This window comes from Pistacia vera, unplaced genomic scaffold (assembly GCF_008641045.1).
Source record: "Pistacia vera cultivar Batoury unplaced genomic scaffold, PisVer_v2 Contig460, whole genome shotgun sequence".
Classification (NCBI taxonomy): domain Eukaryota; kingdom Viridiplantae; phylum Streptophyta; class Magnoliopsida; order Sapindales; family Anacardiaceae; genus Pistacia; species Pistacia vera.
Window position 1 is genome coordinate 337810 of NW_022196291.1, and position 121478 is coordinate 459287.

General features: G+C 38.5%; 11 protein-coding genes across 13 annotated transcripts; 4 read left to right on the plus strand and 7 right to left on the minus strand.

Annotated features, from left to right (window-relative positions):
• The first annotated feature begins 27012 nt into the window (after positions 1-27012).
• Positions 27013-29344, plus strand: LOC116145252 (pentatricopeptide repeat-containing protein At5g40400). Its single transcript, XM_031430692.1, has one exon. The coding sequence runs from the start codon at positions 27117-27119 to the stop codon at positions 29028-29030; it is 1914 nt and encodes a 637-aa protein (XP_031286552.1). The 5' UTR covers positions 27013-27116; the 3' UTR covers positions 29031-29344.
• A 780-nt stretch (positions 29345-30124) lies between these two features.
• On the minus strand, positions 30125-40239 carry LOC116145228 (zinc finger CCCH domain-containing protein 41). The gene is made up of 5 exons (XM_031430658.1): positions 39903-40239; positions 34500-35399; positions 32399-33640; positions 31594-31938; positions 30125-30815 (listed from the first exon to the last, which is right to left on the minus strand). The coding sequence occupies exons 2-5, from the start codon at positions 35283-35285 to the stop codon at positions 30249-30251; spliced, it is 2940 nt and encodes a 979-aa protein (XP_031286518.1). The 5' UTR covers positions 35286-35399; positions 39903-40239; the 3' UTR covers positions 30125-30248.
• Positions 40240-41271: 1032 nt separating this feature from the next.
• LOC116145233 (vacuolar protein-sorting protein BRO1) lies at positions 41272-45302 on the minus strand. Its single transcript, XM_031430663.1, has 3 exons — positions 44812-45302; positions 43719-43997; positions 41272-42653 (listed from the first exon to the last, which is right to left on the minus strand). The coding sequence occupies exons 1-3, from the start codon at positions 45109-45111 to the stop codon at positions 41574-41576; spliced, it is 1659 nt and encodes a 552-aa protein (XP_031286523.1). The 5' UTR covers positions 45112-45302; the 3' UTR covers positions 41272-41573.
• Positions 45303-59096: 13794 nt separating this feature from the next.
• Positions 59097-62713, minus strand: LOC116145227 (probable galactinol--sucrose galactosyltransferase 5). Its single transcript, XM_031430656.1, has 4 exons — positions 61263-62713; positions 60698-60875; positions 59745-60112; positions 59097-59662 (listed from the first exon to the last, which is right to left on the minus strand). Exons 1-4 carry the CDS (start codon positions 62481-62483, stop codon positions 59105-59107), a joined length of 2325 nt encoding a protein of 774 aa, XP_031286516.1. The 5' UTR covers positions 62484-62713; the 3' UTR covers positions 59097-59104.
• Positions 62714-67975: 5262 nt separating this feature from the next.
• LOC116145274 (glycosyltransferase BC10) lies at positions 67976-73635 on the minus strand. The gene is made up of 12 exons (XM_031430714.1): positions 73082-73635; positions 72534-72647; positions 72263-72363; positions 72034-72105; positions 70671-70752; positions 70493-70573; positions 70219-70257; positions 70045-70110; positions 69610-69759; positions 68401-68529; positions 68177-68226; positions 67976-68098 (listed from the first exon to the last, which is right to left on the minus strand). Exons 1-12 carry the CDS (start codon positions 73301-73303, stop codon positions 68068-68070), a joined length of 1137 nt encoding a protein of 378 aa, XP_031286574.1. The 5' UTR covers positions 73304-73635; the 3' UTR covers positions 67976-68067.
• Positions 73636-74747: 1112 nt separating this feature from the next.
• Positions 74748-76786, plus strand: LOC116145138 (sirohydrochlorin ferrochelatase, chloroplastic-like). Its single transcript, XM_031430571.1, has 7 exons — positions 74748-74830; positions 74992-75182; positions 75327-75388; positions 75731-75841; positions 75945-76037; positions 76469-76569; positions 76699-76786. Exons 1-7 carry the CDS (start codon positions 74787-74789, stop codon positions 76784-76786), a joined length of 690 nt encoding a protein of 229 aa, XP_031286431.1. The 5' UTR covers positions 74748-74786.
• Positions 76787-77693: 907 nt separating this feature from the next.
• On the minus strand, positions 77694-78859 carry LOC116145298 (chaperone protein dnaJ C76, chloroplastic-like). The gene is made up of 4 exons (XM_031430751.1): positions 78675-78859; positions 78434-78540; positions 78109-78319; positions 77694-77999 (listed from the first exon to the last, which is right to left on the minus strand). Exons 1-4 carry the CDS (start codon positions 78850-78852, stop codon positions 77869-77871), a joined length of 627 nt encoding a protein of 208 aa, XP_031286611.1. The 5' UTR covers positions 78853-78859; the 3' UTR covers positions 77694-77868.
• Positions 78860-78919: 60 nt separating this feature from the next.
• On the plus strand, positions 78920-81190 carry LOC116145299 (sirohydrochlorin ferrochelatase, chloroplastic-like). The gene is made up of 6 exons (XM_031430752.1): positions 78920-79057; positions 79202-79263; positions 79606-79716; positions 79820-79912; positions 80343-80443; positions 80607-81190. The coding sequence occupies exons 1-6, from the start codon at positions 79051-79053 to the stop codon at positions 80635-80637; spliced, it is 405 nt and encodes a 134-aa protein (XP_031286612.1). The 5' UTR covers positions 78920-79050; the 3' UTR covers positions 80638-81190.
• A 1108-nt stretch (positions 81191-82298) lies between these two features.
• On the minus strand, positions 82299-83476 carry LOC116145139 (chaperone protein dnaJ C76, chloroplastic-like). The gene is made up of 4 exons (XM_031430572.1): positions 83321-83476; positions 83043-83220; positions 82546-82741; positions 82299-82411 (listed from the first exon to the last, which is right to left on the minus strand). The coding sequence occupies exons 1-4, from the start codon at positions 83416-83418 to the stop codon at positions 82299-82301; spliced, it is 585 nt and encodes a 194-aa protein (XP_031286432.1). The 5' UTR covers positions 83419-83476.
• Positions 83477-83735: 259 nt separating this feature from the next.
• On the plus strand, positions 83736-88188 carry LOC116145244. Of its 3 annotated transcripts, none has more exons than XM_031430683.1 (8): positions 83736-83896; positions 83984-84112; positions 84638-84724; positions 84811-85034; positions 85549-85596; positions 86414-86608; positions 86684-86751; positions 87782-88188. In XM_031430683.1, exons 1-7 carry the CDS (start codon positions 83797-83799, stop codon positions 86720-86722), a joined length of 822 nt encoding a protein of 273 aa, XP_031286543.1. In that variant the 5' UTR covers positions 83736-83796; the 3' UTR covers positions 86723-86751; positions 87782-88188. The 3 variants fall into 3 exon arrangements, with proteins under 3 accessions (XP_031286543.1, XP_031286544.1, XP_031286545.1); XM_031430684.1 differs by having other exon boundaries at positions 86414-86581; XM_031430685.1 differs by having other exon boundaries at positions 84811-84890.
• On the minus strand, positions 87495-89823 carry LOC116145243 (high affinity nitrate transporter 2.7). The gene is made up of 2 exons (XM_031430682.1): positions 88588-89823; positions 87495-88013 (listed from the first exon to the last, which is right to left on the minus strand). The coding sequence occupies exons 1-2, from the start codon at positions 89736-89738 to the stop codon at positions 87770-87772; spliced, it is 1395 nt and encodes a 464-aa protein (XP_031286542.1). The 5' UTR covers positions 89739-89823; the 3' UTR covers positions 87495-87769.
• Positions 89824-121478: the final 31655 nt, after the last annotated feature.

Sequence of the window (121478 nt, forward strand, 5' to 3'; positions counted from 1 at the left end):
CTCTTCAAGTACTTAAGAATATTCTTGACAGCTATTCAGTGACGCTCACTTGGATCCGATTGATATCTACTACAAGTGCTCAAAGCACATGAGACATTAATCCAAGTACATAGCATGACATACATTATGGATCCAATTACTGATGCATATGGGATCCTTTTCATGCTATCTCTCTCATCTTGTGTTCTAGGAAACAATTCCTTAGAGAGATAAACACCATGTGATATCGGAAGAAATCCCTTCTTGGATTCTTCCATACTGAATCTTTTCAGTACTTTGTCAATATATGCACTCTGACTTAGGCCAAACAACCTACGCGATCTATCATGATAGATCTTTATTCCAAAGATGTAGGCTGCTTCCCCTAAGTCCTTCATGGAGAAGCACTTGGATAACCAAGTCTTTACCAACTGCAAGTTCAGTATATCATTCCCGATCAGAAGTATTTCATCGACATACAACACTAGGAATACTACTGCGCTCCCACTCAGTTTCTTGTAAACACAGGGCTCATCTTCGTTCTTGATAAAACCGAATTCTTTTATGGCTTCATCAAAACAAATGTTCCAGCTCCTTGAAGCTTGCTTGAGTCCATAAATGGATCTCTGTAACTTGCATACCCTATCAGCTTGCCCATCAAGAACGAAACCATTAGGTTGTGCCATATACACATACTCCTTAAGGTTTCCATTCAGGAAAGTTGTTTTGACATCCATTTGCCAAATCTCATAGTCATTATATGCAGCAATCGCAAGCATAATCCGGATGGATTCAATCATGGCAACCGACGAAAAGGTTTCTTCATAGTCAATGCCATGAATTTGTTTGAAACCTTTGGCAACCAGTCGTGCTTTATAAGTATGCACCTTGCCATCCATGTCAGTCTTCTTCTTGAAGACCCATTTACACCCTATGGGTTTTGCCCCTTCAGGTGGTTCCACCAGAGACCACACTTGGTTCTGGTACATGGAGTCCATCTCAGATTTCATGGCTTCAAGCCATTTAACGAAATCTGGATCCGATATAGCGTCTTTGTAGGTTCTGAGTTCATCGTCTTGGTAGACTAGTACGTCACCATGTTGAGTCACAAGATAACCGTATCTCTCGGGCTCACGGCGTACTCTCCTAGATCTATGTAGCTCCTGTGCTACCTAAGGTGGTTCACTTTGATCCACAAGTTGTGGAGTAACCTCCTCATGATGCTCAACCACTTCCTGTGGCATATCATCCCGTCCTTCGTCTAGTATATCTTGTGGTTTTAGAACTTCATCGAGTTCTACTTTTCTCCCACTAGTACTTCTTAGAAAATATTCTTTTTCTAGGAAGACACCAGATCGACCAACAAAAATTTTGCGCTCTTCTGGGTGGTAGAAGTAGTATCCTTTGGTCTCCTTTGGATACCCCACAAATATACATTTACAAGATTTTGGGCCCAGCTTGTTTGAAGTTAATTTCTTAACATAAGCTTGGCAACCCCAAATCCTTAGATAAGATAAGCTGGGCTTTTGCCCACTCCATAGCTCATATGGAGTCTTATCTACAGACTTTGACAGCACACGGTTCAAAACGTGAGTCGTAGTCTGTAGGGCATAACCCCAGAACGATGTAGGTAAATCACTAAAACTCACCATGGACCTAACCATGTCAAGTAAGGTCCTATTCCTCCTTTCTAACACTCCATTGTGTTGGGGTGTATACAGAGGGGTGAGTTGTGATACTATCCCACATCCCTTCAGGTATGTTTAGCTTAACTTGCCAAAGTTGGTATAGTTGTCATTTTGAGATTATCCTTATTGTCTTTCTTAAAGAACATATTATTATTTAACAGTTCCATAAAGAATATTATTTACACTCAAAGACAATAATCTATTAGTAAACTAATACTCTCATTTGTCCTAAGTGGACACAGAAATATAATTTCTAAAAACTGAAGAAAAATCATAATAATCCACGAGTTCTAAGAAACAAGCCCATCGGCTAAATTAGACGATAAGACCCTACAGTAAATGTAGCATCACGTGCTTCATTTCCAACTGGTAGGTCCACCTCTCCCTCAACTAGCAATCTACTCTACCGTAGTCCCTACACATCAATCAAATGTGAGAACCACATCTTGTGTTAATAACCCAAGATGTTAACGGGATAAGTTGATCTCAAAAACTTACCCGACGAAGAAGTATCATTCTTTTTCCCTCTTGCTAGGAAGGCCTTGCAATGTTTCCTCCAATAGCTGGGATTCCCACAGTGAGGACAAAGCCTTTCCTTTCTGCAACAGTTCTTTCCAATGACTTCTGAGCCCTTTCATTTTCACTTGAGCTGGCTTCAACCAACGTCAATGTTTCTGACATTTTCATGCCTGACTCAGTAGCCTTCAACAAATCCAGAAGTTCGGGAAAGGTGTTCTTCTTATCTTTCTCAATAAAGTCATAGACAAATTGAGACTAAGAATCTGGCAAACACTGTAATATTAGGTTTATCGTTAAACTTTCATTAAGTCCACATCCCAAAATCTCAAGCTTGTTAATATACTCGGTCAACTTGAGTATATGATCGCAAATTTTGGTACCCTCTTCATCCTACATCTGAATAACGACCGATACACCATATGCTTCTCATTTCTATGAAGAAAATAAAGAATAGAACCTAAATCAATTTTTTGGCACTGTTGTCGCAGTAATGGTGCCATTGATGCAAGCACAATGTATCTAGTTATTTCTACTTCTGCATCATGTATATGCTTCACATATACATACCCAGTTTCATGGATACAACTATCAGTAGGCTTTGGTGATAGAGCTTGCTCAATGGTGTATAATTTATCGCTTGACTGAAGTATATTGTTCATACTTCTATACCAGTCAACGAAATCTTCACAATTCCATTTCTCTTCCAGTTCGATGATTTGTCGCAGCGATGTTGGGATTATTTTGCTCAATTTTAAGTGAATCTACAAGTGTAGAGTAACCGTTATTACCATGTTCATTATTATTTAATATGGTCTTTTATTAAACGATGCTCCCACTATTTTACTCAAGTCAATAGCCCTCACCATTAACTCGGGAAAGCCCGTTGACTTTCCTAGTAGACCGAGATCCCATCCTGCCCATTTCAAACCTTCGCTTTGGTGAACAAGCTAAAATGAGTTGATTAGGTAGACTAACAAACTTAATCCACACCAGTTGATAGCTCCTACTATCAACCTCAAATGTGAAAAATCCAACAAGCCAATCACACAATCCAATGGCCCCAACCATTGTCCTCAAGTGTGACTCTCAGTATCAGTAGAGTGGATACTACATGTCACCATGTACACACAATACGTGTACTACTCTACTATGCCTATGACGTGATTATCGACCTTCGCTTTGGCGAACAAGCAAAACCGTTATTTTAAGTCAACCCATCACCATTAAGGAAAACTCCAATGCATTTTAATCTCCCACTGGTAGAAGTGTACCCTTCGCCTTGGAGAACAAAGTTTCGACCAACAGTGGTTTGATTAAAACCATGGTGATGGAAGGCTTATGTGACTTAATATACTTTAATTGAGGGTTTGTTATTTAATGTATCACTAGATTATTATCTTTGTTAGAATGACATTGTTTGGCATGTTATTCAACATTCAACCTTAGCATGCATTCTAAACACAATATTAAAGCGTGCCGATACATGGCCCAACTAAAACCGATTTTCTTGAGCCTAGAGGAATCGGTGGGTCACCTAGGGGTCTTGTAATAAATATCTTGAGTCTTCAAGTATGGTTGCCTGGTCCTTTGCTCCGTCTTTAAGTACATTACAAATACATCATTCTAAATTTACAATAAGAATAATTATACAAAATTCTTTACATCAATAAATTTAGAAACCTCGATTTACATTCGCGGGGAATTAGATGAGAAGAGAATGTACATTGAGAAGAGGAGAAAGGCAGGACACGTAGGCCCTATTTAATAAATTATACAACCATACATACCCAAAAGTATTTTAAAACATTCACCATAGGTCTAAGGCTCATGTACTGGGCACCATACAATATACAAACAAGTACATAGCATACATTTCAAAAACAACCAACTTTTTGAAATTGGTGGATTAATTATATTACCCCTTGACAATTTGTAGATTTTATTTGGTCCAAAAGTTTTTGAAACTTTACAATCTGGCCCCTATGCACTCGGAAGTGCGCTTGCTGCAGTGATGAGTTAGATCGCTACAGCATATGTTGGTTAACTTGACGTTCACACTCAATGTGCGATCACCACGGGGAGTGCTGATTTCGTACAGTGCTCGTCCTAAGGATGATCGTCGCGGTGAGCGCTGATTTCGTCCAGCACTCGTCCTAAGGACGATCACTGCAGCAATGGTTTATATCGCCGCGGCGAGCGCTGATTTCGTAATCAGCGTGAATGCCAAATACACACGCCGCGGCGATGGGTTATATCGCCGCGACGAGCGTGCACTGATATGTAGCTCCGGATCAGTTCATCCAGCAACCAAAAACACACCAAACGGATTTTGCAAACAATCAAACACACTGATTTCAACAAAAATCCATCACCCAATATACCAAACTTGCAGATCATCAACAAATTAAAATTAATCGATTAATTGATTTCTTAAAACATGCTTTTAAGCCAGATTTTACGTAGATTATTTAAGGCAACATATTATCAATCAAATACACATAATCAATTAACCATCCACATAAAACTGTAAAATCTGGTACCCTAGGCTTTGATAGCACTGTTAGGAAACGATCCATTGAGGCAACGGAAAACAAAACAATAATAACAAGGATCGTTCCATAGAACCAAGATCAGGGTACAATTTTACAGTTTATATCACAATAAGAATCTGCAGAAAATTAGTCTAGAGTTTAAGAAACCATACGCACGTTTGGAAGCTCCTCCAAATTTGTCTCTGAATGTATTTTGCTACCGACCCAAGTGTACGATCGAACCGACGTAGTCCACACGAAAACAATCGCAAGGAACTAAGGAAGGATTTGCTAGATCCCCTTTAGCCTTAAGAACAAACAAGAAAAATTTTGATTCTTAGCTAAACCAAAATCTGGCGTGGGAGAGTATTTTGGGTGTTGTGTTTTTCTTTCTTTTACAATGAAAAGAATGAATTAAAAATCCGACTTATTCACAAAGAAACCTCTTCTTTTATAGTGAAGTTTAATTGCCTTATTCCTATATGGAATAGGCTTGGGCTCTAACCCAAACACCCCATGTTTTCAAACACTCCCAATTAGATATTTATTTTAATTCATCATTATCTCAATTAAAATCAATTAATATATATATATATATTAACATTTAACAATAATGATTATAATTTATTGAAATATAGGCTAACACACATTTAAACGTAATTTCACTTATTTAATTTTTCTAACAAATTAAACAAAAGGCTACGACCTCAGCAAATTTAATTACACTATGAATTACCAAAATACCCTTTCACCTAAAATGACGAAAACGCCCTTCTTTCTTCCTAGCTCTTAAATTATTTTCTATGTGTGTGACCCATAGGTTCCTCATCATACCGGTAGTGTATAGTATCAGGATTAACACCAATTAATCGTCTCACTAATACACAGACCAAGATTGGCCCCTAGCAAGGCATCATGGCCACCCGATAGATTCGGATTCAGCAAAGTAGTTACCTGTCAATGATATGGTTACCGTACAATTTGATCCTTTCATCATACGTTATCTCGACGAGACGAAGGCATAGAAATAGTGTCAACATTTGGTTACTCTCGATATTATGTATTCAGTTTCTGGACCAATAACCTGTATTATAAACTGGATAGAGCAACAACTCAATCCCACTGTGGCCATAGTTTTAGTGTCATTGCCGTATACTGAATTGCGCCGTGAGATAACTTTTCCCGTACCCGAGAGTGATGAATCCTCTGTCTATCCACCATAGTCTTGATATACTCCTTCATGCAGCCAATCACCACCGTATTGACAGCTCTGAATAGAACTGCGTTAGGCTAGTGTCAAACTGCACCAATCGGTGCACAAGGCACTCCGGTGATCTCAAGTCTAAGGATCACATGCACCACCATTCATTAGAGGATTTGTTCCATAGACATTGGGGTTACCATCCATATGGAATCCTCTGGTGGGTCAGTCCAATGAACTTGCTACGGTGTAGTCGCCTACAGCAAGCACCCATGTGTTGCACCAGGTTGTCACCACATAATCTTGACAAGTGAGATCAGTCACTGCCTTTCGACAGGGACGTTCAACACTGTAATAGTCTTACCGTATTATCTATGCTCTTACTTTAGAATAATACTGGGGCTACGGACGTTTCTAGAATGGCCACCATATGTGCTTATAGGGTTCTCACTATCAAGATTTGAAACACTTGATACCCTCGTCACGGTTCTACCATTCTAAGGACATATATAAATACATATTGCAATAATAATGATTTACCTGATATAAAATAAAATGTCTTTTATTGATTAATGAACATTATTACAAAGAGTCAATTCTACAATAATTGATTGGCTCCAGGGCATCTACTCTAACACTTGGATCTATTAATCTTCATTTTGTTGGGTGTGGAAGCTTAATAGGGAAAAGTAGGAATTCATAGCCTGAGAAGGTATGTTTTACAACTTGGGGAATTCGATTTATAATTCGTGCATGTGAGTGTAGAAGTAGCATAATTCGTAGAATTAATCTATAGAGTCCTAATGAAGTCAAAACCCTACCCGTTTGCTTAAATTGATATTAGTCTTACTTTAATCTTGCTTTCATTAATTAGCTTTTTAATACTTAGTAAATTTTGCTTTCAATTTAATTTTAATTTCTCCCATAAATCCAAACAAATTTCGGTTTCTCTAACTTGAAAACAAATAGGAAAACCAGTGATTAACAACCAATCCTCGTGGAAATGATACTCTACTTATCACTTTATTACTTTTTGTGACTAGTGCACTTGCTATATTGCATGTTGTAGTAACAACGCATCAAGTTTTTGAACCATCCCAATTGAACTGCTCTGATACCAATTGATGGATACCAGTTCCAAGCTAGCCAACCACAACAGAAATAGCTAGTAAACAAACAATCGACTTAAACCTAGAAAGCAACAAGAATTAGTAGCCAAAATCCAGAAACACTAGCACTTATACTGATATTCCAACAACACAAAATACGCAACAACAAGTAACTTAACAAAACTAGCCAAAACAGGAAATCGAATAAACCATAAACGAAAACAAGAAATCAAAATTAATGTTGGTCTTCGAGGGCCAACTCCTCTCACATAGTGCTAGGCTTCGAGGGCCATCAACCTCTCACTCTCCACTTTTCTTTTTTCTGAATCCTCTATATCCCACTGTCTCCCCTTTTATTCTATTCCTTATAACAGAATTCTTCAATCATCCACTCCCTTAATGCCATTTGTCCCTCCCTAAACCATCCTTAACACCTCACACACAAGAACCTTCATGGCTATTGCACCAAAATCCCCTACTTCACACCCTTAAGTCTCTTACAACAGACCAGCATATTAGGAGTGGGTCTCATCATAAACATTCAATGACAGTCGAGTAAAAACCAAATTAACAAAGTATAGAACCCATAATTTAATACTATATAACCACTGTTATGAAATGAAGTATTATATTATAGATACCAAAATTAATATTGTGTAACAATTGTTTTGTACTATAGGAAACAAACAGTGGAATACTCTTGGAAATCAGTCAAAGCACATCTTCATAGTTGACCGTGATCCCGCGTAGAATTATTTCCCCCACCTTAGTGTTTTTGTGATTGTATATTGGCTTTATATTCATTTCTTCTAGCTGGAAGGCATGAGATGTACCATTATCCTACATTGAAAAATGAATCACATTCAAGCATGAAAATACTTTTAAAATTAGTTTGTATGACTAAATGCCAAACAACTCCTAAGGAAACAAAACCTATTCATAAACAGTCAGAATCCTTTCAAAATCAGATAAGGAATTGGTTGACTCATAAAACATCAACTAAGAAATAGGTTGACTCATAAACTAGAATCCTTATCAAAATCAACGTTGGTTGAAAAGAAACTGACCACCTCCAAAACCTGTTCATAAACAGTTAGTATCCTTTCAAAATTAGATGAGGAATTGGTTGTCTCATAAACATCAACTAAGAAATAGGTTGACTCATAAACGGTTAGAGTCCTTATCAAAATTGTCCGTAGTAATGGCATTCCTTAATGTTAACTTCTTCAGATGAGGACATTCAATCAAGTCAACTAATCTAGGAGTTGACCCAAGGAAAGAAAGAATTTACTTTTGAAGACTTGGAACATCAATTTCAACACTTTCCAATACAGATTTTGAAATGTTTTAACTTTAATAATCTTAAGTTTATCAGCTTTAGAGACACACAAACGCTTCAAACCCGTACACAAGGATAATAACAAATCCTCAAGTAAAGGGCATTCACTAGTAAGCCTTTGGACCAACTATTCATTTATATAGACTCTCACTAGAGTTAAGTGTTTGAGAGAATTGAACCTTATTATATTAGAGGGCTGCTCCAACTTGCAACCACTCGACTTTAGCGTTGTCGCTGATTTAGCAAAAAAAATTGCTTCAGGGAAACTATACACTTTAGAACCATCTGTTATGACCTCTAAATCTAATTCCTTTACACCATTCTCTAGGTCCAATCCTATCCATCTGTCAACACAATGAAATGATTTTTCAACATCAAGAACACCTATTAATAGCCTAAATTCCTGTATACATAACTTAGCCTTGCAGAACTGATCTGAGGAAGCATCAATAAATTTCATAAATTTCTTTATACACTTATGAATTCCTTTAAATTCTATCAGGTAGTCAAAATTATTATAATTCAACTGGAATCCTCCTTTTCTTAGGAAGTTATTGGGATGAAAATCAAATATAGCGCATGAAGCACAAAACCCTTTCCACCAAACCCTTTCCACCTCCTCGACAGTATACTAATTTTAGCTCTATCGACTACAAAGAGGTAAGACATGATATTATGAGGCAACTCTGAAATTCGATCCATGTTGTTGATGCGTGATTTTGACACCAACGACTCGCACGTGTAAAGTGTTAAGCTGATCTTAGAAATTACATATGAATGATTATGATCAGATACAAAGACTGAATAATAAATGAGAGATATGATTTTTAAAGTGGTTTGGATGCTTAAAGCGAATCCTACATCCACTGTTTCTTTTATATATTAGAGATTATAAGAGGTCGCACATAGCAAATAGCGAACAAAGTTACAATAATTGAGTATTTAGAGAGAATATCAAGTCAGTCTCTTTCCCGTAGGTTATCTTTACTTTGAAAATAAAGATTAAGATTAAAATGAGAGTTCAGTATCAAAATCCTGAGAATGAGAAGGGAAGTCCTTTATTTACAGTAAAGGAATTCAAGGTAATGATTACAAATCTACAAGTGGGTAGGTGTTGTGCAAGCCCTTCTTGCCTCTCATTGGCTGATAACTTAAGAAATATCCTCAAATTATATGGGGCTTGGACAGGTGTGTGCTCCTTAGTTGTAAAACCCACATTAAGGTACGTAACCTATTTTATGCTTGTTCACCCTTAGTTAAGCTTATATGCTCTTAATGTTGCCTTTTTGCCCATGGTATTGCTTGTTTTAAGGTGGAGGATTGGCGAAGTTAGGAATTGTAGACTTCGCTGCAGCAAAGAAGAAGGTTCGCCACGACGACGTATGCTCTGGAATTCTTGAGAAGATTCTAGAGAAAATTTCCTTAAGGGAGAAATGACCATTCTATCCCTAATTAGTTGAAAATGTGGGTAGTGAAAAGTAAGGAAATTTTATGGAGAATGCAATGGTGATGAGGGCATTTTTGTAACTGACTAAATGACAAAGATTGAATTTGCAAGAAAGTGTAAGGGAAAAATGGGAAAGTATGAATATTAATATGATATATTAAGGGTTCAAGCACACAAACCCTACCATTCTCTACACCCCACACGCCACTTTCATTCTCAATTATCTCAATCTCTTCATCAAATTTCCAAGGAAAATTAGAGGGCTTTTGGTTGGATTTTGATAGAGATTCATTCCTAAGCATCCCAAGGTAAGAATTCTTGCAAATAAAGGTGTGATGAATTATTAAAGTGTTGAATTCTTATAGTTTCTATGCTTAGGATTTTGGAGAAAGTGGAAGTCTACCTAGTGAAATTATTCAAGTTCAAGGTAAGTAAATCCAACTCAAGTTATGATTTGAGAGATCAAGTGAGTAAAGAATTTTTATATGTATGTATGTGTTTATGTTTTTGAGAATTGTTGATGAGATTGATGGTTGTGAATGAGTAGAATTTAGCCATGAGAAGTGGAAGTTGTTGTGTGTGATTGATAGAAGTTGGGTTCAATTTAGAAAGAGTTTGAGAAGAATTATGAAGTGTATTTTTCCTGGCCAGGTTTAGTATTGATTTAAGGGAGTTTTACTCCAAATATTGGTGGCTTGAGAAAGAAGTAGAAGTATAGCTAAATTAGAATTTGAGTATGCATGCATTATGTTTGATGAAATGTCCAAGAAAAGTGTATGTATGAGTGTATTTATTTGTGATCTTGATATGAGCTTGTAGATGATATAGAAAGACTTATTTTTATGCTACATGGCATTCTTGCATTAAATATTTGCATTTAGAAAGAATAATAAGCATGAATCATCTACATGCAAACATATGCATATGTATGAGAATTTAGAGACTAAAGAATTTAAAGAATAAAAAGAAAGAAAGAAAAAGCTAGAATGCTTTAAAAGAAGAAAAGAACAGGTTGTTGTGATGGGGAATCCATGGGTGACAAGAAGAAGAATATTCCCACATGCACGCCGCCTTTAGTGAGCAGTCTAAGAATAAGAAGAAGAATTTTTACGGCCCGTAAGAGTGCATATGGATGAGGGCTATACCCAGAAGAAGTACCTACATGCATGCCACCTTAAATGAGTGGCCTAAGAAGAAAAATAATCCGTATAGTCTGTAAGAGTGCATGTAGATGAGGACTGTACTCACTCACACGGCCAGGGTTCCGAATCCATGCATCAACTAAGTCTGATCGACAAAGAATAAGAAAGAATAGATGATAATCCTAGGATTATACTATTTTATCTAGGCTTTTTGGCCGATTTTGGATACTTCTTATGTTGTTTTTGCTTGAATTACAACTTAATTTCATATGTTTTATGTTTCAGGCCAAAACATGCACTTTGAGCAAATAAAGAGCAGAATTGAGTTTCTGGACCCAGAAGCAAGTGAATCTTAGAATTCGAGGAAGTTTTGAAGCAGATTTGAAGCACTATGAAGCTTGTTCCTTTTGGAGAGCACCAAAGATTGAAGATTCAAGCAAGGAAGCAAGCAAAGGGCAATTCTGTAATTTTAGAATTGTTCAGAATAGTTCGCAGCGGCGAAGGTTTTTCTTCACCGAGGCAATACACTCTCGAGAACTCGTTGCCACGGCAAAGTCTGCAAGTTCCAGTTTTTATTAAAACGCACAGCTTTATTTTAGGAGAGTTTTAGGTTTTGTTGGACTGACTATATAAGAAAAACTTAGCCATTTTAACAAGGAGTTCGACATTTTTGGGAGAAAAGAGGAGAAGATTGAAGATTAAACTCTTTGGATTCATCAAATAGGGAAAATTTTTATTCTCTTTTCTGGATTCCAACATGTTGACTGCTTTATTTACTGTTTTTATTTCTATGTGTTAATTTCGGTATGAACTAACTCATTTTGGGTTAGGGTTTTGATGTAATTAGGATTTTTATGTTTAATCAATATATTATTGTTGCTTTTACATTCTATTGCATGGATTGTGTGATTATTCTTGTTTTTACTGAATTTATTTGTTGAACATGATGAGATTGAGAAATGAATCATGTATGACCTTCTTAGGGTAATTGCCATTGTTGTATTGAACGCTAGAGATAAGTTTGAGAATTAATGAAATCAAATTAGGATTCCATTAGCTTAACGAACTTGGAACTATTAATCTTCAATTTGTTGGGTGCGGAAGCTTAATAGAGAAAAGTAAGAAAACATAGCCTGAGAAGGTATGTTTTACACATTAGGGAGTCCGATTTATAATATGTGCATGTGAGTGTAAAAGTAGCATAATTCGTAGATTATTTTATAAATTCCTAGTGAAGTCAAAACCCTAACCGTTTGCCTTAATTGATATTTTCTCTTGAATGAGTTTTACTGTCATTAATTAGCCTTTAAGTTAGTAGTAAATTTTGTTTTCACCTAGCTTAAAATTCTCCCGCAAATCCAATATTTTTCGTTTTCTCCAACTTGATAACAACTAGGAAAATCAGTGCTTAACAAACAATCCTCGTGGGAATGATACTTTACTTATCACTTTATTACTTTTTGCGACTAGTGCACTTGTTACACATTGCATGTTGTAATTTCAACGCATCAATAGAAAACAAAGAAGAAGAAAGAAAAGAAAGAAAGAAAAGAAATAAAGAAAAGAAACAAGAAAACAGAATAAGAAATAGAAAAGTGGAAAGAAAATGCATCTCTATGCATTTGTGCATTTGCATCACACTTATGCATGATACCATGATTTCTATCATGGGTAGTGAGAAATTCAGAGAGAACTAGAAAGAAAGAACAAAGAAAGTGAGAACGAAAGAAAAGTGAGAAATAGAGATAAGAACAAAGAAGAGTAATGTAAGGAAAGAAATTTAGAATGTGAGCAACGGAAAAAGAAGGCTAGTATAGCGAATTTACTTACTGAGCAATTAGTGCTCACTCCATTGATTTCTTTGTTTTTGCAGGAAATAAGTGAGAAGCGGTCGGATGGACGTCAAGAAGCCGAGGGAAATGGCACCACTGTCGACTATTTTTGAGCTTATGTACATGAGACTTTTATTAATGTAAAGTATTTTATATATAAAGTAAAGAAATTTTTGGGCCCATTATCTTTTACTTATATGCTTATGTGTTTTTATCGTATTATATTTCCCAAGTATATTAGCTAGAAAGAGTTATTACATCTGTCACTCATAGATGAAACCTGAATCTGCTATGTTGGTGATAGCCATATTCTTTTTGTCATGGGCAACTCATGAATGGCGCAAAGCCTTCCTGAATCTAATTGGTGTTTGCTAACGTAGACGTTAGCCCTGATTTTTTAAACATAACAGAAGCTCCCTAGTTCTTAAGGTTCAAAGATTGAATCTTGAGAACTTCAAAATTATGCTGCGATCTAACTTGTCTCGAGGAGTGTTTGCCCGAACTAGCAGTTGAGAATAGCCACATTGTTATGAACGACATGAGGCTGATAGTCTCATTCGACCAGCAAACTGAGTGTAGATTGTGACATGGGTCCTGAGAACTACACAAGCGACCTAACGTGATCATTCACAAAATTCTAGCGACCTAAGCCAGATCATGATCAATGCTATGAAAATGTGTTTTGTACTCTACCTGTCATTCACGACCTGAAAACACTTAGAACATTTTGCTGTTGACAATTAAGAATCATTTTGCTCGATGTTTGAATGTGACATGTGGAAAAAATGTCTTATTCGAACGACCTTTTTAGATGTTATCCGTTGCGTTTGACAACTATCTTGGTCAATAAAATAAGCTTTATCTGACGGACGTGTCTCTACGCAATAAGTACTAGCCATGAGCATTAAATACAAGCCATGCTGAAATGACATTCCCTTTTGAAGCATTAAATGTGGATGAGGGCACATTTAATGTGGAGCAGATAATCACGTCAGCGTTTGGCGATTTCAATAAAGAGAAGTGCTAGTTGATCTTCATGAAGCGTGAAGGTTACTCTTTGTGCAGATCAGTGACACGTGGTCACAATCAATGACTGGAAATGCGTTCCCGCCCAAACTCGCTTATAAAAGAAACCAAGCATTGTCTTCCACCTTATAAAACCCAAAACTCATTCCAAGTTTTTTTTCATAGAACTCAAACATTCAGAGAGAAAAACAATGTTTTTGTACTCAAAAGATTAGTTCATCCTCTTCCCTGTTGATGCGCACTCAAAGCTACAACAAAGCATTTGTTCCCAGTAATCAAGAGGTAAAGAATTTCTTTTCTTTTTCATTCTTGTCAAAGAAAACTCAGTTTTTACAGTAATGGTGGGTGTGAACATCTGGTAGGCTTAGATGATGAACATTCTTCCGTAGTGTTTGAAAAGAAATACTTTAAGAGTCAAAACTTAGGGCACATATCTTTAGAAAATATTTCTAAAGAATTTTTAGGGTTTTTGGCAGTTTTGGAAGAGGAACCAAGGTTGTTTTACTCTTCTGAGTCGTCATACGAGGTAACTTATACGAAGTTTGAGTCATCCCTATATGTCGGCCCTTTACAGACTTTAAGAGCGATGGATATCCCTGAGGCAAGAACAGCCAAAGACGGAAGCTCACAACCACCAGGCACCTCAGCGGGTCCCAAAAGGTGATATGATCAACAATTTCGAAAGAAGAAATCCAACAAGCAATAGACCAGTACGCAATCAATGTAAACGTGTTCCAACACAAGTCGCACACTGCTCAAGATCCTTTAGAAGGAGTAGCCATGATCTCGGAAGCGATCTTTAAATGTGGAGTAACGGTACCCCTTCACCCCTACATCAGGTCAATCCTTGACCACCTCCAGATCGTGCCATTCCAGTTGATGCCAAATGCATATATGATAGCGGTCGCTATTTATATTTCATTTGGCAAACACAACCTTGGTGAGCCAACAATAGAGGAACTTGGTTGTGCCTATTATTTAAAGAGGAGTAAAGACAAAGATTCATACTATCTCTCTAACATATCAACGATCGAAGGAGAGATATTTGGCTACCCCAGCAGCGTTGGGGCTTATGAAACCAAATATTTTTTCTTTGAGATGACAGAGTCTGTAAATTAAAGGAGCCAAGTAAGCTTTCCTTCTAATTTCCAGATCGCCTATCTTTAATTTTGACGTATCTTTGGACGGTCTAGCTCGTAAGTATTTCTTACACAAAAAAATTTTAAGTCTTTATTAACAAAAAAAGACCTCCTTTGCTAATGCATCTTTATGCCATGCAGCAATTATTCCATCGAAGGTCGCAAAGACGACGAAGAAACCTGGAGGGTTCACATTCCCTAGGATTAATCCAATTGAACCAGCTGGAGCGACCTCTAACGATATCCCTATAAGGGGGATACAAATTGCTGCTTTAGATGAAGAAGCAAAGGTCGCCCACATTCAGGCGAACGTATATCTGACTAAAAGAAAGTCTGCTCTACAAGTAGCAGACTTCCAATAGATCGAGCTCGAGAAGAAAGATAGCGACAATAAGGAGCTCCAACGAACAATAGCGAGACTCACTAAAGAGTTGGCCAAAGAGAAAATGAGTTGCAAGCGCACTCAGAGCGCAAAAAAATAGCAGAGAAGACTCGAGCTGAGTTATGGGAAAACTCAAAGAAAGAAAAAAGGGCGTTGCAGACAGATCTTGAGCCAGCTCATGGGCAAATCACTTCGTTGACTGAGCAAATGAAGTAACTCAAAATAGAGAGGAAGGCTGCTTATTGGGCGCTGCAAGCTATTTATAGCTTGCGGCCGAACAATCCTAACATGGATATCTCCGACCTCCCGGAGAAATGCCAAATTGCTCTTGCTTCTATGGTCGAGGTCAATGAGTAAAAAGAACAAGAGCCTCCCCTAGAGGACAATCAGCAAGAAACAGAAGTCCCTGAAGATCAAGCAGATGACCCAAAGGTCGGCGATCAACCAGATGACCTAGAGGTCGAGGTGGCTAAAGTTAGGGATCCTAGTGAATAGGACCAGTAATCATTCTCTCCTCTGCTAGAATAAAGTCTTTTGTGCTTATTCTTTTTTTTGATGTAGCTCCTAGTCTTCCCTTGTAAATAACTTCCAAATACATGAAAGGAACTTTTAACCACTTGTGATAGCACTTTTATAACTTAAGTACTTCACAAAACAAATATAGCATAACTGATCATAGAACTTGTAAAACCTTATAAATAACAAGATTATTAAAAACTTGAGATTACGACACAAGTAATTCTTTGAGAAGAATTGGAATAATCTTATTCATAGTATTTACAACAATGAAAACTTTACAAGTAAAAAAAAAAATGATCAAGCTATAAATAAGTTCAGAATTACTGATAATAAGGGCGAAGATGCTTAGCATTCTAAGCTCACAGCACTTTAAAACAATTAAGCCTTTTGAGGTGATATGTTCCGGGTCTGTAACGCCCCACTTGAGGTACGTAGCTAATATTTCTTCTTTTGCTCTTATTTGAGTTGGTTTATTAGTATTATTGTTTGGTTGACCTTTGATTGAGTGATATGTTGACTACTTGCCCTGAAATTGGTTGAAATAGAAGAAGTTCAGTGTTCCAAAATTCGCCGCGACGAAGAGGTGTTGAAGCCACGAGAAACTACTGGACAGTTTCGCCGCGGCGATATAATATTCTTCGCCACGGCGACGGGCCGACCAAAATGTTTGTTAAGTTTTAGATATTTTCTTTCCTAAAGGCAATTTGACCATTCTACCCCTAATTAGTAGGAAAATGAGTAAAATGTAAGGAATTTTCATGGAGACTATGTTGATATGGGGGTGTGTTTATAATGAATCAAAGGATATAGATGGAATTCCCAAGGAAAAGTAAGGGCAAAATGGGAATGCTTGTGCATAAATTTCATTAAAAGGAATTAAGTCATTGCAAACCCTTCATTCTTCTTCTCCATCGCCACTCTCCTTTCTTACTTCCTCTCAAATTCTCTTTCTTTTGTTCAAGGATTTTTAGAGGGCTTTTGGAGTGATTTGGGGTAGAAAATCAATCTAAGGCATCCTAAGGTAAGGATTCTTGCTTTGGATGTGAAGTTTTGTGAGATTTTGAGTATATTTGAATATTGAGGGTTTTTGTTCATTTGTTTAAAGAGTAGAGAAAAAGTCAAGCAAACCAAGAGAAAGGAAGAGCTAGTGAGATCTCTCCATAACAAGGTAAGTAAATCCCAACCCAAGTTGAGATTTGAGAATTTTCTTGATTAGGGTTTTTAATAGCAATTATGTATGTATGTTATATACATGTTATATGCTATGTTATTGAGTTTTAAATGGAGATTATTATTGCTTGTGGTTGTTCATACACTTCAATTGTGAGAAGTGAGATGTGGGTTGGAAATGTAGTTTGAGATGGAATTGAAGGATATTGAGAAATCCTTTTTGGAAGTGTCTTTCTTTGGCAGGAATTATGGCTATGTGAGGGAGTTTCTCCCCATTTTGGATGGTTAGAGAAAGACTTAGAATTATTGTTATAGTAGAGTTTTATTATGCACTTGAGTTGTTTGATGAAATGCCTAATAGAGGTTTGAGTATGAGTAGTGAACCTTAATTCTTGCAACATTGCATGTTGGCATTTCATAAGTGCATTAGTGGAGATGAACCATCCATAGGCATTAATTGTGCATTGAGAAGTGACCTAAGAAAGAGTAGGAAACTTTGTGTATGCACTTGCTCTATGAGTAGAGAACTTTGTGGATGCAACTACTCTAAGGGTAGAGAGAATGAGAAGTGCTAGAGTAGAGTGAATGAGAAGAGTATTAGAAATGGGTTGATGCTTTGTGATCATCACCCGACAGTTATTAGAAATGGGTTGATGCTTTGTGATCATCACCCGACAGTTATTAGAAATGGGTTGATGCTTTGTGATCGTCACCCGAAAGTCATGAGGAACGGGTAGGTGCTTTGTGGTCTCCACCCGATAGTTACGAAAACCAGGTAGGTGCTTTGTGATCCCCACTCTGTAGTCACTAAGAGCAGGTTGGTGCTGTGTGAACTCCACCCGACAGTCATGAAGAGTGAGATGGTGCTGTGTGAACGCCATCCGGCCGTACCTCCGGTAAGATGAGGCCATGACGTTTAGTAGAAAACAACAGAAAGTGTGAGGAAAGAATTAAGAGAAATACATACAGGGTTAAACAGATAGAGAGTTTACTTACTGAGCATTATTTTGTGCTCACCCCGTTATTTTCCTTTGTGGATGCAGGATCTAGGTGATGATGCAGTCGGAGGGGCGTCGGCAAGCGAGGAGCAATAGCTACACTTTTTTTCCTGTTTTTATCTTTGTAAATGGCTTTTTGTAAATGATGCTCTTTGTGTATAAAAGACTTATTACTTATAATAAAAAGAAAAGTTTTGGGCCCATTTTCTATCATTATTATGCATGCATTGTACTAGTTTACAACAGTTGTTACAGGGTCATATCACTTAGTGACACGATATGGGCCTTCCCAATTAGGCCCCAATACCCTCACACTTGGTTCTCTTATACCAAGAAGGACTTTTTTTAACACTAGGTCGCCAACCTGGAAGTCTCTTCTCCTTACTTTAGAGTCGAATAATCTTTTTACGTGCTGCTGATAGGAAGCTATCCTTAACCGAGCATTGTCACGGTGTTCTTCAACTAAGTCCAGACTTGCAGGTAAGAGTGATTCATTGTCTGTTTCATTGTACGACTCTCTCCGAAGTGAACCAGCTCCTCTTTCCACTAAGACCATTGCCTCGTAATCATATGCTAGCGAGAAAGGTGTTTTTGAAGTAGAGGTTCTCGGAGTCATTCTATATGCCCATAGAACTTCTGGGAGATCATTAGCCCAATTGCCCTTGGCTACGCCAAGTTTGGCCTTCAATGTGTGCTTGATATTCTTGTTGACAGCTTTAACTTGACCATTAGCTTGCGGTCTTGCTACTGAGACGAATTTCTTATAAATCCCCAACTCTTTGCAAAACTGCTTGAATTCCTCATTATCGAACTGTTTCCCACTATCAGAGATGAGTGTATGAGGAATCCCATAGCGGTATACTATATTCTTAAAGACGAAGTCTTTGAGCTTCTTTGTAATGATCGCGGCCAAAGGCTCTACTTCAACCCACTTAGTGAAATAATCCATGGCGACCATAACATATTTGATGCCACCTTTACGAATTGGCATGGGTCTGATAAGATCAATTCTCCACATAGAGAATGGCTAAGGATTAGTCATTGTCGTTAACTAAGTGGGAAGAAGCTCGCGGGATGTTTGCAAATCTTTGATACTTATCACACTTCTTCACAAAGTTGAAGGCATCTTCATGAAGGGCCAATAATATCCCTAGCAAATAATTTTATTTGCGAGAGATTGTGTAGTAGTGTGATTACCACATATCCCTTCATGTATCTCTCTCATGATATAGTCTGCTTCATCATCCGTTACACATCAGAGGAGGGGACTGCTAAAACCTTGTTTATACAACTGATTTCCGATGAGAGTGTAATGAACAGCTCTAGTTAGCAGAAGTCTTGCCTCAGTCTTGCTATTAGGAAGAACCCCATCTCTGAGATACTGAATAATCAGAGTCATCCAAGAAACAGACTCAGTTGTGGTTATGACTTGATCAGGTGAGCTGATGTTGGAAGCTTCAATACACTTGATTGGAATACTATTCGGAGCATCGGAGTCCAGTGATGAGGCTATCTTTTCCAAAGCTTCTGCAATAGAATTTTTATCTCTCAGGATTTGCCTAATTGTATAATGCTTGAAGGGCTCGAGTGCTGCCTTGGCTTTCTTCAAGTAACTGATCATATTCTCCCCTTTGGCTTGATATTCTCCCAGAATCTGATTGACAACCAGCTGGGAGTCACTATTAATGTCGATCATATCTGATCACATTTCTCTTGCTAGTCGCAGACCAGCAAATAGCGCCTCATATTCAGCCTTATTATTCATAGATTTGAATCCAAACTTGAGGGTTCCATAAATGCGAGTTCCTTCAGAACTGATGAGTAGAAGACCAACTCCAGCTCTTCTTTTGTTTGAAGACCCATCAATGTAAAGACTCTAGGTTGATAAGTTTCAAACAGTTTCCTAGACAACTTCATTGGCTGGCTGTTCAGATTTTCGATCTGGCTAATGAGAGAACTCCGAAATAAAGTCAGCAGCAGCCTACCCTTTAATTGTTGTTTTTAGTCTGTAATGCAAATCGAATTGACTCAATTACATAGCCCACTTAAGCAACTTACCCAAATCCTTTGGCTTCTGAAGGACCTACCTGAGTGGGTAGTTGGTTAAAACATGTTTAGTGTGGGCATGGAAGTAAGGTCGCAGCTTCTTGGAAGCGATCAGTAGCGCATAAGCTAATTGTCCCATCTCTGGATACCAAGTCTCGACGTTCAGTAGTTGTCTGCTCGTGTAATACATTGCCCACCGAATTCTATCCTCTTCCTGAATGAGAGCTGTGCTGACCACATACTGAGAGAGGACATGTAGAGACATAGGATTTCCTTGGGAAGGGGCTTGGACAGAAGAGGTGGCTTTTCGAGGTGCTCTTTTATGCTCTAGAAGGCTCACTCACACTCTGGAGTCTATTCAAATCTCTTGTTAGCCCTGAGTATATTGAAAAACAACAAACAACAATCTTTTGCTATCGATATGGAATGACTGAGAGCCGCTATTCTCCCATTCAAGCTCTGAACTTGCTTTCGATTGGTAGGACTTTTCATATCTAGGAGAGTTTGAATCTTCTCGGGGTTGACTTCAATTCCCCGATGGTTAACCATATAACACAGGAATTTCCCTAAGGATGCTCCGAACGAACACTTAAGAGATTAAGTTTCATTCTATATCTTCGAAGTACGTCGAACATTTTTGCGAGGTTAGCTATGTGATCTAAAGCGACATGCGACTTGACTAGCAGGTTATCAACATAAACCTCCATGGATTTCCCGATCTGCTCAGAAAACATACAGTTAACCAGACGCTGGTAGGTTGCCCCAACATTTTTTAGACCAAAGGGCATAACTTTATAGCAGTACAGTCTTCGATCTGTAATAAACAAGGTATACTCCTCGTCAGGCGTGTACATTGGGATCTGATTATACCCCAAGTAGGCATCCATGAAGCTTAACAGCTCGTGCCCGAAAGTAGCATCAACGAGCTGATCGATTCTAGGTAAAGGAAAATTGTCCTTCAGACAAGCTTTGTTAAGATCCGTGAAATCAACACATGTTCGCCATTTGTCATTAGGTTTCTTCACCAAAATAGGATTGGTAACCTAACTCGGGTAATGAGCCTCCCGAATAAACCCAATTGAGAGGAGTTTATCCACCTCAACCTTAAGAGCAACATAACGCTCTAGGTCTATAGCTCTCCTTTTCTAGCGAACTAGCTTGATCCCATTGTCGATGTTAAGTGCATGACATATTACATTTAGGTTGATCCCGATCATGTCAGCATGAGTCCACGCAAAAACATATATATTCTGCCTGAGGAAGCTCGTTAGGTTGGTAGCTAGCTGAGTGCTGAGATTGCTTCCGATTCTCAATACACGAGTCGAATCATTCTAGTCAACTGATACCTCAGATATACTCGCAACATACCCACTATAGGAATACTCCTCCTGAACACAAGGATCTATGTTGTCTTCCACTGGACCTAGTTGTGGTTCGATCCTGCTGATGGTCATAGCCTGCTTGGGAACGCCCACTGGCTTCCTTTTCCCTTTGCATGTCATCTGCAGTGCTCTTACATAGCAATCGTGAGATTTACATTGAAACCTTTTGACCTCTCCACACCCCGTCAAAGTGGGAAATTTCATCTTCAGATGATAGAAGGAAGTGACAAGAGGTCGTCCCAATATGCCATTGAAAGTGGATAGACAGTCTACCACTAGAAATTCTGTCATCTTGGTCACTTTGTGGGTCTCACCCAAAATGACAGGAAGTGCAATCATTCTCTTGGGAATCAAATGGTCCCCTGTAAAGCCATAGAGGGGGATAGAGGCAGGCTTCAGATCAGTCTCTTCCAATTGTATTTCCTCGAATGTTTGCTGAAATAGGATGTTCACGACGCTCCCATTATCCACCAACATTTTGTGGACTTCGCACTGACCTATTTCAGCCATAATGACGAGTACAACCTCATAAGTGTGATGTAGTTGTACTGCATCTTTCTCTGAGAAAGTAATCTCCTCCTTTTTGCACCTTAGCAGGTCGCTACGTCATGTTTCACACACTCACAAGGTCATTACGAGCTTCTTGAGCGTACTTCTCCTAAGCACCTCAAGAATTCCCCACGGAGTGTGACCTTGCAAATATAATTCTGACGAAATGGAGGCCTTTATGACCATGGCGCTTCTTCCCATCATCCTTTTCATCCTTCTCTCGAATGAGAGTTGGACCATCAATATACTCCTTAAAGTGCCCCTTTTTAATAAGGTATTCAATAACCTGCTTAAGAGCTTGGCATTCGATATGGTACTTATTGTCCCGATGATAACGGCAATACTTCTTGCTATTTCTTAAAGAAGGGGGATTTTTCATGGGCTCCAACTCTCCAAGAAAATTAACTTCTTCTGATTTATCTAGAATAGCTGATACAGATGCATTCAATGGAGTGTACTGATTCTTATCATGATCGCGATGAGGAACTTGGGCATAAGATTTCTTGGGCTCAAACCATTGTTTCTTTCCCTTTCCCTGATCGTCATTAGCTTATTTGTGATCAGGCCTTCTACTACTCTCTTCCCGGTTTTTCTCCCTCCAACTAGGAGCGCTAGTTGAAAGACCGGGGTCATGGTGATTCAAAGCAGCCACTGAATTTTCAATTCTGAGATATTTCTCAGTGAGCTTGTAGAAGCGAATGAGGGAAATATCATCCTCGGATTGCAGTTTCTTCCACAGGTCGGTTTGCGGGTAAACTCCCGCAATAATAGGAGTTCGAACTGAATCTTCGGGTGTATTAGCCACCTTATTCAGCTCTTTGTGGAACCTATCAATATAGGAATGTAGGGATTCATTCCTCTCTTGCCATATGTTGTTCAGATAGCTCAACGGCATTGAGAGCTTCCTATTAGCCTGGAAGTATCTCAAAAACAACAAACTCATATGTTGTCATGAGTTGACAGAGCATGGTGGAAGCGATCTGAACCAACGCTTGTTAGAGTAGATGCCCTAGAGCCAATCAATTATTGTAGAATTGACTCTTTGTAATAATGTTCATTAATCAATAAAAGGCATTTTATTCTATATCGCATAAATCATTATTATTGCAATATTTATAGATATATGTCCTGAAAATGGTAGAACCGTAACGAGGGTATCAAGTGTTTCAAATCTTGATAGTGAGAACCCTATGAGCACATATGGTGGCCATTCTAGAAACGTCCATAGCCCTAGTATTATTCTAAAGTAAGGGCACAGATAATACGGTAAGGTTATTATAGTGTTGAACGACCCTGTCGAAAGGCAGTGACTGATCTCACTTGTTAAGGTTGTTTGGTGACAACCTAGTGCAACACATGGGTGCTTGCTGTAGGCAAATACACCGCAGCAAGTTCACTGGATTGACCCACTAGAGGATTCCATATGGATGGTAACCCCAGTGTCTATGGAACAAATCCTCTAACGAATGGTGATGCATGTGATCCTTAGACTTGAGATCACCGGAGTGCCTTGTGCACCGATTGGTGTAGTTTGACACTAGCCTAACGCGGTTCTTTTCAGAGCTGTCAATACGGTGGTGATTGGCTGCATCAAGGAGTGTATCAAGACTATGGTGGATAGACAGAGGATTCATCACTCTCGGGTATGGGAGAAGTTATCTCATGACGCAATTCAGTATATGGCAATGACACTAAAACTATGGCCACGGTGGGATTGAGTTGTTACTCTATCCAATTTATAATGCAGGTAATTGGTCCAAAAACTGAATACATAATATTGAGAGTAACCGAAGGTTGACACTATTTCTATGCCTTCGTCTCGTCGAGATAATGTATGATGAAATGATCGAATTGCACGGTAATCATATCGTTGACAGGTAGCTACTTTGCTGAATCCAAATCTATTGGGTGGCCATGATGCCTTGCTAGGGGCCAATCTTGGTCTGTGTATAGTGAGATGATTAATTGGTGTTAATCGTGATACTATACACTGCTGGTATGATGAGGAGCCTATGGGTCACACACATAGAAGATAATTTAAGAGCCAGGAAGTTAGAAGTGCGTTTTTGTCTTTTTAGGCAAAAGGGTATTTTGGTAATTTCATAGTACAATTAAATTTGATAAGGTCGTAGCCTTTATTTAATGTATTACAAAAATTAAATAAGTGAAATTACCTTTAAATGTGTTTTCGCATATATTTAAATAAATTATTATTATTGTTAAATGTTAATATATATATATATATATTAATTGAGATAATGATGAATTAAAATAAATATCTAATTGGGAGTGTTTGGAAACAAGGAGTGTTTAGGTTGGAGCCCAAGCCTATTCCATATGGGAATAGGGCAATTAAACTTGACTATTTAAACAAAAGCTTAATTGAGAAACAAGTTAAGAAATTCATTTCATTCATTCATTGAGAGAAAGAAAACACACAACCCTTATTTCACTCTCACACGCCAGTCTTAGGTTTTGATTGAAAATCAAAATATTCTTCATTCTTCTTCTTTGTTTCTTAAGACTAAAAAGGATCTAGCAAATCCCTTTTTAGTTCCTTGTGATTATCTTCGTGTGGACTACGTCGGTTCGATGCTACACTTGGGTCGGTAGCAAAAATACGTTCAAAGACAACTTGGAGGAACCTCCAAACGTGCGTATGATTTCTTAAACCTTGAACTGATTTTTCTGCATATTTAATATATATTGTATAAACTGTAAATTTGTACCCAGATCTTGGTTCTAAGGAACAATCCATGTTGTTTATGTTTTTGTTTTTCACTGCGTAAATGGGTCATTTACTAATAGCGCTTAGCATGGGCAGTCAGAGTCACTGCTGAGCAGCGACATTTCGCCAAGTTGGAAACTTGGTGAAGCTCCATGAGGTCGTTAAACTCATAAAGATGATCCTACGGATCATAATTCTCATCAAATGCTCGCATATCGGGCATTCTAAACCTTGACGGGAGAGGAACAGTCAACACTACTGGAGAAAAGGGAGACGCCTCAACGACCTTCCCTCACTCATTCTGGTGAGCTCTAAGCTGATCTAGAGCTCATTGTAACTCCTCAATTTGAGGAAGTGGAGCCACCTGAGGATCACTTTCTACAATGAGGGTTTGCTCCTCATGATTGCGATTGAGGAAAGACCGCAAATTGGACTCTTCTTTGCCTCGACTGGAACCTCCGGCATACCTTGACACATGTTGGCTAAAGCCATGTGAAGGCATTGAATGGCTTGAGGAGTTAACTTGACCTCTGTAGAGGTCAAAACCAACCTGCGTTCGGTGGGTATTTTCCTCGCAGTGATGGTCGAAACCATCATTCTGACGATAGTGGGAATCTCTATGTCGTGCACTCTTGTGAGGGTGCCCATGTGATGTGGCTTGAGATGGCTCATGATGTGACATACCACTAAGTCGCAAAGCCACATGTATTCTACCTGCCTCACGACCAGTATTCACTAGTCCTTTCAAGCCTCTTGGCCCATTGTCAGCCACCTACTTTCTCTTATTTTTACACGCTGTAGTACGCGTGGTATGAGCTTTCGCCTGTTTCCACGCTTTAGCGTGACCTACAAGCGTTTTTAGAAATGGTACCGCCTTATCAGAATTGGGTAGTACAACCTGATCCAAACGATCTAACCTTTGGTTAAACATTTGGAGAGTATTATTGAACCTTTCCAGGTAATTCATCATAGTTGGATCGAGCTAAGAGGTCGAGGGAATGTCCGCCATGGTACCTTGAGGAATTGGAGGCACTTCGGGAGAAGTAACATCCTTTACTCGAGGGATTTCCTCATTGTTGGTGCTAGTTTGCTCGGTTTCAAAACCACAAGCCATTTATTCACAAGTAGAACTGATTGATTAGAGATTCTGAATGAAGAGCAGGTATAAAATCAAGCCCTCCTTCTATTGCCAAACTGTTGATGCATGATTTTGACACAAATGACTCACACGTGCAAAGTGTTAAGCTGATCTTAGAAATTACACGTGAATGACTATGATCAAATACAAAGACTGAATAATAAATGAGAGATATGATTTTTAAAGTTGTTCGGATGCTTAAAGCGAATCTTATGTCCACATTTCTTTTATACATGGGAGATTACAAGAGGTCGCATATAGCGAACAGAGGTACAATAACTGAGTATTCAAAGAGAATATCAAGTCAGTCTCTTTCCCGTAGGTTATCTTTGCTTTGAAAATAAATATTACAATCAGAATGAGGGTTTAGTATTAGAATCCCGAAAATGAAAGGGGCAGTCCTCTATTTATAGTAAAGGAATTCAAGATAATGATTATAAATCTGCAAGTGGGTAGGTGTCGCGCAAGTCCTTCCTTGCCTCTCATTAACTGATAACTTAAGAAATATCCTCAAATTATCTAGGCTTGGACAGGTGTGCATTCCTCAGTCACTCATAGACGAAACCTGAATCTGCTAAGTTGGTGACATCCATATTCTTTCTATCATGAAGTAACGTGGCAGCTCTTGGACGACGTAAAGTCTTCCTTAATTCTTATTGGTGTTTGCTGAGGTAGGCTAACGTCAACCTCGATTTTTTAGATAACACATGTCATCAACAGTCTCAACCATAATCTTCAAATGTGTAATATTCACAACCAAAAATTAACATTATAATTTAATGGAAAATTCATTCAAGAAAATTGAATCCAGCCCCAATATAAAAGACTGAAAATTTACTCATCGCAAAAAAAAATAAAGAGTTAATAACTAAATTCTCTTGAGATTTGATGAAACAATAAAAATTTCTATGCACATAAATTTTTTATATTAAAATAAAATGTATAAATATTTATTTATTCGTTAATGATTAAGAGATTTTTATTGTTTCAAAAATCTGAAAAAAAAAAAAAAATACTATTATACATATCCCATGCCTGGCATTTTAACTCTAAAATAAAATATAAAAAAGTTTTCCGTAGGATATCTCTTTTTTTTTTTTGTAAATTAAACCGGAACTCTTTTAGGTACCAGACTTTCACAGTCCATACTCCATACAGTATTTGGAGCAAGCAGCACGACAATAGCTTAGTTGATCCAAGTATCAAGCCCTGGACCCCTGGTACACTTCTTTCTCATTGTTGTTACCTTCTGATGAATCGAGCTTTAACTTATTCAGCAAAACAACTTCAAATGCTCCTTACCGTACCTAAAAAACCATTCTTTAACAGAAACTCTTTACTCAAACTCACCTTTTCTTCTTCTTCTTCTTCTTCTTCTTCTTCTTCTCTACCAGCCATACAAGATTCCGAGTCCAAATCACTCTCAAACCCTCTCTACCATTTTCTCCCCCAAACACAAAACCCCAACAAAATAGTCAATCTTATTAGTTCATCTCTCAATCAGAGCAAGTCTCATTTAACCCTGCTTCAGGATGACATAAAAGGCCTTCTTCCTCATCTGGGTGCTCTTGAAATTTCAAGGGTTTTGCTTCGATGCCAATCTGATTCTGTAAAAGCTCTCACTTTCTTTTACTGGGTTAAAAATGATCTGGGTATCAAGCCTACTACTCATAACTATTGTCTAATTGTCCATATATTGGCTTGGAATAAAAATTTCTCGCTAGCAATGAAATTGTTGTGTGAACTGATTGAGTTGGTGAAGGGCAGTTCAGAAAGTGTCGATGTTTTCCAGGATTTGGTTTTGCATACTGAAGATTGTAATTGGGATCCTGTTGTTTTTGATATGCTTATTAAGGCTTATACAAAAGTAGGTTTGATTAGAGAAGGTTTTAGGACTTTTAAAAAGACTATTGAGGTCGGCTTTCTTCCTAGTGTAATTGCTTGCAATTGTCTTTTAAATGGGCTGCTAAAGTCGAATTGTATTGATCAGTGTTGGCATGTGTATGAGGACATGGAGAGAACTGGGATACACCCGAATTCGTATACCTTTAATATCTTGACTCATGTTTTTTGCAAAGGTGGAGGTGTTGATAAGGTGAATGAGTTTTTGGAAAAGATGGAAGAAGAAGGGTTTGATCCAGATTTGGTGACGTATAATACGCTGATTAGTAGCTATTGTAAAAAGGGAAGGTTAACTGATGCGTTTTATTTGTATAGGATCATGTACAGGAGAAATGTGTTGCCTGATTTGGTTACATATACTGCATTGATGAATGGTCTTTGCAAAGAAGGTAATATAAAAGAGGCTCATCAGCTATTCCATCAGCTGATTCATAGAGGATTGAATCCTGATGTTGTTTCGTATAATACTCTTATTTATGGCTATTGCAAAGAGGGAAAGATACAAGAGTCGAAGTCATTGCTGTATGAGATGATAGGAAATGGGATTTTTCCAGATAATTATGCTTGCCAGGTTATTGTAGAGGGATATGGAAAAGAGGGTAGGCTGCTTTCAGCTCTAAATTTGGTTGTAGAGCTTCAGAGATTTGGAGTTTCAATTTCTAAAACTATATATAATTATCTAATAGTTGCTTTGTGTCATGAAAATCGACCATTTGCAGCTAAGAGTCTTGTGGAAAGGATTTCTCAGGAAGGTTTTGTGCCTGACATGGAAATCTACAATAAATTGATCGAGTCTCTTTGTGAAAGTGATTCTGTGACCAATGCATTTATCCTGAAAGATGAGATGGTGGATAGAAATATGAAACCAAGTCTTTTTACATATAGATCTCTGATACACTGCTTGTGTAGAACTAGCAGAAGTGAGGAGGCTTTATCCTTGTTGAGAGAAATGCTTGAATTTGGTGTGCAACCTGATGCACAGATATGCCGGGCATTAATACAGGGATACTGCAAAGAAAGGGATGTTAATAAAGCAGAATCATTACTGGGCTTCTTTGCCAAGGAGTTTCAAATTTTTGATACTGAAAGTTACAATGCAGTTTTCAGCATCGTTTCTGAAGATGGTGATCTGTCAAAGTTGATGGGGCTGCAACATAGGTTATTGAAACTGGGGTATGCACCAAATAGGCGTACATGCAAGTATGTGATCCATGGTCTATGGAAAGGAATAGAATTAGAAAAGCACAAGCTTCAGGTGGAATGAAAAATAGCGGCAACTTTTGACGGGATGACGCTTGTCTTCCCTGGATAGATGATTATAGGTTCAGTTTATCTATAGTTTACTGTGTGAAGTGGATGACAAAGTTTTGGAAGTTACTATTGCTCAACAGCAACATCAGAACAAGGTAACCTAATGACAAGTCCCCTGACTGTGTCAGATTCGTGTGATATATGGAAATGCGAATAATACTCACCAAGTGTAGTTAGTAGAGTATGCAGAATCAGTTAATATGAATCTAGAAATTTCTATCTTAAACTTATTGTATCATCCAATTTTTCAATAAAAAATTTGATTCAAAAATTTGTTTAGAACATCATTAGATGAGTGGTAATGAGCAGTGGATTGTTTTGTCTGGTAGAACAAGATATTTCTGTAAAGTTTGCCTTAAAAAATTGGATTTAGTTGAGAAAGAGTCTATGGAACTTGTTCAGATGTTTACTGATTTACCTTTCTTCAGATGCTGTAATAAAGGAATAATATTTTCGGAAATGTTTTCCGAGACTGATATAAAGGTTAGGCGTTTGAAAATTAAAAGAGTGGGAACAAAATGTTTAATTAATTTAAAATATTAATGCAAGCAAAATAAATATAAAAAAAAAGAGTTAATAGGGTCTGTTATTGTGGCTGCTAAATTCCTGTGGGCATTCAAATTTCAATCTCCAGGAACATTTCAAAGATCTATTGTTTTTCGTACTTCGTCTTACACATTATATTAAGAATGAATATGTATTTTAAATTTTAATTTAGAATTGAAAAAAGAAATGATGTCTAATTGTCTCATACCCAATGTTACGAAAGATATCATCTCTTTGATTTGATAGCGAATGGAACAAACATAATGCATACGAAGAAATTGTCACAAAAATTTCTGGATAAATTGGATATGGAATAATATCCTTCAATGTCCTTTATGTAACCATTTCATTAATTTAAACAGAATTTCTCAACTTATCCTTTACTCCTAGACATCTAAGCTGAAAGACAACACAAATTTGCCACTCAACTAACCATTATCATGGTGGCAGTCCAAAAATCCGAAAATTTCATTTTTACATATCCCATCTTGAAAAAGAACGAAAGAAGAAAAAATTATATTGGAAAATCAAATTTCAGCAGTTGCTAGAACAAGTCTCCTGAAAATTAGTATTCGACGGATTTAACATTTTACCTCACTGTACAAATCCAGCAATCAGCCCTTCCTCAACAAACATTGTCCTTGGGAGACTCTTCCTCGCCAGACATTGCGGTTGGGCTTGGCTGGGAAACTTCATGCGATTCTGCATGCTCAACACTACTTCTTCTCTCCGAATTTTCAGATTCCATATTCCCTGATGCAGCGCCTTCCTGGGAAACGATGCACACTAAGTTTTCATCTTCCTGAACATCCGCATCTGAAGATCCCTTATGAGCAGATGACGAAATTTCTGTGTCTGCAGTACCTTCCTGGGATACGTAGCAGGCTGATTTTTCTTCTTTCTGAACATCAGCATCTGAAGATCCCTTAAGAGCAGACAATGAATTTTCTCTGTTACCCAAGTCATTGCCAGAGCCACTAGACATCAGCCACGTAAACTGCAAACTGTGGCCTTGCCAGCATTTACCATTTTGAAATGCCCTCTCAGCTGAACGGCGTGTTGTGAATGCTATACGAGCCGAGCAGTTTTTCTCTGTATCTAACCCATTAACACCGTCATGGACTTCACAGTCTTCCAACTCAACAGCAGAAAGATCACCATATGAGGAAAAGTGCTCCTTCAAGACAGCAACCTGGAAGGGAATTAAGGCTTCAATTTACCTTTTGATTGAGTGTGCATACATACAGCATGAAAAAACTGATCCTAGGAGTAAGATTATGTAAACGCATTAATCAAAAAGAAAGACCACATCAGAGCATAGATACTATATTCTGACAGAAAACTGATAATTTACAGCTAAGATGCATTATAGAAGTATTTCTTACAGGATACTTGGTCTGAGGGAAGGATAACAAGCCTATGTATAGCCCAAAGAATTAGGTGCTCAATTGACTGTTCTCAAGTTCCAAGGTTAAAAGGTCTCCCAAGTCCCAATCCCTAAAAGCTTCTGTCTAGTTCCTCATATTATTGCTTGAGCAATCAAAATTACAAGGCACTCAAACTGAAATTTCTTCATAACCTTTCACAACTCATAATTATAAGGTATTACCTATATTAATGATCAATATCAACTCATATACATGCAGATCTGCAAGCATAGTAATTAAACTCAAACCTTTGATTTAGTTCTTCCTCACCCCTTTTTATTTTCATTTGTATTCCTATGTGATAAAACGTAAAAAATCTCCAATGCCTTCTCAGAGGATTATCCTAAAAGCCTTTTCTCATGCTTCACCTCCTGGGTAAAGCACATTGCCTCACAGCAAGGAGTTTATGATTCAACATCTACAAAAATTACCGAGCAAAAACTTGCCCCTACTCATAGCACAGTGAAGAAATGCACCTTATATATAGTGCATGCTACAGGGTGGAGTGTGAGGAGGGAGGGAGGGAGAGAAAGAGAGACTTACATCTGCCAAACCTGCTGGTAAAGGTGGAACAATTCTAAATGCGGTAGGTCGGTTGTCCAATTTGTATCTATTCATCAAAAATGGAGGCCCTACAGCTGCTAATGGACGAATGTGCTGCTTGAAGCTTGCAGATTCATGCAACACCAAGGCTGTGCTTGATTTGGGACTATGGGATACAACACTGTCCACTATTTTGTTCTTGTCTACCATCATTTCAGCACGTGGTGATGCCACTGCACCAGGATCAGAGGACCTTCCTGAACCTTTTGCACGATCAGCTGCTACTCCTACTTTAGGTCTCTTAGCAGCTTGCTCCATCCCCAACTCACCCTTGACTCCTCCAGACTGCAAAAAAAATAAGAAAAAAAATACCAGCCCTTGTAAAGAAATGATGTCTTCATAGGTACTTAATGAACAATTTCACATCCCAAATTTATTGGATGAATGGAAAGTAAGTTATTTGTGTACGTAATCTCTTATAAGTACACTTCTCAATACCGTAACATAAATAGAACCACTGAGTGACACTGTCATAGTAACAAAATGCAGTTTGTTTATATTTGATGAATGAATTGAATATGCGCTTTTTGGTTTTGTAAATTCATGACCCAGAACGTGATAACATGGATCTTTCAAATTTTTGGTTCAGAAACCACTAAAAATGTAAGTACACTGACATTTTAGCTCCTGTAAAAGAAAACAGTAGAAGGAATTTCCCAAAATTACAGGCATCATAAAAACATGTGAAATAATTTAGCAATATAAATATGAGTCATAATGTGAAGGTAAGGAAGATAGGTGTTACTTGTTTCTCTAGTTTGTCCAGTTTACGGCGGAAGTCATCCCGCTTCTGGTCCAGCAATTCCCGTTTCTTTCGTAGTTCCTCCTTCAACTGCTCCAGTTCCAACTTCTTTTGCAAAGGAGGTGGAACTTTGGGACTATTTGCAATGACAGGTGAAGGCTGATCAGAGGCAGGCAGAGAAACATCAGAAGCAGGGGCAGTACTACCCTTCACAGCAGCAGATTGAAGATTATTATCCTTTACTTTGTTAGCAACAGACAGATGGGCTGGGACCGAAGCCGTTGTCACACCACGAGGAGTCACAGATGCACTGGTGCCACTGCTTATGCCATCATCTGATATGCTATCACGATTAGCCCACCAGAGCTTGATAAATCGGTTACCCATAACAGCATCAGGTGCCTTTAGAGCAGCCTCTGCCTCTTCTCTTTTGGAAAACTGTACAAAAGCTCGCTCACTATTTAATGGGATATAAATGTCAACCACCTCTCCAAACTTGCGGAAATGTGAAAAAAGTGCCTCTCTTCTATTGTTTTTCTGGGGAATTCCATTGACAAATAGGGTACGCAACGCCTTTTGTGATGGTTTCCGGATATTACGCATAGTATCAATCTGTATCTTGGCAGATGCATCCATAGCTTTTGAGCCAGCATCCTCGTCAATACTCCGCTTTCCTCTGCGGAAAGCACCATGAAGGCTGGATAACGTATCTTTATCTTCCTTGGTCTCATTCTCAAGATAATCAGAGGAACTTAATGTTGCATCAGTTTTCTCTTTCACATTTGATCTATTTTTACCACCAATTCTACCCCAAACAGATGGACTTGTGCTCTGTGAAACACCAGCAGACCCAGCGATTCTCATTGGGCATTCATTATCAACACCATCACTGAACCTGACATGATGAAGATCAGAAGAATCGTCATTTAACAAAGGTTCCGTTTCATCATTAGATGACTGTAGCGCTGCAAGTGTAGATGATGTTTCAAGACCATTTTTATTCCACAGGGGTTGATCTGGATCATACAAATCAGCTCCATCTGCAGTAGCAGGATCTGAATATGCACCATTTAAGCCCAAACCATCATCAGTAATTCCAGGCTTGTTACCTTTACTATGAGCTCCTTTGGTACCCATCAATGTAGTTGAAGGAGCACCAACTGAAGGCAGAGGTCCTGGTCCAGCAGGTGTTGCCAATAGTGGTGCACTTGGAAGCGGGACAGTGAGATTAAACTGTGAAAGGCTCTGTAAATCAAAATGCAATAAATTAGACAGATGAATCCACAACCAAGCAGAAGAGATTGCAGTAATTAAATAACTATCACAGCCAGGAGAAATTTCAGCACACGATTTAATGTACAAAATAGTAAATATATCTGTTCAAAAAGTAAATATAATGTATATTCATTAATTATAGAAGAGATGATCAGAGACACACACACACACTGACACACACATATATATAATTAGAAAATGAATCTCCAGGGGAACATTTCACCAGTAACTACAGATAATCAAGCAAATGGCTAGGAGATCAGAATAATCTAGTATAAAAGTCTCCATCAATTCCGCACATCTGATGCTACTCAAGTAACAAACTTGACCCATAAGCACCAAGCAATTGGTGATCAACAGGGCTTGCGGCTTGCCTATCTTCCAGGGGCTTCTCCTCCAAATTAAATATTCAAAGACTATTAGTCATTGAAGAAATAGGAGAAAACCCAAATAACTGGAACCAACATATCCAATGTAGGATAAGTCATATTATTATTTTTTGAAAATCAAATCCACTTTTGATGTACTTGAAATTGCTCTTACCGACCATTTAGCAAGTGTTGAACAGGAAATAGCAAGGATCATAATCATCATGAGCAACTTTATACGATCTACACTTTATAAATACAAAAACCAGAGTGGACAAATAATTCTAAAATACATATGCATTCCCTGAAAAATATACTGTTCTGACTGAGATGCACTGCTAAAACCCTTTCCTCTTTCCATTTACCCAAATTTTGAAATTAACCCAAAAAATCATCCGAGTATCATGCAATGTCAAAATGCCAATGTTCCCTGGAAACAAGAAAATTAACAATATGCATACCTGAACATCTTCAACAACAATACGATTGACACCATGCTCCATCGGGCACATGTCTCCCCTCAGACAAAATCCACGCTCCTCAAAGTCTCTACACCTTTGACGTGTAATGCCCATATTCAATGAAGAACCCAAAGGCGGTCTAAGTGGCCCTTGCAAACCAATGGAATGGAGTGTATCTAAGCCACCATTTGGTAAACCTGGAATTAATCCATATGCACTCCATGATGCACTTTGTGAATTAGAAACATTAGGCAAGCCCCTTCCTGCAAAGAGACTAGGTGCAACGGGCACTGGCTGAACCATTTGAGAAGCAATATCAACAGAGCTGAACCTAGAATCACGTTGGTTCCAGGAACCAGAATCCCTCCCTCTTCCCCTTCCAGGCCCAGGGTCTCCATAATATGTTTGGTTTACCCTCATTCTTTGATTTAAATCCAAAGGTGCTCGGGATAGCGGCGCTAATCCAGGGCGTTTTCTTTCAAACTTTGCTGTAAAATCTTTCTCTAAAGAAGACATGTTATAACTTTTCCAGGATTCACTAGCTTGAGATTCATTTTCCCTAAAAGGATGCCCATTTTCAAAAGGTTTGTTGCTCTTTCTATATGGCCTTGAATATAGTTGTTCCATAGAATCTCTCTCCAAGGACTGGGACCGTGTCTCTCGCCTACGATGCTTATGGTTGCGATCATCATCATCCTCATCACTAAGTTCCTTCTCTTCAGGATCACTAACACAATCAGGTGGAGAAAGACTTGCTTGCTTAGGAGATGAAACTTTTAGCTCCATTTAATCCTCTTGTAATAAAAGGCTGTTTTATTGCATCAAAAGCTCCAAAATCTGACCAGACAGACCGACAAAACGACTTTGGTAGCCAGGACAAGTTCAGCAATTGGAGGAAACCTAGAAACAGTAAAAACGATCAAGGTAAGCAATCATAATGGATAAACAGCATTCATTGATGAAATATGTTACACCATAAACAAATTGAAAGTTGTCAATGATCCATTTGCATCAATCTAAACCCATGAGCATAAAAGCATACAAGAAAGCAAAATATTAAGAAAAGTGAATCTTAAAGTGAATCTAAATTATCAAATTCAATCAAATACAAAGTACAACCAACCATGATTACTGTGGCAAGAGATAATGGAATAGGAAAAAACATAAAGTCTATGAGGTCATTTAAATACCAAAGTACAGGAATGTCTAGTAGAAAAAAGATGTTAAAACTATTAAAAAGCAGATAATCAATCCCCAAACCACCCTGTGCCCCAAGCTTCCAGATTTACCAGGAAACTGTCCACAACATGAAGAAAATTGATGCAATCTTTGCCACAAATGAAAAAATTGATGCAGATACTGCACCATCATTCAAGAGAATCTGTGCACCCTTATTAACCATTCAACTTTGACACGATAGAATAGTTTCATCACTAGCTTTTAGACTGCTTAACAGCCAAAATACACTTGGGTCACTCAAGAAGTGAACAATACTAGCATTAGAACTACAATTGTCGGCATGCCCCACATATACAAGGTAAACTAAACCAAGTCATCTCTTACTATCCCTAGTTGATCATTTGTGTATCTTACGTCTTCAACTCAAAACATACTAGAGCTAATGTTGCTAAGGAACCTGAGAGTCTTAGTGGGAAGAAGATAAAGGAAAGGTAAAAACTGATGATACTAAAAGTTTAATCAAATAAAAAAGCAGATTTTTTCTTTCAACATAATGTGCAACAGTCTTTGTCATGTGGTTGTTTATTAACATTTGTACTACTAGCAGCAATTATGGAATTTTAAATTAAACAGACTTCACTAATGTTTCTAGAAGGCAAATGAAACCATTTAATATATTAAACAAACTATCAATATTCAAAGTGCTAGAATTGGGAAACATGATTATGGAAACAGGATCTTCCTCCTTCCCAACGGGGGTCTTTAGACGAACACTGGAACACATAAAGGGTCAACAGCAGATGGTAAGTTCATGGTAGATGAACCTATAAAAGAAGATAATTTTGCATAAATCTTAGATAGGTTCTAACAGAAAAACCTCTTTGAAAACTATATATTCAGTATCTATTAATTCTGAGCTAGTTTTCATTTCCATACAGGTTTTCCAGGGAAATAACTTTTCAAATTTCATTGCTCCTGTTGTCCAATGTACGTATACTTAGTTGTAAAACCGAAATCGTTTTAACATTTGCCGTGCATCAGGAAAGTAACGTTATAGTTTATAGCTTGTCAAGATAAAGCTGGCTTGTTAAATTAATAAATTACATGTAATAACCAAGTTATTACTTCCAAAGAAGGTGTTTTTTAAATCAATACAAGAAAATTTTAATAAACAATCATCTAATTCAAAAGTTACCCACTAATAATCAAGTACATACAAAGAAACTACCAACAAATTAACAATAGAGTCTAGACTACTATGCTATAGATATTTTATAGGGTTGACTCAGAGTTTCCACAGTTCCATCAACTTAGCAGTTATCACTCATTGTCCCTATTCTTTGCACTCGGAAAAATATATAACAGATTTGGTCCGAAAAATGTATTCAGAAACTGATATTTATAAAGTCTAGATCAGGGCAATCTGGATACCCACTGTGAAGCTGCCTATGGGTACTTAATGATATTTTTATTTTTATTTTCTTTTTTATATCGTGTATTTCATGGTGATCTTTGCCCGAGATGGCAACAAACTGCCTGCTAAATATCACAGTGATTGAGTAGTTTACCATTAAATGTTGAATCAAGAACTTTATGTAATTTCAATAATCAATCAGCTACTCACTGTCTTAGAATTATCACGTAATAATTGAAACCAGCATGGGGTAGGCACTTGGTAACAATATTTAATTCTTAAATCAAAAGCCCAATTAAGCTATTCTAAAATCATCAAGGCGTAGAGCTGAAAGCAACATTTTTTATATTTTTTGACAAGTAGGGTTGATGCAGCTGATCAACAGAAATCATTATAGTTGTAATGCATCTTTTTGTAATCTCTTAACAGGTTATAAATATATAGGTGTACTGCATCACATATCAGCAAGGCACATATGCAAGCAAAGAACCAACATGTGCCACAATGTTGAGAACTCAGGCAAATATGTTCACGAAGATGCCATTTCATATAAGTAAAAATTAATTATTCTAGTACTTCAAGAAGGTGTAGAAAGATCCACAAGTCTGTCACAAAAACTTCCCTGAGCTACTTTGAAAATTTATATGTATATATCCATTCAATATTTTTTGAGAATGTCTAGCGTGTTAAAAGTAAATCATTTAAGCCAGGGGGAAGAAGTTTTGGAATCCGTAAGAGTCAATGCAATGCAGGCCAAGTTTTACATCAACAATTGGCAGGTAAAGTCAACTATGTCACATGCCACATGAGACTTCTATAAAATACTTAATCCACCAAAGTTATCATCATTATTTATAAAAAAATAAAAATAAAAAATTTTTAAAAAGGAATAAAAAGAAAACTTGTACATACAAAATCAATTTAAATATTATTGCTCAACAACAAAAGTGTGTTAATACAATAAATCAACTGTTCCAATAATACATTGAATATCAGTGTCCGAAACACTAGTTGTGTCCATGTCAGTAAGTCAAAGTTATGCATCCTTAACTAGTGGAAAACCTCCTACATGCTATTGTCATTTTATTAAAAAAAGCACTAGTATTTCACATTGCAAATCATAGAAAGTTTTAGGTAATAATGTTTTCCTTCAGACTCATACCATAAATTACAAGATTAAAACAAACCACAAACACGTATTTCACAAAATTTTTAAGTTAATACGTGCAAAAACTATCATCTTTAAAATACTAGGGAAGTAATTCTTCTAAGTAGGGAAAGGTAATAAAGAACGGATGTAAGTAAGAACTAGAAGGCCCAACATCATTTATTGTCATTGCACCTCTTCAAAATATATCGAATCAACTATTGCAGTGTAATCAATATCATCTTACTCAGAAAGAAAAAATGAGGCAGCAAGATTTTGATTTCATCCAGAATAACATTGTACAGCCACGTCTAACATACTCTTTAATATTTTTTTACTCTAAATAAAAAAACCCTTTATATCAGCAAAAAATTTCATTCTTCCACTTTCATGTCATTTTGCAGTTCCAATTCAAAATTTAGCAACTAGGAAGGAAATATGGTTCAAAATGTTTTGTCTTCTAATATACAATTAATGTTCTACTAAAAAGAGACAATGCTTGAGGCTTCTAAAGCATGTTTTCAAATGTCCATACAGCTCAACTCTTGCTTTTGCCAGTTCATATCATGCTAATGACAAACTTGATAATTAGGTTACCAAATACAAATGCTAAAAATCAATCATGACGAACTTATATTAGTATCAACTAATACGTAAAAATCAATTGAATTCCTTACAAAAAACACAAGTCCAAATCTAAGTGATAGTGAGCCTCAGATCATTAAATAAAGCACTACCAAGTAAACTTGTTTTCCAGTGCCGTTTTCTTGGTAGATAACAACTTAGCATCATAAAACACACAATACAAATCCAATAATCTGTACTACACAAAGAATACGACCAATGCCCAAGAAAACAAAACACAAAAGTACACAAAAGTAGGGCCAAAATCATATATCCCAAATGACAAGCTACGTGGACACCGCTAAAGACAAACCTTATAAAGATACAATACACACAAAATCATCACCATTCACTCCTTTTAAACACGAGACGCAATTCCGAAATGAGTATATAAAATAAATGGTAATAAAAGCATATCTACTTGGAGCATACACTATTGGTAAGCTTCTCATTAGTGACATTGACAAAAACAGAACCAAACATATAAAAATGACTGCGATTACCACAAATTTCTATCGATTGAAACATAATAACACACAACTAATTACCTAGTATAAAAATGTTTACACACTACACTTGAGCAAGACACAGTCTAAGTCAATATACTCCAGCTTTGAAAGATGCAAGATCGCGCGCGCGCGAAAACTAACAGCTTTTCAAAGCACATTCAAAGATTGCTAACGGCACCGAAACTTGTTACACTTATGAATAACTAGAATCACATTCCAATCTCTAAAAACAATCTTGAAGCTACTTGAACCTACAATCATACAAAAATATTCAGAAACACAATATTAAATAAAATAAACTAAGAATTAAAGCCTAAACTGTAAAAAAATAATCAACAAGATTGTTTTAACAAATTGAGATATGCACATAAACATATACCATCAAAATGAGTGACTAGACGGATTAATTCACGAAATTAGGCAACAAAATTTCATAAATCATTAAATTAAAGACAATAAGCTAGGTCTAGTATTACGAATTAATGTAGAATGAAAATAAATAAATAAGCGAAAATAAATAAATATCTTACAGAAATTTCTAGAAGAATTGAATGAAGGAAGGCGTTCAGCACCTTCATTCAATTAGAAATTGATTCCGGGAGAGCGTTGAATAGAGAGGACCGTAATCAGGCGGCGGAGGAGGGCATTTCGGGAAGAGAAAAAAAAAATTGTCGTCAGAGAGGAGGGGCAGGATCGTAAATAAGGAGGTAACCAAGGGGGCAATTGGAGATAGAGAAGGTTTTGGTGAGTGTGAGTTTTGGTTTGTTTTGTTTAATTGTTTGTTTGTTTTGGGGTTTGAAGCTGTAAAAGAGCAACGCAGGATTTTTGCAGGTGAGAGACGACGGTCTGTACCGAAAATGAATTTAATAAATAATAAAACCAAGTGAGGACGATAACGAGAACGGGAAAATTATACTCTATTCCCACGAGTTCTCTCATAAATTCATTAAGGCCCTTTAACGGGAAGGGAAAAGTTTAGTTTAATCCCATGGGTTCTCTTAAATTCATAAAGGCCCTTAAGCTATATATGCATATATTAATATATATAATGTCGTTCTACCGAGTAACTGAGCCAAATCATTTCTTTTAATGTGGGAATGGACTTATTTGGTAATTATTTAATTATTTAATTTATGGTGGACACAATTATTACCAAATTTTACAATTCATATGGGTTTGTATGTTTCATTTTATTAGGGATTATTTAATGGTGGTCATTTTGATAATAATAAATGAAAAAAAAATTGAAATTAATAATCCAGTGGGGAATGTTTTAGGTAGTTTCAAATAGTTTCTTAAAAGATATGTTTTATGTATTTATGTTTATATTGTTTTAATGAAATAAAAACATTTCCTTATATATGATTTTTCTTTTTATAAAAACACGCTTAAATACATCTTAGAAATACAACTAAATAGATAATAGATACTTGTGTCTGAGTTCTTTTTCAAGAATTGCTCTTTTACTTTTCTTTGGTATAAAAGTAGTGTCAAACACACTTGTAATCGAGATCTATTACAAAGTCGATCAATTCTAATATTTATAAGTAAATATAGTTTCCATATACATTCTAGTAGTGTTGGTCCAATGACTTACAAGCAATATAAGAACAGAGAATATATATAGCATTGTTTAACTTGGTTAAATTCTAATTTAATACTCTTTTTACTCTCTACATGTTTATTATGCATGATTTATCTATAATATAATAGGAACAGAATGATCTCATATTAGATTTAGTTGTCGAATAGAACACAATAGAATAATTTCATTTGCCAGAGGAATTCTAATATTCATTGCCAATTCAACCTGCCTGGCACTTTTTCAAAACAGCAACTTCCTATCTTATTCTTCCAATCCTGAATTTATATTCTTGTCTTCATTCATTGGAAGGTCCATTTCAAAGAGCTAAATCTTATCCTGTTACTCTACCAGTAGATCACAGTTTACAATTAAATGAGAATAATGCACTTCAAATTATTGTTAGTATACACAAATGGAATGAAGAAAGGCTTACGCAAACCAAAGTCTGATCAGCAAGATAAACAGCTCCAAAGTGACCAAACAAAAAAAAAATCGAAATAAAAGCAACCGAGAAATCCAAAGGGTAGAGAACCCCAAATTCCATGCAACAGTTCTTCTCAGCAAATCATCCAGAAAGTAGTAACTCTATACATCAGTATGAATAAAGGATACCATGCTACCCACCAAACCAACCTCTCTGAGGTTGGACTTCCCCACCATTCATTAGCTTATCCAGCACTATGTTCAAGTCAACTGACTGACCGTTCTCTGTCAGCTTGCGAACTGTTGCTCTAACATGGTCTCTGGGGAATCCCATACTTGTCACTTTGTCAACCACATCATCCACAGGAACCCTATTTCCAGTTCCTGGAGAAGCTGAGCCACCACTAACCCCAGAAGCAGTAGGAAGTGCATGTGGTAACACACGAGCAGTTGGGAGCTGAGGATAGCCACTGCCACCACTCTGTGGTGTGGCAGTAGGGAGCTGTTGTGGTTTCATTGTGGAACCACTACCGTACTGAGAAGGTGGTCCACCATAGGGGTATGGTTCACTAGGCCCAGATTGTGGCCCATAACCTGTAGGAAACCCAGAACTGGATCTGCTGGATGGTGGCTCATACATATGGGAAGGAGGAGGAGGAGGAGCCCCATAATACTGCTGGGAGGGAGGGGAACTTGGTGGCTGAGAAGGAGGCTGGCGAAGGTTCGGTGCATAGTTCTGAGGAGGAATGTAAGTTGTCTCTTCAGAAAGGTGGCCTAGTGAAGATTGAAGTTGAGGGGGGTGGGGTGGCTGAGAGTACTGTGGTTGTGGTGGAGGTTGATATGGTTGATGTGGTGCTGCTGCAGGAGGGTGTTGCAGCTGAGTTGGAGGAACTTGGTATTGTTGATTTGGCGCATCTTGAGTTTGACCCTGGGGTGGAAAATAAGTTTCTCGCTGAGGAACTGAAGGAATCTGGCTTGGAGGGAACTGACTTGGGAGCTGAACTGGAGGTTGCACATTCTTTTGGGGGGCAGGTGGAGGAGGAACAACAGTGGGAGGAGGAGGAGGAACTGACTGTGGAAAAGTAATGGGAGGAGGAGGAGGCTGTAGGTGAGATTGCAAGGGAGCAGATGCTACTTGCTGCGCAGCATCTATATGACCAGTGCTCTGGCTTTCTGACTGCTGATCTACCTTTGACACTTGCAGCTTTGAAAACTGTAGCTGAGCCTCCGCTATTTCTTGCTTATCCTTCAAAACCAGGACCCCTGATTGTACCTGCATTTGATTGATGACAAACACCAAATGCACACACATTATGATCAATTTAGCAATATAAACATAAGCTGGAATGGATGATGAATCAAGCTTTCACCCCACAAGAATTCAATATCCTAGCGCTTAATGAAGCAACAAAAGGCTGCTCCTGCTTTCACAAAGCCCAGATCTCTTTTTATATCAATTTTTAGGTTCTCAAAGGGGGAAAAAGATGACAAATTTAGACATAGAAGTGGTGAGGATTAACTCAATATCAAATTATATGATCTGATAAGATTGAAAGATGGCCTCTTTTGAGAAATAAAAAGTTAACAAGAATCAGCATGAAGTGGTGAGGCAATTTTTTGAGATTCACATACCTAGGGCCTTCAGGTATCAATTAAGACATTTTGTTTCCAAAGAATCTATCTATCAGCATCATACAATAAATTAAGCGGCCCAGAACTCAGGAAAGCTGATCCCAACTAGACAATGGCACACTTGAGGACGTTGAAGTTAAACGTTTTGTTAAATTAAAAGAAGTGAGCACTTTGCCACATGACTTGAAATCAGGATAGTTAAATGTTGCTTAGACTTGTAAAACATCATCCTTCTTATTATTTGAGCTTTTTTTTTTTCTTTTCCGAATGACAGGAAACAGAAAAGTTGTCTTAGGGAAGAATATAATTACAAAAGTAGACCAGTGTCCAGGATTCAAAAAGCCATAAAGAGGACAAAATTTATACAACCATGCATGTGCTGATATTTGTCTAACTAAGCCTTTACTGATATGTGACTAATCCTTACTACAAAAACCCTCCAAGAAAAAAACAATCCAACAACCCTTTTCCACTTAAGCACAAATCTTAAAATTCATTAGAAACAGAGGGCCATTTGAAGTGAGAATTCTGAATTTCTAATCAAGTGAACATATGCCATCAACCAAAGCACCTAATTCTACTTTCTGATTAGATATATAAATTCTCACTTTTTGCATAAGATACAAGTAATTCTACCTTCTGATAAGATGCACCTAATTCTAACTAATTACCCAAGGCAGTGAACAAGGGACAGTGAAGAAGATACCTCTCTCAGAATATTTTCCATCAGCCTCATTTTTCCATCAGTGCTTCCATGATTGTTTCCAACAGATACCTTCAAATCATCAATAGAATTCTCAAGGTTGCGGGTTCTTGTCTCCAACTGAGTTATTCGTGCACTGACACCCTCTAGTACATGCAGTATATCATCAACATACTTCTTCACCGTTCGATCAATCTCTGACACTATAGTACCATCTGAAGAATTACGGTCCTTCTCCAAAATGACTTTTGCAGGTTCAGCTGATTCGAGAGAGCTATAATTCTGTGCAGAACAAAGAAGTATGCAGATATAGTTAAATACAAACTCCATCACAATTGCCTCCCCTCCCAAGCAATAAAATACCAGAACTCACAAGAAAATATCAATAGCACAGTGAAGAAAAGAAAGTCTAAAGTAACTAAAAATTTCAATATATGAAAATGACAAAACTAAACAAATAACTCGTATGTATATCATGTAAATCTCACTGTTTTTTATTAAAATAAATAAATAAACACTCAAATACACATAGTGATGAGATTGAGACCTCCATTTGGCTCAGGTGACAAGAAAATCAAAGTCTCAATAATGTATGTTAGGTGTGAATCATAAAGATGGCAACTACTATGCTAAAATACTCCTAAAAAGCTTTCTTCACAGTACACAGTCAGGAGCCTCGCAAATAATTAAGATAAACAAATCCTGAACTATTGTGTTCATTTCAGCTCTATCGACAATTAGATACCAGCAATTCCAACACTGATTATTACAAAAGTAACACAATCAACGAATTTGAAATACTCTGTTACCGGTAGCAAAATCCCGATAACATTACCAAACTTTAACATCCAAAGTCAATTGGTGTAACCAAGTCCATGTCGAATGTTACTAATGTACTGTCCTTAGCTCACAAGCCTTACAAAAAAGCATCCGGCAATTTAACAAAGTAAAACCTTCAAAGCATAAATTTAATCAGCACAAACTCAACCACCAAATTAATCAATCAATCCAACCCACTATAACTCAAACAAAACCAAAAACAATCAAAACCCAGTTCAAATACAAACAAACAGAAAGAGGGAGAGAAGTAAATTACTCTGATAGGAGATTTAGGTTTATTATCAGCAGAATTCCAAACCCTAGCAGTAGAGGCAGAATCAAAATTAAGCGATTGAGACAATCCGCCACGAATCGGCTGAAAATCGTAACTGGGTACGATCTCTTCTTTCTTAATCCCAATCCCAATCCCATTATTGAAATCATGATCTTCCTCCTCGTGCTGCGGATTGTTCATTAGATCGATGAAGTCTTTGTCCTTGTCTTTGTTGGCGCTAGTGCCAATCTGGGACGATGTCAAATCCATTATCTGCTTATCCATATACTGCGACTTATTCATCGCAAAAAGGAAGGTTGAAGGAAATAAATTTGTTGAGAGTTTAGGCAATTATTCTTGGTTTTGGCTTGCTGTTGGGGTTTTGGAGTAAATGATTTGAATGAATTTTGGTTCAGGTTTCCTTAGTTACTACGGAAATAAGAAGTATTCGGTTGGTTAATTAGAGTGTTAGCTGTAGCATTGCAGCATAATTAGTACATTATGGCGTAACGTAATTGTAATTGCAATTATCAGTTCACCTTTAATCGTCTTCTTTGTTATGGATTGGGCCACTACTAGGCCCATGTTCACACCATGAAAATTTTGGGCCGACTTAATTGCAATTGCGTTGTCGAAGACAAATGCGTGCCTCTTAGTATCTCCACGTCTTTAGCTAGAAAAACATTTGAGAATACATATGGAAGTTGTTCTGTTAATTCAAATAAGATCTTGTTCAGTTCCATAGTTTCCATTTTACATTTGAGCATTTAAGCTAGCAGTACTTGTTACAATTATGAAGGGTGGAAATATGGTTCAAGGGAACATAATATGAAATATAATGAAAGAAATTCAAATCTATCATAAACAGGATTAATTCGAGAAAAACTTATATAGAATAGTTTCACCATAGTGTTAAGACCATTCAGTAATATACCAACATGTGTTCTTAGTTGGCCATTTTTTTTTTTTTTAACTTACGTTTTACCATGTCTTCTTCATTTTGATATCTGGAAAGTTTTCTCCTAATAAATTTTACTCCGAGTCTAATATAATGCCGATCAAGGCGTATTCGTTGATTAGGAATATATATCAGTCCTTGACGAGTAAGCCATAATTAAAATAAGATGAATCCTTAATGAGTTAGGCTTACTTGAATAGTTAAGTCTTTAACGAGATAGTGTAAAAGAATGTTGTAATGAAGTACTTCATATGTTTTAATTGGTTGAATAAAGAGAGATCGTAGTATTAGAGGCTTCCGGAGAGTTGACGACCACTCACGACTTGATAAAGAATGATGAACTTAAGCAACAAACGACAAAAGGAAAATTGTTTTATAATAGTAAATTGATCGACAATGAGAGGAAGGTGAGAGAGAAAATGGAAGCTATGTAAAAATCTTAAGGGCTTGTTTGGTAGATTATTTGAAAAATTATTTTCTGAAAAATTATTTTAAGTTGAGTCGAGTTGGACTCAATCAAATAGGATAGAATTCTGAGAATGTGTTTGGTATAATATCTTAAAATTATATTAGCGTTTAATAAAATGCTATATAATTGTTTGCTATATTTTTGGAAAATATTTTCTGAAAATATTTAGATTATTTTTTAAATCCTTACATTTATTAATTTAACGAAACACCTCACACAACAAAACTTTAAAAATTAACTAAAACACCCCCCACATTTTTTGAAAATCTGGCCATCATCAATGGCAATCTGGTCGTCATTAACGGCCAAAATCTAGTCGTCGTCAACAACTAGATCTCTAGCCGTAGATTTGGCTGAAAACGGCAAGATCGACATACAACTGGCCAAGTCCGGACAATCGTGCATCATTCTGGCAGCAGCAACGGCGGTCAGCGGTGGTTGCTATCTTGGGTGTTATAGCTAATTTTTAAACTTTTATTGTAGGGGTGTTTAGCTAAATTAACAAATGTAAGAGGTTAAAAAAATCTAAATTATTTGAGTTGAATAGAATATGATAATAGAAAACAAGTGTCCCTCTCCTTCTTTTCATTTTGAATAGAAAAAAATTTTATTTGATTAGGATTAATTTTCAGAATAATGACCTCAACAAGTAAAGTGGTAAACAAACATATATCTTATTTTCTTAATCCAAATAGAATAACAAAAAAATAATTATAAAGAGTGAAACAAACATGAGCTAATTATTTTTATAGTTAAAAAAGACAAAAGTAATTGTGATTAAAAAATAAGTTTTACAACTAACAAATGCATTAATATGTTATTGGATGGTTATACCACGTCAACATAATGAGATGGTGAGACTATTGCATATAAGTTTTTCTGCCGATGTACATACAATCATTTAATAAAGGTGCGTCATGTCATTGCACATATGTGACAAACAACGATTGTACATGCATCAAATACGCGAGAGAATTGCTCCTTAAACAAAAGGAAATTATACTATTTGTTCTTGATTTATGGTCAGAAGAAACTGAATATTGTTTGGTTGACAGAAAATATAATGAAAATGGTAATAGAAATCCACATCCTAATATTTGATTTGAGGATTAATGAGGTAATTATTCGAGAAAAGCAGTATTAAGAACATTAGCATAGCTCTTTTACTCTTTGATAATTATACATTAAAACAAAATTATTAAAAATTTGACCGTCATTAATTAGTGCCGCCAACAAGGAATCCCAAAACGACACAGCAAACACCTGGTCAAAAAAAAAATGAAAATTTAGTGACAACTTTTATTAGTTCATCCTATTCCTAAATGCAGGGGATCCGAATTAATACTAATATTATAAGGTTTCTTTGATGTTTATGTTTACAGAATATGGATCTTGTAATGGGGAAACTTTTAAAAGCAATAAAATGAGTTTCTTTTAGGAGTATTCTTATGAATGGTTTCAAATTGTTGTTTCCATTCATCTTCGGCAGCATATGGTTTACCACGTACTCTTGCCATCCATCTTTCAAACCTCTCCTTCATCAAGTTGAATTTAATTTGATATTTCTTTATCATTGTTATGCCTGAATGCAGGGCTGACGTAAGGTTCAGTCAGCGTGCAAAAAGTCAGAGCATAGGTGCACCCGCAGCCGAGTCGCATGGGAAAAGGAGCATCATGCTTTTGTCAGAATAGTGGGTGTATGCCAGACAAACCAGAAGTTGTGGTGCTCCCACGTGTCCAATCCCTACTCCAAATTTCGTAAATCACTCTAGAAGGTGGGCAATGTGACATAAAGAGGGATTTGCACGGATAATCCCACCAACTCACAGATTCAGTAATGATAATCTTAACCCATCCCACTATAAATTGAGGGCTCCTCTCTCATTGAGGGGATTCGCTATTCTCTCCCAAGAATATATAGCATTCTCTCTCTTGTACCATCATTTTATAAGTCATTTGTAAGTCAGTTCGCTAACACGACCTGACCTTTATCATTAATACAAACATCAGTGGACGTAAGATTTGCTTCCTTAGCATCCAAACCACTTTAAAAGTTGTTCCCATTGCATTTATTCTCATTTTTCTTGCATTTACGTGTGTCTTCTAGACCAGCTCAGTATTACACACGTGCGTTTAGTTTGTGTAAAAATCACGCATCAACAGTTTGGTGCTAGAAAGAAGGCCTGATCTAGTGTTCATCCTTCATCAGGAGAATCTCTAACTTACCGGTCCTACAGCAGCAAATGCCCCGCCAACCTGAACTTGAGCGAACCAACTAGGGTGCTGAGGGGATCCCCCAAGTCCAAGGGGACACCTTTTCCAAAATACCTTCAGTTCCGCAAAATGCTGTGGGGGATATCCCATCAAGTTCACAACTTGACCCTGCCATTAGAAGCTACCTGGAGAGGTTCGACAATACTCTCCAGACGGTCAACCGAAGGTTGGACCGTTTGGACTAAGGCGTGCCAACCAAATCAGCTGGGGCGGTGCAACCGTCAAAAATGCCTACAGGTCGCGCGAAAGCGCGGCAAAGGGAGATAGCCCATGCCGTGAGCACTGCAGCATGTCGACGAAAGGGTAATCAAGTGGCAAAAAAGGGGCCTACGGGCTCCAAAGGGCCAGAGAACTCCAACCGTTTCCCAAGCAGAATACTAGTGGCGTTAAGGCTCAGTGAAAGGACGCAGCTCGAGCTGTCACGTGCCACGTCGTAGGTACACCCCCGTAAAAGTGCTGGGCGGGGCGATTCTTATCACCACCAGCAAAACAATCCTGATCGTCATCAGGCAGGAGGTTCCCACACTTCACGGGGTGGTTCGTACCACCGCGAAAGTCCTGAAAATACCCCGCATCATCCATTGTCGGGGCCGCCGGCTGAGGAGAAGAGGAATCCAACCTCCGAACTTTCCTTAACCGTAATCGCGAGGGTCGAACTCGCATGGGTGAAAGTAATCCCCAAGTGGCTTCATTGCCTCAGATTGAAGAACTGCAGTGAGCTCTAGACCGATTAAGAGCTCAGCAAAATGAGCAAGGGCAGGTCGCAACCGTGTCCCTTTTCTCTCCCGAAGTGTTAGCCGCTCCACTCCCACTAGAATTCAGGATGCCCGACATACGAGCGTTTGATGGAAATTCTGATCCGCATGATCATTTATATGAATTCAATGACCTAATAGAGCTTCACCAGGTCTCGGATTTAGCAAAATGTCGTTACTTGGCAGTGACGTTAACCTCCCATGCCAGACGGTGGTTCAGGTCGCTCCTAGCGGGATCGATCAGTTCGTGGCCTCAGATGAGCGCAACATTCCTAATGCATTTCCAAGCAAACCAAAAGTTCTCAATGCCTTTGAGCTACCTCAGCAATATAAGGCAAGAAATGGACGAATCCCTCTAGTCTTACATTGACCGATTTCACAGAGAACTCAACAAGGTAGCTCATACTCCCGAAGAGTCTGTTCGGACTCTCATCATAACGGGAGTTCGTCCACGAACCGACTTGTGGAAAGAGCTACAGGCTGAGGACGATGTTTCCCTCACCCAATTCTACAACCTTGCGGAGAAGTACCTTAGAATTGAAAATTCAGTGGTATCGCTCTACCGCCGCAATACTGGCGCATCAGGAAGTTCGTGGTCAGGGGAAAAGTAGGAGAACTGATCGCAGATGGGCTACTGACGATCAGCGAAAGTGAAAGAAACCTCGCTACGAGCCCAAAAAGTCTTATGCTCATGTTCTTCGTCACGATCGCGACAGAGATCAATAAACGCCTCTAAATACATCTGTCTCGGCTATTCTTGATAAATCAGAGGAGGCCAGCCTGCTCGGAGAGCCTGAGCCCATGAAAAATCCCCCATTAGCCAGAAATAGTAAAAAGTACTACCGCTTTCATCGGGATAATGGGCACCATACTGATGAGTACCGAGCTCTCAAACAGGCAATCGAATAACTCATCAAGAAAGGACATTTCAAAGAGTATATTGACAACTTTGCTCCCGCACAGGAGAAAAGTCAAGGGGAACAAGGAAAAAGGCGTCGTGATCGCAAAGGATATTGCAGCGTCAACATGATCTTTGGAGGGCCGCACCTCGTGGGGAACACGCGAGGTGCCCAGGAAAGATATGCTCGTGCAGCTCATCACGACCCCATCAGTGTGATGAACACTACACAGCGACCACAAAAGGTTCACAAGGAGGAGGAAATTTCCTTCTCTGAAAAGGATGCAGCCCATTTGCATTATCCCCACGGCAACACTCTTGTGATCATGCCCCTCATTGGGCACCATAACGTCCACAGAATGTTGGTGGATAACGGAAGTGCTGTGAATATCCTGTTCTAGACTACTTTCGAGAGAATGAACTTGGACGAGGCCGACCTGAAGCCCGCCTTGATCCCTCTTTATGGTTTCATAGGGGACCACCTAATCCCCAAGAGAATGATCCAACTTCCAGTCACGCTGGCGACTATGACGAAGAGACCAAGGTTACTGAATTCTTGGTAGTAGATTGCCTATCTGCTTTTAATGGAATCCTGGGGTGACCTCTGCTAAGAAACTTCAAGGCAGTCACTTCGATATACCATCTGAAGATGAAGTTTCCCACCGCGATGGGGATAGGGGAAGTTAGCGCATCTCACGACTGTTACATAAAAGCAATGCAGATGGCATGCAAAGGGAAGGGTATCTCGCGTGGCGTTCCTCGATAGGCTATGGCGATCAGTCGGATCGAGCCATAGCTTGGTCCAGCCGAGGATAACATGGATCCTCGAATTCAGGAAAGCCCTTCTAATGGGCCAGTTGAGGATTTGTCCGAAGTATCGGTCGACTGAGACGAGCCAAGCCGGGTGTTAAGGATTGGGAGCAATCTTAACCCCCAGCTCACCTCCGAGCTGATCAGCTTCCTCAAGGAAAATATCGATGTGTTCGTTTGGTCGCACGCAGATATGGTCGGGATCAGCCCGGATATCATCTGCCATGCGTTGAACATCGATAGCGAAGTCAAGCCAGTTCGCCAAAAAAGAAGAGCAATGGATCCGGAGCGATACGTTGCCTTAAAGTTAGAGGTGGATAACCTCCTTCGAAACAGGTCCATCTGAGAAGCACTCTACCCGACCTGGGTTGTCAACCCTGTTCTGATAAAGAAACCCAATGGCAAATGGCGAACCTATGTTGACTTCTCCGACCTCAACAAAGCATGCTCGAAAGATAGCTTTCCCTTGCCCAGAATCGACCAGCTCGTAGATGCCACCTCGGGGCACGAGCTGCTAAGTTTTATGGACGTATACTCAGGATACAATCAAATTCTGATGTACGCACCGGACGAAGAGCATACATCCTTTATTACAAATCGGGGACTGTACTGCTATAAAGTCATGCCTTTCGGCCTCAAGAAAGCTGGCGTGACCTACCAGCGATTGGTTAACCGGATGTTCTCCGATCAGATCGGTAAGTCAATGGAGGTCTATGTGGATGACATGCTGGTCAAATCCCATGTCGCTTCGGATCACATAGCGCATCTCACTGAGATGTTTGATATCCTCCGACTATACAGAATGAAGCTGAATCCCCTCAAGTGCTTGTTGGGAGTATCCTCGTGAAAGTTCCTAGGATACATGGTTAACCAGCGGGGAATAGAGATCAACCCCGAGAAAATTCAAGCTCTCCTCGATATGGAAAGCCCGACCAGCAAAAAGCAGGTCATGAGCCTTAATGGGCGAATAGCGACGCTAAGTCGCTTCATATCGAGGCTAACAGATCGTTGTTTGCCATTCTTCAATGTTCTAAAGGCCAATAAAAAGTTCGAGTAGACTCCCGAGTGCGAACAGGCATTCCAAAGTATTAAATAGCACATTGGGAAGCCACCTCTCCTGTCCAAGCCTCTCTCGCAAGAGATCCTCCTCCTGTACCTGTCTGTCTCTCAGTTTGCGGTCAGTGCAGCCTTAGTTCGGGAAGAGGAAAAGGTCCAATGGCCAGTATACTATGCGAGCAAGTGTTTGTTGGATGCTGAGATGCGGTATCCAGAAATGGAACGATTAGCCTATGCCCTGCTGATTGCTTCCAGAAAGTTGTGACCTTACTTTCACGCCCATACAATCCATGTAATGACTAATTACCTGCTCAGACAGGTCCTCTAGAAGCCAGAGGCATTGGGAAAATTGCTTAAATGGGCCATGGAATTGAGTCAGTTCGATCTGAAGTACAAACCAAGATCAACTATCAAAAGGCAAGCTGTTGTCATCTTCATATCAAAATTTTCATATCTCCCAAGTGAGTTAGAACAACAGCCCAATGAAACCATTCAGGAAACTGCTCAGAATCTGTCGACCTAGAGCCTCTACATTGATGGATCATCAAACAGAAAGAGGGCTGGCGCAAGTCTTCTCCTTTTGAGTCCTGAAGGGGCTCGCATTCACGGCATTCTCCAGTTCGGGTTTAAGGCAACCAATAATGAGGCCGAGTATGAACTTTGCTCGCTGGATTGCGGTTGGACAGAGAAATGGGCACAACCGCGATCAGTATCCACAGCGACTCCATGCTGGTCGTCAACCAGATTTTAGGAGAGTACCAAGCCAAGGAAGAAAATATGATCCGTTATTTGAAAGAAGCTAAGGTCGCACTCGAGCCATTCAAACACTTCGCGATCACTTAGATTCCCAGAGACAGCAACTCTGTGGCAGACGTTTTAGAAAAGATAACCTTATCGTTGGACTCAGAAGCACCGGATAGCATTCCTGTCCGGTTCATCGAGGCCCCTAGTATCAGCCCGATCGAACAGGCCATGAATGTAGCTGAATCTGATTCCTGGATAACTCCCATCTTCCAATATCTCAAGGATGGGACCTTGCCTGATGACAAGGTCGAGGCAAGGGTCCTGCGAACAAGATCTGCTCGTTACACCCTCATCAGAGATCAGCTATACATGCGAGGATTTAGTGCCCCTCTCCTCCGATGTGTAACCAGCGAAGAAGCAGATTATATCATGAGGGAAATACATGAAGGGATCTGCGGTAATCACACCGTCGCACGATCTCTTGCGAACAAGGTTGTTCGTCAAGGGTACTATTGGCCCCGAATCCAAGAAGACACCTATAACTTTGTCAAGAGGTGTGACAAGTGTCAGCGGTTCGCGAACATATCTCGAGCTCCTTCCCACCAATTGATAACAATGACCAGCCCTTGGCCATTTTTCATGTGGGGAATCGACCTCATTGGTCCCATGCCAGTGGGTAAAAAGGGAGTCAAATATGTCGTGGTCGCAGTAGATTACTTCACTAAATGCGTAAAAACCGAACCGCTAGCCGCGATCACGACCAAAAAGCTCAAGGACTTTGTTTTCAAGAATATTGTGTGTCGCTACGGGATTCCTCATACCCTCATCTCAGATAATGGAAAACAGTTCGACAATGAGGAGTTCAAGCAGTTTTGTGATGAGTTGGGCATCCATAAAAAATTCACCTCAGTCGCAAGACCGCAAGCAAATGGCCAAGTTGAAGCTGTCAACAAAACCATCAAGCACACCCTAAAAGCCAAACTTGGCGCAACCAAGGGGAGTTGGGCCGACGACTTCCCCGAAGTCCTATAGGTGTACAGGACGACTCTGAGAACCTCTACCTCAAAAACCCATTTTTTGCTAGCATATGGTTGCGAAGCGATGATCCCTGTTGAGGTAGGAACTGGTTCGCTACGGAGGGACTTGTACAATGAAGCCAACAACGAAGCGTTTACGCGAGTAAGCTTGGACCTTGTTGAAGAACATCGCAGCAAGTTTTCGCTAAGAATAGCAGCCTATCAGCAACGCGCTAAAAGGTTCTTCGATTCTAAGGTCAGACGAAGAGACTTCCAGGTCGATGACCTTGTATTAAAGGAAGTTCTCCTTGGTACTAGAAAACCAAGTGCAGGAGTGTTGGGACCAAACTAGGAAGACCCTTACCGCATCGCCAAAGTGATAAGGCCGGGGACTTACCACCTAAAAATGCTAAATGGTTCCATAGTACCGTGAGCTTGGAATGCTGAACACCTTCGACCTTATTATCAGTAATTCCGAACTCATTTTTCCTTGTAAAGAATATTTTTTTATCATTGTAAATGTAAATCAGTATTATTCTGTTCACTTGTAATAGTCTTTACATGTAATTTTGTTTGTAAAAAATGTGTTATCATGTTGGCAAAGACTTGTTCCAATGTTATGGGCACTTAGAATGTAAACATGTATAATAAAGCGAACAGAAATTGTAAAAGCAAAATATATTTCGTTAATGAAAAGAGTACAGCAGGCAAAACGATACAACTATTAGCCCTAATCTAACCCCTGGAGGACCGACCTTATCTTCCTAAGGCTGGTCGGTTGGGGGCTTCTCCGAGGCGTGTCCCGAACCCTCTGTTTGATCGGATTGTTGGGCGGCCACCGCTTTATCATCCTACCGCGCCATGGACATGAGAGTTTCCCGCTAGTCCTCTGGGAGGTCGGACATATCAATGAGCGGATTCTTCGGCCTCAAGGCGTAAATAGACTCGATCGCCCACTCGGCAGCTTTCTCCTTGACCTCCGCTGCTTGATTCTACATCTCTTTGGTCAGGGAAGTAACTTTTCCCTGACTTGCTTGGAGTTCGGCCTCGAGAGCTTGCCTTTGCTTCTCGGAGGCATCCCTCTCTTGTTCTGCTCGCGAGGCCCGCAGAAAAGTCGTTTTGAGCTCCTGGTCCCTCTCCCCGACCTCCTTGGAGAGTCTAGCTATGGTCCTTTGGAGTTCCTTTATTTCCTCCCCATCTTTCTCAAGCTTAGCTTTTTGGAAGTCCACTGTACGAAGAGCCGCGTCCATTTCGCTCAGGTACCGGTTCGCCGACTAAGAGGATAGGTTCCTTTCTACTTTAGCGGCTTATAGGCTTCGCTTGAGTTATGCGTTCTCTTCCTTCAGTGCGACCTCCCCCTTTGCAGCTCCCAGCCCAACCTTCTCCAAGGACAGTTGCATGGAAAGCAAGGCCTGCAAACAAGAAAAGATATCAAGTTAGCTTATCAAAAGGAACTAAGGAAGTCCTCGCCTAGGACAGTTCGTTTACCTTGCTTAAGTGCTGGAGCGATGTGGACATTAGATCCACATCGCTGGAACCTACGAACTCCTCGAATGCCTCCGAGAGTCCGCAGTCTAACAAAGTGTCGACTATCAGCTGCAAGTACTCCGGCAGGTTCCTCAGCGAGTCCAGCACTGGAGTTTCCTTCTTCATACCTCCAACAGAGATCGTGTCGCCCGCCGGTTCCTTACCCGACCTCTTCCCTACGTCTGGCTGCGACCTCCCTGGTTGATCGCCCTCGGATTCGGTCTCCGACTCTTCGACCTGAATTTGCCTTCTCTTTTTCTTCGCTCACTGAGTCGTTGTCTTTAGCTTCGGGCAAACAGCCGATGGCTGGGAAGTTTTAGCAGGACGGATTGGTGCGTCCTCCGAAGCCTGATGTTGAGAAGCTCCAGCAGGTCGCACCGGGGGGCTCGATGTGGCACCTTCAGCCGGGGGATCAGCAGGAGCAGCATCGGTAGCCTTGGCGGTCCTTGACCGCAAAAAATTGAATTGCCTTCGTCGCAGCGGCTCTGACTCCTTCGGAGGCATGGTCGTTGTATGCAAGCATTGTTAGCAAAAGTATTTCATTTCACAACCAGAAAAGAACCAGTTAACAAGACTTACTCAATAAGGGCTCTAAAGACGCGTTTGCATTGAAGAAACCGTATTTCCGCAGATTCACGGTCGTCCGAGCTTTTTCGCATCGTGACTGGCTTCAGGCAGGAAGCCAAAAGATACGATCCTATCCGGATCGAAGAGCAGCCCTAAGTCGGTCGTCTTATTAACTGCCAAAAAAGAAGCAGATCGTTAGAAAGAAAACGCATTCCAAATTTAATGAGTTCGCCAAGGGAAAAGAGCCTACTCGGGTCCTGAAAGCGGCAATGGCCATCGTAACGAAAGAAGAAAAACTTCATTTCGAAGGCCGTCGCGTTGCTAGGGTAGTTTTGTATCCCCTCGGCTATGGAAGGTCGCCTGGACAAGTAATAAGAATCCTTGTCCTTACTCTTTTTCAAGAAATACGAGCAGCCGAGTTCCGTCGTGGTTAGCTCGCCCAGCCCGTTCTCGCGACACGTGATGTACATGGCAACAACAATAACATACGCGTTTGGAGTGAGCTGCATCGGTGCTATCCGAAAGTGATCCAAGACCAACCTGATAAAAGGGTGGAAGGGGATCAACCCCCTACCCTTGATGATCTCCTCGCGACCATCCCGCTTGATGGGTATCGCGACGAGTGGGCCACATCGCAGAAAACATCCACGTCGATACCGTACTATTTTATCACCTGCTCGAGCTCTTCCCCAGTAAGTACCGAGTAGACCTCAAGAGTGACACTCGGAGCACCCTGCAAGGACGAACCTGTTCCTTCCTCGGATCTGGTCATTGAGGGGTCTATTCTACTGGTCTGCAAAAGTGACAAGCATGGGGGTCATTTAGCCATCGTATGCTACTTCGTACGATGACATGGAAGGAAACAAACTCCCTAAAACCTAGGAAAACCCTAACAGAATGATTCGAGCCGCCATTTATGGCTCGAACCTGACATGAGCGCTCGTCTCCGATTAGCTACCGGAAGACTAATGCCATTTACCAACCACGGGAATAAAAAATAAAAGCAGAGAAAGATTCTTACCTTTCAGAATGCCAAAATGGCTTCTTCTGCTTCAAATAGCAGAAACACGTTGGTTTGGAAGGCAAGGGCTCCAAGCTTGCGAAAATCTCTTACTCGCTGTGAGAAAGACAAGTGTGGTGACATTGCCTGGGAAAGATCTTAGTTTATATAACGCATGAAACAACGCTCGTTTTTCTTGGAATCAAAATGACGTTTGGGCGGCAAAAATTTCTCATTGTTGATCATGACCACGTGTCATAGATCAGTGAGGAAGAGTGAGCGTCATGATTACAGAAAACCAAACAGTCATCTTTTTCCGTTGAAAAACTCAAGCGACGACACTCTCTCGCTCAGCATTAATTGCGCCCCAACCTGAATTCAATGCTCTAATAAGGGGTGTTGATTCAGCATGCCTTGCATTTAATGTTCTGATAAAGAATATTGTGTTAGCATATCACGCATTTAATGCGCCTAGTTGGCATTTATTACGCACAGGACATGTCTGTCAGAGCAGGGACTGTTTCATTAAATGCATCCATATTGAAAATGCAACAGGCAACGCCTGACGAAGTCAGGTCGCTCATCCTTAACAAGCAATGACCATGCGAGGTCGTGTTCATGAAGGGCGCTACCCCGACCAATCTTCAGGCAGGTCGTAGTCACCAGAATTTCCCAAAAGCATATAGTCAAGGCATGAATTATAGTTTCTAAGGTTTAATCCTCAAACCTTAAAAACTAGAGGACTTCTGTTATGCCTAAAGAATGTAGGGCTGACGTAAGGTCCAGTCAGCATGCAAAAAGTCAGAGAATGAGTGCACCCGCAGCTGAGTCGCAAGGGAAAAGGAGCAGCATGCTTTTGTCAGAATAGTGGGTGCGTGCCAGACCAACCAGAAGTTGTGGTGCTCCCACGTGTCCAATCCCTGCTCCAAATCTCGTAAATCACTCTAGAAGGTGGGCAATGTGACATAAAGAGGGATTTGCACGGATAATCCCACCAACTCACAGATTCAGTAATGATAACCTTAATCCATCCCACTATAAATTAAGAGCTCCTCTCTCATTGAGGGGATTTGCTATTCTCTCTCAAGAATATATAGCATTCTCTCTCTTATACCATCATTTTGTAAGTCATTCCGCTAACACGACCTGACCTTTATCATTAATACAAACATCAGTGAATGTAGGATTTGCTTCCTTAGCATCCGAACCACTTTAAAAGCTGTTCCCATTGCATTTATTCTCATTTTTCTTACATTCACGTGTGTCTTCTGGGCCAGCTCAGCATTGCACACATGCGTTTAGTTGGTGTAAAAATCACGCATCAACAATCATCTATAAGTAAAGTTACACAATTTAAGGTTTATATTTGCATAAAGCAGAGGAAGTAAAAGGCTTGTATTTATGTACTGAATAATGCTATAATATTTATATAATTACTTAAGAAGCACCTAGACTGGAAACAATAATATTGCACGAAGCCACCAAGGGAAGTAGCATAAAGCCATGGATAAAGAAAAAACTAACAAATACAGCCCTGAAGTACTTAACAGGCGTTATATTAAATTTAACAGAGTATGGGCATTCCTGTCATTTATCAATTTTTGATGAAATCTCTGTGTATTACCAAATCCCATATGGTTTGGATTAGCGATTGCCTAAAGCGCCACATACTCTGTTAAATTTATCGAAAATGCTAGATATATAAAGACTCTTACAAAGAGTCTTTGTACAAAGTGATATGACAGTTGTCACACCACTAGTTTCATATCAATCTTCTCTTTCTTTTTACAAACTAGTGGTATGGAAGTTGCCACATCACTTTATACAAAGGCTCTTTGTAGGAGTCTTTGTACATCTAGCATTTCTCTAAATTTATTAGTTAACCTATGACTCTGTTTAGGGGTTGTCGAGACCAGCTGCAGGAAATCTGACTTCTATCTTTTCCTAGCCAAACTGAACATAAAATTGAATCAATTTAGCCACAAGATGCAAGAAGTTATGCTCAATGGGAAGTTTTGGGCTGTTTGCTTAACCCATGCTGTGTAATTAACATAGCTCACGTAATCATGAAGAGAGGCACAAGGGAAAATTCATCCCAAAAGGAAAGAGAAATTAGTAATAACTTTACTTTATTACTTGGAGAATTTAACCACTTAGCAGTTACTTATAGCAATTGCTGAGTTACTTCATTACACTACGCCAATATATATGTACTTTTAACTCTAAAATAAGTACTCGATAACTGATAAACCAGAAGGATTTGACCATGGCACTTGAACAACAACCATATTCCCTTCGTATTCATAGACAACGTCTTCCCCATCAATCTTGCAAGCTCTCGGTTTCGCTGAAGAAAACACTCTCATTTCTCCACTTCCCTTAACTCCAATCTTCACAGAACTCCCACCGTAATACAAGGACTGGATAGCACCGCCAGTGTTGAGCATATTCACCAGGCCAATTGGAGCAAACTGCACAGACTTCCCAGACAAAACGGTGACTGGAGAAACAGTGATGAGTTCGAAAGTGAAGGGCTCCAGGGAAATTTCAATGTCGTCGTCGGGCTTGGAAAGAACCAGCTTCTTGGATTCAGACAAGTACATGGCGAAAACTTCAACTCCTTCAATGGAAATGGGGCTCTTCCCGCTGTTCCATTCAATGTCTTTAACATTGGTCTTGGCTGTCACCTTGTGAGAATATTGAGAAAAGCATTGGTTGCGTCTAGTCTCACGGCACCATCCTCCTCCTTGGCAGTTGAATGCTCCGATAACTCCAGTGTACTGATGAAGAGTAAATGAATCCTCAGACACATAAAATTTGAGAAAACGAATTCATCCACACAATGCAACAAAATTTACTAACCTTGTTGAGGTTCCAAATTTTGAGCATGGTCTTGCCATCATGGAGAGGATCGTCAAAGAAGCAGTCTTTGGTGGGAAGGGCATAGTATTCACACCTGAGAATGGAACCGTCAGGCATGGCTAAGCGCTTGAGCAGGGGGAAGTTGTGCTTGCCAACAGTGTCACTGACATAAATTGGACCGCCAGAAATTGCTCTGGAAGCCGCATGAAATTCGGCACAAGGGTGAGTAGATTGGAACATATCCCAATCTGGGTGAATGAAGTTGCCCATCCACAAGCTGTTGTAGGCACAGTGCACCATGTGACACCCTTGCAGCCAAAAGGTACCGTTTGGATCACCAGATGGATCAGTGCACCAAAAGTCATCACCTGTTGCACAAACAATTAACAAAAAAAAATTAGCCTGGCCCAACCAAAATCTATAAGTTTTATCAGGCTTGCTATTCGCTTGATGGTCTCTTTAGGTAAATTTAATTTATTTTTTTTGAATTTTTTTTTTTTTAAGAAGATTTCCAAATAGCAGAAGTATTTGGTAACCCAAAATATATTAATATTTGAGCAAATCTTGGCGTGCTTCAGGGAAGGGGGAAAGAATAAAAAATAGAACCGTCCACCTGAAGGATGCTAATTGAGTAAATAATGACTTAGGTATTTAGACTTGAAAACGTGGCGGTCCTATAAGGAAGAAGTATTTAATTAATGGTAATTAAGAATTGGTATTCAGTCAAATCAAATACTATTGACCCATCTAGTTTAGCAAATCTGGGTGATCTTTCTATAATTTTCTTGCCCGAAAGTCTGGGTAATCTTCTGAATATAATTGAAGTATATCTTATAAGATCAAATTAAACACGGTCAAATGCCTTTGATTTGAGGGTGTTTATGTGACAATAGCATTAATTATTTTTTCTTAATATAAAAATCATAGGATAAAATTTAAAAGACATGACGTACCAACACGACCAAGAGCAATGGCCTCCGTCCCAAGAAACATGAAATCGTTACAGTGCTCCATACTTGCAATTACTCCATTGCCCTTGAAATGCTTTTTCACCGACTCTGATAAAGCCTTGTAGTATGATTTCGCAAGATCCACTCTGCCTCCATAATTCTCACACATCATCTCTAAAAGCTGTCAAAATTACAGAATAAGCCATAAAAGAGTTAGTCAATGACCCATCTCACCCAGTTACTAAATTAATTTTAATAAAAAATTTCAGAAGTCTCAACTAGGTTCTTAAGATTTGTTGTAAATCGGTTGCGTGTAGTTATAAAATAGTAGTAACGTGCCGACCAAACAAGTCAAAGTAACCGAAAACCAACGGTCTGACTTCAACAAGTTAAAGTATCTGAAACCAAGAGATATTATCATAACAGTGACACCTAACTTTCAATACCACAATTTGTTTGTCTAAACTAGCTTATCCAGCATTATCCAAAACCCAGAAGTCATCATCAATCTAAAAACAAATTAAAAATTAAAACTAAATTTAATTTAATTTCCAAGAAATTAACTTACATGGATAACGTCAACCTTGACCCCATCAATTCCAACTTTCTCCAAGTGTGAGTGCAGCCCTTCGTACATTTGATCAACGATCTCCGGCGGAACCAGCCCCACTCCGTTGTTGACTATCTTATCAACCGCCAAATCCTCCATCGTCCTCTCCAATCCCGGAGTAAGTTTTGGCTTCACGACACTTGCTTCCGGCAATCCAGGCACGTTAGGCCTCAAGCCGCCCCAGTATCCGCACAGCGCATGCCACACGTAAACTTGATCGACGCTCTTGAACTCTTCCTTGAGATCTTTAATGAAAGCGCCCATGCCCTTGCCGCTATTCCCCGACTTCTTTGGGCTTATATAGTCTCTGAATTTGTAATTTTCTTGGAATTTTAGTAGCCTGCATGGCATTTGTTCTCCTGCAATGGTTTGGTTCACGCCTTCATGGGTGATGGGGTCCTCATCACGGCTGATGGACTGCCACCCGTCGTCGATCAACACGAGTCCGGGTGGGCACCCGCCATCGGCAAGACCCTTGACGCCTTCCATGATGCCTTGCGGGTTTACCGTAAGGTAAAATGCGTCCCACGTGCACCAACCGAATTTGTCTACGATTGCTGGAGGTGTTTTTTCCTCCAAAAGCTTGAAGGTTCCTAAATGAAGTCTAACGACTTTCATGGCTTCCTTCACCAAGTTGAAGGGGTCGTCACCAACATGCACGTAGAGCACACTTCGGAATGCGGCGGCGGAGACTTTCGTCGACCCGCTTTCGACGCAAATGTCGACGTTGTCGTCGTTTCCGGGCTGGAGAGAGGCCCGGAAAGGCCCTTCAACGAGAGGAAGAAGGAGAACATAGGGCCGGCCCGAGTCGGATTTATCCAGAATCACTATCTGGGTCTCGTGTTCAAGGTCTCTCCCATTGGAGCCGACCCAGTGAGTCGTCCACCAAACCTTGAACCTGAAAATGCTCATGAACCTTAAGTTCTTGAGTTTCCCAACCGGGACCACGTGATGGCTGCTGGGCTGGACAGTGTCGAATCCCACGAAGGATCCGAAGGAGGAGACAGACTTGTCGGTGGTGTAGGGAGAAGGAGTAACGGTGATGTTATCAGGAACATCAGAGAGAAACATATGGCCGTTCGCCATAAGTTTCGATCCCTCGAGGCTGACCATGGATTGGTTATGGCCATCAACGAGGGTGGTGACATCAGAGTTGCCTTTGCTCAGACTTGGAGCCATTGTCGTTAAAGAGAGAGAAAAAAAAAGTCTCAGCTACAGAGAAATCAAAGAGAAGGAAATTGAATAACAAATTGTGGTGAGAGGAGAAGGAGAGAAAGGTTGTTTATATAGAGAAAGTATGGAACTGAAAAAGAAGAATGGAATCAAAGTAGATTGTGATCTTGAAAACTAAACAAAAGAAATTAAAGCTTTGATTTTGTGTTAATGAAATCTTGAAACTTGCCTTTAATTTGTGTTGCTGAAACTCAAAAACGGGAAGTGGTGTATATATAGGGTAGCAATGAGACAGAAAAGGTTTGAGTGGCAGGTGAGGTGGGTCCTTCCTTGTTAAAAAGTAATTAAAGGAGTTGATTTGAAAATTTCATGTTTTTAACGAGTCAGTGACGGTCCAGTGTGAAAAAGGGGAAAATAAATATTAAACATTATCTTTTATACATACTATGTTTTTCTTTTGTACCATGATTAAATCATAAAAATTTTGGGTGCTTAATTTGAGGAATTGACGGTTCAGAGGTGACAAATGTTACATCAAAAGTTGATGGATGTAGAGTAGACGGGTGGATATGAAGCCACATATTGTCTAACAAAAACATTGAATTAAATTAGTATGGACCCAATTCTATGAGGAAATACCCTACAATATTATCTAAATTGATTCAGCTGCAATAGCTATTAGATATGCCCAAAAAAGGAAAATAGTAAATCCTAGGGAGAACGACTTATACATACCCAATATTTTTCAAAACGATAAGTTGATACCCAAAAGGTTTTGAAACGACAAATGGATACCTTCCGTCATGTTCTGTTAGTGATTTTGGTTAGATAATAGTGAAAAGACTAAAATACCCTTGAAAGTTTAATTTTTAGTTTTTATAAATTTAAAAACTTCTAAAAACCCCCTAGGTTTGCTAATTTAACTAAACAGCCCAATATATAAAAATTTTATAAAATAACAAAAACACCCCCGCCACCCCCGCAGTGCCAGATTCCGGCCACCACCGTCGGAATCTGGCCGAAAAATTGTGTTACGACACAGACCCGTCGGATCTGTGTCGTAACACACCGATATGGCCTTTTCCGGCCAGATCCGCCTCGGATCTGGCCGGAAAAGGCCAGATCTATGTCTGGCCTTTTTCGGCCTCGACGGCCAGATCTGGCCTTTTCCGGCCAGATCATCCACGGATCTGGCCGGAAAACGCCAGATCGACGTGTTACGACACAGATCCGATGGGTCTGTGTCGTAAACAACAATTGTCCGGCAAGTTTCCGGTCTCGACGGCCAGATCTGGCGTAGATCTGGTCTTTTCCGGCCAGATCAGCCACGGATCTTGCCAGAAAATGAAAGATCTACGCGTTACGACACAGATCCGATGGGTCTGTGTCGTAACGCCATTTTCCGGCCAGATTCCGGCGGTGGTGGTCGGAATCTGGCACTGCGGGGGTGGCGGGGGTGTTTTTGTTATTTTATAAAATTTTTATATATTGGGCTGTTTAGTCAAATTAGCAAACCTAGAGGGTTTTTTAGAAGTTTTTAAATTTATGAAAAACTAAAATGAAACTTTCAAGGGTATTTTAGTCTTTTCACTATTATCTAACCAAAATCACTAACAGAAACATGACGGAAGGTATCCATTGTCGTTTCAAAACTTTTTGGGTATCAACTTATCGTTTCAACAACCTTGGGTATGCATAAGTCGTTCGGCCTAAATCCTATTTTATGGTTACTTTTGGAATGAAGAGTTGACGCAATTGCCAATTCAAATTATCTACATACAGAACTTAAAACTAACATAAATTTACATATTAATGACAGATTTTCTTATGTGTGTTTAAGAATAATAGATAATATAATTTGCTTCTCTTGAAGAACCTGCATCTTCCGCTAGAAAGATTAAAGGTCTAGATGAATTAGTTTAATTATTTAATTATAAATGGTATAATTGTGTTCATATTAATTATTAACTGTTTTAGCATTTTTAACATCTACCTATGATATATACACATTAATGGAACCCATTAATTATATATTTTTTTATATATATGTAAATTGATTTCACATAAGTCTATTGAAGCACATAAAAAAAAACTAATAATGAGTGATTAACTACGATAATTAATACAAATGTTATATTTTATTACTTTTTGTATGGATAATAAATTAAGGAATCATATTTTTTTTTTTTTTTCTTAATAGAAGATTTTAGTATGTATGTCATTTATAAATAGATATGATCCGATGTTTTTTTTTTTTTTTTTTTTTACTTCTCAATTATTGTCGGTATCTGATTCAACTGAATCCCATATTCTTATTCTTATTATTATGTCATTTCGATCAATACACTGAATCAGAAATCCCCGAGTTAAGGGAAGAAATTGGGATAGGGTATCAATAACTTACTTTATACAGGCTACTGTTGTAAAGAATCTCGCATAAGACAAGTGACCTACTCAAGGCCAGGGTAAAGCTTCTGGTGTCTTCTTACAAAATTCCCACCCTTTTTTTTTTTTTTTTTAAAAAGGAAATGTTCATATTATTTCCTTTCCCTTTCTTCAAATTTCAATTTCAATTATTTTTTTTTCTCGCCCTTCTCAACAGTCAAAACAGAGCATCCATTGAGTATATATAATTTCATTAAATACGTTACATCAATCAAATATACGTTTACCAAATTAAACTAATGTGATCTTACTTTAAATATTTACAAGGATTTTCAGGGATTTCCCCTTCCCAATCAATGTATTATTGGGAAGTGACTTTTTTTTTTTTTTTTTATTCAGATTTGTTCTCTTTTTATGTCATTCTAAAGCTTTGGTTCTCCATCTCCATCTCATCTAAATTCCTTGATTCTCTTTGCTACTGCTTTTCATTTGTCAACATTCTTTGTTTTTTTTTTTTTTTTTTTAAATATATATACAATGAAATTACAATATATTAGATTATCGATCATTGATTGGAATTATTTCCTTTTATTTGAGGAATTTTTTGTAGTTGAGTTTAAAGATTCTCAAAGTATCAGCATATTTATTGCAGAATTTGATTATTTTTAATGTTAAGAATTGCTAAAACTATTCAATTACTATCACACTTGATGACTAGAAGAATCGGTTTACCCACCAAGGAATAAATATGAAAAAAAAAAAATTGGAATAAAGGTATACTTATAAAGTGAATTTCTTTTGAGAAATTCGAATTTTGGTACTACCGTGACACAAATTGCTTCCACTGGTTACAAAAACTCGCCAATTTACAACATTACATCTGTCCCTTGAAGGACCAATTGATAAAATGAGGATTTTTAAAATTAAAAATAATAAAATTTCATAAATATGACATATGGGTGATAATATTATTAAGTAACACCAATGTATTGCGTTACCCATATACAATATTTTTGTTCAAATCGAAGTGGGTGTATTATTAGTTTACGAAATAGTAAATCACACTATATCAAACGTATATAGAGACTTTTTTATTTTTTATTTTTTATTTTAACAAAAATACAAGATACAAAATCATAGCGAATTAATTAATGAATTATGTGATGCACCATCTTTATTTTAAATTTGTTTCAAGATATTCATGTTATTCATGCACACAGATGATTGTGGAAATATTCTATTTTTTAGAATTTTTATAAATCATATGGTCCCTACTAGTATAACAAGGCAAAAGCACGTTCAAAATTTAAAAAAGATTAAAAGTAAATATTCTTTATTCAAAGCCTGTGGGGTTTTATACTTAGGAAAAAAGAAGCCGTTGAAAACAGTGAGCTCTAGCCAGTAGCCTCTAATTGTTTGCCAAGTTGTGTGAATTTTTTTATTTTTCACAAAATCCTATAAATTATAAAACTCGCTGTTTGGTAACAGAACCGAGTTTTCGGTGGATCACCGACTTCTGCCACGTGTAGGCTTCTGTTGCAGTCTTCCACCGACCCTTTGGTTTCACTTTTTGGACTAAAGGATTGAGGAGAAGAGCTAGGTGGAGCTGTATGAGTCTGACACGTGTGATGCTTCTCGGGTAAGAAACACAGACCCAGAATTGAAAATCTAGAAACCGTTGGAACCGAAGACGGGAATGACCAATAAGAAAACGCCACGTTAAAATAGGTGGGAGGCGTGTCATTTTCATTGAATACACGTGTGATGAAACCATTGCGGTTACTTGGTTGCAGTTATGTCTGCTAAGTGGTTGATTTACGATGGTTACAAAGTTTAAATCTGATAATGTCACAATTCATTCAATAAAATTTTATGTTATTCTTTTAATTAATTAATACGATTTTATTTATTTATTTATTAAATTGTGTCATGAGTTTTATTTTTGTAACACAGTTGAACAAAACAGTCAAGTAAGTTGATAAAATATCCTAGCAACACATTCGACACATTCGAAGATTTGAGTTGATTTTGGATGATTCATGTACGTTGTATGTAATGTAACGAACCATTTTTATTATAACAAATTAATTAACAGTGTCAATTTTATAGCTTTTACGTGTCAATATCCCTTAATTATTTTATGATTGCATGCTTCATTTGGTGGTTAGTTGTAACTGTTAGATACTGACTTAAATTGACTACTCAATATCTATTTTCCAACGCACAAAGTGATATGAATAAAGATTTGAGGATTATATTTTTCCCAATTTACAAGCATATATTAAATTAAATGTTATGGATATTGTGTGTAAGAATGATTCATCCTTAAACTATTTAATCCACAACTGTGTTTTAAAACCTGGCCTGGCTCGGCCGGTTAAATCGTGACCTAGGACTTTTACCAGGTCGGGTTAACAATTTTCCTATTCACTAAAAACTCTAGAAATTGGGATAATGATCGACGAACAATTGAAAGTCGAAATATTGGGTTTTTGAAGGAGAAGTGCCGATGAGTGCAATAGTGGTGACAAAATTGGTTTCCGGTGAGTTAATCGATAAAAAATCGAAAAAAACCTGCGACGACAACAATCGACTTTTGCCGACGATTGGCAAGGCGAACGAGAGTTGGATGAGATGAGTTTTGGTTAAGAGAGTGAAGGGAGTATCTCCATGGTGATGGGGAGGGTTGTCGACGTCGACATTGGCGAGATCTAACCGCAAAGATTTTTTAGGGTATGGGCTCAAGGAATGATTGTGATTGAATTTGGTATGTCTTCGCCATCAACCAATCGACTGCCAATTTGTATTTGGGGTGTGTTCACTAAGTTTCAAACCTGTAGGGACTTAACAAATTTTTAGGGGTGTATTTGCTAAATTTTAAACTTTTTGACACTCAGTTTTATCGGCCAGTCAACCCAATCAACCCAGGACCCGACAACTTTGCTAGGTTTCACCCCAGGTTGGTTATTAAAACATTGATCCACAATTTTGTCATATTACTTCATAAACACATTTCAAATTCACTCGTGGTTCTCTTGTATTCTTCCTTAAGAGCAGATGTGAATTGAAACTCACAATTCTATGAATATGCAATGAGAGAAAAACAATAAGATCTCCATTTTATTTATATGTATTTAGAAAAAAAATGAGAAAATATATACCACCGTACTAGACATTTCCCTCTTTTTCGAGCCCTTCAGCATCTCTAATTTACAGGGCTCTCAATTATCTCTATACTGCAAAATACAAGACTAATTCATATGGATTAAGATTAACTAATTCTATCTACTATTAAACTTACAACATATATTTACTTTGCCACTGTTTCATTCCTTGCTTCAACGCCCTCACCTCCCAGCACAGACTGAAATACACAACATAAACAAAATAAATATACGGAGACTTGTCGCCATATAAGTCATGCATCAACAGAGAACCAAATATGGTTGTTCCATCAACTGATTCAAATACCTGATATTCTCCAAATCTCATACTAATGACTCGTTTGCATTACTTAAGAAGTAAATATGGAACTTACCATATTAAGAAGGCGGAGAGCAGCAGGCCTGGTAAATTTTCGGGCGAAAAGGAAACATCGGGATGGTTTCCCTTTGCTGCTACACCATTCTCTCCGGTATTCAGTTTCATAATATATATTATCAATTTCCTGCAAAAATTATTAAAATCTGTTTATGATTTATCTCGTTATTGATGAACAATATAAATTTAAATACAGTTTCAATCAATTCTTCTAATTGTTCTCGACTTTTCCATCAGTCGCAAACAGTATATTAATCAATTAACATGTACATATTGTGCCAAGTCACCTGCACTCAGATTATTGGGGATGAGAACTGTAGTTAATATCTGTGTTTTGATTTTTAATATATTACCGTCCTGAAACTTTAATTTAAGTAGTGATTTTCAAGAGCAACATGGTTAGTCTAGCTGCTTTGTCCCCTCAAGAACTTCAGTTTATTCCAGACAATAACAAATGGAAATTATGGAATTTTAACTGTAATTCAAATGAAGGCGCTAGGTTGGATTCAGAAGTACTTGAAGATGAGGTTTCTGAATAAATAAAAGGGGAGGAAGCATTATCGTATGACAATTTTATTTTTCAAAACGTACTAAGCTAAAAAGAATTAACAAGATGGCAGTCCTAACTGTTTGCGATAGTAGTAGCATTACAACATTTGTGACAATGGAAGCAACACAACAGCACATTGGCAATTAGGATGCTGCAAGCAATGCAACAGAGGTGGTGGACTACAATGGTATATAGAACAAAGGTAAATTTTTGGTGGAACCCATTGCAATAGTGATGCAGTACGAGTCGCACATGTTTCTTTAGTATCAATTTCTTATTTTTTTAGAAATCTATCCCTGGTTCCTAAGTCATTAAGACTGCAATGGTTCCTTAAAAATGAAATAATCGAAAAGGAAAAAAATATCATCTCAGATGGACAAATTTCTTTAACTCTAATAGGAAGCAGTGGGACGAAGGATTAAAATATTAAGTGTGAGAAATTGTAGCAGTGTCATATTAGATGAAAGAAACAAGCCGCCTGTTGTTACCCAGTAAGTGACATGAGGAAATAATAATGTAAAACAATAAGTTACATGAGGAAGTAACATAAATTTTCTCTAATTTGTGAGTTATAAGTAGCAACCATGAATGTTGAAGTACTGCATGGCAAATATTTAGAGGAAAGCTTCCTTAAGGTTCTAAGAGAGAATCTCATACCTTTATAGATTGAATAAGCTTGGGAGTGGCATCAGAGTATTTATAAGTCACAGGATGCCAACCACGGCGTTCGTGGTCTTTGGAGGAAGAAAGATCCCAAGCAGAATATGTCACTGATCTTCGTGTGAGTTCTCCTTCAAGGCCTTCTTGCTGAATTTAAAGACAATGGCTTAACAAGTGAAATTACAATTACCACGATGAGGGAAAAAAAAAAAAACAGCGTGGTTCTTCCTTGAATTCTAGGCCCTTCATTTGATGTACTAACAGGTTCACACAGTGGAAAGGCAGAAGCCAGAGAAAGGTGCTACCACTATCAGATTCACATATCTGGTAGCAGGCGGGTAACTGCTTTCTCAAAGACCAGTAGCTTCTGATTTACTTGATTCTTTTGTGAAGAAAATTAATTGCATAATTTAATAAAGAACTTAAACTTACAGCCAGTAAAGTCTGAACATAATGTTCATCTGGTATACAATTATGTTCCTTTGCTGGATCAACCGGCTGGAAACCAAAGAATTATAAATTAAAATATTAGATTAATACCTCTTTCTTGAAAACACATCAAGAAACTTTTTGATAAAATTTAAATGGCCTTTAAAGATTACTTACAGCTGAGCGTTCCCGCCAAAACTCAGGTAGTGATCTCCTCTGCATAGTTATGATAAATAGATCAGATAAAATAAAAAATTTAACAGGTCCTCAACAAAACAAGATTACATAAAAAATTAACTTGATGATTACGTTAAAAATGTTGAGACACTTCTGTTCTATGCTCTTAGTTATTGTTTCAAAAAGTAATTCCTTGAATACTTTTTTTCCAGTGACAATATGAGCACCTATTGTTTTAAGCAACTAATAAACCCATGATAAGTGGATTGCTTACCTTGCAATGCTGTTGAAAAACTGGAAACACAGTAGTGTCATTTACAACAACCTCTGCATGCTTTCTGGTCAGAACAGCCCACTGCAAGAAGACAAAGCATAAGCTATTATTACTACTTTGTTGTTACTTTCTCATATAACTTTTCGTAAGCAACCACTTCAGTGCACAAAATTGTTACCTGAGATCCCTTCCTCCAGTTATGAACAGGGATAACAGGAGCCATTTTCGGATTATACCGGCCCTGCTTTGTATCAGCGAAGCTGTTTCCACCATTGCATTGACAAATATACAATTACAAGCAATTCGAAATAAAAAAGTTCTATGTTGCAGAAATTACATTACGTATATTTGCATGGTGATAATACCAAAATCACCTTATGACAAAGAATGGGATGCAGGAAAGAACAAACAAGAGTGACATTGATAAGTTATGATAAAGCACATTAGTGGTAGAGACATGATTTTAGATTACACTAACAGTGACAATCACCTTATGACAAAGAATGGCATGCAGGAAAGAACAAACAAGTGTGACATTGATAAGTTATGATAAAGCACATTAGTGGTAGCGACATGATTTTAGATTGCACTAACAGTGACATAGTAATTTGAGAAATTCAGAATATTGGTAGATCTATATTGCAGCTATAAACAGTATGATCTTTGCCTAAACAAAAACTAATAGTAGGGACAAATTACTCTAGAATTAAACTTCGGAACCCAATGTTTTGGGCTATGGATGACTATAGATTTAATAAATGTACACATGCCAGTAACAAGGAATGGTTCAAGAAATCCCCACTTATTGGACTAGAAAATGGCTATGGATGTGGGCTTGCTCTTCTTTGGTGCATCTAAGTAAATATGCATTTTGTAGGAGAGTCAAATCAAATGTAGATAGTAGCTTCCACTTTCAACACCTCAGTTCCAACAAACTGCCAAACTATGTGTTATGCAAAATGTCTCATAGATGTTGTAACTTTATACAAATACATAGACAATCTTAGATGAGCCTCCATCAAGCCACTGAGCACTGAATTGCATCAAATTAAGATGCCAAGAACTGACCTTCATCTGACAAGATTCTCTCTCCCTCTTGCCAAAATAAAATGAAAACAGGTAGACTTTAACTACAAGTAACATACTACATAATATGGTAATTTTTTTTTTCATTTCTTATTTTTCATACTTTTTTCTGTCTCTTTTAACTTTCACCACAGAGTAACTGTTAACAAGCATCAATCCACTTTTATTCTTCCACATTTTTGAAACATGCTAACTACTACTCGGGAGATCCAACAAATGAGACAATTCCTCACACCAAAAGTGCATGACAAATATACAATCTAAAGTTCTTTTCTACACAACACTCTTTTCTTTGTTGTAAAATTTAGGAATGATCAATACAACAAAATGGTTGGAGCTTCATTCTCAATCTAAAGATGGTTGGGCTTCATATCCGTCTAACTATGATGCTCAATCAAATTATGTTTTTAGACTGCAAAGTGTATATTGTCAAAAAATATGCCCGGCTAACTAACCTGTCCACAAAACTAGTTGATGTCGACATGATATAGTTGTATGTATAGCGGAAGTTGTACAGAGGTATGCAGCTGAAAAGATAAGAAGTAACTGGTATATTGTTAGATAACAAAAGTGCCGAAAAAATCCCTCCTATTTATTACTAAGTGAATACGCAAAATAACCCTAACTCCAAGAGGTCAACAAGACAAAATATATCAAGTAGTAGCTGTTGAGAATTATTATCACCTGTCTGATAGAAAAACAAAGCGCTCATTGTAAGGATCCTCAAGCGCATGTCTAAGCAATATACGCTCTGCCTCAATCATGCTTGCTTCTCCCCAATCTACCTGAAATATAACATAAATATTATCATGCCAATAGAAAAGGAAAGTCAGAATTTGAATTTTAAAACAACTTTGTCATTAAGATTTCAGCTAATAAGAGCACATGAATATGACCATAGATTAGCTCCTTATGGTTTTCTTTAGGGATTCCATCCCATGATCACAATACGAACCTGTGTACTATCATTAACTTGACGACCCAAAAAGTAGACCGATCTTGTTGTTGCCTTATTGAAAAGAAATCCAGGCCTTGAGTGAACAAAAATTGAGAATCTATTCTCCCCTCCCTGCAACACAGCATCAACACTTTTGGTATTTAATTCTCCTGTTAACAAACTCCATAATACCACACACTAAACCTTTAGAAAAGTAGAAAAAATTTCATTGCACCCCCTAAGTTTTGACTGGTTACAATTAATCTTTAAGTTGCAAAATTCGTCAAAAATGAAAAACCTGCCTAGAATTATGAAAATCATTTTAAGCCACTGCTAAAGTTCTCCCTTAAAGTTTCATTAAATTATTAGAATTTTTCTTTCTTCGGATGAGGTGAATAAAACTTACTTTAACAAAAAAAAGGCCGCCAAAATAGAATTATAAAACTTATTAACAATCATAATGTCAAACTAATCATAACGTCATCACATATATTACTAATTAAGAGAAATTGATCATAATTAATTTTACGTTAAATAATTTAAAAAAACTAACCATAAACACATACCTCGAAAAATTTATCCCAAACCATTTCGAGAGAGAGCCGATTTCTGGCAATGAATAGGAAAGCAATTTTCGGCTTTTGAGCGAAACGATGTCGTAGAGATACAATTCTCGTGTACTGAGTCTGCATCAACACCAGACTGCCGAAACAGAATCCAATCAAAATGGCGGCGAAAACCTTCCGCTTCCATCTATACAAGTGCAATTTCTGCTGTTTTCGCTTCATTTATCTCGATAACCGACGCCGTTTCACTTCAACTCCTCCACCATCTCTCAACACCGATTACCTCAAGATCCAACCGAGATCCATTCACTGTGAACCGGTCACGGCACCGAGTCCAAGAAACAACGAACAAAACGAAGCGGTTGAAGACTGACTTTGAATAGAGCGAGTGAAAGCGAATTGAATAGAAATGAAATGAAATGAGGAAGAGAGTGGAAGAGACCGAAGAAGAAGGTAACTTGACTTGGCTTCACAGGTGAGCTTCTGGCATTTTATCAGTTATGGTGTCGTAACAAACTAACAACAATAAAAGTGTGAGTATTTTCTGTTAGTTGCGTGCAATGTAGGGAATCAGATCCCCTTTTTATTGGAAATTTGTGAAGTTACAATTAAACTTAAAAAGTATCATGATCTTTTCTAATAACAATATTAGACGTATTATTATGATCTTTAATTCGAATATTTAAATTAACAAAAATTATTGAATTAATTAAATAAACGGTCAATTCATATAACAACTAAAAGATAATGTAGTTGAGATATAAAAATAAATAAAGTGGGTGTTAACTGACAAAGAAATAAAAAAAACAAAAGGGTTAAGTGCTGAAATTTGAGAGGATGAGAGAAACATTGCATCTACTAAGGCAAAGTTGTTAGAAAATTTGAAAGGTTTATTTGTTGATAGATTATATTATTATTATTATTATTATCATATGCTTGTAGTTGTATTTTTATTTGAAAAGCAATGCAACTACCAAGTAAGGTGATAATATCTGATGCCTTGTGTTTTAATCATCATTTATTAGGTAAAAATTAATTATGTTTATTAATTCATTTGTGAACGTATCACTAAATCATAAGATTCAACAACCATTATGCCCCCAAACAAAAATATAAATGGCATACGTATACAATTACCCTTTTTTTTATGCATGATCCATTTCAACACGTGATTTATTCAATAAGAAATAAAACCCTTTATTTATATATTTCCTCTTTTAGAGAGATTTACTTATATACATAATTATAAAATAATATTATTTAACTCAAATTAAAAGTTAAAAAGTCACATTTAATGTTGATCATTCATGTGGCTTTACACCATTAAATTAACATAATAAATTACTACAAATTTTAAGTTAAAATCCTAACAATGTGATTGATAGATTTGACAAAATCTTGGGCTGAGGTTAACTTAGACATCTTCTTTTGGTGTTGCAGACCGAGGCCGATGTCGTGGCAGGGACGGGGAATTTTCAGATTTTAGATCCATCACTGGATAGAAAAAGCGAAAAAGAGGAAAAAAAAATATATCTACTTGACTCTTGAGACTTTAGAGCTCACTATAAGTTGGGCCTGGTTTCATAAAATTTGGGCCCAGAAAAGTTCAATTAACTGACTGAAATATACGTCGTCGTTTCAATCCATCCAACAAACTCATACAATTCCCAACAGAACAAACGGAACTCGGCGAAGAGCTCCGGACATGTCGATAGAATCATCATTCTTCTCTCAGTTCACAGTCAAAAGGTTAAAATCCCTAAAAAACCCTTCTTGTTTATCATCCCTCTCTCTCTCTCTCTTTTTTTTTTTTTTTTGTTTATATTTTTTTTATTTTTTTTAATTTTTTTTTAAAATTAATAAAATGATTTTAATGTTTGCCTGCTTTTTTGTTATTGATGCCATTGTAGTTGTTCTGTGAACCAATCTGGAACGAAGAACCCCACATGGGCACACCCCAAAATTTTGAACTTGCGGAGAGGTCCTTCGAGAAGTAAAAATTTGTCAACAAGGTCATGTTTGAGAGCTGCAGTTGGTGATAAAGACGGTGTGATCATCGTTGACCATGGTTCGCGTCGTAGAGAATCCAATCTCATGCTAAGTGAGCTCCAAACTTCTCTTTTATAACCTTTTGGCTGTTGCATTGATAATTTCAGCTTCGATGGTTTTTTGGTATTGAATTTGGCGTGTTTCATTGCTTTGCTTATTATTAAGAGCTAATTTATTCAATTTTATTGAATTTCAGATGAGTTTGTAATAATGTTTAGAGACAAAACTGGGTATCCAATCGTAGAGCCTGCACATATGGTATTCTTTCTTCTACTCTTTTCTTTTTTGTTGGGTTTTTGGGTTGCTGAGATATGAAGAGATGATAATGTTAAAGTGTTAGAATTAGAAAAATTTTGGATAATGGGAGTAATTAAATAAAATAAATGATGATAATTTTCTTATGGAGGATATAAGATAGTTGAAATATAAGCTAAAAATATAGGACGTAAATTGCACATAAGATAGTTCCATGGCGGATGTGCCCGTTGGTCACACTGTAGCTCTGCGTATGTTTGGGTCATATAAATCAGTCCTTTTAGTCACAAGAAATGAAAATCTATGCTTTCTTCTGTTTCTTCTACTGTGTTTTGATCTAAATAGGAGTTGGCAGAACCATCAATAAAAGATGCATTTGGCTTGTGTGTTCAACAAGGAGCAAGTCGGGTGATTGTAAGTCCATTTTTTCTTTTTCCCGGACGACATTGGCACAAGGTAGTTCTTTCTAATTAATTTGGGTAACTTGGCTATGATTTTAATCTACACTGTTGGTGACTGTAGAGCGTTAAAGATGTATTGGTTTTGTGCTACTCTACAGGATATACCTTCCTTGACTGCTGAAGCTGCAAAAGAGCACCCAGGTGTTTCCTACATGGTCACTGCACCTCTTGGCTTGCATGAGCTACTAGTGGTATGTGATGTCTGTATTTTCTTTTGGGCTGCTGCCGTAAACTGTTGAGTCCATGTTTCTGAAGCTTCCATATTCAGTGCTAATAATTCAATTGGCCTCTGTAAACTGATGTTATAGCACGTCAATGGTTTGCAATTTTGCATGTCATTCACAAAGATGCATATTTCAAAATTTTATTGATTATGGACAATACATCCAGGCTAGTATAATAGCTTGTGCTTTTAATCTTGCTCACTTTGAGTAATTCACTTGTAAACATAGTTTTTCCTTTAATTTTAATTTTCTGTTGTATTTGGAATTATTTTTTCTGAGACTTGCAGCTTGACACTCTTGGAAGTGCTCTTGCTTAATAGTTATATAGATGAAGTTGAGTGAATTATACACAACAATGCACATATGGCGCATTTTAACTTAAGTAGTTCACATTGCAGGATGTTGTAAATGACAGGCTCAATCATTGCTTAAGCCACGTAGCAGGGGATGCAGATGAGTGTGCAGTTTGTGATGGGACAAACAAGTGCAGGCTCTATGGGTATGTGAAGATTTGCAATTTGACTGTGATACTTCAGTTGAAGTACCTTTAGGCGTTGTAATTTGGATGATGTACTTGAATAATTTTATTACTTGTGGTAATAATAGTTCTGTGCAATGACTGTTACAGCAAGTTCAAGCCTGATCTGACTTCTTCTTTGCAGAGCTGGCTCTTAGACAGTGAAGCTGAATTAAGAACATGGTGCCTAGAGTCTTAAGAGTGGCAACAATGAGAGTAATAATTTGCAGGTATTCACTGAAACTAATATCATCTTGATCATCCTCGTCAACATCATCACCTCCAAATGGCCAGCAGACACTGTTCAACGAACATTTGCTGACTTTTGCTTCCCTTACTGACTGTGAAAAATCTAGGCTCCACAGAAAACTAGCATAGTATTTTTCATACTTGTATGCTGATCTGATTCGTTGCTAACCAAGAGAGAACTTATTTGGAAGCCTCAATTGCTAAAGCAGCTACATATATTAGTTAGTTTGGTGGCCAGCAGTTTGTCAATGGAGGTGTGATGGCTGATCCTTTGGAAAACATTTTACTTTTGATATCTATGTTTATTACTTTCCATTTGTATTTAAATCCTATGTAATCTGTTTCTGTGACTTGTATATTTTAGTGTACTGTTCAGACAAAACGATTGTTTTGATTAAATGAATGTTGCATACATTTGTATTCGCATATTTACATCTCGGTTAAAAAATCCATCCGAGCTAAATTCAGATTTTCATGACTGATCTTAGATGAGAGAAGGACTTGCACTTTCAGGTGACATTTTACATAAATATTTGGTTTACCAATGTACTCCAATAGCCACTTAATCTTCCTTGAGAAATAATGAAATGTTTCCTTCCAAATAAGACCGAAAATAGGATTTTGATCTGGCAGTTGGACATATTTCAGGGGTTTATGAAAACCTGAATATTTCAAACTCAGATATGGATTCCTTTTTCTGTACTGCTTGTCTAGCGGAACTGAAGCTTGAAGAGATTTCGTACTTTCGTCATTACAATTTGCCATGATAACTTTCATGGACTTTCTGTTTCGCAACTGTATGATCAGGCCATACACGGGTATATTTGAAGTATACATGTATTTTACCCAGAAACAGATTAAGTTAAAAACTATATAAATATACACGTATACCATCCAGCGTATATACTATTTTTACATACACTTGCGTTTTCATATGCTTCATAGATTGCATACATTTAGCCTTAGGCACTATTAACTGTCTGCACTTATGTCTTTTCGCTTCTTGGGGATGACATTTTCATAGCATTTCATCTACATGTTTGGGTGAAAAACTTGTTCGAAGAAATTCCAAATTCCGGAGAACCTCTCCCTCTCAATCTTCTTACTAGCATTAACTCGAGCCTCTGCTTGTGCAGGCGTTTCCTTTTCAACAGCTGATTGAGCTGCAATGACAACTACACTTGTGCTCAATATATAAAGAACAAATCATTACAGAAGAAAAATTTTCCACATCAAATTAATCATAAATGGAAAATGGGTGAAAGTTACTACCATTTCTTTGGTATTCAGCTTCTGACTGCTGATTTAGCTGCTGCTTGTTAAATGCCTTGGCAGCAATAAAAACATTTGCTGGTCTTTCCCATCCTCCTCCAAACACACCATGTCCCTTCTTCGGCTGAGGTTGAATCAGTAACTCAAGCACAGCCAACTCTTCCCTATCCACCCAGTGGATGCAGTTCACAGGACATGACTCGACTGAAACCTAAAAATTTCCGAGCCACCCCTCAGATAAATTCTCAAAAAGAGATGACAGATAATACTAGCAGAAAAAAAATGAATACATCCGATTCTGTTCTCTATTTGCCAGTTGTTATACCTCGAGTTTTTCATCGTTGTCCGCGTATTGAACTCTTACTCGTGCACATCCCATAGCTTCATCCATTACAAATGTGTTACTGGCATGGTGTACACATTCTCTGCACCCTGCCAGTAGTTGCAGATACCATGCTTCACTAGACTGATAATCGAAGCGAAATCTAGACTGTGCTACAATCTAATGATAAACAGTGAATGTTTGAGGTGAATGAAATGTAACATAAACAGGATAAGAGAATAACCTATGCATGCATTTTCATCAACAAATAGAGCTTGTGGTCTCAATGGTCCATTCCATGAGCTGTAACGTGCAGAGTCCAAGCCGTTTCTGCCAACGTGCAGTCTCATTTGACCGATTGAAGCATCATAATCTTTCCTCAGATCCTCTTTCACCAGCACTTTGTAAGCCTTATTGAGCATCAGGGTATAATCATTTGTTCTGTGAACCAATCTGGAACGAAGAACCCCACATGGGCACACCCCAAAATTTTGAACTTGCGGAGAGGTCCTTCGAGAAGTAAAAATTTGTCAACAAGGTCATGTTTGAGAGCTGCAGTTGGTGATAAAGACGGTGTGATCATCGTTGACCATGGTTCGCGTCGTAGAGAATCCAATCTCATGCTAAGTGAGCTCCAAACTTCTCTTTTATAACCTTTTGGCTGTTGCATTGATAATTTCAGCTTCGATGGTTTTTTGGTATTGAATTTGGCGTGTTTCATTGCTTTGCTTATTATTAAGAGCTAATTTATTCAATTTTATTGAATTTCAGATGAGTTTGTAATAATGTTTAGAGACAAAACTGGGTATCCAATCGTAGAGCCTGCACATATGGTATTCTTTCTTCTACTCTTTTCTTTTTTGTTGGGTTTTTGGGTTGCTGAGATATGAAGAGATGATAATGTTAAAGTGTTAGAATTAGAAAAATTTTGGATAATGGGAGTAATTAAATAAAATAAATGATGATAATTTTCTTATGGAGGATATAAGATAGTTGAAATATAAGCTAAAAATATAGGACGTAAATTGCACATAAGATAGTTCCATGGCGGATGTGCCCGTTGGTCACACTGTAGCTCTGCGTATGTTTGGGTCATATAAATCAGTCCTTTTAGTCACAAGAAATGAAAATCTATGCTTTCTTCTGTTTCTTCTACTGTGTTTTGATCTAAATAGGAGTTGGCAGAACCATCAATAAAAGATGCATTTGGCTTGTGTGTTCAACAAGGAGCAAGTCGGGTGATTGTAAGTCCATTTTTTCTTTTTCCCGGACGACATTGGCACAAGGTAGTTCTTTCTAATTAATTTGGGTAACTTGACTATGATTTTAATCTACACTGTTGGTGACTGTACAACGTTAAAGATGTATTGGTTTTGTGCTACTCTACAGGATATACCTTCCTTGATTGCTGAAGCTGCAATAGAGCACCCAGGTGTTTCATACATGGTCACTGCACCTCTTGGCTTGCATGAGCTACTAGTGGTATGTGATGTCTGTATTTTCTTTTGGGCTGCTGCCGTAAACTGTTGAGTCCATGTTTCTGAAGCTTCCATATTCAGTGCTAATAATTCAATTGGCCTCTGTAAACTGATGTTATAGCACATCAATGGTTTGCAATTTTGCATGTCATTCACAAAGATGCATATTTCAAAATTTTATTGATTATGGACAATACATCCAGGCTAGTATAATAGCTTGTGCTTTTAATCTTGCTCACTTTGAGTAATTCACTTGTAAACATAGTTTTTCCTTTAATTTTAATTTTCTGTTGTATTTGGAGTTTTTTTTCTGAGACTTGCAGCATGACACCCTTGGAAGTGCTCTTGCTTAATAGTTATATAGATGAAGTTGAGTGAATTATACACAACAATGCACATATGGCGCATTTTAACTTAAGTAGTTCACATTGCAGGATGTTGTGAATGACAGGCTCAATCATTGCTTAAGCCACGTAGCAGGGGATGCAGATGAGTGTGCAGTTTGTGATGGGACAAACAAGTGCAGGCTCTATGGGTATGTGAAGATTTGCAATTTGACTGTGATACTTCAGTTGAAGTACCTTTAGGCGTTGTAATTTGGATGATGTACTTGAATAATTTTATTACTTGTGGTAATAATAGTTCTGTGCAATGACTGTTACAGCAAGTTCAAGCCTGATCTGACTTCTTCTTTGCAGAGCTGGCTCTAAGACAGTGAAGCTGAATTAAGAACATTGTGCCTAGAGTCTTAAGAGTGGCAACAATGAGAGTAATAATTTGCAGGTATTCACTCAAACTCATATCATCTTGATCATCCTCGTCAACATCATCACCTCCAAATGGCCAGCAGACACTGTTCAACGAACATTTGCTGACTTTTGCTTCCCTTACTGACTGTGAAAAATCTGGGCTCCACAGAAAACTAGCATAGTATTTTTCATACCTGTATGCTGATCTGATTCGTTGCTAACCAAGAGAACTTATTTGGAAGTCTCCATTGCTAAAGCAGCTGCATATATTAGTTAGTTTGGTGGCCAGCAGTTTGTCAATGGAGGTGTGATGGCTGATCCTTTGGAAAACATTTTACTTTTGATATCTATGTTTATTACTTTCCATTTGTATTTAAATCCTATGTAATCTGTTTCTGTGACTTGTATATTTTAGTGTACTGTTCAGACAAAACGATTGTTTTGATTAAATGAATGTTGCATACATTTGTATTCGCATATTTACATCTCGGTTAAAAAATCCATCCGAGCTAAATTCAGATTTTCATGACTGATCTTAGATGAGAGAAGGACTTGCACTTTCAGGTGACATTTTACATAAATATTTGGTTTACCAATGTACTCCAATAGCCACTTAATCTTCCTTGAGAAATAATGAAATGTTTCCTTCCAAATAAGACCGAAAATAGGATTTTGATCTGGCAGTTGGACATATTTCAGGGGTTTATGAAAACCTGAATATTTCAAACTCAGATATGGATTCCTTTTTCTGTACTGCTTGTCTAGCGGAACTGAAGCTTGAAGAGATTTCGTACTTTCGTCATTACAATTTGCCATGATAACTTTCATGGACTTTCTGTTTCGCAACTGTATGATCAGGCCATACACGGGTATATTTGAAGTATACATGTATTTTACCCAGAAACAGATTAAGTTAAAAACTATATAAATATACACGTATACCATCCAGCGTATATAGTATATTTACATACACTTGCGTTTTCATATGCTTCATAGATTGCATACATTTAGCCTAGGGCACTATAACTGTCTGCACTTATGTCTTTTCGCTTCTTGGGGATGACATTTTCATAGCATTTCATCTACATGTTTGGGTGAAAAACTTGTTCGAAGAAATTCCAAATTCCGGAGAACCTCTCCCTCTCAATCTTCTTACTAGCATTAACTCGAGCCTCTGCTTGTGCAGGCGTTTCCTTTTCAACAGCTGATTGAGCTGCAATGACAACTACACTTGTGCTCAATATATAAAGAACAAATCATTACAGAAGAAAAATTTTCCACATCAAATTAATCATAAATGGAAAATGGGTGAAAGTTACTACCATTTCTTTGGTATTCAGCTTCTGACTGCTGATTTAGCTGCTGCTTGTTAAATGCCTTGGCAGCAATAAAAACATTTGCTGGTCTTTCCCATCCTCCTCCAAACACACCATGTCCCTTCTTCGGCTGAGGTTGAATCAGTAACTCAAGCACTGCCAACTCTTCCCTATCCACCCAGTGGATGCAGTTCACAGGACATGACTCGACTGAAACCTAAAAATTTCCGAGCCACCCCTCAGATAAATTCTCAAAAAGAGATGACAGATAATACTAGCAGAAGAAAAATGCATACATCCGATTCTGTTCTCTATTTGCCAGTTGTTATACCTCGAGTTTTTCATCGCTGTCCCCGTATTGAACTCTCACTCGTGCACATCCCATAGCTTCATCCATTACAAATGTGTTACTGGCATGGTGTACACATTCTCTGCACCCTGCCAGTAGTTGCAGATACCATGCTTCACTAGACTGATAATCGAAGCGAAATCTAGACTGTGCTACAATCTAATGATAAACAGTGAATGTTTGAGGTGAATGAAATGTAACATAAACAGGATAAGAGAATAACCTATGCATGCATTTTCATCAACAAATAGAGCTTGTGGTCTCAATGGTCCATTCCATGAGCTGTAACGTGCAGAGTCCAAGCCGTTTCTGCCAACGTGCAGTCTCATTTGACCGATTGAAGCATCATAATCTTTCCTCAGATCCTCTTTCACCAGCACTTTGTAAGCCTTATTGAGCATCAGGGTATAATCATGACCCTAAACAATATAATAAAAATTCCATCTTTTATTGAAGATTGAGCTAGAATATATATTATAAGAGAAACAAGAATGAGCAGAGGAAAAAGAATTTGGCAGCTTGCCTTTTGATTCAATCCTCAAAGGAATTTATACAAGAGTATGATACCAGATAACAGATAATGTTCAACCACAAATTCAAAATACAAATTTAAACTAAATAAAGATCACAAATTCAAAGATAACAGATAAGAGGTTTTGATTATTTCTTATTGACTACTTCTCTATTATATATAAGAGCAAGCAAGAGAAGTGAAAAGACCTGTTGGCCTGCAATATCAGGATGATACTTTTTCTGCAACTTCCTATAAGCCTCTTTGATATCTTGCACATTTGCATCAACTGAAACTCCCAGCAACTCATAGTAATTCTTCTCTTTTCTTGCTGTTTCTCCTACCCTTTTATCACAACATCTTATCACACTGCATGTCTCCCTCCGTCTTCAAAAAAACAGTCAACCAATCAAGAGTTTCACAGTTGAAGCTCGCATGATCATAAACTTATATTTACAATTTCTATACACAAAAATTTCAATCTTACCTTGAGTTGGGCTTATTTTGATTCAAATTAAACCCACAAACTTGGGCAGTAGCTTTGGGCACTGAAACATGACAACTTGGAACAATAGAAATTGGCATATCCTTGCTACTGTTCCTTTGCTCAATCCCACTGAGGACTCAATCTACACTAGATATTTTATTTGGATATTTTAAGTTTTACAACACACACACACACATATATATATAATATTTTTGTAGTATTTATGAGATAATTAATTTAGAAATTTACTACGAAGATAAAATTTGGATTATTGTGATGCATTACACGTTAAATTACAGAATTACCCACTAAAAACATTCCATGTCAGCGCGGGCTCCAGCACTTTGCGCTGGAATACCTGAAGTTTATCTCTTCGAAGAAACGACATCGTTTTCTGTAGCCGTCTTATTTTAGATTTTCACTTTCGGTTATCTTCATAATTAAAGCTGCAACAGAGATGAAGTGTATTGACAAAAATGGCGTACGCAGCCAAACTTTTAAATCCAATTAGACAATCGCTTACTGCAATTACCACTTCAACTAAATCAGTCTCTCACAGTCACTCCACCCAACTGTGTAAGTATTTTTTTTATTTTATTATTATTTTCTTTTTGTTGAATTTGTGCAATTTAATTTATTTAATTATATATATTTTGAATACAGTCTATGGCAAATTTGCACCGTTAAATACATGGAGAAAGAACCTAGAACCTGTGCTGCGTAATAATATTTCAAGATTTCAGTATCAATTAAATATACAAAGTAAATATGTTCAGAGTTTCTGCACATCAGGCAAGTAATGCTATTTTATTATTTCACTCCTATTGCTTGCAATGTTTTGTTATGTGTTTCGTTATTGATATTTGTATCAGTCAATGCGTTGATGTGATATATTTGTGAATTTTTTTCTTTTGTTTAAAGGCATAATCCGAACTTAATTATATTTTACTCTAATTCAATAGGTGGTGTTTTTGTGTGCTGTCAAGAGTGGAGGGATTGATGAGAAATAATGTATCCAGAACTTATTATTCAATGTTATGGAAATAGTTATTGTTCTTTTACTTGCTATTATGTTTGCAAACTGATAGAACACTCAATTTTATTGGGAAACTAATATGATATGAAGATTTTTCTAAGGGTGTTTTAATCCAGTTATCAGGAAATGGTTTCCACTGTATTCATGTTTGGTTTCTGTTGATTCTTGGAACATTATTAGATGCCTTCATGCTATGTGATTCTTTATGATATTAGTTTAAATGTCACGTGATTCATATTGTTAATGCCTTTTTCTTTTTGTTATGATTGGGACTGTCTCAGGAAGTAAAACTATTGGATGTATGTTTGGTGTGTCAGTTGCATTTGGATCCATCTGCTTTCGACCCCATGTTACATATGCTATGGATGGTGAGCAGATCATCTGGCTGTCAATTCTGAAGTCCTATATTGTTATGGTAAATGTCTGTTAATGACTTTATTTTTTGATGTGCAAGATGTTTTGCTGGATGATTATCGCGTAGAGTTGTCAGATGGTTTGAATGAGCAAGAAGATCAGTTTGCTTTTTGGACCTTTGTAAGGAAATTCTGGCTGCCATCACTCTTTATACTTACCGTGTTGATAAACTGGGAACATCCTTTCCTACTTGGGACAAAAATCTTTCTTTTACTCATCAGCACAAAGCCTAGTCCTCTGTCGGTTTATCTTTATGTTGAACAGGTTAGAAATCTTTCGGTTCTATTTTGTTTTGAGCATGGGGTGTTTACAACTACATATGAAGGTTAATGAAGAATTTTAATTTCCAAACCTTAAACAAGCAGTATGTGAAACTTGATCATTGATTTTGAAGCCTTAATGTCCAACTTAGTAAGTAGAAATGGTTCTGAACTTGAAAACAATATTTATAGCTTTCATACTTGATAATAATTTTTCAACAGGATATATGATACTTGTGGTATTCTTCATCTTTGCTAAAGTGTTTAATTTATGACTCATGTTCTAGTATTTTTGAAAGCCAGGCCAACTGTGGACACAATAGATTAATAGTTATACCAATAAATTTGATATTCTATTTTTCAAGAAAATAAATTGAGATTTATTTGTGGCTGATATGGATTTTTCCTTTACATCCAATATTCATTAAATACAAAAGGGAATTCAAGTGTTTGAATCTGTTTCTTATGCATAATTCTACTGCTTGACATGATCTGAAGTGCGTATTTTAATGTTGCAGTTTTGCCATCAGTTGATGCGTCAAAGGCCCCACTTATTCTTGTTTAAGGTGAATTTCCTGCTTTTATCTTCTTATTTATTTTGATATTGCTGTGACAGAAAACTTGGAATCTTTGTTGAAATTCTCAAGTTTCAAGCATGGGGTGGTTACAACTACATAATAAGGGATTTGAATGGGAGGGAAATACAAGAATTCTTAGAGCATGTGGAGTTGGTGGGAAACTTGAATATTCATTAAAAAAGGGTTTGAAGATTATGATAACTGGAGGTTTTGGCAATTACTTTTTTGTAAATCCTATCATTGGTTGTTGTTAAATGATCCCCCGTTCATGAATTAAACCTTTTATGATGATATGGATGAGAGTCCCTTCCAAACTCCAAGTCCTCTTTTGGGCTTTGGCTCTGGCAAAATCAATACCAGAGAAGTGATCTAAAGAAACTATCATTCCATATGCCTCTCTCTGTCTAGTTGTGTCATGTTTAAAGAAGTGCGGAGACTTCTAAGCTCCTTCTAGCTGTTATATGGTTTTGAACTTACAAGCTAGAGTTTGTAAAGAATCCAAGATCTTGTGGGCCATTCTATCCTTGCAATTCTTTACATATAAGTAATGTTTTTTCTTTCCGAGAAGGGAAGAAGGCCAAAACTTTTTGGAGATGCTAATTTACTTCTTCTTTGGGTTATATGACAAGGAAAAGATGTAATCTTGATTTATAAGTCCTGTCAGGACTTTTCTTTCTTTATACGTCTCATTTTGCTCTTTATATAATTTAGTAGTTTCTTATAAAAATGTAAGGAATAGCTGAAGCTTGTGGTATTAACTTGATTCAGTTTTTTCTCTCTTGTTTTATTTGGTGATACCTTTCAGACGTTATATGCCAACAAAGTTGAAGTGCAAGATTATATGCTTCTTTGCCTTGCTAGAGTTGAAGTCATTGATCAGAAACTAACTTTGGTAGGGATTCTTGGAGGTTGGTGGGCTTTGCCATCGTCACAGGGAGTGTTGTCTGATCTTAGAACATCGTTGAGAAACAAGGTGTTTTTACTTCAGCATAGCTTCAAGGTTCTTAAATTTAACAATGAAAGTCATTTCATGTTGTATTTACTCTTTATCTAACAATTTTCTTTTATTACCCAGAAATCAGCTGGCCTTTCTTTTGAGTTCACCGAATCCTAAACTGTGGACTACTGCCGAACTTCTAAGAGGTTTGAACCCTTAACCTGTTGGTCGGAAACCAAACCTCTTAACCATTCAACCCAATTTTTTGATTTCTCTTTGTCTAATTTATTGTCTTTGAAAAATAATTATAATTATAATAATGCCAAGATATATATAGCTTTGAGGTGGTGAAACTATCCATGTGATTTACTCATTTACCTTTGCATTGTTGTTAATTTTGGAAAAACTCTTCAGCTTTTGACAAAAGAGTTCCACTCGCCCAGAATTAAAATATGAATGACAGACCAAGAATTGAATCAATATCATATCTTGCTTCGGTACTGAGCATTTGAGTTAATTATATTATTTGATGTGGACCACGGAGGGATTATAAGTAAAACCGTGATGCCTGATTCGTAGTTGAAGTTTTTAGTGGTCTGCAACCAATCATACAGATGTTTCAGAGAGTCAGTGAATCAAACTAAATAGCACAAGAGAATGCAGATTAACATTGATAGCGAGTGAAATTAAAGATTTTTTTTTTACATGCACTTGGACTAATCTTTGGGGTTGACTAATGCAGGAGCGAAATTAAAGATCCTATTGAATATTGCATGAATTGTTAATTGATTTTTTCTTGGTCCATTCGATAAGGGCTATTTCTTTCTTCTAGCATGATTTTTTTTTTTTTTTTTGTTACACTTGTCAAAAGTACTATGTAAAAAGAAGAATAATTTTTCCTAGAGAAAAGCTAGTTTACATCATTATGTTTCTTTCTTGCATAATGTTTAAGCAATTTTCGTGGAACTAACTTCTTCTCTTCCCATAAACGCTATCCTTCACTTTGTAGCAGTTTGCGGGCTATCTGATTTTTAGTACCTTAGAACTTCAGTGTTGTAATATGATAATGATACTCTTTTTGGATGATCAAAATTCAATTATTTCCTCAATTTCTTGAGAAACAGAATCTTGTTAGAGTGAGAAAATCTTGAATATACATGTTAAAGAATTTTATTGAATGAATGTACAAATGAGGTAATACATTTGTTTCATTGAAAACTTTCTCTACTGGAGCAGGTGGTATTGATAAGCGGCCGAATTTGGATCCAAGGAAGGAGCACAAAACATACCACCCCACTGAGGAAAGTAGATGAAGGTGAGGGGGAGAGTGCAAATAATCATCATAAGCCCCATTAGGGAAATGCTTGTTTGCTTAGAAAACTCCGAGCCCGAGAATAACAGCATCTGGGTGACGACTGCCCCCACCGTCCCGCCGCTCCCAGTCATTCCCGATATCACTCCCAGTGACCTGCATTCATACAAAAACACACGACAGGATGGGTCAAAATTTATTAGTTAGTTCCACTTGAAGCAAAATCATTTTGCATTTCTTTGGTTATTGTTTTGAAGAATGCTTCTCAATTTGAGTAAAAAGGCTGTAAAAATGGGGATCACAGTGAATGATGCCCCCAGTGATCTGATAAAAGTTTTGAGTAAGGTTAGTCTTACTCATTCCTCTGTTCACTTTTCTTACTCATATTTGTTAAAATGTTAGTCTTATTCACTTTTCTATTATATTCAACAAATGTGAGGAAGAGAAATATGTAGGGAAAGTGATTAAGGTATGTATTACTCTTATTTTGCATGATAGCTCTGTAATGTAATCTGTCTCCCTCCTAGAAGGGGGTGTTACATACAGCTCATCCCATTATGAGGCATATGACTCCAATACGATGCCGGTTTTACTGTTAGACTGACAATAAAAAGAAGAAAATAATTTTGGATTCATTAACGAAAAGAGTACACGTGTCAGCTATACAGTAGAGAGCTTTTCCAACTGTCACCATCTAACAGTTCTAACCAAGATTCTGAACTGAACTCACCTTTTGGAAACGAAAGGAACGACGCCGAACGTGAGGCCAGAAGCGGCTTGAACAAACACAGAAAACACACACATGACAACAATAGAACTCCAGAGCGAGCTAACTCGTCCGAGTGACACACACAGCAACCCAGCCACCGTCTGCACCACCCACAACCCCCACAGCCTCCCTCTCATCCCGAAACTCCTCCCCATCGCGTCCGAAACCACCCCGCCCATCGGCCGCGAAAACCAATTCGCCAAACCGAAAGTCGCCGCAATCGTCCCGGCCATCTGAATATTCACGTTAAACCTATCATAAAAATACTGCGCTATAATATTATCAATCGTCAACTCCACCCCGAAACTGTATCCGTACGTTAAAGCCAGTATCCACCCTCTGTAATTCTTCAAACCGTTGAAAAGAACGTGGAGAAAGTTATCATCTCCTTCTTTTGAGTTATTTCTTGTCTTCTTGAACTCTTTGTAGTTTCCGGACGGCAGGTCTTGGCCGTAAATTAAGACTAAAATGGCCGTTAAAGCTTGGAACATTGAAGGAACAATAAAGGCGAGACGCCATGCAGTGAATGACGGCACGTTGAAGTGGGAGATAGCTGTGAATATGAGTGGCATGACTAACTGGGCCAACCCGGAACCCGTGTTGGCCCACCCGGCGGAGACTCCGTTGGCAAGGCCGACAACGCAGCCGGAGAACATGGAACTCATCCAGAACTGGTTTACTACAAAGTTCGCCAGAGAAAATCCCATAAGGAAGCGAATGAGAATGAAGGAGGTTGGTGAAGAGACTAAAGAGGTGGCCAAAACGATGGGTGCAGTGAGGAGAGAGAGCGTGGCGCAGGCTATGCGTGGGCCCACCATGTCGCAAACGGGTCCCATGGCGAGGCGGGAGAAGATGGAGCCCACAAAGGAGGCGATGCCGGCGGCGCCGATGTCTGCTTGGGAGAGTTTGAGGTCTTCACGGATGATGGGAATGAGAGGAGGGATGGAGAAGGTGGAGAAGAAACAAGAGAAGAGAGAGAGCCATGCAAGGTGAAAGGCAAGCATGTGAGGAGAAGTGAGTGAAAATGGATGAAACTGAGTTGCTTTGTTTTCAGAATCAACTGGGATCGTGAATGAAGGAATGGTTTTTCTTGGAGAAGGAGGAGTTTCCATGGCTACAAAATTAAAATTACGGGAGTAAAGTAATTCAGAGGGTTTGTGGTTTGTTTTCGAGAGGGAAAATTTTTAAGTGTATGAAATGAATGCTGATTTGGTGAGGATACAGCGAACTAAATATTGTATATAAATATTCAGGATTTTTTAATAAACAAAAATTCGATTAATTTTTTTTTTTTTTAATTAATCTTAGTGCAGTTATAACTTATAATCATGTTGACAACAGATTTTTACATAAATGAGTAATGACCACCATCTAATTCACGTTTTAAAACTAATTATTCACAAAACAACGAACTATTTAACAGTACAAAAGTTTGACTTATTTATAAAGCCATTAAACTCTCTTGTGTAATTAATTTTAATTATGAAAATAAAATGGCATTTTCTTTGCTATGTTGTCATGTCATTTGTTTGCGTACAAATAATGTTTTGTACTGAGTTTTGGCCTCACTAGATGAATTGTGGTATACACTTCTTCTACTGAAAAGGATTTGTCCTTTCAGCACAACTTTATTCTTTCCAATTTATAATTGTCTTTCTCAAGTGAGTTTTGTTGTGGTTGATATTAGGCTGCCAAAATTCAAACTCTTATTGGTGATGATAATATATGGGTTAGGTTTTATATGGAGCTTCAACTTCAACTTGAGCTTAATTTTCAGTGTCGGTCTACAACTATTTGTTAGATTTTTTCTATGATATAGACTTCACATTCAACCATTGAAGACAATTAATATGGCTCGATATAGTTTTGGCCTTAACACGCAACTACTGTCATTTGCCACAACCTAAAGTAATTTTTAGAAGCATATTTTAAAATGGTATTGTAATTAATATATCACAAAATTTTGATGTAATTTTGACTGTAGATGTTGGACTTGGCTTCTTCTAACTTAAAAGACAAGTATAGATTGCTTGGAGGTTGTAGATATTCATAAAGATATGTTATGTTCTATCATATTTCATATCGCAAATAAAGATTTATAAGCAAGTTCATTAATATGAATTTTTAAAGCAAAAACATGAGACAGCTCTTCTCTTTCTGTGTATGTATTATTACCAGTCAAAATTCAAAAGGATGATTTTGCAGAAATGGTTCAGGCCCTACTATAAAGACAGTACTACGACTTCTTGTTTAAGCTCTTTGTTATTTTGTTTTAACGTGGTGGAGGTGACATCTGGGCACTCAGGCTGTGGATATGGGTATCTCAGAGCAAGAAATAATGAAGGATATTAACCACCCTTAACGGGGTTAGGTGAGACGGACTCTTGAATGTATTATTCAAGATGTCTTTAATTTGATTCTTTTCAATTGCAAATACTAGAGAATTTATTTGATCGTTAATTTCAAGGCGTTAGAGGATTAGTCGAAGTGCACGCAATTCAAACACTTTTTATCACAAAAACAAAAGTCAAATTTTTTTTTTTTAATTTTTTATTTATACGGCTTGCGCTAACATGATTTTCTTTTACTTTTGGCCAAAAAGATTTTCAGTTACGTGATCAATTTTATGTGTTATTTTACTTATTTTGTTGCCAATTTGGGTGGCTATTAAGCAGCCAACACGTGACGGTGATGGTGCTGCTTCTATTTGGGCAAAGCTCTAAGCCTCTCATTCCAACACAATTTGAAGCACTCTTGACATTAATAACTTTTATCAATTTGTTTACTTTTAATTTGATTAATAAAAATATAAAAAAAATATCATGAGGTATAGTAGTTTATTAATACTTGAGTAATTTAGTAATTTAATTGTATCAATTGTTTACTTAATAACATTATAAAATAATCATAAATATTCACTGATTAATTTAAATCAATATTCAATATTTACTTTAACTTTTATATTAGTTAGTCTCATAATAAAATTAATTAGCATCACTCGATCAACACTTTCATCCTTTTATTAATTAAATTAATTAACGATATATTTCAGAAGGATGTCTTACGAATTTCCTACACATTGCGTTTGTATGTTATGTTAAAATTGTATTAACATAAGAATTATTTTATACATGCCATATTCAATTATACAATTTTCTACCATGTAACCGATTCGACCTATTTGACATCTTTTAGATTATCAAAACAATATTTAAATCATGATTGAATCAACAAAGGATTAATAATTAATATGTTAAATTTTATATATATAACAAAATATGCACGACGAAAATTGTTATGAATCTAGTGTGAGGTGTTTATGAGAGTGTCTGTAATGTAATGATAATATATGTTTAAAAAAATATAAATAAAAGATTGACAAGAAGAAAGAATTTTTAGAATGGTTCCCATGTTGTAAGTAAGTTTTACCTTTATTGTTATTTTATTATTTTTTAATTATTTTTTTGATATTACCTAGTAAACGTATAATGATAAAATAATGCTTTATTTACGTGGAAAAATAATGACTGAAGATTCGAATCCATGTGTATCAATGGTCAATTTATATACTGTTGCTATTATTTGCTTGTTGGCTTGAAGAAATTGCAACGCGTGGCAACTGTTTTTTCCTCAAATTCAGATGACTTATTGGAGTTGTGCCAAGTGGCCCTCTGTTGATGACAGCTTGATTTGATGGGAGCCAATTGGGTGAGACCACAACATTCAAGTTTATCTATAATTAGATTAAAGAGTAATACTAACCTTACAAAGAGACATATAAAATACTATATAAAGAGTCAAATCTAACCCTTAAAAGAAAAAAAAAAAGAGAGAAAGAGACAATCATTAATTTCAAGGGCTGAATTTAACTCTTTGTTTGCCTTTTCGTAAGACTAGTATTACTCTGGATTAAAAGCCTGCACGTGTTATATGGGTTGTTTATGAGATTTGTTTTGACACTGTATTTATTTGAATAATTAGATGTTTCAATTAGTTGATAGCTACTATAAAGATATATACATTGTATAGGTAAAAAATGATATATTGAATCTCTTAAATATATTAGATATAAATTAGAATGTATTATCCTAATTTAAAAAATTTACAATATAAATAGTATCCTAAAATAATAAATTAGAGATTTCTCATATAGTGGGTGTCTTTTATTAACTGCTAAATGGCGTGCTCCCAAAGGATAAATATGGAATTTAATGTAATGGGATAATTAATAACCATTATTGTGTGCCTAACTGTACTTTTGATTTCAGAAGTCACAACCTTAATCGGTTGTACAAATTTTGGCATCTCGGGTCAGAAATAACAGCTTCGGTGTCCATTTTAGCACAAAATCATTGATAAGAGAAAGCAACTTATATACTCTTTCGTTTCTTTATAATTGTTGTTTCGAGGGTATTAGTTTTTTCCAAAATTAATAGCATTACCAACTCAATCTTCTCTCTCTTGCTCGACATTTGCCCTTATCTTTTCTCTTTCAATGTTTCTCACCCACATCTTCTTTCTCTCTTGCCCCTCATCTTCTCTCTTCACTTTTTCTATGACCCACATCTCCTCTCTCTTTCTCTATCTCTTCCCCTCATCTCATCTCTTCTACATTTTTTATCGCCCACATCTCATCTCTCTCTTTCTCTATCTCTATCTCTATCTCTGCCTCTAATCTCTTTTCTCTCTTTCTCTTTCAACACAGGTGAAGAGCATGAGAATATTCATGATGTGAAACCAAGTAGCCCTCTACACATGCGAATCAATCCTTGATTACTAAGGTTGTAGAACCTGCAAAAAGGAAGGAAGAACTCTTTCAATTAAAAGCACATATGCTATGATCTCTTGTGTACTATGTAGCCTTTTTTTTTTTTTTTCCTTTTTCCTTTCTTTTTTTTTTTTTTTAAAGATAAAGTTGCATTTTTGTTTAGGTTATTGAGATTTTCAATCGCGAAGTGGCTGCCCTTACTCAATTTGGGTCAGACCTTAATGTTGCAATTCCAACATTACTCAATCTAGCAGTCCGGAAGAAATGGAAGTGAGTGACGAACATAATAAAAGAAATAGAAGTAAATGGGAGAGAGAAAATGGCAATATATACATATTAAATTATTTTAATATTTCACACGTGTATGTAGCGGAAAAAACAAAATTTTTTCACTTGTAATATCAGAGGAAAAACTCAGTTTGAAGAGAGATAAAATGGATTTATTAAAAGTGTGCAGAAGTTTAAAACGACAGTTATAACGAAACGGAGGGAGTATAAAGCAATGGGTTACAAAATTTATTAGGACAGACTTTAATAAATGTTGCTGTTACTGTACATTTAACAAACTAAGTAAGCAGCAATAAGAGATCAGAATTTCAATAACTTGTATAAATCTAATCTACCGACTAGCCATAAAGAAATTATATTTATGTAAATATATAAGTGAAAGAAGGAAGCATAGATTCCATCAGCTCAATCATTTATAGCCAACTCTACAACTTGTTCTCATATGCTTACCCTGAAACCAAAAGTAATCATTAAATGATCACATTGTCATTTCAAAATTTATCAATTTCACACAGTAAAACTTCTAAATCTGCTGTACGCTTACCTGTTAGCATCGGTACAAGTTGATGGTGTTTGCCCCGTTGTACTTAAAACAGAAAAAAAGACACAAGTCCCTTATGCAAGCTCTTGACTTTGAAACTCTAAAGTTAACAAAATGACAGAACCAACCAACACAGTTCTTGCAAAAACAGAAAGAGTCAAATATATCTCTACATTCCACTGTTAATCCTACACTAAAATTCACTATCCATACATGCGTAAATTAATTAAAAAAAAATCAATCACAGAACCAATCAAAACCAAAACATGGAAAGTGAAAAACTTACAACACAAATTCGGCTATCTGTGCAATCTCTCTGTTCGACTATTGAACCAAAACCGATGATGACGACGAAGGTCTAAACGAAAGAGCAATACATGTGGAATTGAAACCGTTAGATCTATAGATCAATCAAATCAAAACTGTAAATAATAGGGGCGTTTCTGGTGATAAAATTGAAAACCAAGAAATAAAAAGAAAAGATAGAAGAAGAAGATAAAGATAAAATTAATGAAAAGAGTTGTCAATGAGTGTGTGATTAAACAAACTGAAACTGCTTCTCTCTCTCTCTCTCTCTTTCTTTTTGCCTTCAGCTTTGGTTTTTTTTTTTTTTTTCTCAGGCAGACAAAAACCTTATAAAAGAAAACCAACAAAGCCATGCCTCAATGTGTTTAGAACAATGCTACAGCTGTCGACGGTAGTGCATCGAATGACGTGACAAAATCCTGACCGTTGATTAATATTAAGTTAAAATTAATCAATGGTCAAGATTTTGTCACTTCATTCGGTACACAAATTCGGTGCACTATCGTCGATGACTGTATTATTTTCCTTGTATTTATGTACATGAATAGCCACTGTCCAATAAAAGAACAAAAAGCATAAAAGTTAAGAGGTAATACCCATACGGTGAATGGTCCAAACAAAAATTTTCGAATAAAAACTACTTCACAAACCTTACAATGGAAATCCGCACAGCTGATCTTATTATTAGAAGCTACGGGTTGTATTTTATTTCCACCATATAATTTTCTAAATCTTCCTACTTTTCTATCAGCAGCAAAACTTCAATATATAATGCATTGACCATTCCTAGGTAGATGGTAACCTTACCACTTCTGTACTTGAACCTTATAATTTGTTCCCTAGTGACGATTAAGTCAAACTTTGACTTTAAGTGGAACATTATAAGTCAGCCAATAAGGTGTCTACATAACAATGGAAATATCAGTTCAGTCAAGACATTTTGCAGGAAGGTGTCATTTCATCCTTTGAGACATGGTACCAGACTCCAAGAATACAGGTGAAACATTCAAATACAAAAAGGATTATCTAAGCACACCTCTGCAAGAAATTCTGTCGAGGTAACATCTGTTTCTTCTCTCAATTGTCTTATGGCTGCATTTCTCAGATCCTCCCGCTCATCAGCACCACCTTGTACAAAATGGCACATTAGAAAATTCATAGGCATAAATCTTTCTAAATAATGCCACCCAAATCTCAGTGTAAGAAAGACATTTGAAACCAAAAATACACTTATTTTAGCTCATATCTCCTAAGCCACATCAATGAATCTGAAGCATTAACAAACCCCATGCCACAGACGGTCATACCTCTCTCTTTAAAGTAAAAACTATAAAGACAGATTGCAAGAATCAAGGTCAAGATTGAACAGAGCACATCTAGCCTACGATCAAGCAAGATCATTCACAATCAAGTCTTTGTATTTTTGTAACTGCTGCATATCTGTAACTGATGCATAATTTTAGCTAAATTGATATACATTGCCATAAATAGTTTTTCCTAGCTGTGTATATAAGTCAGCACATATTACATCAATAAAGTGTGGAAAAATTATTCATTGAAACCATTGTAATCTTCATTCTCTTATATGGTATCAGAAGAGCCGATCTCTAACAAGTCAACTATCCAAATCTCCACTATGTCTTCCTCCTCTGATCAAAATCCAACCTTTACCCTCAACACCCAACCTCCTTCTGCAACAGACAAACAACTCATTGCTCTCAATATCACTGCCCAAATCAATGAAAAATTAACTCCCTCCACCTTCCCTCAATGGCGTGCTCAATTTGAAGCACTCCTCATCGGTTATGATTTACTCGACTATGTCAAAGGCACCTCTTTGTGCCCCTCTTCCACTGGAACTGCCGCTGAAAAGCTACGCAAGACCCACTGGATCCGACAGGATAAACTTCTCCTGAGTGCCCTTTTCGCCTCCACCTTTTCGTCAATCACACCACTCATTGCTACGACAAAGACCTCTCATGAAGCCTGGAAAAAACTAAAAACCTTATATGCTAGCCGATCACGCACTCGTGCCATGCAGTTAAAGGAGGAGCTCACCTTAATCCAGCGCGGCAATCGATCGATCACAGACTATCTTCATGCTGTGAAGGCCTTGGCTGATGAAATCGCCATTATTGATCATCCTATTTCCAATGACGATTTAACTCTCTATGTCTTGAACGGGTTAGGATCGGATTTCCGGGAGATTGTTGCGTCGATCCAAGTAAGAGAGAAGTCCCTAGTGTTTGAAGAGCTGTACGATCTCTTGGTTGGTCATGAATCTTATCTTCGATGTTTGGAGACAGCTACTCAGCAAATGGTGATGACGGCTAATTACACAACTAAAGGCAAGTCTTCTTCTGGAGGTGACTTTTCAAAGACTTCTTATACACCCAATGGGTATCAACGTAACCAAGGCCAAAGCCCAGCCGGTCCATTTAATAGTCACCAACGTGATGGCCGACGTCCTAATAATGGATCTGGTAAGCACAACAACACTCAGAAACATTACATGCCCCGCTGTCAGTTGTGTGAGAAAATGGGTCATACTGCAAAATACTGTCCTCAGCTATAGTCCAATGAATTTACAGCCAACTGTGTCACTTCTTCTAATGGCAAAGACAAAACATGGCTCATGGACTCAGCAGCCTCTCACAATATAACGGGTGATCTTGCAAATTTGTCCATTCACTCTGAATATGATGGTACTAATGAAGTAATTCTTGATGATGGTTCAGGTTTGACTGTCTCTCACATTGGTTCTTTGAAATTACACTCACCCAAACGCACCTTTATCTTAAATGATACTCTTTGCGTTCCAAATCTTTCTAAAAATTTAATTTTCGTTCATCATCTCACCAAACAAAATAATGTTTTTGTTGAATTTCACCCGTTTCATTTCTTTGTGAAGGACAAGATCACAGGGGCGATTCTACTTCGAGGAGCATGTGAAAATGGTGTTTACACCGTCCCGGAATCAATGATGTCTTCCTCCTCCAAAATGGTTGCTAATGTGCATGAACGGACCTCCATTGATGGGTGGCACAAGCGTCTTGGGCATCTAGCTCTTCGAATAGTCCAACATCTTGTTAAAACTTTTTCTCTTCCTGTTGCCAAAACAAATAAAATTTCTCACCTGTGTAATTCATGTTCCATCAATAAAGCACATCAACAACCTTTTCATTCAAATAGTCTTCAAAGTCATGCACCACTTGAACTTATTTACACTGATGTTTGGGGACCCGCACATTATACTGGAATTGACGGATCTCGTTATTATCTTATATTGGTTGACCATTTCACAAAATACATGTGGTTCTATCCAATGGCTACCAAATCTGGGGTATCTACTATTTTTCCTCACTTTAAAAAATTTGTCGAAACACGCTTCCAAACCAAAATAAAAAATTTGTACTCTGATAATGGTGGCGAATTCATTGCTTTAAAATCATTTTTATTGACCAATGGTATTGGTCATTATACCACCGCCCCACACACCCCACAACAAAATGGTGTTTCCAAGCGTCGTCACCGTCATCTAGTTGAAACGGGTCTCACTCTTCTCCATGATGCATCGTTACCTCTTTTCTATTGGCCTCATGCTTTTCAAACAGCATCATATCTAATCAATAGGCAACCCACTCCTCTTCTTCAAAATATTTCTCCTTTTGAAGCTCTTTTTGGTAAAAAAACCAAATTATCTCAAATTGAGAAAATTTGGATGTCTTTGTTACCCACTTACCCGGCCCTATAACATCCATAAAATGCAGCCAAAATCGTCACCTTGTGTGTTCCTTGGATACTCTCAAGTCCAAAGTGCCTACAAATGCCTTGACCTCAAAACTCAAAAGATTTACACTTCTAGGCATGTTATATTTGATGAACCAAACACTCCCACTGTGTCTTCTTCAAACTCGAAAACCCACATACCACCAACCCCAAATACTTCTTTGTTCTTCGATGCCCATGTCATGCCTGTGTCCTTGTCGATGTTGTCTGCTCTGCTGCCTTCATCCACGACTCCGGAAGGTGTAGCTGCCATTGACGCAGTCTCCTCAGGTAATCTGCTCAACTATTCTTCTTCTTCGCTTCAGATTTCATCTGAAAATCTAAATCATAACTCCTTGAATTTGAATTCATCATCCCCTAGTTCTAGTCCGCATCCTTGTGTGAATGATTCAAACCCACTGGTTCCTCATCCCTCATCTGTTTCACAATCACTAGGACAAGCCGAAACTTTCCAAAATCTGACTTCTCAAAACCCATATCCACCACCAGTTCAAAGACTTCACCAAATGACCACTCGGTCTGTGAACAAAATTTTTAAACCCAAACAACTTAATTCAGTGTCTAAACATCCACTCCCTGAGTCCATTGAACCAACCTGTGTGAGTCAGGCTTTGTCTCAAACACAATGGCGTGATGCTATGTCAAATGAGCTTACAGCTCTAATGAAACATGGCATTTGGGATTTAGTGCCACCTCCTCTGAATTGTAATCCAGTAGGCTGCAAGTGGGTGTTCCGGGTAAAAAGGAAATCTGATGGGTCAGTGGATCGATTCAAAGCCCGTTTAGTTGCAAAGGGCTATAATCAACGTCCTGAGCTTGATTACAAAGAAACCTTCAGTCAAGTGGTTAAACCAGCCACAATTAGAACAGTTTTGTCTATTGCTGTTTTGAATGGTTGGGAGTTAAGGCAAATGGATGTTAATAATGCCTTTTTACATGGTGCATTGTCTGAAACGGTATTTATGATGCAACCCCCGGGGTTCAAAGATCCATCTAAACCCAATCATGTTTGCAGACTCCAAAAAGCCATATATGGGCTTAAACAAGCCCCTCAAGCTTGGTACAATACACTGAAACATGCAGTACTTAAGCTTGGGTTTGAAAATTCTAGAGCTGATTCGTCCTTATTTATTTATAGAAAGGACTCTGTAATTCGTTATTTCTTGGTATATGTCGATGATCTTGTGATTACAGGAAATAACAAAATTTTTGTGGCTTCAATTATCAAGCAACTGGGAGATCGTTTTTCTCTTAAGGATATGGGTCTACTTCATTACTTCCTAGGTGTGGAAGTTATACCTATTCAGGCAAGCCTTTTTCTCTCACAACACAAGTACATTCGAGAGCTATTGTCCAATACCAACATGAGTAGCGCCAAAGATGTCTCCACTCCTCTTTCCACAACTCAGTCACTCAAGTTACTTGATGGCACAGCCAATGTGGACAGTACGAAATATAGAAGAATTATTGGCAGCATACAGTATCTTTCTTTGACCCGTCCAGATATTTCATTCGTAGTCAATAAATTGTCTCAATTCATGCACAAGCCTACCTCCACTCACTTCGCAGCAACAAAAAGGCTCATACGCTACTTAAAGCAAACTCTTTTCCATGGTATACAGCTCACAAAATATGGACCTCCAGCTTTAGTTACCTATTCCGATGCCGATTGGGCTGGAAATGTTGATGATCGTACCTCCACATCTGCCCATATCAGGTTCCTAGGCTCAAATCCCATTTCGTGGAGCTCAAAGAAACAAAGAGCAGTTGCAAGATCTACCACCGAAGCTGAATATCGAGCTCTTGCAAATGCGGCATCCGAGACAATATGGCTTCTTGCTCTTCTTTATGAGCTGGGTTTTCAACTAAAAGCCGCCTCCTTGCTACTGTGTGATAATCTTGGTGCTACGCACCTAAGCTTTAATCCGGTTCAACATTCACGCATGACACATATACAAATCGATCTTCATTTTGTGCGTGATCTTTTTCAAAGTGGCTCTCTCCAAGTTAGACATGTTCATACCCAAGATCAATTGGCAGACTTGTTGACAAAACCATTGTCCAGACAAAGAACATAAATTTTGAGAAACAAGATTGGGCTTGCTGATGGAAGCTCAATCTTGCGGGGGCGTATAAAGACAGATTGCAAGAATCAAGGTCAAGATTGAACAGAGCACATCTAGCCTACGATCAAGCAAGATCATTCACAATCAAGTCTGTGTATTTTTGTAACTACTGCATATCTGTAATTGCTGCATAATTTTAGCTAAATTGATATACATTGCCGTAAATAGTTTTTCCTAGCTGTGTATATAAGTCAGCACATATTACATCAATAAAGTGTGGAAAAATTATTCATTGAAACCATTGTAATCTTCATTCTCTTATAAAAACAAGGTGTACATTCAAATCATCAAAATACTAAGATTGCCTCAATTTAACCCCAAAACATCAATACTTCTATCATGCATATGATAGCAACATTTGGTAATAACTCCATTCACAAAAACACAAACCCCAGTTAAAGTGGACGAATACAGCTAGCTCATAAGTAAAAATATAAATAACAACAACAATAAGAAACAAATAAACCCATCGTAACAGGAACTATCGTTACAGAAGTTGTAAAATTGGACCTGCACAATCAGAGAAAAAAGAATATTAAAAAACTTTGGATAAATGAAACGAAAAGCTTGGTTTTATATGTCTGACAAATGAAGGGATAATACCAAACCTGAGATTGCCACCTTTCTAGCGCTGAAAATTTGAAAAAAGGTCTCAAGAATTCACAAACTTCAACCATTCCCATTTAATCTATACATATAACAAAGTTTTCTTGAGAACTTTAGGATGTCACTATTTAATTGTTATTAATATTTAGGTGAACATGAAGGGATTAACATGAATCTATATATCTTTTAATTAGACATCTGGATGTCCAATATGTGCTATTAATACTAATAAATGACAATTCTAGAGTTCCAACTGAAATCCTACATGACAATCATATATTAATAGAGCTCCTAAGATCCTATGTGACATCCTACGTGGGATCCTACGTAGAGTTCAAATGGCGATCAATGGTGGACTTCAGGATTATATAGATATATAGATGACAAGGACATGTGACGTGAATCCCGTAATAGGAATTTTATGTCATATATATATGATCACCAATCAAGAGCATATGGATAGTAAAAGGCATGTTTGGCTTATTATTTCTGCCCATATTCCCAATCATATTCTCCAAATAAAGTTTGGCACATTATTCCAGAAATATTACCCTATTTTTTTAATTACTTTTAGACCCCATAAGGTTATTAATTTCATTAAATACCCCCCGAAAAAAAGTTTAAAAATTAACGAAAACACTCCCATGACCCATACTTGCCAGATTCCGACAACCACCGTCGGTGGTAGCCAAAATCTGCCACAACGGTGAATTACCGACCGGAACTGGTCAGTAATTCACCGATCTGGCCTTTTCCAAAAGGCCAGATCCAGCCGTCAGCGACGGCCAAAGATATGGTTGTCGTTGACGGTCAACGATGACCAAATCTTGGCCATCGTTGACCAAAAATAACGGCCATATCTTTGGCTGTCGCTGACGGCCAAAGATGGTCGTCGTTTTGGCCTTTTTCGGCCGTCACGGCCACAGCAGGCAGTAGATCTGGCCTTTTCTGGCCAGATCCGTGGTGGATCTGGCCAGAAAAGGCCATAACGATGCGTTACGACACAAATCTGACCGGTCTGTGTCGTAACACGATTTTTCGGCTAGATTCCGGTAGTGGTGGCCAGAATCTTGAACTGCAGGTGGTGGGGGTATTTTTGTCATTTTATATATTGGGGTGTTTAATTAAATTAGTAAACCTAGGGGCTTTTTTATAAATTTTTAAATTTTACCTCGTAATACTCCCCTATTCAACTACCCAATATTATTCCCAAAATCCTATCCAAAATAATAAACCAAACGCACCAAAAAAATTTCTGAGGTATAAAACAAATTAAAGTTAACCTTGGAAATGGTTTAAGCAGGGCTTCTCCAAGATGCTAAGACAAAAGTGCTATTGTTGCTATTTGTAAAAGTTAACTGGATGAGAGAATTTCTCCTATACATAAGCTATTCAAAAATCAAAAACACTATCACAATGTAACAAAGTTGTTGGCCCGAAATATCAGTTAAATCTTCTCTGTTTTGACTGGGCATTCTTGTTCCGAAATATCAATTGTAATCTTCTCTGTTTTGACTGGGCACTCTTGTTCCCTTGGCTGCTGTTGTGTCGTTAGAAGCAGGTTCAGTTTTATCTCCAATACTATTTAAAGTCGGATGTAAAACCTCTGTCTGAATGCTACCTGCAATATCCATCTACACATATGAGACAAAGACGCAACATATAGATTCAATCATCAAGGTCAAGGCCAATAAGCTTAAGAAATTTGGAAAGACATGCAGAGTACTTTGAATATTTGGTAAAACATGAAGAACACAGAAACACACATCCATATATTCCAGTTTATCACATTTTCTTAACACACACTTGACTACAATTTCCAATGCATTAACATAACAGAAAGGGTTTGACAGAACAATAAAGCTAGGGACACCGAAAAACCTACACTGAAATTGTGTACCGGCCTACGTGTAACACGCCTCTGATTTTTTTAACAATTTTTTTCTAGTGAACGGCCGTCCATCAAATTTGGATGGCCGTTTACTCATATGGACGGGCGTCCATATACAAGGGACGTGCGTCTCCATTTAAAGGACGCCCGTCCATAAGTAAAATGAAATAAATTTTTTTTATAAAAATTAGGGACAGCCGTTCATCCGTTATGGACGGCCGTCCCTTCATTTTGGATAGGCGTCCGCAAATAAGGGACGCCCGTCCTTAATCAAAATATGAAAATAAAAAAAAAAAAAATTTGGGTACGGCTGTCCATAAATTTTGGACGACCGTCCCTTACGTTTGGACGGGCGTCCGTAAGTAATGGACGCCCGTCCATTATGTATGGATGGCTGTCCATAATGATTGGACGGCCGTCCATTATGTAAAGGATGGCCGTCCATAAGGAGTGGACGATCGTCCTTTAGTTTTTATTAACTGTTCTTCCCTCTGAGCTGGAACAACGATTCCACAAACTTAAATCCTTTCCTGCAACTAATGTGAAAGCTGAATCCTCCGAGGAGAAGTCTCTTCAGCATTCTAAGAGCGAGTTGAACGACTCACGAGGAGAGTGTGAGTAGGAGCAGAGCCGAGATGGGAAGCTGGGTTTGGAGAAAAAAATCTGAGCTTGGTTACGATTCTTTAACAGAAAATGAGATTTTCTTGGACTCCAAACAAAATCCTAATGGGAAATATCTTAAGGAAAAATCCAAACGAGGGTCATCGAAATCGTTTTCTTCTCCATTGAGTTGTGCAAATTCATCATGGGGTTTGCCTTCCCCGCCTCGAAAGAGCCATAGATTTGAGTTGCAGAAGGTTACTGTTTTTAGTCGTCCTTACGTTCACTCTTTCAAGCAAAGGGTATTCACAGCCTCTTGTTCCTGCCATCATTACTTTTGGTGATTCTGCAGTTGATGTTGGTAACAACAACTATATTCCAACTCTTTTCAAGGCCAATTACCCACCTTATGGAAAAGACTTCGTCAATCATCAACCCACTGGTATCAGTATCATGGTATCAGTATCCATGGCTTTTTCCTGCTAGATGGCTTTTTGTCGAGCTTTATGCCTATGATGGCTATGATTACTCTTCTTCTTTCCTTTCTGAACATTATCTTCTTTTCCCTCAACATTCTTCTCTGAACCTTTGTGTCTTCTCTCTTTACCATGACTTCTGTGGTGTTTGCTTCTTCTTGAGCTAGTATTGCCTTGACCAGGCATCTCTTCACCACCAATATTCTCTGATTCTAGAGGAAGATCAATATTCTTCTCCTTCCCTTTTCTCCTGCTAGATGGCTTATCAAACTGGTTAGTTAGTGATGAAGCAGGTACAACTTCATTACCTAAAAGAACATCCCGCACTGCACTTTCTCTATGTGGTAGCAGTATCCACTTTCTCTACATGGTAGCAGTATCCATGTTTAGAATTTTTTTTTTTTTTTTAAAGTATGGACGGGCGCCCGTCCATACGTAAGGGAGTCCCTTAAGAATTTTTTTTTTTTTCATATTTTGGTTAAGGATGGGTGTCCCTTATTTTGCGGACGCCCGTTCAAAAGTAATGGACGGGCGTCCTTTAAATGGGGACGCCCGTCCATATTATGAGTGAACGGCCGTCCAAATTTGATGGACGGCCATTCACTAGAAAAAAATTGTTAAAAAAATCAGAGGCGTGTTATACGTAGGCCAGTACACAATTTCGGTACAAATATTTCGGTGTTTGTAGCTTTATTGTTGACAGAAATATATATTTTAGTTGGACCAGAGTCCCTTTTATAACACTAAAATATTATGGTCTGATAAATTGTTTTAGAAAAGGAATTCACAACATTACAGACCTTCTAAGCAGCAAGCCTAGTAGAAGGAGAAAATTAAAAGACAATAGCACCATGCTAACCCACCGCCAAGGTAGTAGCTAGTACTAATTGTTCCATTGTTCAATCACTAGATGATCTCCATCACAAATCAATTTCTTCGATGGAAGGCGAACCCGATTACATGCTCATAATTTTCCAAAAACAACATCCAGAGCGATCATTGCCATTGGTACCAGGGGCGGATCTAGCCCATTGGAGGGTAGGCCTACCCTAGATTTTAAAAAAGAAAATAATAATATGTAGGCCTAAAAATTGTTATTAATATATATATCAAACTCACTCCCAAATTCTTAAAAAATTAAGAATTATTATACATATATCTAGATCCACAAAAAACTTGTTATTAATATATATATTTTAAGTCCAAATCATATTAGAAATTTAAAACTCTCTCCACGGCTCTAACTTGCTTTTTATGATTTTATCTCCAAAATTCTTTACTCTCTCATTCTCTTTCTCATGTTATTTACTCTTAAAACTTTTGAAAACTGAAATTATTAAAGCTTTCACTACTTAAGGTGCAATAATTAGCTCCGTTTTCTGCTTTATCAGTTTTAAGTATGTGTATTACTCATTTCAATTTAGTTTATTTTATAGTTGAATTATGCTTATTTTTTGAAGGTTTTTTATTCTAGTTTGAGGGAAAAAGATATGGCTCTTGTGAGTTTATTTTGAGTTTTGTGTCTAAGAATAAACATGCTTTCCCAAATTAAAACATTAACTATATTTTAAAGGACGTTATTCTTCACCCTTCACCCACCACTTCCTATATTTTAAACATCACCATTCAACTGTTCAAAATTATTAAAGAAATTTGAGTTATTATCTATGTTTATACCAAGAAAATTCTTTATTTTTTATTAATTCATATTAAAAGTCAACGCAACGTAACTTGATTTAAGTTTTAGTTGACTTTCAGCTTATGCTAGGTCTAATCAAAGTCATAAAAATTTATATTATAATATTTGGAAGCCAANCAAGCCTAATAGAAGGAGAAAATTAAAAGATAATAGCTCCTTGCTAACCCACCGCCAAGGTAGTAGCTGGTACTAATTGTTCCATTGCTCAATCACTAGATGATTTCCATCACAAATCAATTTCTTCGATGGAAGGCGAACCCGATTACATGCTCAAATTTTTCCAGAAAAACAACATCCAGAGCGATCATTATTTGGTACTAGCTTAAGTCTATATATTTGCATTCTCTTTACTAAACAATCTTTGATGGCTCCTCCTACTCTTAACCTTTCATGAAAACAAATTGATTAGATATAAAAACAATAAACTAAAATAAATTTCTCCATACTGATTCATGATACCAAGAATTGACTGCTTTATAGGAATAAATTATTGGCCCATATATGCCTTCCAAGAATGGAATTTTTCTCATGTTGCAATTTCTGATCGTGGTTTTCCTACTTGGGTAAATTCATTATGCAAGTTAAATTGGACCAGGATCACTAACCATTGACATGAAGTTATAGTATTTCTTAGGGTATAGTATTTTATTTATAAGTTTTGTGTGTTTTTTTTTTTTTTTTTGAAAATATTAAAAATAATTGACATACAAAAAATAAATATGTATTTGACATGTTTGTCTAAAAATTATATTTTAAAAATATGAAAATGAAAACGTGTCGGACAAATTTGTTTAAAAATGATATTTGTAAGAGAAAAATAAAAACTCAAACTAGGTACTCAACGCATCTAGTCCATGTTTAGTTTGTATATTAGGAATTAATGAAATGAAAATATTATGAATGAAAATCAATGGGATGAAAAGAATACTATTACCTTATTTGTTTGTGTTACGCCTGGAAAAGTAAGGCTGAAGCAGAGCTCAGTTAGCATAAATGGTCAGAGTCTAGGCAGATCCTTCAGCCATTTAGGCATGGCCACGTCGCATGCTGGCGTGAGCAGCATTTTCCTGCCAGTGCAATGGGTGCGCGCCAAACTGGCGAGAGGCTGAAGGCCGTCCACGTGTCTAACCCCTGTATGAACCGAGGAAATCACGCGAGTAGGTGAACAACGGGACGCAAAGGAGGATTTGCATGGTACCTGACCCCTTTTTACGGATTCAATAATCATTACCTCAATGTATCCCACTGTAAATAGAGAGCTTCTCTCCCGTTTGTGGGTTTCGCTTAATTTGACTCTTGATTAGCTAATTTTGCTCTGTAATAGCTTACTCTCTCTCCCTCATTTGTATTCTCAATACTCCAAAATCAGCTCGCTAGGTAGCGACCTGACCCTTCAAACATAAATACAATATCAGTGGACGTAGGATTCGCTTGTTTAAGCATCCGAACCACTTTAAACATTGTCTCTCCACCATTTACATTCTCCATCCCCCATTCGCGTCTGTCTTCTAGGCCAGCTCAGCATTTCACACGTGCGTTTAGTTGGTGTCAAAATCACGCATCAACAGTTTGATGCTAGAAGGAGGGCCTGATTTAGTATTCGTCCTTCATCAGGAGAATCTCTGACTAACTGGTCCTTCAATAGCAAATGGTTCGCCGATTCGAACTGGAGCGAACCAATCATGGTGCTGAGGAGATCCCCCAGGTACAAGAGGAGACTTCTCCCGAGGTGCCCTCAGTTCCACAAAATGCAGCGGGGGATATCCCTTCAAGCTCACAACTTAACCTTGCCATCATGAGCTACCTGAAGAGGTTCAACAATACTCTCCAAACGGTCAACCAAAGGTTGGACTGTTTGGACCGGGGCATGCCACCTGAATCAAATGGGGCGGTGCAACCGCAAAAAAGGCCTGCAACTCACGCGAAAGCGAGGAAAATGGCGATAGCCCAAGCCGGGTGCACTGCAGCGCGTCCAAGGAAGGGTAAGCAAATGGAGAAAAGCGGGCGTAAGGGCTCCAAAGGGTCGACAAGCACCGACCACGTCCCGAGTAGAATACCCGTGGCATTAAGGCTCTGTGAAAGGTCGCATCCCGAGCCGTCCCATGCCACGTTGCATGAGCACTCCCATAAAAGTGCTAGGCAGGGCGATTCTCATCACTGCCAGAATAACGATCCCGATTGTCATCATGTGGGAGGTTCCCACACTCCACGGGGCGGTTCGTACCACGGCAAAGGTCATGAAAATTTCCCTCCACCATTCATCGCCATCACACAACTCTAGCCAGCGTGTGTCAAGAGTGACCAGAACTGCCAGCCGAGGCGAAGAGGAATTCGACCTCCGGACCTTCCTTAACCGCAATCGCGAGGGTCGAACTTGCATAGGGGAAAGCAATCCCCAGATAGCTCTGCTGCCTCAGATTGAGGAGCTACAACAAGTTCTAGATCAGCTAAAAGCTCAGCAAAATGAGTAAGGGCAGGTCGCAACAACGTCTCCCTTTTCTCGGGCGGTATTAGTCGCCCTTCTCCCATCCAGATTTAGAATGCCTAATATGCGGGCATTCGATAGAAATTCTGATCCGTAGGATCACTTGTATGAAAAGCGAGCGTAAGGGCTCCAAAGGGTCGGCAAGCACCAACCACGTCCCGAGTTAAATACCCATGGCATTAAAGCTCGGTGAAAGGTCGCATCCCGAGCTGTCCCATGCCACGTCGCATAAGCACTCCCATAAAAGTGCTAGGCGGGGTGATTCTCATCACCGCCAGAATAACGATCCCGATCGTCATCGTGTGGGAGGTTCCCACACTCCACGGGGCAGTTCGTACCATGGTGGAGGTCGTGAAAATTTCCCTCCACCATTCATCGCCATCACACGACTCTAGCCAGCGTGTGTAAGAGCAACCAGAACTGCCAGCCGAGGTGAAGAGGAATCCGACCTCTGGACCTTCCTTAATCGCAATCGCGAGAGTCGAACTTGCATAGGGGAAAGCAATCCCCAGATAGCTCTGCTGCCTCAGATTGGGGAGCTACAACGAGCTCTAGATCAGCTAAAAGCTCAGCAAAATGAGCAAGGGCAGGTCGCAACAACGTTTCCCTTTTCTCCGGCGGTATTAGCCTCCCCTCTCCCATCCAGATTTAGAATGCCTAATATGCAAGCATTCGATAGAAATTCTGATCTGTAGGATCACTTGTATGAATTCAACGACCTAATGGAGCTTTACCAGGTCTCAGACTTGGCAAAGTGCTGTTGTTTGGTAGTAACCCTAACCTCTCATGCCAAACGGTGGTTCAGGTCGCTCCCAACGGGATCGATCAGCTCGTGGCCTCAAATGAGCACGACGTTCCTGAGACACTTCTAAGCAAACCAAAAGTTCTCAATACCTTTAAGTTACCTCAGCAACATAAGGCAAGAGAGGGATGAATCCCTCTAGTCTTACATCGACCGATTCCACAAAGAGCTTAATAAGGTAGCTCATACTCTCGAAGAGTCTGTCCGGATTCTCACCATAGCGGGAGTTCGCCCACAGACCGACCTGTGGAAAGAGCTACAGGCTGAGGATGATGTTTCCCTCACCCGCTTCTACAACCTTGCGAAGAAATACATCTGTATTGAAAACTCTATGGCGGCGCTCCACCGCCACGACCCGGGCACTTTAGGTAGTGATCCTGGTTGGGAGGAAAGCAGGATAGTTGATCGCAGATGGGCTAATGACGATCAACGAAAAGGAAAGAAACCACGATTCGAGCCCAAAAAGTCTTATGCTCCAGTTCCTCATCGCGATCACGAAAGGCATCAGTATATGCCTTTGAATGCATCTGTATCAGCTATTCTTGACAAGTCAGAAGAAGCCAGCCTGCTCGGAGAGCTTGAGCCCATGAAGAATCCCCCATCAGCCAAAAATGATAAAAAATACTGTCGCTTTCATCGGGATAATAGGCATAACACCGATGAGTGCCGAGCTCTCAAACAGGCAATCGAAGACCTCATCAAGCAGGGGCATTTCAAAGATTATATTGATGATTCCACTCTCATGCAGGAGAAAAATCAAGGGGAACCTGGAAAGAAGCGTCGTGACCGCAAGGGTGTCTGCAGCGTCGGAGTAATCTTCGGAGGGTCGCACCTCGCGGGAAATTCGTGAGGTGCCTAGGAAAGATATGCTCGCGCAGCTTATCACGACCCCATCAGTGTGATGAACACAGCGCGACGACCACCAAAGGTTCGCAAGGAGGAGGAAATTACCTTCTCCAAAAAGGACGCAGTCCGGTTGCATCATCCCCACGATGATGCTTTCGTCATCACGCCCCTAACAGGGCGCTTCGACGTCCACAGAATGTTGGTGGACAACGGAAGTGCTGTGAACATCTTGTTCCAGACAGTTTTCGAAAGAATGAATTTGGACTAGGCCAGCCTGAAGCCTACCTCGATCCCCTTATACGGTTTTACAGGGGACTAGCTAATCCCCAAAGGAACGATCTCGCTTCCAGTCACGCTAGGTGACTCTAACGAGGTGACCAAAGTAACTGAATTCTTAGTAGTGGATTGCCCGTCCGCTTTCAACGGCATCCTGGGGCGACCTCTATTGAGAAACTTCAAGGCTGTCACTTCGATGTACCATCTCAAGATGAAGTTCCCCACCCTGACGGGAATAGGAGAAGTAAGCGGATTTTAGCACGTATCTCGCGACTGTTATGTAAGGGCAGTACAGATGGCGTACAAAGGGAAAGACATCTCACGCGGCATTCCTAGACAGGCAATGGCGATCAGCCAGGTCGAACCATAGCTTGGCCCAACCGAGGATAATATGGATCCTCGTATTCAAAAATACCCTTCCAGTGGGCCAGTTGAGGATCTATCTGAGGTGTTCGTCGACCAGAGTGAACCAAGCAGAGTGTTGAGGATTAGGAGCAATCTCAACCCCCAGCTCGCCATCGAACTGACTGGCTTCCTCAGAGAGAATATCGATGTGTTCGCATGGCCGCATGTAGATATGGTCGGGATCAGCCCGAATATTATTTGCCATGCCTTGAACATCGACAGTGAAGCCAAGTCGGTTCGCCAGAAGAGAAGAGCGATGGATCTGGAGCGATATGCTGCCTTCAAACTTGAGGTAGATAGTCTCCTTCAAAATTGATCCATCCGAGAAGTGCTCTATCCGAGCTGGGTTGCCAACCCGGTTCTAGTGAAGAAACCCAACGGCAAGTGGCAGACTTGTGTCGACTTCACCAACCTCAACAAAGCATGCCCGAAAGATAATTCTCCCCTGCCAAGGATCGACTAGCTCATAGATGCCACCTTCGGGCACGAGCTGCTGAGTTTTATGGACGCGTACTTGGGACACAATCAAATCCCGATGTACGCACCGGACGAAGAGCATACTTTATTTGTTGCAGATCGGGGGCTGTATTGCTACAAGGTTATGCCCTTTGGCCTCAAGAAAGTGACACCACTTACCAGCGGCTGGTTAATCGGATGTTCTCTAAGCAGATTGGGAAGTCGATGGAGGTTTATGTAGATGACATACTGGTCAAGTCGCATGTCGCTTCAGATCACATAGTGCATCTAGCTGAGATGTTTGACATCCTCCGAAAATACAGAATGAAGCTAAACCCTCTCAACTGCTTATTCGGAGTGTCCTTGAAAAAATTCCTGGGATACATGGTTAACCAGAGGGGAATAGAGATCAACCTCGAGAAAATCCAAGCTCTCTTTGATATGAAAAGCCCGCCCAACAAGAAGTAGGTTATGAGCCTCAATGGGCGAATAGTGGCACTCAGTCGCTCCATATCAAGAGTAACAGATCGCTGTTTGCCGTTCTTCAATGTACTAAAGGCCAACAAGAAGTTTGAGTGGACTCCTGAGTGCGAACAGGCGTTCCAAAGTATTAAAAACACCTCGGAAAGCCACATTTTCTGTCCAAACCTCTCCCGTAAGAGATCTTCCTCCTGTATTTGTCCGTCTCTCAGTTTGCGGTCAGTGCAGCTTTGGTTCGGGAAGAGAATAGGGTCCAATGTATTACGCGAGCAAGTTTCTGTTGGATGCCGAGATGCGGTATCCAAAAACGGAATGATTGGCTTATGCCCACCTGATCCCTTCCAGGAAGTTGTGACCCTACTTTCACGCCCATACGATCCATGTAATGACCAATTACCCGCTCAGGCAGGTCCTCCAGAAACCAGAGGCATCAGGTAATTTGCTTAAATGAGCCATGGAATTAAGTCAGTTCGATCTAAAGTACATATCAAAAGCAACCATCAAAGGGCAGGTTGTTGCCGACTTCATATCAGAATTCTCATATCATCCGACGAATGAGTCGGAGCAACAGTCCCTCGAAGTCATTCAGGAAACTGCCCAAAATCTATCGACTTTGAGCCTCTACGTCGATGGATCATCGAACAGAAAGAGGGTCAGGGTAGGTCTTTTCCTTTTGAGTCCCGAAGGGACTCGCATTCATGGCATTCTCCTGTTCGGTTTTAAGGCGACTGATAATGAGGCTGAGTATGAAGCTCTACTCGCTGGACTGCGGTTGGCCAGAGAAATGGATTCAACCGCGATCAGCATCCACAGCGACTCCATGCTAGTCGTTAACCAGGTTTTGGGAGAGTACCAAGTCAAGGAAGAAAACATGATCAGCTATCTGAAGAAAGCTAAGGCCGTACTCGAGCCGTTCAAGCACTTCACGATCACACAAATTCTTAGAGATAGCAACTCTGTGGCAGATGCCTTGGCAAAGATAGCCTCGTTGTTGGATTCAGATGCACCAGTAAGTATTCCTGTTTGGTTCATCGAGACCCCCAGTGTTAGCCCGATCGAACAGGCCGTGAATGTAACAGAATCAGTCTTCTAGATGACTCCTATCATTCAGTATCTCCGAGATGGGACATTGCCCAACGACAAGGTCGAAGTAAGGACCCTACGAACAAGATCTGCTTGTTACACACTTATCGAAGACCAGTTATACATGCGGGGTTTAGCGCTCCTCTCCTCCGATGTGTGACCAGCGAAAAGGCAGATTACATCATGAGGGAGATAGATGAAGGGATCTGCGGTAATCACACCGCCGCACGATCTCTCTCCAACAAAGTTGTTCGTCAAGGGTACTACTAGCCCCTAATCTAAGAAGAAACCCACAACTTTTTCAAAAGGTGTGACAAATGCCAGCAGTTCGTGAACATACCGCGAGCTCCTTCCCACCAGTTGATAACTATGACCAGCCCTTGGCCATTCTCCATGTGGGGAATCGATCTTATTGGTCCCATGCCAGTTGGTAAAGGGAAAGTCAAGTATGCCGTGGTCACGGTGGATTACTTCACCAAGTGGGTCGAAGTAGAATCGTTAGCCACGATCATGACCAAAAAGCTTAAAGACTTCGTCTTCAAAAACATTGTGTGCCGCTATGGGATTCCTCATACTCTCATCTCAGACAATGGTAAATAGTTCGACAACGAGGAGTTCAAGCAATTTTGCGACGAGCTAGGTATTCATGAAAAATTTGCCTCAGTCACAAGACCACAAGCAAATGGCCAAGTTGAAGCTGTCAACAAAACCATCAAGCACACTCTTAAGGCCAAACTTGATGCAGCCAAAGGGAATTGGGCCGACGACCTCCCCAAAGTCCTATGGGCATACAAGACAACTCCGAGAACCTCTACCTCAGAAACCCCTTTTTTGTTAGCATATGGCTACGAAGCGATGATCCTTGTGGAGGTAGGAACCAGTTCACTTCGGAGGGACCTGTACAACAAAGCCGACAATGAAGCGCTTATGCGTGCAAGTCTGGATCTAGTTGAAGAACATCGCAGCAAGGCTCAGCTAAGAATAGCAGCCTATCAATAACGCGCGAAAAGGTTCTTCGACTCTAAGGTCAAAAGAAGAGACTTCCAGGTCGGCGACCTTGTTTTGAAGGAAGTTCTTCTCGGTACTAAAGAACCAAGTGCAGGAGTTTTGAGACCGAACTGGGAAGGCCCATACTGCATCGCCAAAATAATAAGACCGGGGACTTACCATCTCAAAAGGCTGAATGGTTCCGAAGTACCCCGAGCTTGGAATGCTGAGCATCTCCGACCATATTATCAGTAATTTTGAACTCAATTATTTCCTTGTAAAGGTTGGTCTTTATTTTTACAATCTTTGTAATAGCAAGTGTACAATTCTGTTCATTTGTAATCAGTTTCCCATGTATACAATTATGTTCGTATAAACTTGTACCAAAATTATTGTAAACAGTTAGAATGTGATCTCATATGTAAAGAATGCGGAAATTGTAAATACTCATGAAAGATTGTAAAAAGCAATATCTTTATTTCTTAAAAGGGAAAGTACATAAGCATAAAAGGGAGAAAACAAGAGAAACGGATCACTGATCCTCATCCTCAGACTGGTCGTCGGTCGCTTGATCGGACGCGGGCTCCTCTGGAATGAACTCAGGCTGTTCCTCTTCCAGGTCAGGTCCCCGAGCCGCTTCCTCAGCTTCGGCCTGCGCCATGGAAGCAAGCTCGTTTCGGTACTCGTCAGGAAGGTCGGACAGATCCATCTTAGGATTCCTCAAAAGAAGGGCAAAGATGGACTGAATCGTCTATTCTACAGCCTTGTTCTCGATCTCCGCCTCTTGCTGCTGCATCTCCGCAGTTAGCGAAGTGACGCAGCCTCGAGTAAAGTAGAGCTCGGCCTCAAGCGTTGATCGCTGCTTCTTAGTATTCTCCCACAGCTCGCCCCTTTCCCTCTCTACTCGCATGACCTGCTTAGAGGCCGTTTTCAGCTCCTGGTCTTTCTTACCGACCTCCCTGGTAAGTCTAGCCACCGTCCTCCCGAGCTCATTCATCTCCTCCTTGTGCCTCTCCAGCTCGGCCTTCTGAAAGTCCACCGTGCGAAAAGCAGCATTCATTTCGTTCAGATACTGGTTCGCCGAGGTGGTGGACAAATCTTTCTCTGCTTCAGCGGCCGCCAAGTCTTGTTTAAGCCGCGCATTCTCTTCCCTCATCTCCACCGATCCCTCAACAGCCCCCAACTGGACCTTCTACAGGGACAGATGCATGGAGAGCAGAGCTTGCATAGCGAAGAGAATAAAGTTATTTATATCGCATAAGAAGATCTCCTCACCAAGGGCACCTTATTTACCTGGCTCAGGTGATGGAAGGACATGGTCATCAGGCCCATGGTAATGGAGGCCACGAACTGCTCGAAAGCCTCCGCAAGCCCGCATTCGAGCAATGCAAAGACTAGAGGTGGAAAAGCAACCTGCACAGCCTGACCCGACCCGGCCCGGCCCGCGACGGGTTGCTGTTAATGGCGGGTCGGTCCTAACCCACCCGGTAACATTGGCTGGCCCAACTCAGACCGCCAACCCTAACCCGCCGGGTTAGGCCGCGGGTTGGGCCGGGTTAACCCGCTTTTTGATTTTTTTTTTTTAATTTTGTTTTGTTTTATTTTGTTTAAGTTTAAATGTTTAATTAACTTTTCAAATGAATAATTAACAATTTATAAATGAATAAATGTAATTGTTTTTAGTTAATTGTTAATTTCTTTTCAAATATCAATAATTAAATTAAATTAATTTTTTTTTGTTAACATTCCAAATATTAATTCAATTTTAATACATAAAAATATAATATAAGAATAATTAAATTTATTCATTTATTAAAAAATAAAATAAGAAATTACAATAATTATTGCCTCGTTAAAAACCTCACCAAGAAAAACCCAATAGGACAAAAACTTGGTAAGGAAAAAAGAGTGCAATAATTGACAATTAATTTACAAGTTACAATTTACAAAACAACTAATTTTGGGGTTCACTAGGACCTCCCTCATCCGTATCATCTATATTACAAAATTGAAATGATTCTATTAAAGTATCGTCGACAACCTCGTATTGACCTTGATGGCGCGACCGTTCCCAATCTCGAAGACATGTGAGGACTTCAATCATTTGTGGTGAAAGTTTAGTCCTCCTTTCATTTAAAATTCTTCCACTTGCACTAAATGTTTGTTCGGATGAGACGGTTGAGACAGGAACAGCGAAAACATCCAAGGCAAGTCTTGATAATACCGGAAAAATACATTTTCTGGCTCTCCAATAGTCTAAGAGATCAATGTTGGCTCTCTGTTGTGGATCTACTGGTAACATTTCAGGGGTTGCCAAATATTGTTGAAGCTCATTACTCTGCGACTGCATGGAAGACAGTACATTAGTTGTTGTTGTTGGTGGAGCTTCTGAAGAGGAGGTTGTGCTTCGGATTCGGGTCCTTTTCGGCCTATTCAGTGCACCCCAAGAGTAGAAGTCTTCATTTGTTTCTTCTGATGCAGCTTCCCTGGATGTTTCGCCTCTTTGCGGGTTCCCATACCTGTTTTCATACTGGAAATATACTTCGAAAAGTGTATTTTTTACCTCTCCTATTTGATTGGCATATACTTCGGTTTGTAAATTTTCACATAAATTGTCAAAACCATTTTCTAAACCTGCTAATTTAATTCTAGGATCAAATATAGCACCTAAACAATAAAGAAAAGGAATGAGTTCCCAATATTTAAAAAAAAAAAATTCCAATTGCCTTTATTGGTGCATTTAAAATTACATTGTCTTTGTTTTTTATAAATAACTCGGAAATTTTTATAATTGTATGTATTACCAATGGACTAGTAGGATAATACACACCAGAAAGTTGTAAAGTGGATTGGTAAAAAATTTTAAGAAAAGAATGAAATACTTTAGCTATTTACCAATCATTTTCTACCAAATAATAAGGACCTCTATTATTTGCTACAAAATAACTAATTATATTAGCATAAGGTAAACATGAATCAAGCATTAAATAAGTACTATTCCATCTAACAGGCATGTCTAATGCAAAAGTTCTAGGAGACATATTTGATTTTATACAAGCGTCTTGAAATTCAGCATTTCTTTTATTACTACTAGTAATCCAAGCTAAACAATCTCTAATTCTATTAATATTTTCTTTAATTGTTTTCATACCACTTTTCACAATTAAATTAATAACATGGCATGCACAACGTTGGTGAAAAAACTTTAAATTGTTATATAAAGGATAATTACTTTGAAAATAATCTATAGCTTTACTATTAGAACTTGCATTATCTAAAGTTAAACTTATCACTTTACTAACAATATCATAATCTTCTAAAACTTCAACAATTTTATTATAAATTTGTTCACCACTATGATCAACATCCATTAATCTAAATCCTAATAAAGATTTATTTAATTTACATTCATTATCAAAATAATGACTAGTCACACAAATATAATCTTGTTTAGCTCTACCACTCCAAATATCGGCAGTTAGAGCCACACTAACATGACAAGTATGTATTTTATTTTTTAATTCTAATTTCATTTTTTTAAACAATTTTATTAAATCATTTCTAGTTGCAGTTTTAGAATAACTTTTAAATCTTGGAAAAAATGAATTTTGAACAAATCTTTCAAAATATTTATCTTCAACCATATTAATAGGTTGATCAGTTGCAGCAATATATAAAGCTAACCGTTCCCTATATATATCACAATTATAACGCCAATTAATACTCATATTAGTTATTTGAGTTTGATTGCTTTCTCTATTTCCATGTTGATTAATATGTTTATTAGTATGCCTTTTTAAAGTACTAGTACCATTACCTGAATCAGCTTTATAAATATTTCCAAAGTATTTGCATCTCGCTTTCTTGACTTGAACGCCATTTTTTGTCTCTTAAAACTTGTCGAAATGCGCCCAAACGTCTGATGTGTGTCTGTCTTCACTTTCAACGGCAGTTGATGATCCCGCCTCAGCTTGAGATGAAGTTGGACGAGCACGACGATTACGAGAACGACTTCTAGAACCACTGGGAGCTGTTGGAATCGGATTCGGGGGCATATTTTGAGGTGTATCGGATTTTGAGAATGGGAAAGCAGGACTATTTGAATCTTCTCCTGCATTTATGTTAGTAAAATCAGCGGGACTAGGACTAGGACTAGGATAGTAGTTTCCTTCATCATTGTAATTGATGGGAGAGAAATATCTATCCATTGTAGTTGAAAAAAAAAAAATTTGATGTAGAAGAAATAAAAATTAAAGAAAGAGAATTGGAATATGGAAATTGGAAATATGAATTAAAAATTACAAAAACTAATAAAAATTAAAATACGAGCAAATTGATAACAAAGAGATTAAGAGAATAAATGAATAATTGAGAGACTAGAGATTAGAAAAATGAGAGAATGAGAGAATTTGAGTTGTGAGAAAAATGTGAGAGTTTAGAGCCAATTTATAGGAAAAAATGGGAAAGAAAAATGACGAAAAAGACCCCTCAAACAGCTATAAAACGACTATATTTCGAGGGTAAAGGGGTAATTTGAAAAATAAAATATTTTTTTTTTCGGCCAACCCACCGGGTTGGCTGTTGCAACCCGGCAGGTTTGCTGTTATTCCGTAACAGTCAACCCGTCGGGTTGACAACAGCCAACCCGGCGGGTTGGCAGGTCCCTTTCAAAAGAGACAAAACAGTAACCTACCGGGTTGTGGGTTGCTGTTTTGCAACCCGGCCCGCCCGGGGGTTGCTGCCGGGGTTGACCATCTTGGCAGTCTGGGTTCAACCCACTTCGTTACGGGCCGGCTTAGGGTTGCCTAACCCGACCCATTTGTTCCATCTTTAGCAAAGACCACCGGCTGCAGATGGTCCGGTAGCTGTCCCATTGACTATAGGACAAGGGTGCTAGTGCCCATAGCGGGTAGAGTGCCCCCTGTCGGCTTTTTTCCCGACCTCCTCCCGAGGGACTGCAGTTGCCTGTTGTCCTACCTGCTGACCCCCGGGAGAGATGGAGATACCGGTCGCGTCCCTAACTGGCCCTCCCGAGCGGAACGCTTGGTAGGGTTGCAACCTCTCGGGCTGGATGCCCAAACCCTTTGGTTCGGACTCTGACTCTTCGGTCCGAATCTGCTGCCTCTTTTTAGGCCTCTAGGCTGTGGTTTTCTGATTAGGGCGAGCAGCACCCTCAGGTCGGGCAGGATCGACTGTCGATGTGCCCCCGTCGGAGGGACCACTGGGAGCTGCTCCAGCTGGTCCGGTGGTACCCCTTTGGGGGAAGGAAAATTGCCTTGGTCGTGGTGACTTGGGCACTCTGGAAGGCATGGTCGCTGCATGTGAATGTTGTTAGTAAAACAGTTCACTACATGCGAAGTCAAAAAAAGATAAGGTTAAGAAGCTTACTCGGTATGGTCTCTAGGGTCGCTTCTGCATTGAAGAAACCGTATTTTTGCAAATTTGCGGTTGTCACAAGCAACCTCGCGTCGCGACTTGCTTCGGCCAGAAAACCGAAGGTTGTGATTCTGTCCGGGTCTGCGAGTAGCTCTAAACTGGTCGTTTTGTTAACTGCCAAAGAAATAAACAGCTCGTTAGCGAAAGACAAATCAAGTCAATAAATTCGAAAGGAAAAAGAACCTACTAGACTCCTAGAAGCGGCAAATGCCATCGTGACGAAAGAAAAAGAACTTCGTCTCATACGGCCCTACATTACTCGGGTAGCTGTGTATCCTCACTTCTATAGTAGTTCGCCTGGACAAGTAGTAGGAATCCTTGTCTTTGCTCTTTTTTAGAATATATGAGCAATCGAGCTCTACTGCGGTCAGCTCGCCCAATCCGTTCTCACGGCACGCGATGTACATGGCAACGGCAATCATGTACGCATTCGGTGTGAGCTGCATTGGCACGATCCCGAAATGATCGAAGATCGACCTGACAAAGGGGTGGAAAGGGATCAACCCCTACCCTTGAAAATGTCCTCGGATATCGCGACCAACCCTTGTGGTGAATACCAAGTTGTGTGTCCTATCACAGAAGACCTCAACGCTGATAGCGTACTGGTCTACCACCCTTTCGAGCTCTTCCTCGGTAAGTACCGAGAAGATCTCTCGAATGGGACCCGCAGGAGCATCCTGCATGGGCGAACTGGTCATTTCCTCAGCTTTGGTAGTTGGGGGGTCCATTCTTCTGCGGTTTGCAAAAGCGACAAGCAGGGAACCATTCAGTCCTCGTACACTGTCTCGTACGATGACATGGAGGAGAATAAATATTTCCTCCCTAAACCCTAGAAAAACCCTAACAGAATGCTTAAAGGGCCACCATCAATGGACCTGACCCAATGGAGGATATTTCATCTCCGATGAGCTACCAACGGACAGTCGTCGCATGGCAACTGTCGAAAGCAAAATCAAACCAAAAACAGGAGAAAGATTGACTCTTCTGCTCCGAATATCAGACAAACACCACTCTGGAAGACAAAGAACCAAAATTCGCGAAAGTTTCTTGCTCTCTCTGAGAATGAAAGTACTGTGACTTTGCCTGAAGAGAGCTTGGGGTTTATATAGTTGAGAAAGTGGCGCTTTGGTTTCCCCAAGTCAAACGACGTTTGGGCAGAAAACACATCTGACTGTTGATCGCAACCACGTGTCACGAATCAGTGAGGAAGAGTGACCGTCACACCTCGAGAAATCAGATCGTCATCCCCTTCCGTTGAAACACTCAAGTGATGACACGTTTTCCCTCCTCCACATTTAATGCGCCTAAGTCCGCATTTAATGCTCTGATAGGGAATGTCGTTTCAGCATGGCTCACATTTAATGCGCATGGCTAGCACTTATTACGCTCAAGACACGTCTGTCAGAGCAAAAGGTACTTCATTTAATGTATCCACTACAAAAGTGCAACGGATAACATCTGAAGAGGTTATTATGAAAAACACTCATCGTTTTGTAAGTTGTGAAGCGACGTAACTCTTCAATATCGTCTCATGTCGGTTGCAAAGCGATGTGACCCTTCGACCTCGACGGACATCGGCTGCGAAGCAGCAACCATTTAACCTCTCGAAAGCTGCTAAGTGTAAACATGTCGAGGATTCCATCCAAGTTGGAATCATCATTATAGCATTGGGTACCCAAATCCAGGTCGCATGCGAGGAAATGTTCTCTTGACCTCCTTCGCAATCAGGTCGCTTCGACCAGCATCTCTTCAAACACGTCAAATCAAGGCATTTATAATTTCCAAGGTTCGATTTTCAAACCTTAAAAATTAGGGGACTTCTGTTATGCCTGGAAAAGTAGGGCTGACGCAGAGCCTAGTCAGCATAAATGGTCAGAGTCTAGGCAGATCCTACAGCCGTTCAGGCACGGCCACGTCGCATGCTGGCGTGAGCAGTATGTTCCTGCCAGTGCATTGGGTGCACGCCAGACTGGGGTGAGGCTAAAGGCTGTCCACGTGTCCAACCCCTGTATGAACCGAGGAAATCATGCGAGTAGGTGAACAACGAGACGCAAAGGAGGATTTGCACGGTACCTGACCCCGTTTTACGGATTCAGTAATCATTACCTCAATATATCCCACTATAAATAGAGAGCTTCTCTCCCGTTTGTGGGATTCACTTAATTTGACTCTTGATTAGCTAATTTTGCTCTATAATAGCTTACTCTCTCTCCCTCATTTGTATTCTTAATACTCCAAAATCAGCTCGCCAGGTAGCAACCTGACCCTTCAAACATAAATACAATATCAGTGAACATAGGATTCGCTTGTTTAAGCATCTGAACCACTTTAAACATTGTCTCTCCACCATTTACATTCTCCATCCCCCATTCGCGTGTGTCTTCTAGGCTAGCTCAGCATTTCACACGTGCGTTTAGTTGGTGTTAAAATCACGCATCAACAGTTTGTAATTAGGAATGTTGATGGAATGGAAAATAATTTGTTGTTTTTGGACAAAAATACCCTT

What these genes read in the sequence shown, in the direction of transcription:
- LOC116145228 (XM_031430658.1), bottom strand. Translation starts at nt 35,285, where the DNA reads ATGGAGCTAAAAGTTTCATCTCCTAAGCAAGCAAGTCTTTCTCCACCT. An exon ending in TTGTTGTTGAAGATGTTCAG is followed by an intron (nt 33,641 to 34,499) that starts GTATGCATATTG and finishes TTTGATTTACAG; the next exon opens with AGCCTTTCACAGTTTAATCT. An exon ending in TGGACAAACTAGAGAAACAA is followed by an intron (nt 31,939 to 32,398) that starts GTAACACCTATC and finishes TTTTTTTTGCAG; the next exon opens with TCTGGAGGAGTCAAGGGTGA.
- LOC116145227 (XM_031430656.1), bottom strand. Translation starts at nt 62,483, where the DNA reads ATGGCTCCAAGTCTGAGCAAAGGCAACTCTGATGTCACCACCCTCGTT. An exon ending in TCAAGGTTGACGTTATCCAT is followed by an intron (nt 60,876 to 61,262) that starts GTAAGTTAATTT and finishes TAATTTTGACAG; the next exon opens with CTTTTAGAGATGATGTGTGA. An exon ending in CATTGCTCTTGGTCGTGTTG is followed by an intron (nt 60,113 to 60,697) that starts GTACGTCATGTC and finishes TTTGTGCAACAG; the next exon opens with GTGATGACTTTTGGTGCACT.
- LOC116145274 (XM_031430714.1), bottom strand. Translation starts at nt 73,303, where the DNA reads ATGAAGCGAAAACAGCAGAAATTGCACTTGTATAGATGGAAGCGGAAG. An exon ending in TTTGTTTTTCTATCAGACAG is followed by an intron (nt 72,106 to 72,262) that starts GTGATAATAATT and finishes TTATCTTTTCAG; the next exon opens with CTGCATACCTCTGTACAACT. An exon ending in TTTGGCGGGAACGCTCAGCT is followed by an intron (nt 70,111 to 70,218) that starts GTAAGTAATCTT and finishes TTTGGTTTCCAG; the next exon opens with CCGGTTGATCCAGCAAAGGA.
- LOC116145243 (XM_031430682.1), bottom strand. Translation starts at nt 89,738, where the DNA reads ATGGAAACTCCTCCTTCTCCAAGAAAAACCATTCCTTCATTCACGATC. An exon ending in GTTCCTTTCGTTTCCAAAAG is followed by an intron (nt 88,014 to 88,587) that starts GTGAGTTCAGTT and finishes GTATGAATGCAG; the next exon opens with GTCACTGGGAGTGATATCGG.
- LOC116145299 (XM_031430752.1), top strand. An exon ending in TCGTAGAGCCTGCACATATG is followed by an intron (nt 79,264 to 79,605) that starts GTATTCTTTCTT and finishes TGATCTAAATAG; the next exon opens with GAGTTGGCAGAACCATCAAT. An exon ending in GCTTGCATGAGCTACTAGTG is followed by an intron (nt 79,913 to 80,342) that starts GTATGTGATGTC and finishes TTCACATTGCAG; the next exon opens with GATGTTGTGAATGACAGGCT.
- LOC116145298 (XM_031430751.1), bottom strand. Translation starts at nt 78,852, where the DNA reads ATGCTCAATAAGGCTTACAAAGTGCTGGTGAAAGAGGATCTGAGGAAA. An exon ending in ACAACGATGAAAAACTCGAG is followed by an intron (nt 78,320 to 78,433) that starts GTATAACAACTG and finishes GGAAATTTTTAG; the next exon opens with GTTTCAGTCGAGTCATGTCC. An exon ending in AGCTGAATACCAAAGAAATG is followed by an intron (nt 78,000 to 78,108) that starts GTAGTAACTTTC and finishes TTGTCATTGCAG; the next exon opens with CTCAATCAGCTGTTGAAAAG.
- LOC116145244 (XM_031430683.1), top strand. Translation starts at nt 83,797, where the DNA reads ATGGCGTACGCAGCCAAACTTTTAAATCCAATTAGACAATCGCTTACT. An exon ending in CAGTCACTCCACCCAACTGT is followed by an intron (nt 83,897 to 83,983) that starts GTAAGTATTTTT and finishes TTTTGAATACAG; the next exon opens with TCTATGGCAAATTTGCACCG. An exon ending in TTTATCTTTATGTTGAACAG is followed by an intron (nt 85,035 to 85,548) that starts GTTAGAAATCTT and finishes TTAATGTTGCAG; the next exon opens with TTTTGCCATCAGTTGATGCG.
- LOC116145252 (XM_031430692.1), top strand. Translation starts at nt 27,117, where the DNA reads ATGAATCGAGCTTTAACTTATTCAGCAAAACAACTTCAAATGCTCCTT.
- LOC116145138 (XM_031430571.1), top strand. Translation starts at nt 74,787, where the DNA reads ATGTCGATAGAATCATCATTCTTCTCTCAGTTCACAGTCAAAAG. An exon ending in TCGTAGAGCCTGCACATATG is followed by an intron (nt 75,389 to 75,730) that starts GTATTCTTTCTT and finishes TGATCTAAATAG; the next exon opens with GAGTTGGCAGAACCATCAAT. An exon ending in AACAAGTGCAGGCTCTATGG is followed by an intron (nt 76,570 to 76,698) that starts GTATGTGAAGAT and finishes TGACTGTTACAG; the next exon opens with CAAGTTCAAGCCTGATCTGA.
- LOC116145233 (XM_031430663.1), bottom strand. Translation starts at nt 45,111, where the DNA reads ATGAATAAGTCGCAGTATATGGATAAGCAGATAATGGATTTGACATCG. An exon ending in AACCTAAATCTCCTATCAGA is followed by an intron (nt 43,998 to 44,811) that starts GTAATTTACTTC and finishes TGTTCTGCACAG; the next exon opens with AATTATAGCTCTCTCGAATC. An exon ending in TGGAAAATATTCTGAGAGAG is followed by an intron (nt 42,654 to 43,718) that starts GTATCTTCTTCA and finishes AATCAAATGCAG; the next exon opens with GTACAATCAGGGGTCCTGGT.
- LOC116145139 (XM_031430572.1), bottom strand. Translation starts at nt 83,418, where the DNA reads ATGCCAATTTCTATTGTTCCAAGTTGTCATGTTTCAGTGCCCAAAGCT. An exon ending in CAAAATAAGCCCAACTCAAG is followed by an intron (nt 83,221 to 83,320) that starts GTAAGATTGAAA and finishes GTTTTTTTGAAG; the next exon opens with ACGGAGGGAGACATGCAGTG. An exon ending in TGATGAAAATGCATGCATAG is followed by an intron (nt 82,412 to 82,545) that starts GTTATTCTCTTA and finishes AACTACTGGCAG; the next exon opens with GGTGCAGAGAATGTGTACAC.